A 131,243-nucleotide genomic window follows, 5' to 3' on the forward strand; every position below is an offset into this window, starting at 1 on the left:
CCTACCATTTTTTCCACGCACAAACACTACACTATCACAGACACTTTATCATCTCTCTTTCCTCTCCAATATCTGCAAAAAATATCCGGTGAAGGAAACTCCGGCGGCGAGGGCGGCGGCTACGATTTGAACGCGTTTGTCGACTGGGGGACATGTACAATGTTTTGGGTGCTTCTGGTTCCGGTTCGTCGCCGGGCACCCAAGGCTCGTCCACGTCGGCGTACCAAACACCATCTTTTCCAGCGAATGCATACTACCGTCCCCCGGTCCGAGGAACATGCAAACGTAGGGATTATCCCAAATTAGGAAGGATGTTCAGGAGGAACACACTCCGGAGGCGGTGGAGGACCGTGAGGATGGGGGCCGTCATCCACACACACAAGCGGAGGCGATGGCTCTGTTCGACGCTTGGATCAGAAAGTCGAACGATCCCATCCTCGGAAATCAACAAAGCCGCAAGGGTTTTTGGGATAAGGTCACCAACGTATACAACGCAAAAAATCCGACGGGGGCCTTCAGCCGCAACCTGAAGATGCTTCGCGCTCATTTTAAACGAGCCGACAGAGATGTCAAAATATTTTGTGGGATCTACAAGAGGGAAGCTGAGCAATACCAAAGCGGAGCCAGTGGATCCGACATGCTGAGAGCGGCTTTGCGAGTCTTCAAATCCGACACCGGCAAAGATTTCAAATTTCCCGATGTTTGGGAGGGGGTCAAACATCTTGATAGGTGGGTTGGCGGTGTCGATTCCAGCACGGGCTCGAGCTCGAAACGCACAAACATTACGGCGGGTGGCCAATACTCGTCTAGTGAGGGCGGGGAAGGCAACGCCTCACAAGAGGTTGAGTTCCCGACATCCGATGGCTCGTCCGGTACACGATGTCGGCCACAAGGGAACAAGACGGTGAAGGCGGCTAGCGGAGGGGCCGAGGCCGAGGCAAATCAAGCCAGGCGGGCTCCCAAGGGCCGCCGTCCACCCTAATGTCCATGTACTTCAGCCCCACGATGGCTGATATTTCCCGCATGACGTCTGCCCAATTTCAAGCCCATCACGCTGGCATTGAGTATCTGGAAAGTCAACTTGGTATTCCCCCTCCATCTAGCTTGGATGCACTGCCACCGACTTCGGGGATGATTCGCCGGCGGGGTAGTTTTTAAAATTTAAGTGTGCACTTTTTAATTTCTAGTATTTTAAATTATGTCTTATTTATTTTTTTTTAGATTTTAATTATGTGTTTTTTTTATGTTTTTAGGATTTTAAATTGTAATTTTCTTTTATTAAATGAAGTGTGTTTTTATTAATTGAATTTGTTGGAAATAAAAATAATAAAAATTGAATGAATAGTTAAAGGATGAGATGGTTAAGAGATGGAGGGATGTAGATATTGTCTCTTAGTTAAGAGATGGGGTAAGAAGTGAAGTGGAGCCCATGAATAGTTAAGGAATGAAACAGTTAAGAAACGGTATTGAGACATGGATGTCTTACTTTGTGATTAAGAGATTGAGAATTTGTGTGTGCAATAGATTTGGTAAGGAAACATAGTTTACTTTTCCTAAAGATGGAAATAGTACATTATAAGTACTCCTTCTACATAACTGTTTTTGATAAATTTAAAAATATAGTAATAAAAATCATATAGGAGTACTATAAAATACTACTCCACTTATATACTACTCATTAAAGTATGAAAGATATAGCGTGAACTGTGAAAAGATAAATGTAAAAATGAGAAAGAGAGAGCGTGAATATCCTAGCACATCTGCAAGAATTACATTTCCTCATCCTTCTCAAAAAAAAAGAGCAATTCCTAATCTTTCTAGCCATCTCTCATGGGTTTCGTGTGTTTTATTTTATATAGTGACTGAACCATAATTTTATATTTATGCTACGAGTGTATGATAGATACAGTAATTACATAAAACAATAAAAATAGAATACTATTTAAATCAAAATAATTAAACATAACAATAATTTCGTTTGTTAATAATATCATAGGGATAATAAAAAATAATATTGTAAATCAAAATAATTAGAAAATACTTCATCTGTCTGCAAATAAGTCTCATTAATTTGGGTGTAAAAAAGTGATAAGATCAATGTGATTGGATCCATGTTGATTTACCCAAGGATTATGCCACAAGTGTTGATCATCGAATTAAACACAAAATCAAACAAAAATAAAGTGGATATAGCCAAAAAACTAAATCCAAACTTGAATTGGATGTAAGAATAGAAAATGGAGAAGGTGTAAATGATGAATAAATACAATTAGAACTTTTGAACCTTAACAAAAATGATAGAGACAACTTTAAGCCACTTTCAGTAATCTTAATCACCATTTGGCTCCACAACTCAAGAGATACACTTAGTATTGATGCATACATTTACTTGATTCTATCTAGGGAAAGAAACAAACAACCTTCAAAAAGGAATTAGATAAAATCTCACTAAGGAGGATACAATATTCATCAAAGTCTAAAAACAAGAAATAAGCTAAGTGGTCTATTTATACTAGCCCCAAAACATAGCATAAAACACATTAAAAGGTCTAAACTTCGGAATGCATGTTTGTGCGAGTCGCTAGTCGGCGACTCGCCGAAAAGTCCCTGGAATTTCGTTATGTCTTGGCGAGTCGCCGAGTGGCAAGTCGATGACCTGTCGGAAAGCTCCTGCTACAGTTTTCGCGAGTCGCGCATGTCAGCTACTCGCCGGAAAGTCTCTGGAATTTTGGTAGGTTTCAGCGAGTCGTCAACTGGAAACTCTGTGACTCACCGAAACGGTTTTGCCCTCCATGCAATTTCGTCTTCAGTCACGTGACGACCCAGACTCCATCCTCGCATCACCACTGTCTCTTCCTTGATTAGGAGCTCCTTCCGTACTAAGGTAGTTGTGTCATTTCTTTTTTGCAAAACTAGTGCAAAAAATAAACGACTCAACTACTTCGGGACGGAATGAGTATAATACTTCATCTGTTTCAAGTTAGTTGAGACATTTCTTTTGAGCACGAGAAGATTGATGTTAAAGGTTAAAATGGAGAAAGAATAAAGTATGATAGAATAAAGCACGAGAGAGAAAAAGAGAAGAAAAAAACCGACTCGACTACTTGGAAGTTGGAACGACCCAAAAATGAATGCGACTCAACTATGATGTGAATCAAATTGTACATTTTTATTCCTCTAACTTTACATGATTTATATAGTTTGATGCTCGCAAAAGTATGTTTTGTGGTGTAGGAAGAGGAATAAATGGTGAAACAAAGAATGAAGCTCGGATGGTGAAAAGGTTGTGCGAAAATTCCAGCAAGTCCTAGAAATTGGCCACCCGGCCAGGTGATTTTTCAGTTGTAAAATTCTACCCGGCCGGGTAGTTCATTGATTCTAACTGCAATATTGCAGTTTTGTGGCAGAAGAAAAGAATGGAGAGAAATAGTGGATGGGACGGTTTTGGAAAAAGGTGGGAAGAGAGAGAGTGTGATGTGACATTATTATGGGGGGAGCAGGTGAGAAAAAAGGAAGGGGGGAGACGGCTGGTGACATAAAGGAGAGAAAGAGAGAGGAAGAAGAGAAGGAAGAAATTCCGACTAACATTCCGACGATCCATCTCCATATCTCCATTCTACTCAACAAGAGCAAGCTTCCTACGGTTTTAATTGTTATTATTACCATGTGCTTAGGCTAAGCTCTTCCGTTGCTCCTAATTTGTGAAAGATGTAAATTACTTTAGGATTCTATGGATTAATATTATTCTATGATCTTTTCTACGGTGCTTTTTACGTTGAATGATAATTCCGGCCTGATTTATTATTCAATCTTATCTTTTAGCCAATGTCTCTTTAACTTGGTTAAAAGGTGGAAACGTAGATAAAGAGTTTGAGATTTGTATCGTGTTCAGCATGCGAATCTTGGATAAGTTGATTTACATGTCGTTACAATAATTGTTGTACATTTACTATGCGTCTGTAGGAATGTTCAATTGATTTTGTAAACGAATTATGTACGTTGGAACTTAGAAGTTGGATTAGAGCTTACTATGCGTCTGTAGGAGTGATAATCTGATGAGTACGAATTTGATCTTAGTGTTCAGCAAGGTTAAATTCAAGTATCTACGAACATGTTCAGTGCAAGTAGAATGAACGAGATTTTTACAACTTTCATTAGATTAATCGTTAATCCATAGGTTAATTGGTCCGTTAAGTTAATTCACATCTGGAGCATATTAGGAGCAACGTTCTTTATCTCTTGAGTTTCTCCATTTTCGTACCTTAGTTTGTTTTTTTTAGTTTATTAATTTTGTCAATTCTTGTTAAATAACATACGCCTCCCTGTGGTTCGACACTCGAAGTACTACAGTCGACTCTGTACTCTTGCAGATAGATTGTAATATTAGAGCTATTTTATTAAACTTGTGTGTTAATAATCCATTAATATAAAAGCTCTAAAATTACACATCAAACTACATAAAGACGGATAGAGTAATATACACATATTCATATTCATCTCCTCTTCAATGACGGATCAAAGGAGGGTGGCGACCGCCCCTCTGTGCAACTAATTTCTCCTTCTCCAAATGTAAAATCGTCATATCCGCCCCCTCCGTTTGCATCCGACGCCGACCCGAAGACTAAAAAAAATAGTTATGCCCGCCTTAAACCAAGTACTAATATATATTCTGCTCTATCCATTTTCGAATCTTAGACCCTGCTCATATTTGGCTAAACTCATTATTTTAGGTTCAGAAACATGGGCAAAATTTGATGTTGGGGTGAGTTTGAAAAAAAAATCCTTGAAAGAGAACCTTTTATTCTTTAAATATGAAAGTGCAGTGGCATATTTGCATGTTTAATAACACATCAATGACATTAGCGTGTTTTAGCACGAATGGAAGACATTCCTGGGTTTGAGCGTTGATACCAACATTTATTGTTTATGTCAATTATTCAGTTTTTAAAATATTATAGTACTAGTAATATTTATTTTGTTATAGTCCATATATTGGCTACAAATCTGAAAAAGCTCTTGGCTTTTGATCAACATTCTATAATTGTGCGCAAATGTTGAATAGAGTGCCATTATACAAATCAAAGTAATACAGAGTTCTTTCCATAAAACAAAAAATGTGTGGCGCCTGTTCAACTGATGACAAAAATAAATGCATAGGGCTTGGAAGTGAAAGAGATGTGATCGTAAATAAATGGAATATTGTTACATTCCCATGTTGTGGGCGTTATGGAATTTGGAAAATCAGGAATCAATTGAGAGTGTAAATGATGATCATTAGTAGAGAGTCCCTATAAAAGTAAAGAATTTCCTCATCTCATCATATCGTGAACCATTACCTATACCATCAAAACACATCTATTTTAAAGTAAAGCAAAGCAAACATGGGAAGTTCGTCCAAGCCCTTGGAAACAAACTCCCTTGCAGTTGAATACGATCAGAGCCTGGCTCTGGTGGCCGTCTCTAATGACAGCGGATCAGTCTACGCTCCTCTCGTGTCGTCCTACAACGACCGCATCCGCCCTCTCCTTGACGCCGTGGACCGCCTCCGCCACCTTAAAATAATGCAGGAGGGCATCCAGCTCCCTACCATCGTCGTCGTCGGCGACCAGTCCTCCGGAAAGTCCAGCGTCCTCGAGTCCCTCGCCGGCATCCGCCTCCCCCGCGGCGACGGCATCTGCACCCGCGTCCCCCTAATCATGAGCTTGAAAAATCACACAAGCCCCGAGCCTCAGCTCTCCTTAGAATTCAACGGTAAAACCGTTGAAACAGATGAAGAAAACATTGTCAATGAGATCAACTACGCTACTCAGGAGATAGCCGGACAAGGGAAGGGGATTTCCAACACCCCCTTGACTCTCGTCGTGAAGAAGAAAGGCGTCCCCGATCTCACCATGATCGATCTCCCTGGCATAACTAGGGTACCAGTCAAAGGCCAGCCGGAGGATATCTCCGAGCAGATCCAAGACATAATAATGAAGTACATAACGCCGGATGAGAGCATAATTCTGAATGTGCTCTCAGCCGGCGTCGATTTCCCGACGTGCGAATCGATCAAGATGTCGCAGAGAGTGGACAAAACAGGGCAGAGGACTCTCGCCGTCGTGACCAAGTCTGATAAGTCGCCGGAGGGGCTGCTGGAGAAGATCACGGCGGACGACGTCAACATCGGCCTCGGATACGTCTGCGTCATCAACCGCATCGGCGATGAGACGTACGAAGAAGCCCGGGCTAAAGAGGAGAGGCTGTTCGAGACGAATCCCCTGCTTTCGAGGATTGACAAGTCCATCGTTGGGATTCCTGCTTTGGCAGAGAGGCTGACGATGATTCAGGCCAGCATTATCGTGAAAAGCTTGCCTGAGATAGTGAGGAAAATAAACGAGAAGCTCTCCGCAAATGTGGAGGAATTAAATAAAATGCCTAAGCATTTGAGCTCAATTGCGGATGCGATGACCGGATTCATGAATATCCTAGACTCTGCTAGGGATTCCTTGAGGAAGATCTTGTTGCAGGGTGAGTATGATGAGAATCTCGATGTTGGTAAGCATGATACTGCTAAACTCCCGGAAATGCTCAACAAATTCTCCAACGAGCTGAGGTCTACGAAATCCGATCCCAACGGAAAATTTCTGGCGGATGAAATGAAGGCTTTAGACGAGAGCCGGTCGGTGGGGCTTCCCAATTTCATCCCCAAATCCGCATTCCGCGGTCTGCTGGGGAAGAAGATGAAGGAGATATCAGTGGCACCGTTTGAGTGTGCCGAAAAGATATGGAGTTACATAGAGACGGTGGTTATCTCCGTCCTGCTGCAGCACTGCGACTACTACCCGCAGATCGTCCCCTGCGCGAGGCGGGCAGCGAAAAATCTGATTGCCAGGAAGAAGAAGCACTCTGTGGAGTGGATAAGCGACTTTTTGGAGATGGAGAAACATACTGACTACACGTGCAATCCTGAATACAGTGCTACCTGGAACAAGCTCATGTTGGAGCAGGGCGATTTTGTGGCAAAGGTTCGCGCTAGACATTCATCGGCAGCAGTGAGCAAATTTGGAACGGTACAAATATCTCACATGTGGAGCGGGAACTCGGATAGGGTGCAGGCGGCGTTTGATCTGAAGATGAAGATGGCGGCGTATTGGGACGTGGTGACAGGGAGGATGGTGGATAACTTGGTGCTGCACTTGCTCTGCAGCATTCAGAAGCTGGTGAACAAGGAGATGCAGGAGGAGATAATAAAAGAGGTGATGGGGCCTCAGGGAAGTGGGCTCGAGAAGATGCTGGAAGAGCTGCCGGCGCTGTCCAAGAAGAGGAAGAAGCTGCACAGCAGCATCACATTGCTCAAGCAGTCCAACGATATCGTTGCGGGTATTATGGATAAGATTACTGGCAATTTATGAACCCAATCTCAGCTCTTCTAATAATGGGATACTATGTTCTCCCTATCTAATAATAACTATGTCATTTCAATTCTCTATATCTATTAATCGGTAATTTTCATTTCAAAATAAAATTTGCGGTCTTTTCTCCTTTTCATGCACCTCAAATTTTCATTTACTATATAGTATTGAATCTTGATGGCTAAAACCTGTTTTAGGTGCATGGATCTTCAACTAATTTGAAATGTATTTGCGTAAAAAAACAAGATATTTAAGATTGTTTAATCAACACCCATACGCTCGAAAGCCTCAAATAGTGGAATTTGTTAATAATGGTAAGATTAACTAAATTATTGCATTTGCAAATTTTAGAAGAAAAAAAAAAGTTTAGCCGAAAGCAAAACTTAAATCACACAATAATCAATAAAATTAAGTATACATCGAGTGTAAAATAACGACTAGTAAGCATCTGTAGAATCATTAATTTATTATACTAAGAACTATTAGCCGAGTTTTTGCTAACCACTACTAAGAGTATACTACTCTTGAAGTGATAAATGTATAATACCATCCTTGTACGTAGCTTTTGAATTGATCGAAAAACAAATCGTATGATCTCTTAGTAGCGGCCCACGTATAAGTATGGGATCCCTATATTATGTATCTAGTATAATTTTATTTTTCTATTTTTAGTGTACGATGATCTAGGAATAGTGATATGATGAGATATCGTATCTGCGCGATTAGCGAAGGATTCTAAGGGGGAGGATCGTTCGCGGAGGTTTCCTCCGTCAAGCAGCCGCTGTCCACTAGGGTTTTGGAATGATAAATTTGCATAGAAAATAAATAGAGTAAAAGTAAAAGACGGAAAAAGATAATTCTGATTATTGATTGAATAATATGAAGTCTCCTACACATATTTATAATATGTGGGGATATAATTAGTGGCGGACACAGGACTCCGATACTGGGGTTCCAAGTTATTGTTAATCATTGTTGTATATTTTTAGTGTCAATGAAAGCCGAAAACAGTTCCAATCTGAACAATTTAAGAATATTGTTTTTAAAATTATACACTACAACATAACTTTAAAATTAAATTTACCAATATTATATGACGTATATGTAGATTAATAAGGCTAAAGAATTAGTATTTTTTTAATATTAAATTATAAATATCATTACTAGTGAACAAAATAAACTATGAGAATCGAATAAATAAAATAATATGAAAAATATCATATTTATGGGGCATAACTCTATGATGTTATCAGAACAATATTAACAGAAATGAAAAAATAAATAAAATTACACAAAATCGCTAGTTAAAAAAACAAAAAAAAAATATAGATTACTAGTACTTGCTAATGAATTAATTATAAAAATTAGAGAAATGATTTAACAATAAAAATTAGAGAAATGAATTAACTATCAAAATTAGAGAAAAAATAAATTATTATAAAATTGAATAATCTAACTATGATAAAATCTAGCAGGAGAAATTACAAAATATACTCCTTTTAAATAAATTACTAGTACTACAAAACTAATGAGAAATATAATCCATGAAGTTTGAAGTTAGGCAAAAATGAACAATTTAATACCCAGCGACGGGAATCGACCCCTGTATCTCAAACTTAATTTGTGCATATGGAACCAACTACACTAGAGAGTTGTTTTCCAGTTGTCGTATAAATATACAATATACAGTAAAACGACAAACGGTTGTGGGTTCCATGGGATGCCATGCCCCTTAGTAGGATCTAGATACAATAATATCCTACCAAAATATGATAAATTAAATATAATAATATCCTAAGCAAAAATATGATTAATCAATAAACTATAGAAAAGATATGGTAAATCAATACTAAATAAATAATAAGATATAGAGGATATTCCCGAAGATATGCTCGTATCAACTCCCCGCGGTTGAAATCACATTGCCCTCAAGGTGGAAACCAAGAAGTAAGAAGGCTTTCGAGCTCGTAATAAGGTAAAAACCAAGAAGCAAGGAGGCGTTTCAGCTCGGAAATCCCACTATCAAGAAAGACATCACGATGCTCTTGATGTCCATCAATCGTCATCATTTGCTCATTTCCAAGTAAAACATCACCCAGCCCATATGTCTCATGCTTGAGTTTCACACTTAGACTACTCATCAATCTTGTTGTCGCCTCATCTGTGAAACTGATATTATGGGAGAACCACAAACTATTTGATTTGGGATCTGCTAGCAACAACCAGAAGTTCTCTTCACTATGACACGAGTAACGGGTAGCCTCTGAAAGGGTCCCGAACAAGCTATGTTTCCTCTTTAAGGTGACCCAAGCCTTAAACATAACTACATCACCTTCTTTTGTTACACATGAAACATCCACCATATGGGAAGGAATCAGATCCATCACCATCTCCACACCCACTACTTGAGAAGTAGAGAAATCTGCCACTTCGGACAGAAACTCAGTTAATCAGATCGAAGGATTTCAAACAAAGGTAAGACATAGATTCATATTTTGACTGATTTTAGTTGATCAATTAATGAAAGTTTCAAAATTAAATTAATTATCCGAAAAAACAGATCGATTATGATTCAGAAAATGTGATGTCTATAGACATCAGTAGGAATTCTCAAAATAAGCATGTACAGTATGTTATTAACAATTGTGATTTTTTTTTGCAGAAATGCAAAATTGCTCGAAATGTTTGAACCAAAAATTTAAAATTGATTGATGAACAAATTCTGAGAATATCTCAATTACAATAGATAGGTTTAAAAATTGAATATTTATATTGATTTTAATTGGATTTAAGAAATTTGTTGATATACTTCTAACAATCTTTTGTTTTACAGGTAAATTAAATAGAAAAATAAATCATAAAGACAAATATTAACTAATTAAAAATAGTATTTATAAGATTATAAATAATTTAAAATATTATAAACAACAGCAAACATACATTTGAAATTCTCTTAACATTCTGTAATGAAACATTTCATATTCAGCATACTATAGTATTAAAATATACAATTTCCAATATCAAATACAGGGGTAGCACCATAAAAAATAACAGATAAGGACATACACGAATTAAATAAAATAAGATATACAAATAAAGGAAAATGTATTCAGAAGAAAAAAAAAAGAAAAATTATATGAACGAAAAATAGTTCATGATTTCATTCAATTAAACAAATATATGTCAATATATAAAATAAGAAAATTAAATTTGTCAAATAAAAAATTTCATACCAAATAAGACAATTAATAATAAATTAATAACTATTAACATAATAATTAACTTGAATAATATTACAAAATTGGAATTAGAATATATAAAAGCTCCAAAAATATGAACCAAATAAAAGGTTAGCAGCCAAAGTAAATAACAGAAAAATAATGGAACAATTTTACAATGGACCATTAAAAAAAAGTCTATATTGTGAAAACGTAAATTACTAATCCTTATTTCTCACAAATGAGTACGCACATTTTACATAGATCAGCTTACAAAATTTAAATAAAGAATGATACTATTATTAAGAATCATAGGGCAAAATAAATGATAAGCCCAATAACTAATAAAATTGAAATTGGACCAACACAGTATTCTCCAAATTTGATCAACTCAAGATTACACTAATACAATTAAATCGGCTAATTAAAATACATTAGCATTTATTAACATATAATATACACCATATAAATACATTTTCCTCTCCATTTCAAGCGCCGCCTCCATCGACGAAACCCTACCTATTCCGCTTTAACGAACTGAGAGAAATGGCAACGGCTACGGCTACATCGCACTCTCAGCCGACAACGTCTCAAACGCAGTCTCAATCAGCGGCTACGTCAACCACTCGATTCTCTCTATTGTAGAAATTGGCAAGCACCTCTAATTGAAAAAGAAGAAGAATGAGGATGCAAAGAATATGTAGAAGTAAGATGATACTGTAAAAAACTACATGTTTCCGCCACTGGCCAGCATCAGGTAATGGTTGTTTCTTCCCTGTGTCCTTAACAATCCTGGCCAGAGTTTTTGCAGTGATGGCCTTTAATATTTCCTGATGGAATGCACATTGGTGAAAAAATACCTCTAATATGGTGTTATTTGTTTTCATTTGAGCAGTTAGTGTGCAAATAGTGTCTGTTTGGAAGTGGTATTTATAGAGAGCCGAAACTTCCTTGGTAAGTCAATTTGGACATTGGTTTTCTAAAATTTTAAAATAAATCTGAACCATTTCAGATATTGGCCTTTACGTCTAGTAAGTGGTCTTTGGTTTTTTTGTCATGATTTTATTTTGTTGCACTTTTTATTCTTTATTCGTTATCATTCTTTTTCTTATTTTTTTTTATTCTTTATCCATCTCCAATTCTTTATTCACTTTGTGGATTTATAGAATTTTCTTAAATACAATGTCATGTATGTAGGGGTGTGCATTCGGGTTTCGGTTCGATTTTTTTGCCAAAACCGAACCAAAACCGAATTTAGTTCAAAACCCAAACTGAACCGAACCCGAAAAACTGAAACCGAAAAACCGAAAACCGAACTTAAAAAACTGAAAAAAAAACCCGAACAAAACCGAAAAACCCGAAAAAAAAAACCGAAAAACCTGAAAAAAATAAATGTAATATAAATATATATTTATATATGTGTATTTTATTTTATATATACTAATAGAATATTTATATATAATATAAAATTAATAATACATATAATATCTATTATATAGTAGAATATATTAAAAGAATATATATATTAAATTAATAGAATATATATATAATTCATTTTTTCTGTTTTTTTCTTCGCCCGAACCGAACCGAAATTTTTTTATTTTTAAAACCGAATCGAACCGAAAAACTGAAAAAACCGAACTGAATTTCAAAATTTAGGTTTGGTTCGGTTCGGATATTCAGTTTTCGGTTTTTTTTGCTCACCCCTACATGTATGCCATCTCTTTTTTTGATATGACAATATCTTAAAATTTTAAAATATTTCATGTTTGCACGCACTGCAGAAGAAAATATACATTTTTTGGAAATATTTCAATCCCAGTCTTACCATGATTCAATAATTTACTGCACTTGTCTCAAGATTTAATTTTTCTTTTTTTTCTTAATTTTTTTATTCTTTATTAATCTCTTTAACCATCTCTTCAAAAATCTTAGTGGTTTATAGATTGCTGGGAGGAAGACCAAATCAAAAATATTAGGATATATTGGATAAGTGAAATAGGTAGAGAGTAAAATCTGTAAAAACCATTTAGTATTGTATATATTCCTATATTAGTCAGTAGTATAACATAACTACCAACTGACAGAAAAAAAAGTAGCAGTGACATTCAGTGTTGAAGCAGAATGTAAACCACAGATTATTTCACACTTTCAAGTTATTTAAAGATTTAATACAGGATTTAGCGATGAGTTTATGTTCATATTTCGTGTGATTGTTGTGCTTAAATTCATACTTATACTTGCTCTCCGCATAGGTCTTACATTTGCTAAGGAAATTAAACTTAGATAAAATCAGTTAGAACATTATGGGAGATATAGTATTGAAGGTGCAGTTACTTAGTCTAGAACTTGTACTGTAAAGATGTCCAGATCCTTTGTCCTAGCGGCAAGGAGCTTAGACATTATTGTATGAGGTGCCGAGTTCGAGCCCTCTTGACCTTAGTTGTAATTTCCTCCTTTATATAGGAGTTTATTTGTAATTTCCTCTTTCATATTGAAGTATTTTTTTTAAAAAAAAAACTTGTACTGTAAAGATGACTTAGAGCATGTGAGGAAATTGGTATGCATAACATAAGTCTTGAGGTATACCTCAAGTAATATCTGAAAATGGTAAAAAGATTAGCATTTTAATAAAACTGATTAATAGTATCTAAGGTATTAACATGTAATATGATTTTTTAATGCTTTATATCATTACATAAATCTATGGGAGTATCCTTTGACCTTATCTAAGCAAATGATTATGTCATATTCTGCAGAGTCATAATCTTTCAAAACTGGAAGAAAGATAAGACCGCAGGAAGGTTAGACTGATCTTGATAAGCATGACCAGAGCTCATTTGTAGCAATGCCATTGCGACGGTTAGATCATGTGTATGTATTAATTAAAAGAGTATGTTCAGTAGGTAAAAGAGTATTCTGCTGCCCTATACATAAAAAAAGAAAAGATATTCCTATGTTTGAAACACACTGTTGTCTCCTTACAATTTCGACAACATACTTTATTTTCTCAAACTAAACATACCTTATTATTATGAAATACAACTTCTAAACTGTAATCATTCTTGTCACCAGAATATCCATCAAAAATCCGGACACATATCTGACCTTGGTGATAGAGTTAGAGAAACTGGGATGAAGATTGTCGAGGAAGGTTATGAAATGTGTCATTCTTGATTTACTACTTCCTGTTTTAAACAAACAAATATAGGAGGATCAGTAACTCATGAAAAAAGCTGACAAACTACTAAAATAACTTCGATTTAGGAAAATGCAGATAAAAAATGGAGGCACAACAACTGGCAGCACGATTAAGAAATCAAAGAATGCAAACAAAATGTTAGATGTGGTAAAAATAACTGTTCTTTAGTCAGCTAAGAAGTGCTTGCATAATAAACTATTATTCACAACAACAAAAAATGTAAAATAACTTGAACATAGCCAACAATAGAAACAAAGAACTATAGAGATGATCTTGTAAGAGAAACTGGTGCTAACTGAATTTTCAGTTGTTGATATTACTGATTTGTGGAATACGAATGAGTGTTGAGTGAGATTTGTGGAGTTGCTAAGGTATTTATAGGAAAAAATACTAAGCATGATGTTTAATAAAACAATGCAGTTTTCCAATAAGACACAATGATGAGTGAGTATTTCCACATATCAAAACAAAAAAAATCTTAAATATTATTTTCTGTAATTAATAATATTGGACTGCATGCTTTTAAAAAACGTTTTAAAAATATTTCTCACTCATTTTATGCATAATATATGTACATGATCGAAATTAGAATATGACTTTAGTAAGGTTAGGCTCATTTAGTTTCATAAGGTTATAAACATACAACCCAGGACAATTTTATTATTTGTATTTCTAACCTATTCTTTTAATATATATACATGTGGCATGTCAGTGAAATAAAAGTCAGCCTAAAACCCTATTAGAACACAACAGTCGCCACTCTCTGCAGCAAAAAAGGAGAGAGAAAGCAGTCAGATAAAAAAGACAAGATATACAATTATTACAAACTTCCACATGTGACATGGCATGCGTGGATGCTGAAACAACTATATTTCATGATTAGCAAACAACGTGAACTAATAATAAGAAGATACAAAAAGTATTATATTCTTTCATTAATATTACAAACCAAATAACTTCTGATTCTATCATCTATGCCTGCATTCCAGGTTTAAAACTTAAAGTTCTTATATTTAATCATACTTCAGTAGTAGTCTTAGAGGTAGATTTAAAATAGATTTCATGGCCTTTCAATTGATTAGGGTTTAGGGTTATTAAGCAATAAACATAAGACTTAGATGCATTATAGTCTTTCATTTCACTATGCTGAAAAATAAGTTATAAAGTCCAATATTTAGATGCATCAAAACATTAGTATTTGGTCTCCAAAAACAAAAGTGAACTTGTGATTTTAATCATTCACATTATATCAAATAATTGCAATTTTAGAAATCCCTTAGAAGTTTAAAATAATATTAAAGAAAGTAAATTCATGCCTATTGTTTGTTCCGCTTTTAATTTACAGAACAGTTTAAGCATATTTTAATACTGATTTATATAAAAATAGTTCACTAATTATATTGCTAACATGTTTAAATATAATTTTCCATTTATATATCAGGTTGCATAGGAAAGGGAAGATTAAGCACCAATTTTAAGAGAGCCATTTATTGCAGAACAATTTTCGAAGTAGGTATGCAGATAAAATAAATATCATACAGCAAATGAGCTCTGCCACATAGGATCACTGGCGTATCCAGCTAATAACAAGGGGGTACAACTGTACCCCCAAAATAATGTGTACTTAATGTATTAATGATACTTCTCTAACAAAAACCTTATGTGGTCTAGCGGTTGTTGTGTCATTTCTCCACAAGATGGACCCGTGTTCGATTCCCCATTGTCTCATATATTTATATGAGGCATACTCTAGGTTACTTTTGAATGTAAGTATCAGGTAAATGTATTTTATTATATTTTTATATCTCATTTATATTTTTAATGTATGTGTATGAATTTTTTTTTCTATTTTTATTTTAGATATTAGGTAGGTGCATTTTATTTTATTTTTTTATTAATATTTTAATACTTTGATATGAATTCGGAAATTAAATTAGTCGTCATGTTTTTTATTAGATGTTAGATAGTTTACACTTTTTATTCTTTTGTTCTATTATTGTGTTATAACTATTTTTATGTGATACTAATCTATATACTAATATAAAGGTTGAGTTTTGAGGGCAATTTGGTAAATAGGAGATGGTTTTTGAGGGCAATTTAGGTAGCTGAGAAATGTTAATGCCATTAAGAAATATTGTAACAATATTATTACAAAGCCTGAAGCAAACCTCATATTATTGTTGAAATGATTCTCCACTAATACACGACTCCACAATCATTATAAAATTAAGATAGTAATAGTAACGTAACGACTAAAATTTTATTAGGTTAATTATTAATGCATTACCCGGAATTTATGCAAAGGTTATTATATAATTCATCTATTTAATATTGTAACTGCCCATCATGAAAAATTGACCGTTAATTAGTAATTCGAGTCTACATGAGTATAATAGATTAATTAGTAATAGCTTGCATTAAAAACGGTCAATATTTAAATTAGTAATTTGAGTGCCATGAATCAAATCAATAGTGATGCCCATTCATACGGTTACATTCATACAATATAAAAAACATAAATTGAATTTAAATGGCATTCCTATACGGCTCTTCTTGCATGCCCATTTAAAAGTAATAAAAATGGCATTCACCTATTGTTGTAACGTAAAAGTTAATACGTATATATAAATTAATTTTCAACCTAAATTTAAGGATACAATGATGCTATAATTCCATCAATTCAATGTATACTTTTTTATCTATAAATATGTAGAAGTATTGGCTAGCTTATAATTTACTTTCTCACTTGCTCACGTTGCATCACGAATTCCATGAAAAAATAAGATTTTTTTTCTGGTATGGTTATTATTACCCTTTACCAATAGTAGTGCATTCATATGAATCTATTGTATGCATTTTTTTGTATGATTATTATATTCCTAATATAGTGATCTTGCCATAGGAAAAAAGCTTGATACCATTGTAATCTAAACCTTAACATTATTATTATTATTATTATTTGATTATTAACATTATCCCGACTTCTATTTTTGTAGATATTATTGGAGTTATCGTTGACCCCGACAAGGTTACTACACAATCTAATTCTCAACTCATCTAGATTAAGATTGTTGATTCGCGGTGAGTGTTGAACCGTCATTTTATTTTTATTTTCTATTTGTTGTACGATGTGGGAAAATATTGTAGATTCGACACTTATCATAAGAACCCTACAAAACTTTTCACTTCCTCAATGATTAAAATGACAAGTCAAAAGCTGAAAATCCCCAATTTAGTAGCATATGAAATGTAAAATTAATTCACACAGATTTTTTTACATTTAAACGGCATCTTGACCTTCTCAATTCCAACCGTTCTCTTTCATAATTTCCAAAATAAATAATTACACAAGTTATGTAACTGAAGAAATCTTTTAAATAAATTTACTATCACCATAGTCCTATTGTAAAGCACTTTCTTGATGTGAGCATATAAACAGATTTACAGACAAGATTCAAGTAAAAAACCTCCACTATCAGTAAGGATTATCAAGTAGGCCGACCCAGTGTAAGATATCGAATACAGATCTAAAACCCTCAAAATTAATTCACACAGATTTTTTTACATTTAAACGGCATCTTGACCTTCTCAATTCCAACCGTTCTCTTTCATAATTTCCAAAATAAATAATTACACAAGTTATGTAACTGAAGAAATCTTTTAAATAAATTTACTATCACCATAGTCCTATTGTAAAGCACTTTCTTGATGTGAGCATATAAACATAATTACAGACAAGATTCAAGTAAAAAACCTCCACTATCAGTAAGGATTATCAAGTAGGCCAACCCAGTAAGATATCGAATACAGATCTAAAACCCTCAAAATAGAATAAATGATCAACAAAGTAAAATTGAACTGGGAAGGACGGAGAATTTTATTGATATTTGGCTCATTTGTTGGTCATGATGAGTATATTTTAAAGAGGGCAATTTGGTAAATAGGAGATGGTTTTTTAGGGCAATTTAGGTAGCTGAGAAATGTTAATGCCATTAAGAAATATTGTAACAATATTATTACAAAGCCTGAAGCAAACCTCATATTATTGTTGAAATGATTCTCCACTAATACACGACTCCACAATCATTATAAAATTAAGATAGTAATAGTAACGTAACGACTAAAATTTTATTAGGATAATTATTAATGCATTACCCGGAATTTATGCAAAGGTTATTATATAATTCATCTATTTAATATTGTAACTGCCCATCATGAAAAATTGACCGTTAATTAGTAATTCGAGTCTACATGAGTATAATAGGTTAATTAGTAATAGCTTGCATTAAAAACGGTCAATATTTAAATTAGTAATTTGAGTGCCATGAATCAAATCAATAGTGATGCCCATTCATACGGTTACATTCATACAATATAAAAAACATAAATTGAATTTAAATTTATTTTATATTTATGGTATGGTTATTATTACCCTTTACCAATAGTAGTGCATTCATATGAATCTATTGTATGCATTTTTTTGTATGATTATTATATTCCTAATATAGTGATCTTGTCATAGGAAAAAAGCTTGATACCATTGTAATCTAAACCTTAACATTATTATTATTATTATTTGATTATTAACATTATCCCGACTTCTATTTTTGTAGATATTATTGGAGTTATCGTTGACCCCGACAAGGTTACTACACAATCTAATTCTCAACTCATCTAGATTAAGATTGTTGATTCGCGGTGAGTGTTGAACCGTCATTTTATTTTTATTTTCTATTTGTTGTACGATGTGGGAAAATATTGTAGATTCGACACTTATCATAAGAACCCTACAAAACTTTTCACTTCCTCAATGATTAAAATGACAAGTCAAAAGCTGAAAATCCCCAATTTAGTAGCATATGAAATGTAAAATTAATTCACACAGATTTTTTTACATTTAAACGGCATCTTGACCTTCTCAATTCCAACCGTTCTCTTTCATAATTTCCAAAATAAATAATTACACAAGTTATGTAACTGAAGAAATCTTTTAAATAAATTTACTATCACCATAGTCCTATTGTAAAGCACTTTCTTGATGTGAGCATATAAACAGATTTACAGACAAGATTCAAGTAAAAAACCTCCATTATCAGTAAGGATTATCAAGTAGGCCGACCCAGTGTAAGATATCGAATACAGATCTAAAACCCTCAAAATTAATTCACACAGATTTTTTTACATTTAAACGGCATCTTGACCTTCTCAATTCCAACCGTTCTCTTTCATAATTTCCAAAATAAATAATTACACAAGTTATGTAACTGAAGAAATCTTTTAAATAAATTTACTATCACCATAGTCCTATTGTAAAGCACTTTCTTGATGTGAGCATATAAACATATTTACAGACAAGATTCAAGTAAAAAACCTCCACTATCAGTAAGGATTATCAAGTAGGCCAACCCAGTAAGATATCGAATACAGATCTAAAACCCTCAAAATAGAATAAATGATCAACAAAGTAAAATTGAACTGGGAAGGACGGAGAATTTTATTGATATTTGGCTCATTTGTTGGTCATGATGAGTATATTTTAAAGAGGGCAATTTGGTAAATAGGAGATGGTTTTTGAGGGCAATTTAGGTAGCTGAGAAATGTTAATGCCATTAAGAAATATTGTAACAATATTATTACAAAGCCTGAAGCAAACCTCATATTATTGTTGAAATGATTCTCCACTAATACACGACTCCACAATCATTATAAAATTAAGATAGTAATAGTAACGTAACGACTAAAATTTTATTGGGATAATTATTAATGCATTACCCGGAATTTATGCAAAGGTTATTTTATAATTCATCTATTTAATATTGTAACTGCCCATCATGAAAAATTGACCGTTAATTAGTAATTCGAGTCTACATGAGTATAATAGGTTAATTAGTAATAGCTTGCATTAAAAACGGTCAATATTTAAATTAGTAATTTGAGTGCCATGAATCAAATCAATAGTGATGCCCATTCATACGGCTACATTCATACAATATAAAAAACATAAATTGAATTTAAATTTATTTTATATTTATGGTATGGTTATTATTACCCTTTACCAATAGTAGTGCATTCATATGAATCTATTGTATGCATTTTTTTGTATGATTATTATATTCCTAATATAGTGATCTTGTCATAGGAAAAAAGCTTGATACCATTGTAATCTAAACCTTAACATTATTATTATTATTATTTGATTATTAACATTATCCCGACTTCTATTTTTGTAGATATTATTGGAGTTATCGTTGACCCCGACAAGGTTACTACACAATCTAATTCTCAACTCATCTAGATTAAGATTGTTGATTCGCGGTGAGTGTTGAACCGTCATTTTATTTTTATTTTCTATTTGTTGTACGATGTGGGAAAATATTGTAGATTCGACACTTATCATAAGAACCCTACAAAACTTTTCACTTCCTCAATGATTAAAATGACAAGTCAAAAGCTGAAAATCCCCAATTTAGTAGCATATGAAATGTAAAATTAATTCACACAGATTTTTTTACATTTAAACGGCATCTTGACCTTCTCAATTCCAACCGTTCTCTTTCATAATTTCCAAAATAAATAATTACACAAGTTATGTAACTGAAGAAATCTTTTAAATAAATTTACTATCAACATAGTCCTATTGTAAAGCACTTTCTTGATGTGAGCATATAAACAGATTTACAGACAAGATTCAAGTAAAAAACCTCCACTATCAGTAAGGATTATCAAGTAGGCCGACCCAGTGTAAGATATCGAATACAGATCTAAAACCCTCAAAATTAATTCACACAGATTTTTTTACATTTAAACGGCATCTTGACCTTCTCAATTCCAACCGTTCTCTTTCATAATTTCCAAAATAAATAATTACACAAGTTATGTAACTGAAGAAATCTTTTAAATAAATTTACTATCACCATAGTCCTATTGTAAAGCACTTTCTTGATGTGAGCATATAAACATATTTACAGACAAGATTCAAGTAAAAAACCTCCACTATCAGTAAGGATTATCAAGTAGGCCGACCCAGTAAGATATCGAATACAGATCTAAAACCCTCAAAATAGAATAAATGATCAACAAAGTAAAATTGAACTGGGAAGGACGGAGAATTTTATTGATATTTGGCTCATTTGTTGGTCATGATGAGTATATTTTAAAGTTAAGGGTTTAGGATTTAAGTTTCGAGGTTTGGGTTTTTAGTGTATAGGATCACTATATTGCAATGAAATGAAACTCGATAATTTATAATTTCTATCTCTATTAGTGGATAATTATTATGTGATCAAGATTTAGATGTTTTGAGTATTACTATAAGTTATTAATTAATTATTTTATATTTATGGTGTTTCAGTATTAAATTAGATAGGTTATTGTATTATAGTTGTTCTACATATAGTATATTTAAAATAAATTAAATATATCTTCATGTACACGTTACTATTATTTGGACTATAAAAATTTATTGCATTTAAGTGCTAAATCCACTCACTCACATATAATGTTTCATTCGATTTACAGCGAAACTATGTCTCAATTTTATGTAATTTTCTGTTTTTTCAAAATAATTGTTTTAACTTGTGGTTAAGGATTTTTTTTTTTGTTTTGGTCTATTAATATCGTATATTGTTTGGCAACAACAAATACACTCTTTCAACTCAAATTTTCCATCACTATTCACTCTATTCATTAGATTATCATGTTTGTATTTGTTGTAGGTGAAGATTTTTTTTGTCTATTAATATAAACATATGTAGTTTTATTTATTATTTATTATTTTAAATTATTGTGTTTTACGTACAGTTTCACATTTTTGTTCAGAATAATTTAATATTATATACACATTTTGAAGGAAAATACAATGTACCGTGCATCGCACGGGTGTGATACTAGTGCTTAGTTTAATTATTGACTTTAAAATTGAATATTGATGTTATTTTAAATATTATTGTATTTTTAATGTGTTATATTTAATACTCCTTCGTCCATGAAAAATAAACAAAGATTGTGAATGTCACTGATTTTGATATATAATTAGTAAAGTAAGAGAGAGCTAGGAAAAAGTAAGAAAGATGGAGAGAAAAGGTAGTGGAATGAGTGTTAGTGAATTGTTGGGTCCATATTTAGAATCATGTGTAAGGTTAGTATTGGTTGAAAACTTTCCTTTTAAAACTTATTTTATTTTTCGTGGACGGACCAAAATAGCAAAACTTGTCTATTTTTCGTGGATGGAGGGAGTATAAAATTCGCACCCCCAATTCAAAATATCTGGATTCGCCACTGCATAGGATAATCAAAGTTTACATGCACTATCTAGTTAAATAAAAGTTGTGAGCAAATTCTGAATTTAATATAAATTGTGCAAAGACTAAATGGATTTTCAATTCAGGTTGGATTGTTTGGAAGAGAAAAAGACCAGAGGAGAAAAAATCACAAATCTCGATTTGTAATTGTTGGTTTATATAAATATTGTATTATTAGTGTAATTGTGATGTATAAAGTGCTATAGTTTAGAAAATAGGTAAAAAATAGGTCAAAAAAGTGAAAATAGGTATGCAACACAAAATATGATTTTTTTTTACTTTCCAACTTGCCCCACATGTTCACGCGCCCCTACCAAAAGTGTAACTACAAAATCTGTAGCAACTGGTCTAAAATATAAGCTTAAAAAAATTAACTAAAAAGATTCTACTATAAAGCCTGCAAAAAAGTATTAAAAAGAAAAGAAAGCCAAAAACAGTCCTCGGTGTCAATCTAAAAAATGAAACGTGACTTGTACAAGTACTAATTGAAAATAGGGAAGGAATGGTGATTTCGTAAATACAATTAGAAATTTTACTCCTTTTTACCAAATAATGGACCCTACATGATTAAAATTGAATCGCAAGCGAACAGAACAATAGTACAAGGCGGGAATCCATTATTCTTTCTCAACAAATTTGAATTTAAATAAATAAAAAAGAATTCACAGAGAAAAAAAGAAAAAGAAAAAGAAAAATGAGAATTCACATCAGTTGAGCTACTGAGCTTTCTATTTTGAATCATGAGTCCCACGTTATCGATTTGCCTTTACTTGTAAAACCCCCTTCAATTACCAGCTGTTTTTCTCACTTTCCCCACATCCCGGAAATATACAGGGAAACAACGATTTAATTTTAACGAATGCGGTTTGGTTTATCCTCTGCATTTTCCGAACTATTCAGGTTTGTGAGTTTTCCCCGAATCTCTCAATTGTTTTCTAGGGTTTTGTCCGTTACTTTTGAATGTTCCGCCAATTTTCCTTTTATGTTTCCAAGATCTTTTTTTTTCTACCCCAACCTTTTGGAATTCGTATGTATGATTAGTTTGAGGTTCTGGCATCAGTAGAGCTAGGAGCGAAAATGTAAAAAAAAAACACAAATCTTGAAGTTTAATGGGTAACTTTTTCCTGTGCTTTGCCATTTGAATGGTAATGTGGGATTCTCTGATTTCTGTTTAATAGTATGTTTGAATGTTGCTACTGTACGACATTGAAGATCTGCTTGCATTTCAAAATATTTTTGTTATAAAGGTTATGGGTCATTTGAAATACGGAGTTCGTAAATATATAGCTAGAATTATAATGAAACAGGATAAAAATGCAGGAATTGTTTCGGTGCCACTGTTTATAGCTAGAAAAGATGCAATTCATTTGTTTATAAATTGGTTTGAACAATGTGAATCTGCTGCCATTTGGCTGGACTAAGTTTTGTAAGCAATGAGAGATTATTTTCAGTGACCCTTCTAGAGATTATTGGTAGTAATGCCTTCTGCCGAGCATTTTTGGGGTCACCGTACTTATCAAGATATACCGTAATTTATTTGATTCTTTCTTTACCACAGTTTTGATTGATATTATTGTGAACTGGTTGTCTGGTCATAGGGCTAATTTTTTTGTTGTTCTAGAGTATAATTAACGTTTCATAAGTGTACTGGACTTTTTTTTGTTCCGGCTTTGAGAGAGACGAGTGAGGGTCATGCGTCTCCCGTTAATGAAACGCACGACAGAGATGCGTTTTACAGAAAGACGCATGACTCTCATGCGTCTTTCAATTTTTCGTTTTTTAAAGACGCATTAGCGTCATGCGTCTTAGGAAGAGACGCATCTCCATCATGCGTCGCTTGTTTTTTTTATTTATTTTATAGACGACGCATGACTGTCATGCGTCTTAGGGAGAGATGCATGAGGCTCATGCGTCTCTAATTTGCATAAATCAGACGGGCCAGACGTGACAGAGGGCAGACGCGAGAGCGCAACTCAGCGATTTCGGCGATTTCTTGGCGATTTCCCGTCATATTCCGGTAAGTTTCCTTCAATCTTTCAACATTCCTCCATTATTTGTTGTTTATTTGCATATTATGTCAATTTTGTAAATTAGGGTTTATAAGAAATTGTTCAAATTTGACCGATGTTTTGTTGTTTTGTTAGTTGTAATGGATTTTATTGGTGAAATTCATTCTATTGTATAGTTTTTGATATGTTTGAGATGTTTGGTGTTGCGATTTTTGTTGTTATTGGAAAAGAGAGTAGGGGTTGAAATGTATCTTGTAATTTAACCTTCTAATTTAGTAGTTATATGTATATTAGACCTTATAAATCATGAATTGTGATGAATTGGAGTTTCTAATATATAGTATCTTGAAGTTTAATGGGTAACTTTTTCCTGTGCTTTGCCATTTGAATGGTAATGTGGGATTCTCTGATTTCTGTTTAATAGTATGTTTGAATGTTGCTACTGTACGACATTGAAGATCTGCTTGCATTTCAAAATATTTTTGTTATAAAGGTTATGGGTCATTTGAAATACGGAGTTCGTAAATATATAGCTAGAATTATAATGAAACAGGATAAAAATGCAGGAATTGTTTCGGTGCCACTGTTTATAGCTAGAAAAGATGCAATTCATTTGTTTATAAATTGGTTTGAACAATGTGAATCTGCTGCCATTTGGCTGGACTAAGTTTTGTAAGCAATGAGAGATTATTTTCAGTGACCCTTCTAGAGATTATTGGTAGTAATGCCTTCTGCCGAGCATTTTTGGGGTCACCGTACTTATCAAGATATACCGTAATTTATTTGATTCTTTCTTTACCACAGTTTTGATTGATATTATTGTGAACTGGTTGTCTGGTCATAGGGCTAATTTTTTTGTTGTTCTAGAGTATAATTAACGTTTCATAAGTGTACTGGACTTTTTTTTGTTCCGGCTTTGAGAGAGACGAGTGAGGGTCATGCGTCTCCCGTTAATGAAACGCACGACAGAGATGCGTTTTACAGAAAGACGCATGACTCTCATGCGTCTTTCAATTTTTCGTTTTTTAAAGACGCATTAGCGTCATGCGTCTTAGGAAGAGACGCATCTCCATCATGCGTCGCTTGTTTTTTTTATTTATTTTATAGACGACGCATGACTGTCATGCGTCTTAGGGAGAGATGCATGAGGCTCATGCGTCTCTAATTTGCATAAATCAGACGGGCCAGACGTGACAGAGGGCAGACGCGAGAGCGCAACTCAGCGATTTCGGCGATTTCTTGGCGATTTCCCGTCATATTCCGGTAAGTTTCCTTCAATCTTTCAACATTCCTCCATTATTTGTTGTTTATTTGCATATTATGTCAATTTTGTAAATTAGGGTTTATAAGAAATTGTTCAAATTTGACCGATGTTTTGTTGTTTTGTTAGTTGTAATGGATTTTATTGGTGAAATTCATTCTATTGTATAGTTTTTGATATGTTTGAGATGTTTGGTGTTGCGATTTTTGTTGTTATTGGAAAAGAGAGTAGGGGTTGAAATGTATCTTGTAATTTAACCTTCTAATTTAGTAGTTATATGTATATTAGACCTTATAAATCATGAATTGTGATGAATTGGAGTTTCTAATATATAGTATTCAATGGATTAGGAGTGAATCATTTGGTTTATAATGTTTTGTTGTTTTGATGATGATTTGAATTTATATTTTATTTGTATTTTAAATGTGAGTTTGTAATTGTTGTTTTGTAAATATGTTATTAGATTAGATGGAAACTTCAAGTTCTAGCGGACAGTTATTATATAGACCTGAAGATCCGTCAGTGCTATATCTTCAAAAAAACACATTTCAAATAAACTACTGAAAGATGACACAACACAAGTTTTCAAAGTTCGAAGGACGGAAAGTAAGACATGGGATGTGGACATGCATGAGAATGTGAGGTATTGGCTTGACCTATTTGGTTTCAACGACACAAGTTTTCAAAGTTCGAAGGACAGAAAGTAAGACATTGGGTGTGGACATGCATGAGAATGTGAGGTATTGGCTAGACCTATTTGGTTTCAAAGGCGTGATGGATTGTGGGAAGTCGATGAAGGTCGACAATGAGCTTATCATGACTTTGATTGAGCGTTGGAGGCCGGAGACGCACACTTTCCATCTACCAATTGGAGAGGTGACGGTGACCTTGGAAGATGTGCAAGCCATTTGGGGCTTGAGAGCGGACGGTCGCGTTTTCACAGGACGTGACCATCATGTCGGATATCCCGATTAGCCTAGCAAGTGCTGGGATTTGTTGGGATGGATACCGGATACAAACACAGAGACAAAGCAAGGTGGTTTGCTGATGACCGCTCTAATCAACCAGACGAGGATACCTTTGGGTGATAACCTACCTACATATGTATACACCCAATGCCCATACCATGCCTTTCACATTATAGACCTTACCCTTAAGTTTCGTCAAGATATTTTTCCTCAAATGGATCAAACAAAATTTGTGGTGACATATCGGCGGCTTTTTTCATTCATCAGAACGCATAGCCTTAAGGATTCCTTTATGCCTATCCAAAATGATGCACACCTCCCTTTGGTATTTCACCACATGAATTCTTACATGATCCAAAAATCACTCTCAACTGTCGCCAGTTTCTTCATCGACAACAACATATGCAATAGGCAGACATTTCTTGTTAGCATCAACACCACAAGCAATAAGCAACTTACCTTTAAATCTTCCTCGAAGGTGAGTCCCATCTATTGTTAAAACTGGTCGGCACTCTTGGAAAACATGTATTGCAGGCCCAAGTGCCTGAAAACGTAGTAGAAGACTTTATTACGTTCCTGGCTTAACAACTCATTGTGCCTCCACTCAACAATTGTGTCTGGATTCCTTGACTGCAGTTCAAGCATATAGCTTGACAAATCTCTAAATGACTCCTCTCATCCACCAAATACAATCTCTATAGCTCTTATTCGTGCATACCATGCCTTCTTATAACATACTAACACATGAAATCTGTCATGAACAAAATTTCTTACAACTGCGGTTTTGCACTCGACATTTTTTAGCAATTGATGGCGATTACACAAAACAATCATGATGAAAAGTTAGCATGTCCTTTATCATTACGATGGCCCTCACAACTATGGCGTCCCACCCACTTCCTAATTTCCCACATATCATCATGGGCCCTTCGTGTAACAGAAACTTCCCACGAACATTCATTCGCTTTTTCAGCGTCGGTTTTGCTGATAATAGCTACCCCATCTTCTGTCCCTCTCTGCTGGATAATTGCATACGGCATGCCACTTTCTTAATTTGCTCTCAACCACCCTAAATTGTCAGTGTTGCCTCAGACTCTACATAGTAATAGCAGTCTTCACATGCAGCTTGCTATCAAATTTTATTCCCGTATTAATCCAATACGGGTGTGCTTCTTCCCAGTACATAGTACTGTGTTCATTACCAACATCAGGTACCTCAGAAGGACCACTCGGTAGTCTGCAAAAATATTTCAACCCACTGTGAACGTATTCTGGAAGTGGTTGTTCATCTTGCACGACGGGTTTACACACTATCTCCTCATCACTAGAAACATCACCTGGAGAATCATCACTTAAAATAGCATCAGATGATGATGACGACAATGGTGGATCAAGGTCTCTTCGTACAACATCAACACCAATATGCTCTTGCACATTCACTTGATTATTTATTCCAACATCAGCAGCATTTGCAATATTTACTTGCTCATTCATACCACAATCAAAGCTCATATGTTCAGTCATCGCAGATGATCCAACACCATAATCAACAAATGGTGAGATTTCTAAATTTCCAACAGACGAATACTCAACAAATAATTCAATATGACGAGTAGAATTTAGAGTCTTATTGAACATAAACATTACACTTTCATCACTGTCAACCCCAATACATATATAACTCGTACAGATACAAAGAGACAATGCCTCCATGATATTTCGATGGAGTGTTGATATGAATCTATTATTATCTTAGCATATATCATTGCAACTAATTCAGAGAATGAAACACACGAATTCAATACGATGGAGGCTCTTGCACGAGGAGGATTATAACAAATACCCACTTGAGGAAATTGAACTATTCTACCACTCCAATATAAACTAAAAAATACTTGTATAATTTCTGCAAAAATATATATAAACCAATTTAGAGACAAATTTTTTTATAAACCCTAATTTAGTAAGTTTAAGATAAATTTATTAGAAACCCTAATAATATGAAAATAAACAACAAATAAGGGATGAATGTTGAAAGATTGATGGAAACTTACCGAAATATGACGGGAAATCGCCGGAATCGCCAAGAAATCGCCTGAGTTCGCGTCTGCCTCTTTCTCTCGCGCAGAATGTGAGCTACTGACTCGCTTCACGTATGTTTTGTTTAACATAAAGATGCACGAGCCCCATGCGTCCCTTCCTAAGACGCATGATGGTCATGCGTCGTCTAATAAAATTTTTAAAAAAAGGCGACGCATGTGGAAGATGCTTCTCTTCCTATGACGCATGATGCTTATGCATCTTTAAAAAATAAAATAAAAAAACAAACGACGCATTTCACTCATGCGTCTTACCTAAAGACGCATCTCCGTCATGCGTTTCATTAAAGGGAGACGCATTACCCTCATGCGTCTCTCCCAAAGCAGGAACAGAAAAAAAGTCCAGTACACTTATGGAATGTTAATTGTAGTTTAGAACTACAAAAGAATTAACCCTCTGGTCATAGCAAGTCCATGCTGAAACAAAATTTGATTTTATCATGTGCTAGTGATGCAGATGCATAGCTGATAATTCATCTTCTTAGTCCCCTCTATAGTATTTTCCTTTCTTTCTTTGTTTTTTCTCTTTTCCATTTCTTACTTACATTTTTTTCCAAAAATTTGATGGCTCAGCTTACTTTGTTTGCTGGAAAACTTCTCATATTGTGACCCAAAAGAAATGAATTCAGAAAAGGTTGTTCGTTATATGTGATTCGTATAGCTCTCTAGGTTTTGATGTAGTGCAAGTGCTTATTTTTTGTATAGTTCGTTTAAAGCTACATGGTCAAAAGACTCAAAACAAGATTTAGGGCAATAAGTAGGCATTGATGATACCTTGGTGCGGGATGGAAATAATTTACAACTAGAAAACAGTTACCTGGCAAAGCGTTAAATTTGGCTGTGGCTACATTTGGCAAAGAATTAAAGTTTGAGATAATCCATATAGTTATAATTATGGGATTTACCTTATGAGATATTGGGTTATACTCGCTTATGGTGCTAGTTTAAATAAAGACATTGATTTCGATGGATAACCAATTTTTTTTATTTGCTTTTTAACCAACTGATGTTTCATGACTGCTACTTCCTCTTGTGCAACCTTATAGTTGTTTAGCATTTGACTAGTACTATAATTTATACTATGAAATTAAAGTTTTCAGTGTTGTGTTCAGTACTGGACTTTTCAAGCAACTGTCTAATTAGTCATGGATCCAAAGTCGGAGATTCATGCAACCGAACACAGGGAGGGTGCCTTAAGTGAAGTTCGTAATGGCAATATTTCTGGAAGAGTAGAAGTTTCTAATGGTCTCGCTGAAGGTAAAAGTTGTATACAGTTTTTTCATTTAGGTATACTTTGTAAAATAGATTTCCCTTATATCTATGACTTTCCACCTATTGTTCTCCTGGTGCTCTTGCTGATGCCGTGACCTCTGGAAAATGAGAGGAGCTTAATAGTGTGTTAATAAGTTCTTAAGTTCTTCTTGCTAATTTTGAGCAACTTAAACTTTCATGGCAACTTTTCCAGTTAATCTGAAACAATGTGTTAATTGCCTATTTATTAAAGGTGAATCCTAGTGGGGAATATTTCCAGAATCTTTTCTCTTCCTTTCATGTTGAACAATCTCTTACTTGGCCTCAGGCCCTCTGTATAGACTTATGAAGTCAATTTGAAAAGCAGTTCACGCTATTTTTCTCTTTGATCTGTCTTCCATGATGAACAATCCCTGACCTTGGTGCAGACATGAAAACTAGTTCTTAGTTTTCTTCTTTTTCTGTCATGAAGAAGTATCTCTCACTTGACCTTGGTACAGTTGTAAAACTAATTCAGTAGCTGTTCTCACTTGCCACATGTCAATGAACTACCGAACTAGGTGTTTGGATACCCCATTTGGATAATTGGATATGGTAACCAGTTTAGCTATTTTGATATTTTTCCGACTTATAGCATCATCTCCTCATGTAGGGAATGGGCATTTCTGGGAAGCTTTCAAGATTCCAGAAATGAAATTGGGTAATTTGGAGGTAACTTTCCTCCACTCAAAGTAGAATATAGTAATAATTATTCTGCATACTGTGCATGTTCTTATGCTTTAACATGCTCGATGTCTGCAGAAGGTCTCCACACACTCACTTTTCACTATTGTCGAAAAGATTTTGGATGACAGAATTGAGAAAAACGATGAGGACATTCCTCAGGTATGCTGCAGCAATATCACCTTATGAGATCACTTGTAAACATGTGGCAATTAAGTTGCTCATTGTAAACTGTATTTTCATTGTTTTTCACTGGCCATTTTCTTTCTTTCCTTTTCACTAGCGAGTCGCATCTGTGCTGAAACTAGTTGTGCAAGAAATTGAGCAGCGGGTTTTGAAACAAGCAGACAATATGAGAAAGGTAACACATTAACAGAAATTCAAAACCATGCTTTCCTTGTTGAACCTTTCTGACTATGTTTATTTTGAAATTGCAGCAAAGCCATCTGTACAAGTCTCGTGAAGACAGGTATTGCTCCAAAATTAAAGTATTGGAAACACTTGCAACTGGAACTAGTGAAGAAAACGAGGTATTAATATAGTTTTAATTGTGAAATGTGTGTGGTTTTCTTCCTTTTTTTTCTCCTGTTTTCTTCACACCTTTTAACTTTTTGGCAGGTTATTGTGACCCAGCTTCAACAGATGAAGGTGAGTATTTTACTGAAGGCAATTAATAATCTTGGGGCATTCACTATTTTGATGTTAACAATGATATACTCCAACAAGTTTAGAAGTTGGATACTGCGCAGAATTATTTATTTGACAATAGATGTGTGACTTTGTTTTCACCTTTCAATAAGCTTTCTAGATTGGTGGTTGAGCATTGTCAGGATTCAACGCCGTCCTTACCAATATGTTTTTCCCCATCTTATTCTTTATAGTTAGTGGCTTTTCTCAGAGCAAATAGTTATCACCTTACAATAATTTACTCCATGCTAGTTAACCACAGTGTTATTTTGATAACCTCTGTTTAGAATGTTGCTTGCAATTGTCTCCCAAAACAAAAATTTGCCTTTCTTAAACATTTGTTAAATTTCATTGTATTCTAGTTCTTTCATCCTATGTGTTTATCTTAAAGATTTTTGTTTAGGCATCTTAGTCTTTTTGTTTAGGCATCTTAGTCTTCAAGTTTATTTTCGTGACAGATTGAGAAGGCCAAAATTGAGGAGAACAAGAAGCGTGAAGAGCAAGAATTAATTAAGTTGAGGAAAGAAAGGGATGCCTGTGAGAGACAAATTTTGTCACTATACGAAAAAGTCACATTAGCCCAAATCTCATATGAAGAGAACATCTTACAATTGAAGTCTAAGGCTGAGGAATCCAAAGATAAGCTGGAGAAGAAAATATTGAATATTGAGAGTCTTCTTACTGACTCAAGGAAGAAAGTAAAAGAGCTTGAGGACTCTTCAGAATCAAAACTTATGCATTGGAAAAGAAAAGAACAGAGATACAGACAGTTCATAGATTCTAAAGTTGTATCGATACAGGTATGTTTCGAAATTAATGGTATAAACCTAACATAATGTCCCTCTCTTGATTCTTCACATTATGAAAATACTCAGGATTTAAGGTTGGCATCTGAGTCCATAAAGCAAGAAGTCTCGAAGATAAAAAATGTCTATGCTGAAGAATTTTATAACTTTGGTGGGTAATAGTCATTTTCATGTTCAAATGCTTGCAAATTACACTTAATTTCATTTGGTTATCTCTTATCTTTATTCCACTGATTTGATCAGGATTAAATCTCAAAGGCTTGGTAGAAGCTGCTGAAAATTATCATAGTGTGCTTGATGAAAATCGGAAATTGTATAATGAGGTTCAAGATTTGAAAGGTAAGTTACTTCAGATCTCATACATGCTCAGGTGCAAACAGATTGCTCATTTGTCTTGGTTCATTTTTGGTAGGAAACATTAGAGTTTATTGTCGTGTAAGACCATTCCTCTCGGGACAAAGTGCAAAACAGACAACCATGCAATACCTTGGTGAGAATGGAGAATTAGTTGTTATGAACCCCTCAAAACCTGGAAAAGAAAGTCATCGTCTATTCAAATTCAACAAGGTGTTTGGTCCTGCATCCACTCAAGGTTGTGACTTTAATTAAATTTCTACAGAAATGTCTATTTATGTTTGCTGTTTGGCTGTGCTCTCTGACTCACTCTCCATAGACACAAACCTGCGTGTTTATAAATAAATAAATACTCCCTCCGTCCATCAAGAACATGCATTCTTTCCTTTATAGTCCGTCCCACAAGAATATGCACTTTCTAATTTTGGAAACTTCTTTCTCTCTAATGAGGTGGGACCCATCATCCACCAACAATACTTTAATTACTTTTTCTTTCTACCTCTCTCTTACTTTACCAATTGTGCATTAAAATCCGTGCCCAGCCAAAATTTACATATTCTTATGGGACAAAGGGAGTATATATTTAGTATGTATATATCACTGTTTTTTAATTTGTTTTTTTTGACTCAGAAATCTAATTCTTGTTGACAGAGGAGGTATTTCGTGATACTCAACCACTAATCAGGTCTGTCCTTGATGGGTACAATGTTTGCATATTTGCTTATGGTCAAACTGGTTCTGGGAAAACTTATACAATGGTGAGACTATTGTAGTTAAAGTTTGTGAAGAGGTGTTATCAGCCCTGTAGGATTATTTTGATGATGCCTTTTGAAATGTTTCCAGACTGGACCTAATTTGACATCAGTTGCGGATTGGGGAGTCAACTATAGGGCTCTGAATGATCTTTTCAATATCTCTCAGAGAAGACATAGTTCCATTGCTTACGAGATTGCTGTCCAAATGGTAGAAATTTATAACGAGCAAGTGCGTGACTTACTCCGCAATGACAGCTTTCAAAAGAGATATCCTTCCAAAATTTTTTTCTGGCACACATTTATGAAAGCATTCGATTTCTCTTGAAATTGCAAATATTCTTGATCTCTTGACTGAAGACTCACTACTACTTTTCTTTTACTACTGGGCTCAATCTAATTGTTTCCCTTGACTTGCGTACACTTGGAATATGGAACATTTCCCAACCAAATGGGTTAGCTGTGCCCGATGCTAGCTTGCATCCTGTAAAATCAACTGATGATGTATTAGAACTGATGAGTGTTGGATTAATGAATCGGGCTGTAGGTGCTACTGCTCTAAATGAAAGAAGCAGCCGATCTCACAGGTGTGTGACTGGCAATATTATTGATTCAGTTTTGCTTTTATCAGTGGGTTATGAGTTCTAATTTTGTTTTTTTATCAATGAGACAGCATACTCACTGTTCATGTCCGAGGGACAGATTTGGAGACCAATGCTATTCTACGTGGTTGTCTTCATTTAGTTGATTTGGCTGGCAGCGAAAGGGTTGACCGATCTGAAGCAACGGGCGACAGGTTGCGTGAAGCACAACACATCAACAAGTCTCTTTCGGCCTTGGGAGATGTGATCTTTGCACTTGCACAAAAAAATGCTCATGTACCATACAGGAATAGCAAATTAACCCAAGTTCTTCAAAGTTCTTTAGGTATTGTAACTATGCTTCACTAATGGTCACTGATCACACCTTTCAGCTGAGATTAATGTTATATCTATGAAATTGTTTGACAATCCCCTACAGTTGGGTCTGTCCCTTTATGTGAGTACTTATACTTCTTCTGTTTCTGATACAGGTGGCCAAGCTAAGACTCTTATGTTTGTTCAACTTAATCCTGATGTAGAGTCCTACTCAGAGACTATAAGTACACTGAAGTTTGCTGAGAGAGTTTCTGGTGTTGAATTGGGTGCTGCTCGAAGTAATAAGGAGAGCAGGGGTGTCAGGGAACTTATGGAACAGGTTATTACTGTTTTTGGTTGCCAATATTTCATGTTATAATTTGACTAGTGTTTGTTGTTTGGATGTTTGGCAAACTTCATCCTTGTATGCTAAATTGGAGTTCTGATCATCCCCTAATGTTGGATCCAGATTTTACTCTGCTCCTGCTGAACTCAACTTTAAACTATAATCATAAATAAATGCCATTGAGTCTTGGATGCATGAACTCTCTTTCTATCAGCTAGCAAAATGTTGCTTGTGGTCGTAGGGATCATCTCATTTAGTTCAGGATGACAATTTCTTGTTTTATTCTTTTGTGATTATTATTATATTAATTATTTGTTTGCTCCATTTGCTTGTATGTTAAATATGTTTTGCAAGTTATGCTTTCTTTTCGATACATTCACTAGAGAGTAACAAGGCAATTGTCACCATGTGATGTATCTCTCAAAATGATGAAATTCTTATGTCTGTGAAAGTATTATTTGAGATGTTGGATTTGGTAACGTTGCTTATAAGTGAATACTTATTAGTATTATTTTTGCGTTCATATGCTGTTTATATAAATTAGGTCTGCAGAAAATCTTTATGGTCATGGTATTGTATCTATTCACTACATATTATTAGCCTTTTGTCTATGTATTATTTCAACAAGTGTGTTTATCTATCACTGTAAAATAGATAATTAAGCTAATTAAAGTCGTATTAATCATACAGGTAACTTCTCTAAAGAATGCTGTTTCAAAGAAGGATGAAGAAATAGGGCGGTTACGGTCACTCAAAGCTAGTGGAGATGGTGAAAGAGGTAGTTTGAACTCAGCAAGGTGTGGCTCTGCCTCTCCAAGAAGACACTCTGCAGGAGCACGGCCAAGCCCCAAAGTTTCGCAAGGGAAAAGTTCTTCCGAGAAGGTTGCTACAGATGAGGAAAATAACTCCGAGTATAGTGATAAGCATTCAGAAGCTGGTTCTCAGCAATCAGCTGATGAATTTAAACACCACAAAGAATTCTTTCGCCAATCACGACTCTCTGTTCTAGATGCTGACAGATTTCCGGACGACACTAGTTTAAATATTGATGTAGTGGATGGAGAAAAGAATCCCAATGATGATATAGAGATTCTGGGGTTAGGAGAGGATGACTCTGAAGAGAGACTTAGTGACATATCAGATGGGGTTCTTTCTATGGGAACCGAAACTGAGGGTTCAATTAACAGTATAGTTGAGTACACCCTTTTCCCCGAGAAATCAAAGCTATTTAGAGAGACAACTGATAAGTAAGCATTTCCTGTGCACTTTTTTGTGTTCTCCTATGCTGTTTCTGGAAATCAAAATGAAGTGTGTGAATTATACTTGTCATGATGCATCAAGTTTGAGTCTTGAGTTTAGCTTTAATTATGTGTATCTTCTTTATTGATCTCAGACCACGTGTGCCTGGTAAACATCCGAAACCACCAACGAAGCAGGCTCAAGCAGGATCTGCTCGATTGTCTCAGAGCAAGAGCTCCTCCAAAATTCCAAGTATGAACAGTCTTCTATAAACTGCACTGACTTCGGTTAACATTTTACCTTGTCTTGATTTGAATTTATAAGCTCCACAGGTTACAGAAGAGCCACCACGGCTGCAACGGGTGGCAGTTCTTCAGCTATGAAACCTTCCAAGAAATGGCATTAAGATATTGATGATGAATTAGGTGTTAGATTAGAATTGTTGTATTGGAAGAGTTCCTTTAGAACCTTTCTATGGTGTAAAATATGTAGGAGTTAGGTCAGTGCTGCAAATCATTCAAGAATGAGGATGTCAAATGGAATTTGGTGGTGCTCCTTTTTGAAGCCAACCAAATTTTATCAAGTATGGATGGATGTTTGGTATTAATTTAAAACAAATTCACAGCCTGCCCCATTTTCAAGTGTCTATACATTCTATTAATGTGAATTAAAACGAAGAAGAGAAGGGGAAAAGAAATTAATATCATGTGATATATTTTTTTTTTAATTTCAACAATGGTACGAAACACAATGGCTTTAAGGCCATCTACAACGCTGTTCCTATACCGTTCATTAAACTACTATTTATGGGCCCAACTGTATTTTTTTGCTCTATTCTTTAACTAAGGAACGGAATCTGCAACTCTCCGTTTCTTATCCGTTCTTTAACTGTTCCTTAAATTACTATTCATTCAATTTCATTTTTTATTTTTATTTCCAACTCAATTCAATTAAAACAAACACACTTCATTACATAAAATAAACTTACAACATAAAATTTGTAAAAAAAAATTAATTTAATAATTTTCTAAAAAATAAAAGTACACAAATTAATAATTTCATCCCCCAAAGTTTGCCCAAATGTGCTCAATTAGATCCTCTTGGAGTTGGGTGTGGGTGCTAGAGTCGCGTGTCCCTGCACGAATAGATAGTCGTTCTTGTATAGACGGATGCGCTCCACTTCGAGGCGGACTACTTGCGGTTGAGCTTCCGGGGGATTCGGGGTCGAACCAATTTCCCACCTCAGGTCCTTCGTCTTGGACAATCATGTTGTGCAAGATTATGCACGTATACATGATGTCGACCATGCTCTCTATGAACCACGTACGAGCCGAGACTTTGATGATGTTGAAGCGCGCTTGGAGAACCCCGAACGCCCTCTCCACATCCTTGCGAGTACCTCCTGCTTCTGCGCAAAAAGAGCCTGCTTTGGGTTCGCAGGCCTGCTACACGTCTTCACGAAGGTAGGCCACTTCGGGTAGATGCCGTCGGCGAGATAGTACCTCATTTTATAAAGCCGGTTGTTGGCGACGAAGTTGATTGCCGTCGCTTTACCATCCAAAACTTCGGTTAAGAGGTCGGATTGGTGGAGCACGTTTACGTCGTTGTTCGACCCGGGGACCCCGAAGTACGCATGCCAGATCCAAAGCCGGTAGTCGGCAACGGCCTCAAGTATAATGGTTGGGTGGGTGCCTTTGTGGCCGCTCGTGTAGGACCCCCTCCACGCCACCGGGCAATTCTTCCATTGCCAGTGCATGCAATCGACGCTGCCGAGCATCCCGGGGAATCCGTGCACTGTTTCGTGAAGGTCGAGCAGGAACTGACAATCGGTCGTGCTTGGCATCCGGAGAAATTCTTCGGTGAAGGTTGCCCGGACGCCTTTGTAGAATTTGAGCAAGCACATTCGCCCAGTGGTGTCTCCAATGTGGAGGTATTCGTCGAACATGTGGCCGTTTGTCCAGTCATAAGCTGGCGGATTGCTACAGTACATTTCTGCAGTGTCGTGTGGCTGGGACGGCCGATCGAGTCGAACCCTTCCTGGAAGAACTCTTCTCGGGCTGCCAAAGTATTCGCAATGTGGAGAAATAGTGGTTTCACCATGCGGAAACGGCGACGGAAGTAGGTATCTCCCCAAACCGGGTTATCGCAGAAGTAGTCGCGTACTAACCTTGCGGCGGCTTCCTCCCGGTTACAATGGATGTACGTACGGGAGCGTCGTTGGGGCGGCGCGACTTCTTCCGCCTCCCGTCATCGATCTTCTTCAAGTGATTGTTCCATTATTTGACGCATTTGTTCAAAAGGATCCATTAGTTTGATTAAATTTAGGAGAAGAAAAATAGAGTTGATTTGAGATGAAAATTGAGGTTGAAATAGAGAGGATTTGAGAGGAATAGATGTGTGTTTGTGAGTGAAATGAGTATGAAATAGGAGTATTTATAGAGTAAAGAAATTTAAAAAAATTAAAAAATGGATTAAAAAAATGGTAACATTACCGTTGCAAAAAAAAAATTAAATTAAATTCTATTTTTTAAAAAATAAATTATTGCGTCACCGTGACGAAACTCACTCGCGGGGGTAGCGAGTGGGAGTCACGCATGCGCTGGGAGCTCGCCACGTCGCCTCGGCGCGTGGCGAGACGTGTCGTGCCGCGTCTCACGGCGACGACTCACGGCACGGCATGGGGACGGCATGGGCATCCACAACGCGTGTCTCCGCGGTTTTGTTCCGCAGACACGGAACGCGGCACCGTGAAGGCACGCGTTGTGGATTCCCTAAATATTCCCAACAGAACCAACACTACCATTGTACTTACAGATTATGCCGACAACTTATTAAATGACATTATAAACAATAAGTAGAATAAAACTTAAAATTAAGTATTGCTTCGGACTCCCTTGTAGAGAAAACACCCCTCCAAAGAATTTGGTATTCCTTCAGGAAAAAAAAACCAAAAAAAAAGGAGAAAAACAACAGGTTGAAACAAAATTGGTTACAAATCGATGCATCAAGATTTTTGCAAGTGATGCTTTAGCTTGAAATATTTGTTTAAAGGGTTGTGAATTGCTAACTAATTAGCAATCACCTAAATTTTAGTCTTATTAGGAGATATAGTAGTTAAAACTAATCACACTCTCTCTTCAAAAAATCATCTCAAAACTTGAATCTCAAGTTAAATTATTTTTTATAAAAAATATATCAAATTAAAGGTAATTTCATAAGGATTCTAACGAGATCTCAATTGCATATGTTTCGACGATGATCGAATTACGAAATTTTATAATTTTTATTTCAATTATCATATATGTTGATAAATGATTGTATATCAATAAATGCAACCAAAAATCTCAGTATAATGCATTTACAATATTAATAAATCTATGTTGATATTTCTAGATGTTTGTGTTGAAATTCTAATGTCATTGTGTTGATATTTGTATTACACTATGAAAATATAAAAAAATCGTGAAAATATATGTTATAACAGATTGACTATTTTATTAATTTACCCTTTTGTTGATATTTTATCTACTATTTACTGAAATCCCCCACCTTTAATCTCATCCACTCAATTTATGATCTAATGGTATAAGATTGGTCTTAGTAGTGAATTAGATACTATATGCACTTCATGACCCTTGTTAAAATATATGATTAATTGTTTTAATACTTTAGCTTCAGATCATGACCAAACCAAAAGGTCCGACCCAAATTTTATAACAATGCTCCTAATTTTACGAAAATAACCTAAATAATTAATTAAAAATATGATGGATATAACAACATCCACGTTCATGCTCTTTCCAAAGAGCATGGATATGGGCACAGACCCACTTTTATTCATTTTTATTCTCTGCTCTTTCGCAAGAGCATGCTCAAGGGTCCCACCGTTCTATTATTCAATTTAAATACTTCAATTACTAAAAACATTTCCATAATATTAAAATGCATTAAAAATACCCGAAATACTATTACAAATTACTAAAAAATTAAAAATTACATAATTAAAATCTTAAAAACTAATAATCACAGTATTAAATTCATAATAAAAAATTTTGAAGTATGAATGAGAGATAATTTGATATAAAGAATGGATGATGAATGTGAGTATTTATAGTCTATAGATGATTTGGGGATAAAAATATTTATAAAAATATAAAAATTGAAAAAAATGGTAAAAAAACACTATTTTTGGGAATCCGAAAATATTTTTTTTCTTTTTTCCGGATTATTTTCGATTTTTATGGATTTAAAAAATAAATAAATTTAACGGAATAAAAATGAGCCAATCAGAATTCGCCACGTAGCCTTGCTCTTCGGCACGGCGGTGCTCTTAGCTAAGAGCAGGGTCGTGCCGTCAGCAAGGGCACAGCGACGAGCAGGGTGTTGGTCGCGCCGTCGGTACGGCGCCTGCTCTTAGCTAAGAGTACCGATGCAGATGCTCTAAGGTTCTCTCTTGACCATTCAATGTCTGCTATGCATTTATTGGCAATTGATATTATTATCAACTTTTTTGTTGCTTACATGGATAAAAACACGTACTATCTTTTTGTTGACACCTATAAAGACATGCAACTTCTTGCTTGGTGCACCCTGGGAAATCTAGTAATGAAGCTCAACCATTACATCATCTCTCCTGACAATAGCTACTACGAGATGGAGCTCGTTTGTGCTGCATTATTGGCCATTGATATCATCATCAATTTCTTTGTTCGTGGACAAAATTTGTTTGTTGTTTACGTAGAAAAAACATGTATCCCGTTGACACTCATAAGGATATTGCAACGAAATATGCAATTTATTGCTTGATTCCGGATGTGATCTCCACAATCCCTATTGAAGTTGTTTGGTATATTTCACGATACCTTTAATGGAATATGATCCCCGGATGTGACCATAATTCCATTTGAAGTTGTTTGGTCTATTTCACCGATACTTTTAATGGAATATGATCCCTACTGACGTCGTTTGGTTCATTTCACCGATCCATATCACCGATACCTTTAATGAAATATGGTTTAATCATTTGACGTCTCAAACTAGTTTTACGATAGAAATCCATGGGTTCCATTCTAAAACCAATTGGTGATAGGAGGAGTGACCTATGAGACTTATGTAGTGGTTTTAGCGATGTGAGATATTTGTATGTTATTTTTAGTTTCAATCGACAATAATTTTTACATGTTTGCTAGGTAAATTTTTGCGGGGAAGTTCTTAGTGCTCCCTTGTAGCTTGATATAGTTGATATTGATTGGTGTGAAGATATATGGTGATATCTTTGTTGTAGTCATGAACGAAGAAGGAGCTGAGATCAATGACAAGAGTATAGAAAGGCGATCAGGTCATTTTTACCCGTAAAAAATGGGTTGAGGAATTGAATGCACTATCAAACGCACAGAAATAGGTTGATGAATCTAATGTTGGAATCGTAGTCCAGTCAACGCAATTGGACCGGGTCATATAAGTGAAGGATTATTTAATTTTGAAATAATTAAATAATTTATAATCGATCTACGCTTCGAGTATATGATTGTGGTATATTCACTTTCTCTAAACCGATTCCCAGTGAGTGAGAAATAATATATTAAAGTATGTCACGATATAGGGAGATATGTAATTAATTAATTAATTAATTACTTATTTTTGACACGTAGATAAAACAATGTGGCAAATGAGCATACGGAGAAAGCTTCGTAGAATGCGTGCACATTGATCGGGTCGTTCAGATACATTTCTGGAATGAACAACTATGTGAGAGGTGTCTAGATACATCCGTCCAGGTTCATGCTCCATGATTGACGTTTGAAATTTCTGTAACGTTTGTAACCGTCGACCGTTACAAATTAGCCTTAATGGCATGTTTGACTTCATATCCTTCCATTGCCTATAAATAGTGATGCATACCCTTGCTTTCTTTACACCAAGACATTTAAATACATACTTGAAATCTCTACACTCAAAGCATTCTCTGCATTCATAAGCTTCCTCTCCCTTTTGTGCATTGTTCTTCTGTCGAAGCTCTGCCCTCACCTCCTTCCAGTTTGTCGGAGCTGTTGATAGCGGTGCTGCTTCATCAGAGACGAAGTCGTTTTATCTTTGGGGACGACACGTCAATCCGAGAGCACTATCGGGGCATATCTGGTCTTACGGAAAGATACCTCCTCGACTCGGCTTACACTACTTTTTTACAGTTTATTGTTTCGAATTATTTATTGTAATTTCGTTTCAGTTTATTTTTCTTTATTCCTTCTTTTGAGTTGTATTACGCTCAGCTAGTATTTATCTCTTGTTATCCAAAAAACCAACATCTAATGCACCTGTCACAATCACCGGCATGTCTCCCATCTTGATAGTGTTGAGCAAGTTATGTTAATCCATTCGTCAGAGTGATGGGCGACAGAGAAAGGAACCGTGGTTAAAGACGATCGGGTGCTGACAACATTAGCTTTGCTCGTTTGACGAGCGAAAACGTAACTTTACCTATTTTCAACTTTCCTTTTCATTTTCCTATTATTCCTTTTCACTTGTTTACTTCGTACAGTAGAAAACACTAGACAACTATTTTTTGGTCAATTTAGCATTTAATGGAATAATATGCATTGACATGGTATTTCATTTAAAATATAAACATATATATTATCAAATTATTACGTTATCAAACAAAAAAATTTATTTATTAAATCTGAATCTGATTAGGAAAGAATATTAATAAAAGTATTATAACCCTATAAAATGGGAAATACTTTTTTGATAGAATTATTATGTTATAAATTATTTAATTAGAAAGACATTAAAATGAATATTAGAAATCCTTATAAAATTTAAGTATACTAAGTAGTAATAAAACTATAAATATCTTATTGCAATACAATGGAATAAACAATAATGAAAAACCATACATACTTATAGATCAAAGAAAAATAAACAGTTGAGAGGATGAATTGATGGTCCAAAACAAATAGGGAATAATGTAATGGGAAAAAAATAGTGAGTGAATGAGGGATTATAAGCTACCAAATACTTATAGTGAAAAATAAATTATGATTCTTTTCAAAACCCTTACACTTTCACCTCTTCATTATGATAAAAAAAATTTACACAATAAGCATTTAAAAAACTTTTAAACATCCCAAAGTTTAAAGCCTACAAATCTGTACCCATGCATCTATAAAAAAAAGTAAAGTATTTTATAATTTTATTTGTGAAAAATAAGTAGATTGTTTTTATGAGAAGTTAATCTGTACGCTACACCAATAAAGTGATAACATCATGTGAATAAACTCGAACAAGATCGAAAGCAAGAAAACAAGAACTCGAGCAATTACGTGGTTCAGCTCTAGGCCTACGTCCACGGGCGAAACAGGTGTGTGTGTGTTTATTGATCACTCAAGAGGAATTACAAGAATCAATCTAGACTCAATGTTTACAAGATGAAGATCACACTATCTCTCAACTCGCTCGAAGATGAAATCTACTTCGAGAGCTAAACACGCACATTTGGAGAACTCTCTACTTCTCTCTTGAAACTTTCTCTAACTAACTAAGACTCTCTCTCATTCAACCAGTGTATTTATACACTGTTACATCAACTTGAGAGGAACTCAATCAGCTCAACCGCTTCTCTTCAGTTTGGCAAGTTAGTTATAACTTCCAACGGCTATCTCAACTTCAAGCTTCTGCTGCAACGGCTATATTTCTGATGTGTATTGGAATTTGTCAGCTCAATTACTAACACATCAAAAACTAAATTTTAAAATAATGTGGATCACCCCACGGTTTAACAGTTGTATCATGTAACTGTTCATACACGTCTTGATAGTTAGACTTCTAAGACAACATAAATTTAAAATTCGGTTAAATCACATATTTTTGTGATTAAAATATTATTGAGAGCAATAGGTTAAAATGGGAAGAATGTTGGAAGATTAATATTTTTCGCAATATTTTTAAAATTTTAATTAAATAAGTTTTAAAATAAAAAAATACGAACGTTCACGTTAATCAGAAAAATGTTGGAATAGGTTTTTTTTTTAAATGAACCAAATTTAATATTTGAATTTGATTAAATTCAGCTATCCAAATCTTATATTGCTAAGATTGATCTCCACTCTTATAATAATTCTACAACGTATCCAATAAAGCAAAAACCTCCATCATCTTCTTTGGCGAACCTTCTTGTCACATCCTCGTCTCCACCTTCCACCCCATCCCCTCATTTTCATCGTCAACAACGACCTTTCTAGATTTTCTACTTGCCCTAACGGCTGTGGAGGCACCATGGCGAAGGAGCAGTGAAGCTAGAGTGTGGTGGCGGGTGACTAGACATTTTTCATCTGAAAGCTTTTAGGCGATGAAACTACTTTCTTCCTATTACGCCTCAAACTCGTAGGTCTACCAGTGCTCCTAAAATGCATGTTGAAATGCTAGAGAACAAATGAAAGGGAACATAAAAATGCTATGAGTTTTGCCATGTGATATATCCACCTACAACTCCATGCCATTTTTTAGGCACAAATTGAAGATGTAAAGAATCATAAAATTAAATTACCATTAAGCGACATAGTTACAAGGAAACGGAAATCCAAAAGATGAGGAGGCCATGGGTAAAACTTCCTATATCAAGTAAATAAATGTTAAATACTATAAAGGTCCGGGTGGTGTAGTTGGTTATCACGCTAGTCTCACACACTAGAGGTCCCCGGTTCGAACCTGGGCTCAGACATTTTATTTTTTTATTTTTATGAATTTCGTTTTCTGCCAAAAAACAGTGACATTTTATTTTTTTATTTTTATGAATTTCGTTTTCTGCCAAAAAACAGTATATCGCCGTTGCCGGGGATCGCACGCGGGAATACTTACCACTATACTACAACGACTTGATGCCTACTTACCACTATACTACAACGACTTGATGCCAATTTCTACAACATATATCAATTACAAGGATAGCCATCAAATCTATTAGTATAAAATCGAAATAACACACCTTGAAGTCTTGAGCCATAGACATCTAGCATTTCTCATCAAATTATTTCGATATTTGGAGATTGCCTCTTATCGTTGAAACTGATATTTACTTGATTCTTTTAAAATATGGATACATTTGCTCGATTCAACTTTCCCAAAAAATTCAACACCTTCACCAATTTCACATTGCTGGATTCTTTTAAAATATGGATATTTATTTTATTTTCTTATAAAAAACCAATAGCTTTTTGATTGTAAGAGAAACTGAGGGATAAAAAGAAATTCTCCCTCTTAATTTAATCATCTGTCGGTCCAGTGAGAAGAAGGGATTAAAAACGTTGAATTTTCTATATAAATAAGGATATAAAAGAATAGAAATTAAAAAGGTGAAATTTATATTATCCTCCATTTTCCTATGTAACCAAAGTAAACACATCCTAGGATCCTATTCCTAGCACCATATCTCATGAAACGAAACAAATTTCCAAGAGCTAAGAAATGTTAAAAAGAAAGAAAGATAGGAAACTAAAAGGGGTGTTTCATTTATTGTGTAGGTACATACAAATGAGGTAAGGTGGACAACATAAAAAATTTCTCTCCTACTTGACCTTCATGAAAAAAACTTCCCTTCACCACTAAACTACAACATTATAATTTAACCAAAGAATACAAATGACTCAAAATTTAACTCCTACTTTGCTCCCTCCCTATTCTCTACCAATATAAACAGTTTTGTATATTTCTTGAAAATTTTATCTATAAATGGACTCTAATTTTAACCAGGAACCACAGCTCCATTGAGGCGGACCTCTCCACGTTTATTCGTCTCGTGGCTTGTTGCACGAGCCTATACACGAGCAATTGGAGAGAACGGTGGATTCAGCACGAAGGATGGCAAGGCATCTTCCGTCTTGCCAGACTTGAACTTCTCCTCCTCTGATATTGTGTCTATCAGATGTTTCATCTCCTCTTCCGCGAATACCCTCAGAGAGTCGCTCTGCAGCATTTGCTCGCTCCTCTCCCGTCCAGCACCGGTGGAGGCTTCTGCAGCATGCAGAAGAGCAACACAGATGGAGAAAGCTTGCAGAGAGGACAACTGTGCATGGAAATCAACAACGTATTTCCCATCCTCGATTGCCCTCATTGTGAAAGCTGGTTCTTTATCTTTCCTTCCCTGCACACATGATTTAGGTATAGCCAAAGCATCACAACCATTGCTACTAGCAAATAATTTTCATGTACAAGTTTGAAAGAAACAACTCTTTCTTCAAAAACATGCGTTCCAACGACAGAATCTTCATAAATGAAGGTTACCTGAATAAAAAGTTGAGGTGGATGGTGAGTGTCAAAGAGGGGCTGGCCCTCGGCAATCTGAAGATTGGGGTTCCCACATACGTTGAGGGGGCACGCCATGTCCCATCCACCACAATCACACCCTCCGCCTAGCTTCCATCTATCAAGCAATGGCGTAGGGCCACGGCTTGGAGTAGTTGGCAAGCTGTGATTTCCTGCTGGGATCACAACGTGCAGCTTCCCGGGATTTGAATTGTTGGCTGAGTCCTCGTCATGCTCCTGCTCAAGCTGACAAAGATCTAGCAAGTTCAAGAGTGGCTTTTCCATCTGCCTATCCCCACTCTTGAATTTGAGACTCTCTCTCTTCTCAAATGGAACTTGCATAATGATCGCTGCGATTTCTAGCCCCGGATGCAGTTCAGTTGCTGCAACGGGCTGAGAAGATTCACAGTGACCACTGTCGCGTGAATTCTTGGATTTCCTTGTCTTGGCTGGTGTTTCATGCTTCTCGCCATCACACCGGGATGATACCTCATCAGAAACTATGGGTGGTTTAGTGAGATCGGGCGAGCAGCAAGAGCTATCTTGGGAGGAAACACTCTTTCTCAAATGGGAAACATCGTGCAACACAAACTCTGTGACCATGGAATCGTTATACGCTCCAGCACCTTTCAGTTCCGTGCATGTATAGCATGATACTAGCATTTGCCCGACAAGAGATGATTCTTTGATGCTTTCTCTCAATCCCCAAGCATTAGAACTACTCCTCCTTCTGTGATGAAGCGAGTGGAACGTGTAGGCCCAAGATAGAGGGTTATCCACCTTGCACATCTTTGCAATGTAGACATCTTCTGGTGAATTCACTGAGAACTCGAAGAACAGCATCCCTTGCTTCCATTCCATCTTGAGAAGGCCTCGAAGGTGTGCAGGAGTGAATGGGGGAAGTGAGTTATGAACGCCTTTCTTATGAAGCTGAGGGCTATTTCCAACTCCAAAACTGTGTACCTTGTCTGATATATCAGTCAGCAACGATCTACCAACGGTTTCGTTCCAATTCACACCATAGTCCCTCTTGTCAACTGCCTCAGACCTAGTTTCCTTGGTACAATTCAAAGGACTTCTAAGAGATTTGGATTTATCAAAATGATCAAACATTTTTAGGACAGGATGAAGCAGGCCCCTCGGACTGCTGGCTTTTGAGCCATCGGTATCTGAATGAGCAGGCGAATGAGGCAAAGCCAATTTCGCAGATAATGACTTGTGCAGATTGCCAACTGCCTTATCTATCCCTTGACATCTCTTATCATCATCCGTTTTATCAACTTCAAATTCAGATTGCTTATTGCTTTTACACAAGGACGAAGACTTCTTTAACGGTATTCTTTCATGAATAGGATCTAAAGACCGATGTATTGAGCTCCGAGAGTGCAACTCTTGCCGGTTCTTACAAGAGGAGCTACTAGTACTTTGTTCGGAGAGGGACATGCCCCGTTCTACTAAGGGACTTTCTTCATCCAAACTACACAAGGAATCAATGATTCCAACAGAGAATGCAGATGAACTCCCTCTAGAAAACTCAATCTTTTTCCTTGGAACAACATCATCATTTCTCCTCAGCAATCCCACTTCTTTGGAGCTCTGATAAACTGAGCCCCGCTTCAGCAGTTGATGACGACCTTCCCGATGGATTTTTGGGGCATCTCTACATGATGCACTACGGTAACGGTTAAACCCAATCTCAGTGAACTCTTCATTGAGGCTGAGCAGCTCATTCCCACACTTGAGCTTACTACTCGATTTCCTAGAACGACGCCGTGGAGCTGGAAGTACGGTAGTAGGACTCCCATCTACAACACAATATTTGTCGAAGTCTAATTCCATAGTCACTCATTCATAGATCCTCCTCCTGCAAAGCCACATTCACAAACTTGGATTGAACAACAAATGGAAAATAGCAACAATCATAAATCAAGAATTCTGCCACACAATGTCAATAATGCGTCTTGGAATGTAGAATTATCACAAAATAATTCACTTCCCCAACCATACAGTTTTTATCTTTTCTGACAAGATAAAACAAAACAGGCAACAGAGAAGCATGGATTAACTGATACCAACAGCTCGTCTCCACCAAAGATATCCCATTTCTTGATAAAAAAAATAATCAGAAATGAGATCTCTGAAAACAACACTACTAATAAGAAGTGAATCAAATACAACTAAAATCGAATTCTGAACCCCTCCCCTTTTTTCTGAAGTAGAAAAACACAAAAGCTACTAACAAACTTATAACAAAGAATCAAACATTTGCGGATCTCAAGATCTCACTCCACAATGTCAAATTAGTGCAAAACCTCAAAGATCCATTTTTTAAGACGCGTTATCTTTTCAAGAAGTTTTAAACCCATCAAAGATCCAATTTTTAACCCTCGACAAATCTGAAACTTTCTAATAGGGGAGCAAAATCTTACCATTCATGACACGGGAACTGATAATTAAGGAACTAAACAAAAGCACCATTACTATAAGCTTGCATATTATACCCAATATATGGATAAAAAAAATTCGAAGAAACAAAAGGCCATACCCCACTTGAGATCTCAAGCATTGAAGCTATAGAAAAACCCAAAGAAAGATGCTGTCTCATACATTCACAAAAGATAATGTAAAAAAGCAGCATTTGTTTAGCAACTTCGATACAAGAGTAGAGTTGTAAATATATCAGCTTTCACCAGTGAGATTTTTTATTCAATTAATTTTTGCCAAAGAATCAAGAAAAATTAGTGTAAATGGTGAATTCAGAAGAATCAATTGGAGCCACTGAAGTAGCCCACCAACAGTAAAGTTAAATGATAGGCACAAAAAAAAAAGTGAACATGCATGCCTTGTTTGTAGATGAAGGGATCTCTCTCTCTCTCTCTCTCTCTAATCACATGAACAGTTCAACATGGAGGGACATTACACAGAGCTGCAGAAGCCCAATTTAACTGTCCACTTCAAAAGCCAGTTTCTTTGACTCACCATTTGTGTGTTTGTGAGTGAGTGAATTTGTGTGACCATTTTTTGACGTTGCTTTTTAGGACACTGTTTTTGAGTACCTGCAAGATTGGTACCTCAGAAAAAGACGGAAATGCCCTTGTAGAACATCTATTTTTGTCTTCAATGAGGGGTATTTTGGGGTTTCTGTTGCTAGCTGGGGGCGTGGTCACAATAATTAAATGGGGAATCAATGGTGTTGGGAAACGCAGATTAAAATTTGTTTAATTAATGGCACTTATCGGTAATTAATGGTTTGATTAAAATATTGGAAGGGAATCCCTCTTCCTACATATATGTTCACCTCCCAATTCCCATAATTTCATTTTTAACTTTTCTTTTTTCTTGTGCATTTAATGGGTTTATTTGAATGCTCATTATGAGGAGGAGTGTAAAACTACAGTTAGAAAGGAGAAGTTTGAAACCCATTGAATCATAGACATAGTTAGATCAAACATTGATTATGAAAACGATAGTTGGTGTGCAGAGTTGGAAAAACGGTAGAAAAGTATTTATTTTCCTCAATTCATTTTGTAGGTTGAGATTTTAGCGTACCATCGTACTTGTTTTATTAATGAAAGCGGACCACTTCATATTCACGAATAATTCAAGAATTTGAAGGAATACTTGTACAATTTGCTGCAGTACATTTCCGCACGCCAAGGTTTATTTCAAGGGGGGAGATTTGGTACGTGTAAAAAAAGATGATCAACAACAAAGAGTAGCAATTTGATGTTAAATATACCTATATTTTTATTGATGGTGTTGATTAATATGCCAACAATTTGAATTACACTTTAGGTGCCCAGTAATAAATTTTATCAATACAACGATTAACCATACTTTCACAACAATAAATCGTAACACAATAATGAAACATATTCCGACACATCAAAGTACTTGAGCAGTTCATCTATGATACTCTAAAGTAAGTTAAGATACATACATATTCCTTTTTTCCATGCAAATTTCTTTCATGTGATATATGCAATAATATTTTTAGAAGTCTAATAATGGAGTATTATTTTTTATTTGATATATAATATACTATTAAATAATAATTTAAATTATGAGAATTATATGAAATTTAAAGTTTTGAAATATAGAAAAAAATGAGTCCAAAATCATATCAAAGTTTTGTCACAAGTTAATTGACTGAATTACTACTCTTAATTATCAAATGTAATTAAATTGGCATTGTCACGTGTCATGATCTCGCCCGCCCAAAATTCATATTCACGGCCTGAGATTTGGTCTTAGTTATACAATCGCAGAACTGCAAACAATGAACATTTTATATATATGACTCCCTCTGTCCCTCATTAATTGTCGATTTTTGTCATTTTCGTCCGTCCCCCATTAATTTTACACCTTCACCTTTTGTCATAAATGGTAATAGGTCTCACATTTCACTAACTTATTTCACTTACATTATTATAAAACTAATAAAGTGAGACTCATACATATTTTGAATCATAAAGTATTTTTTCACATAATTTTATCCAGTATTGATGTATAGTGTTATAAAGTTTTTAGTTTTGGTACAATTGCAGTTTGTTATATTTATTTTACCTGAATTCACGAAAAATTGATAATAAAATTGTATTATATCTTTAGATATATAAATTCATGTATATTTCTATATAAAATAAATTTGGTCAATATGATATCAACTTGACTAATATGTGAATGATAACAAGAAATAAATATTCTCTTATGGACTTAAAAAACTATGTAACTTCTATTCATTTATTTTTCTTATTACATAGACAATTTATCAAAATATTAAATAACACTCACTTCCAATATTCTTCTTTAACTGAAGTTTGCCATCATTTCCAATATTCTTGAAGTTTGAATTTGAGTTTTAGATTTAACTTTCCTTAGGAATCAAGGCCAATTTCATCAAGTTTCATAATGTAATAACACGTTATGCTTAGCTCGGCGGATAATTAGAATTTAATGTTAGAAGAAACTAAACTACTCTTAGTAAAAAAAATGTGTATATTACTAGTGGATTTATTTTGCTAGTATTACTCGCATATTAATGGCCAAACGTCTGCTAAAAAATTTAGCAGCATAATTCTTGTGGATCTGTGGTAAATAAAAAATTGTCGCAAAGTCATCAACTCCGATAATTTTGATTCATTTGAATTGATAGTAATGCAATTTTGAGATTGGAGTTGGTTTTTTTATAAACAAAATATAGTATTATATTATTCCAAAACATAAGTTACTAATTTTCTCGCCTTCATTGCTCTACAATTTTACTCTTAACATATGCATGTCAAACTAATGATCAAAACCTTTAAACGCATTTATATCTAACGACTATTATTAGCTGATAACAAATTTCATCAAATATACGTGCAGATCTTTTTATTTTCCAGTTTATACTAATCCAGAAATAATATCTAGAATTCATACATTTCGCCTTTTGGATCCATGTTCCACAAACGTTCTAGTACAAAATATATTTATCATGATTCATGACAAAAGTTTCAGAGTCAAAGCCATATGGAAATAGGAAATTGTATCTATAATTAACAAAATGAAAACACAACCTAAGGTTTAGGGTGATCACCATTAACTCTTTCAACCATCTTCTTCATCACACGCTCATTCTACCTTCATCTTTTTGGTGTGATTCCGATTGAATTATAACCTTTTAAAGAAAGTAGGTAAAGCTATAAAAATAGGTTGAAACTCAAATTTAATAGGTTGTACATAAAATAGGTTGGAATTACTTTTGCTGATGGGGATATTATTAAGGCTCACCAAAAGAGACTATATTACCGCTTGAATACAGTTCCAAGAAAAATGCTACTACTTCTTTCATTGCCATCACAAAATGCTATTACTAGAAATCAATTCTTTCATTGCCATAGCATATGGAAGCATTTCATGCCCCAACTTGGAAGCATTACAACTTGCAAAATAGGACAACAAACCAGTTCCATATGGCTAAAACTCGTCTCAAATATGATAGCATATGAAAGTGTAAATATCCGGTTAACAGTTAGCTTGTAACCTCACTGTCTCTACTGTTTTCTTCATCTAGATTACAAAGTTATCAGCAGTTAATAGGTACCACACTATGTTATAAATATATATACGCGCAACTAGACCATATACAAAAACCATGTAGGCCAAAACACTAGCGACCAGAGGATGTAAAACGGCATACATTTACTTGGCCTTGTTGGTCACCGGTCTTTCCTCCACCTGTATTTTGTTGAAAGATCGCTGCTTTTCCAACACTGGAACAACTGCTTCTGTGGTTTTCTTCGGCGCATCACTTGCTCCTTCCTCAGCTCCACGCGGACTAACCAAAGTCTTCTCGATATCTTCAAACTTGGCAGTAGCTAGTGGTGCAGTACCAACATCAGACTTGCCAGAACTAGGCCCTTCTATGGTCAATGTGGCTGCATCGTCTCTCGAAGCATACCAAGAGTTACCACAGGAAATGCATTCCAACTGAGGACACAGGATAAAGTTGAGATAGTTATGGCAGATGGACTGCTTAAATCAGAAAATTTCTAGCTAGCCTGTTTTTAGTTCTCTTTGTTGGTTGATTAATGATGAGCAGAATTTGTTTAAACCACACATGACACGACTTAATTCGAGAATGAATAAATGTTTAGGACAATCATGAAGCTGGCCAGTAATACAAATACCCATATACAATGTGTATAGACAATAAAAGAAATGGGAAAAGTTCCCATTTTTATGTATCATATTTTTTCTGGGGTTCATGGAAAGAAATGTTATCAATTCCAATTGCTAAAAGAACAATTGTAAGATAAATATCAGTCTATTAAATGCATAGTGAATAATGCATCACATGTCAATCATCTACATTCCTAAATCCCTATACTAGACGCTTCGAGTTCAGTCTATATCAAATTCACTTTCTACTACTGTCACATATTGATATTAGAGAATATAAGTTAAAAGCTAAGTTAAAAACCTGATAGCGGTCACCATGCCCAGTCTGAATAATATCTGTCAAGCCAACTTGTTTCGCTGAGCATCTTGTACAAGTAGCATCCGTCATCTGATCACAACAAACAAACACGAATCAAAATAGCGTAAAAGTCTTCAGAAAAAATATTATCTTTGCATTGCTAGTAAGAATGAATTTTAATCAACAGTCAATTAATAGGAGCAGGAACCTGTATGCGCCCTGTTTCCTCAGGCTCTCTCTTAGCTATTTCCTCTGCGGTTAACCCCTCCTGGGGAAAGTAGAAGTATGAGAACTTGAATTGCAATATTGCATATCTTGGCTTCACCAAATATGAGATGCTAGATCTTGCTATAGGTTTGCAGAATGCCCAATATGCTTGAAGCAATACAATTTCACTGAACATGCCAGAAATCAATTCAAATAGTTCCTCTCTTCTTTGGAGACAGGGGGGAGAGGACATCGAAGATGGTTCATATGTAAAATGCTTTAGTGAAGTGCTCCCTTAGTGTGTGTACATATAATCGACACATTCAACAGATGATAGTAGCAATAAAAGCAACCAATAAACAAGTATCCTAGTCAGAAAACTGTCAGTCATTTTCATAACAGCATAAAAGTAACAAAAAACAGCCAATAGTTGTTTGATATTCCAGCATCCACATTGGTGGACCATAAATCCAATGTAATCGAAGGGAGCAACAGACAGTACATGAAACAATAAATATTGAAAACATAACTCAAAGAGGGGTAAAGGCAAGAACCTTTAACTCATTAGGTGACATATTAAGTATTTGTGCAGGTTCCAACTCCTTGTTCAGAAGACGTCGTGCTAGTACAGCATTCTGTACATTTAATTAGCAATTTTAAAGAACAAACAAAAGACAATAAGAAGACTTGCATATACAATGAAACATAAGAAGAAATGAAATACATATCATCAGGATGTCTTATAAGCTTGTAGACTCTTTCCAGCCTGATAACACAAGACATCTGGTGGCTTACAACCCTATCATTTAGGAGCGATTTATAATTTCCCAGTATGAGTTGTTTAACAAGGTAAATAGATCATGACCCCTTGGAAAATAATGTTTCAATGAAATAAAATAAGGCATTACGATCTTTAACTTTAAGTTGTTCTTGGAAAAGTGAGAAGACTACAAAACTTATAAAATTAAGATAATGTATAGTTGCTTTTTATTGTTTTGAGCAGAGTATTATCATCAGAAACAAATCAAAACTTAGTATAGTGAGTTGTCTGAAAACTGCACGACCAAATGCATTATGAAAACTAGCAATGGACCTTAAGATTGAATGCTAATTGACGCATCTTTTGGTTATACTTCTGAAAATCTGCACAGAGTGCTTCATGTGCCGCTTTCTCAAGAGCAACCACAGACGCAACAGCAGCATCAGGCCAGTCAAATAATACATCACCCTACAGACATATAAAGAAGAGAAGATATCAAGGGATATTCCAATTAGTCAGGTCAACGTAATATGTGTTAGAAGAGCATTTGAGCAAATATTCACAATTCTGAAATAAATTTTGGAACCTTATTTGGGAATTCATTGCTCTGATCTGGGGCACCATTTTTCATCCCACCTTGTTCCTCATTGTTCTGCTTACAGTCCACTGGAGTGCACATGAACTGAATTGACTGAAGAAGTTTTTCCAGCCACCTATTACGCTGTGCTTCCCCAGTCAACATCTTAAGATTTAACAGAATGGTGTAATATTCTGTTGCACCAGCAGGGGTGCTTCCAGGAGTTTCTGCTTTGAGGGTAAATGATTTGTTTCCTTCATCCTCCCTGGAAACATCCAACGGTGAAACATTCTTCTTCCTTAAAAGACGCTTATTCTTAGTTTGGTCTTCTTGATCCATATTAGCATCATCAGGCTCAATGTCAGGTATTTCTCCAAGTCGCGCATAAGTTTTTTGAACAAGGAGGTCGATCTCATGTTGCTTGTTATCTTCATAGTCTTTATCAGTTAACTTAAAGAGCTTCCTCTGTTCAGTGTCGTATACCTTTTGCACAATGAAACCAGGGTGTTCTTTGCGGTCAGGGATTCGCTTATTTCGAGGAATGAAGTGCACAACACATTTGTGCATGACAGATTCTGCAGGCACTTCATCTCTGTGGAAGCTATAAAACAGTTCCCTAGTATCTCGTGATTGCCAATTTCCACCAGTTTTTTTTTCAGCCTCCTCTGGACGATAGAACCACTGCCCTGTAACCATCATACTCCTCCCATCCTGTTTTTGAGCAATATCCTGTAAACCAAAGCAAGAACTTTATACAAATACAACTGGCATAAAAAGGACAACACAAGAAGAAAACGGAAAATCTCATGTAATAAAAACAAGTTTCTGAAACAACGCAACGTGAATCACTTTAAGAAAATGAAGCAATAAACTAAAGAAGCCAATAAGATCGAAATGATTTTGGCAGTCTACTTGTTCTTCCAAGCGCAGGATAAACCCAAGAGATTGTGGGTTTTATCTATCAAGCAACAGAGATGTAGAGAACATGTCAGCTACCTGTACCAAATGAAATATACAAAGAGATCCTGCCACTTCAACTCACTTAAACCTTCAAATGCTCCTGGGAAGAAAATCATAATGGCCATTTATGGGAACTCAATTGTCTTTAAACTTCAAATAGGATATACTAAAAGACTATCATCAAAATCCAGAAGCAGTAATGAGTTATTTAAGTTGCTAAACTACACCAAGAGCCAAAACCTGGATCTGCCAATTCAAGTAACATCTTTAAATTATTGAGCAGGAATGAGAAAACATGTTTAAATTATTATATTGAACAGCACTCATCAAACATCATGAATTACTGAGCATTTCTAGTTTCTACACACCAGATAGTCATCAAAAGTTGTGTGTCTCCTTGTGTGCATGTGTGGGTGTGTCTAAGAGAAAGAGAGATCACCTTTATAATGGCAACGTAAGGCTTCTGATTTCCTTTCTCAGGGACCAAAAGCACCGGATCCTCCTAAAGATAATATACAAAAATGAACTTTGAATAAAAGAAGCACGAGGTTGAGTTGAGTTTTGTGTCATACAAAAGATTGACATCCAAACATATGGGTTAGGGTTTTACACATTTAGCACAAAGAGATCCATGTTTAATCTACCAGCAGAAATAATACTAAAACAGTTTTAACATTACACATGTATGCATTCTCTTCAACTCCTACCAAAGAACAGAAGATTGACGCAACCAAACACGGACTCAATTATGTTCCTTTTCCATCCTAATTACATAAGAAATTTATCGTGATGAGTTCTACCAAAAAAAGGAAATTACAAGCAACAAAAAGAAAGTAGTAGTGCAATTTCAAAATTGGCATGAAAAGCAAATATGAAACTCACCAGCTGATACTGAAAACCATCGTACTCGAAGGAGTCGAAGTGAGTCCGCCTCCCTCTCCCTTTGCCGGAGGACCTAATCGGCTCTCCCACCGGTATCGCCTCGAGTTCCTCCTGCTCCTCGTTCTCACTGGAGGGCTCCGGCTCAGGCATGTCGCTATTCTTCTTCTTCTTTTTCTTGTACTGCTCTCTCATCCTGGCCTCCTCAACTTCCTCCTCCTCCTCCTCGTCAAAAGGGAGGTGAAACTTCTTTCGCTTCCGAATATCGCCATTCGATCGGCGAGGCGGCAGTGCGGCGTCGGCGTCGTCGTCGTCGTCGTCGTCGCTAGTAGGCACCTGCCGTCGATTCCTCATTTGATTTGGGCGGAATTAAAGAGCCGTTTTTTTTTGCCGTATTCTATTCGGTTTTGTTTCGTTTGCTTCTGCCTTTTCTATATCTTATTCTACTTCTTTAGCGATTTAGTCAGAAAAGCAAGAAACGTGGTTGAAATTATTTCCAGGAAAATTTATATATAAATAAAAAAGGAGCTGATTTGTTATTCTCTAGTTGGACAATTACTAGGAAACTATCTCCTATTAGAGCATCTCCAATGGTCGGCGTCACCACCGGAGCGCCGATTTTTCGCCCACGCCGGTTTGACGCCGAACCATTGGAACCGGCGTGGGCGAAATCGGCGTCAAAATCGGCGTCGCCATGCCGATTCCCGCGCTGACGCCGGTTCCCACGCCGATCCTCACGGGCGCCATTGTGGCTCCCGGATCGGCGCCAAACCGGCGTCGGATTTAAATATTTTTTTTTTTTTTTTCGCAAAACACTATATATACGCGCGTTGAACCTCATTTTCATTCGCACCACTTGTTTTAACGAGTACTCTCTCTCTACCTTACTTTCTGTACAAGATCAATTTAAGAAATGAGTAATGCCGGTGGTAGTGGTGGGGATGCGGATGAGTACGAGCGTATGATGAACGAAGAGCTTGATGCCTATACGAGCCGTGAGGTTGATCGATGGATGCAGAGTTATATGCAGCCGGCGGCACCTCGCCCACGACCAGTTGTCCACCGTCGACAAGTGGTGCATCGTGATCATGACGCTGCACATCAGCGCCTGTTCACAGATTACTTCGCAGAGGAGCCGCGTTTTGACGCCAACCATTTCAGGCGTCGTTTTAGGATGAGGCGGGACTTATTTATGCGTATTGTTAACGAATTGGAGCAGCGATATCTGTATTTCCGCTTCAGGCACGATGCGGTTGGCAGACCCGGCCACACCCCTATTCAAAAGTGCACTGCGGCAATCAGGCAGTTGGCCTACGGCACCGCGGCAGACATGTGGGACGAATACCTCCACATCGGTGAGACGACTGCCATCGAATGTATGAAGTATTTCTGCCAGGGCGTGATCGAAGTATTCGGTGATCAGTATCTCCGAAAGCCTACCCCCGAAGATTGCCGGAATTTGCTGCGGATGCACGGGGATCAGCACGGGTTCCCGGGAATGCTAGGCAGCATAGATTGTATGCATTGGGAATGGAAGAACTGTCCCGCTGCCTGGAAGGGGTTTTACACGACCGGCTACAAGGGAAAAAATCCCACGATGATCCTCGAGGCCGTGGCTGATTACCGGTTGTGGATTTGGCATGCGTATTTTGGGATAGCCGGTTCGAACAACGACCTAAACGTCCTCAACTCGTCGCCCCTTTTCAACGAGCAGTGCCAGGGCGTCGGTCCGGCCATCAGTTTTGTCGCCAACGGCAACCAGCATGATATGGGCTACTACTTGGCGGATGGGATATACCCTAGGTGGCCCGTCTTTGTGAAGACGATCCGGTGCGCATCAGAGCCGAAGAAGGCCTACTTTGCGACGCGGCAGGAGTCGGCGCGAAAGGACGTGGAGCGCGCATTTGGTGTGCTTCAAGCTCGATGGGCTGCAGTTAAGGGACCAACGCGTTTGTGGCATGTCGACTGCATTGCTGATATAATGTATGCCTGTATTATCATGCACAACATGATCGTCGAAGATGAAGGTGTACAACTGACTGATTGGGCCACCGACGATAATGAAGCAGGTCCAAGCCACGGCGTCATCACCGCCAACGTACGAGGTGGGGGTACCGCACGATGAAGAAGCCCTCCTCCAAGCACATGCCGACATGCGTCAGACGGAGGCTCATATTCGACTGCAAAATGATTTAGTTGAAGAGTTGTGGGCGCTGAGGACTGCAAGGCGGTAGTTTTTATGCAAATTTATGTAATTTTTTAAATGTAATATTTTTAATTATTGTACTTTTTTTTATATTAATGTAATAAAAAAATTTTAATATTATTATTCGAATTTTCCGTATTTGTCTCGTAATTTAAATTCCGTATGTTGATACAAGTGTAAATTAAATTATATAATTGTTATTAGTGATGTGGATAGGTAGTGTGAAGGCTATTTGATGGCTATTTGATGTCCAGTTGATGTGGCAAGCTGATGTGGCAGGAGAATTGTAGTGCTGATGATGTGGCAGTGTGAAGGCTATTTGACGGCTATTTGACGTCCGTCAGCATTGGAGATGCTCTTAAGAAAGATATATTATATACTGTTTTCATCCATAAAAAATAGTCTCATATAAGAACGCAACAGGTATAATGAAAAATTGATAAAATAAAAATAAATAAAAATATGAGACGTAAGAAAGACTGAGAGAGAAACTTTTCATTTTATAAGTAGAGCTATTTTTCGTGGATACCAAAAAATAAAATTATTTTTTAGAGACAGAGAAAATATCATTTTTATTAAATCTTGTGCCCAAAAGAAATCAATTACTTATTACAAAACATGAAAGTATTACATCTTTTTTTTGGAAAAATTAACCTTGATGGTGTATTGAACCTATGGAGGCAAGTAGGGGTGGCAAATCGTGCGTGTTGGGTCGTTATCGTGTCGACACGATAACGACACGAACACGATAACAACAAACACGAACACGACCCGTTAAGAAAACCTCAAACACGAACACGAACACGACACGAAACCCTCAGACACGAACACGACACGAACACGACACGAACCCATTAACGACACGAACCAATTCGGGTCAACACGACACGATAACAACACGATAACGACTCGATAACAACACGACCTGATAACGGTTAAACCTATTAAAAATGAAAATAATAAGAATTAATAATATTAAAATATTGTTTGTTAACGGATAACACGAACACGACACGAACAGGTATTGTTAACGGATAACACGAACCCGACACGAACACGACACGAACACGACACGAAATTTTCGTGTCCTTAACGGGTCGACCCGATAAGGACACGAATCCAATAAGCTCTGACCCAAACCCATTATTTTCGTGCCGGCTCGTGTCGTGTTATCGTGTCGTGTCAAAAATTGTCAGCCCTAGAGGCAAGTATTCTAATACACCGAAATGGTGTGTTAGTTTTTCACGGTGAAACATAAACTTTTTGGCGGGATAAAATAACCTCCATGGTATTCAACATGAGGCAAGTATTTTAACCCATAAAAATGGTGGATTAGTTTTGGTGAAACATAAACTTTTAGGCGGGCTAGATAAATAACAGAAGGCATGCAAAAAAGTACTCCCTCCGTCCGCCGTAAAATGTATAGTATATAGAGGAAAATATGTGAAAAAAGTTAATGGAATGAGAAAAAATTTCCTAGTCTAGATATACCATTTGGCATAATGAGTTGGTATGCCCAACAAATAATTAATTGACAAGTGAAAATCTAAAAAAGCTATATTCCAACTATACATAACTTTATATGGTAACTAATAGATGTAAATCTTCATTCAATTATTACTTTTAAATCATCGAAAAAATTGCAAAATATTTTGAACCTTTATTAAATACTCTCAACTACATATTGAATCTAATGGGAGAAATATATGCGTACAATTATACTTGCCTTTGCTATCTTCTATTTTAAAATTTCTTAAATTTGTTCATGCTGCAAAAAAAATACTATAAAATATTGAAAATAATTAATACAGTAATATGTAGAATACACAATATTATATACACAAACCTATATTCAACATAAATAATAAAGTTTGGCTATTAATTTAAATTTTGTTGATATATTATTAGTTATTTTTATTTTTATTTTCTACTATTTTGATAGCATATAAAAAATTAAGAAATTTTTTAAATAATAAAATAAAATAGCTACGACATGCATAATTATACAAATATATTAATCCATTAGATTGGGATTATGTATATTACTTAAGTCCAAAATATTTTGTAATTTTTTAGATGATTTAAAAGTAATAATTGGATGTAGATTTACATCTATTAGTTACCATATAAAGTTATGTATAGTTGGAATATAATTTTTTTAGATTTCCACTTGTCAACTAATTATTTGTTGGGCATACTAAGTTGTTATGCCAAATGATATGTCTAGACTAGGGAAATTTTTCTTAGGGAGTAGTAACTTACTTACCAACCCATGTTCATCTTGTTGTACCTGCCAAACGAATTAACAATATAGGTATATCTCAAATGGCTTTAGCCCTAGTTATAACTCATAGTTTTAAAAATTAATTCATTGATTTCTTAAAATAAATTAAGAAATATAATAATCATAATAAGCTATAGTAAAAACTATAATTAGCATTTCAATATAAAAAAAATATTATCTTAATCGAGTTGTACAAGAATCGGAAACAATATCTCATGCGAATAGGTTGTCACTTAATAAAACATTAAAACACTATTTTAAAATAACTCACTATTTAAGCTGTATATCATTATGAACCCACTTATGTTCCCAAAAAAGCTTCACTAAGAAACGTAAAATACCTGAAAAAAGTGTTGCTTTGCCCCAAAATGGTACTCGTAAGGAATTCGCCAAAGAAACATAACCAATAATTTTCTCATTCCCAAGCCACATAAATAACCTTCAACAACTGTCAAAAAATTTGCTAGGGAATATCAATAATGCACGCAAAAGGTAATCTCTAGAAGAAAATTAGGTTCGAGGACAAAATTCGTAGTACATCAGTAAAAAAAAACAAATTGAACTTAACATATCATCCAAGGAACAAGAGTATTTTAGGGGATAAATCAGCACTAATCTCAACACTAAACTTGATCAAGCCATTCTGCATCTAACCAAAACAGCAGCAGATTGCAATGTTGTCTTTCCTTTTCTTGAGAACCAGCCTTGGTTGAGAATCATAAGATAATTTCATTTACAGACCGAAAACGTGATCCAGTCAGCTCTCACTCTGGAATCATATTCTCATTGTCTGCATCACCTTCTTGTTCGATTGTAGGCTTTGATGGGCCCTGAGCTCCTGGGGCTTGCTTCTTCTTGATGCCACTCACTATATCGTCAATCCTCAAAAGCATGCAAGCAGCTTCAATGGCAGTCTTAAATGCTTGAGCCTTCACAGTGTATGAATCCCATATCTATACATACAGGGAAAATGGATCAAATGGATAAGGGGCACTAATTCACGATGATTTAAAAGTTAAAATCATGTTATAGATCCAAGAGGCTCATCTCAACGCACTTTGCATGATTTAACATATGAGCTACTTCTGTTGCCAAAACAATTCTAAGGGATAGGAGAAACTCAAGCCCAAGGGAAGGGAAGGGAAGAGAGGTACCCCCAATACTCACCTTACGTTCTTTCATGTCAGTAATTTCACCAGTATTTCCATCTATGCCAATCCAAGCGTTTTCACCACTTCCATGCTAAAAAAAGACACGTATAGATAAGAACAGAGAACTTGAAGCTTGTCCAGAACATACATAGTAAGGATAACTTGCCTTCCCTTGCAAGGCAGTCATGGTCCGAATCACATTGACTCCACAATTCTGAGCCAATGTTCTTGGAATTGCCTCAAATGCAACTGCAGCAGCTTCATAAGGCCACTATTCAGATTCAAACGACAAAAAAAAAGAATGTCAAAACCACGTCATGAAACTGACATGCAGAATCTCCTTATATCCTTACTGATTAGACACGTGACTTATTGGTGGTCTCGCTGAAAAACTCGAGTGAATAGTGAAAAATGAGTTACTTGGATGAATGGTTTTAATGACTATTCATTTTAAAGATGCAAGACAGACTGATCAACTATTTATCATGCTTAAAGTTTGAAGGAGTAATTTCTTCGGCAACCCAAGACAGCTACCGCTACATCCTTGTAAATCTTGTTTATGGTTTACCATTTACAAATTTCTTGATCCTTACAATGATATCACGAACCAATATGTCTGCAATCAGTATAAAAGTGAAAACAGTGCTATCCAGATTGTACATTCAGGATATGAGATAGCATCTAATGTTTCACACAAAATTCTCAGTGGGGTTCACATATCTAATTGTAGGTGCAGACGAATGTTCGAAACAAATAAAGAGCAACCAATAGATAAAATCCTGAGTGATTGCTTACCTTTTCTACGCCTTCAATAGATGAGCTCTTTTGCTTTAGTGTAGCTGATACAGTCAGCTCAGTAGCGCCCCCACCTGGAACAAGTTTCGGATTCTTTATTATGTTTCTTGCCACAGACATAGCATCCTGTAGAAAACATACACAGAAATTTAGAATCACTAATTGTACAAGTAACAAGTATTGAGATGCTAAACTCAATAAAAATACCTGGAGATTTCTCTCCACTTCATTCAGCAGATCCTTGCTAGCACCCCTCAAAAGAATTGTGCATGCTTTTGGATCCTTGCATTCAACAATGAAAGCAAAGAACTCATCGCCTATTTTCCTTACCTCAAAAAGCCCGGCACCAGTACCAACATCAGATTCCTGCAATTCATCAGGTCTGTTAACAATTACTGCCCCAGAAGCTTTGGCAATTCGGTTGTTATCTGTCTTCCTGAGCCTTCTGATTGCACTGACACCAGCCTTACTAAAATAATGGCAAGCAAGATCGCTCAACCCCTTCTCAGTTATTACTAAATCTGGTTTAAACTTCAGTATCTGAGCACATAGGTTCTCAATGTATTCCTCTTCCATTTTCAGTAAGACACTCCAATCTTCTTCCTTCAACAATTCTGCGTTGGTTTGGTTCTCACCTTTCTTGTACTCAAGGGGAGAATCAAGAAGAATGATTCTTGGATTTACTATCTTCCTTCTCATTTTACCAGGAGCCACAACATCCTTGTTAATCATGACCCCTTTCAAAACTTTTGAGTCTTCCAACTGACCCCCAGGAACCTTCTCCACCTTAATGTACTTCTTGATATCCACCTCACGCAACCCTTGGCCTAGTTCAACTCCTACTATGGTTGTTGCATCAATTGCCAAGTCCTGAAAGTCCAACCAAAATGCCATATAACTTTCATTTCAATTTCCAACAACGAGTACTAACAATATAAAATGAAAACACAACCTGGAACTTCAAGTATAACAAACCCTACATTTCCTAGTGTACAAATCACCAATTGTAACATCCATCTATATATTGCATATAACAAGGAAGATAAAGGCTGGGAAGGAGGAGAAGATAGACCTACTGCCCCCAGGCAGCAATTAATTATCAAATTACTTACAGCGATCAAATCCCCAAATTGACTAGTAAATTTAGTCCCAATACAACTCTTTACGAGCCCCAACATTGTTGCGCCTGCAAAATGAGATGAGAGAAATACTAGAATTAGAGGTTGGAGAGAGAGAGAGAGAGTAAAATTCACATGCATTACAAAAAATGGAAAAGGCTCTGAAACAGCTATAAAACACCTTATTTGAGCTATTATTTCAGTTTGATTAGCTTTGCACTTACTGTCTTTAAAAGAGCCACATTTATTTTTTCATTCTTCTCTATAAAGATACTAAGAAAGAGAATTTGTTATCTCATCATCAAAGAAATTTGGGTGAAAGAAGAAATTGGGGACCTCAAACATAAGTGCAGAAAGTCACTTGTATTTGTAATGTGAAAAATCACGCCTAAGCAATTACTCTAATTCTAAAAAATTAGGAACACTTTTCACTTTGATCCTGCAAAACGAAGATAGGCTGAAAGTCTTAAACAACTTCTGCTCACCTATCACAGGCTAAAGCAGTATAGAATTCTATAGTTCTGGAATGAAATTAGATAGTTACGAGGTAGCTACTTTAATCTATATGAATTAAAAACTGTCTATGTTTGTGAGTTAAGTTACTATGGCAAACATCTGACAATAATTCAGTTTAGATAAAACATATGATATTAAATTACAAGCAAATGAAAATAAGAGGAATGAACTTACGGTCTTTTACATCTATAGTCATTGCAATTTTGTCAAGCACAGCAATAGCATCTTCCAGACACTTGTTATAAGCTACAGCCCAATCAAAAGAAACTTGTTAGCATAGATATCTGTGCATGTATTAAGGATTTAATAGAAAGTATAATTACCTCGACAGATGACTGTGGGATGATAATTCTTATCAATAAAAGCTTCTGCAACATGGAGCATTTCTCCAGCTTCAAACAAAGATCGTACAAAGATGAAGAGATCAGTTAATGCCAGAGGTCCATTACATAAAGAAAACCTTAAAATTGGAAGGATAATGAGAGATAGGAATACTCCCTAACACAGACACAAGCACATGCAATAAAGGTTTGTATGAGGTGAAGTAGAATGTTTACCAGCATAAAAATACAAACAAGTAACAGAAGTCTAAACTGCCATTTGCAGCATTGGATATGCATATGTAACTACATACGTGCACCCACATAAGGCCATTTCTACATGGCACAGACTTAATGTATGATATGAAAGAAATATCATAATCAGACTTACAGACTTAGACTCCAAGTATAGTCAAGACTCAAGACATACCAAGAACAATCACAGATGTCGTCCCATCTCCTACCTCCTCATCCTGGGTCCGGCTTAGCTCAATCATTGACTGTGACCATTGAAAGAGTTAGACACAACAAAAAAGGCAATCAAGTGAGAAGTTCAGTTACTTCAGTAAGGTGCATATCAACCAGGCAGTAATAGAAGATAATACATCCGTAAGCCACTTATTCCATTTGATCATATAAAGAGTTAACTATGAAATAAATTAATTCCGAACAAGGGAAAAAAGAGACTATGCCTTTGCTGCTGGGTGCGCAACATCTAATTCACGAAGAATAGCATTTCCATCATTTGTGACTACAATCCCTGTAGATATTAAAAGAAAGTATTTCAGAGTATGAAAACATAAGAGGTGTGATGTCTAGAATGTCACTACTTGGAAGTGAAACTCCTTCCTGATACTATATTCACTAAGGTGGTGGACACAGACAAAACGATAGATCCAGAATTTTTATTTCTCTTCTCCACACCCTAGTTACACAGTTGAAAACATAATGACTAGAGATATCACCTCCAGCAGCATCAAGCAGCATTTTCAACATAGATCGTGGACCCAAAGTAGTACGAATAATGTCAGCAACAGCCTGTCAATTGCGATACACTCAAGTTAATTAGAGACAAGAATGAAAAAATAAATGTGTTCCTTTAAAGACAGTAAGGGCAAAGATTGAACAAGCACAACCCATTAACCTTCGCTGAATTGGCATACATGTTTTCACGTACACCTTCTTTAAACTAGTGGGTACTGAGTTCTGAGTATAGTGATTCATGGGAGAGTGGACAAAATGGGATGAAAATGCAAGCTCCATGTTGAAGAAATCATTGTTCAATATCAATTAACAACCATACCAACTAAAATTCTGGGGGAGGATGAAACCCTTGGAAAACCATTCCCCACTACCGTCACCCCCGTCCCTCTCAAAATACCAAGCACCCTTTAGTGTGTAAACCAAAAGTTTCATGATCTCCCATTTGTATTACATAACTATAGAAAGAAAATAAATATGTGGGACACCATGCAAAAGACTTAGGCAGCTTGATTAAAAAAATGATTAACGAGATAAATGATTGGTCACATAAGATCCACTTTTTTGTAAGACAATAGCTATATGCTACTTCAATAATTAATTAGTAACATAGAACCTTCAGCAGTCCAATCAAACTTCAACCTACATAGTTTTAGAAATCCTATACAATAGTGTAGAAAATGGTCAAGAGCACCAACAATTTCTGTTCGTTGAAATCACTAAACATAAAAGGAGAAATGTCCAGAATATCCTTGGACTGAGGTAAGCAAAGGGTTCCAAAGAAACACATAGTACAAAATTACTTTAAATCAGATAGGGAGCTAAGAGCTGAGAGGAGGGTGTAAGCCAGTACTACCTTGGATGCTTGGATATTAGCATGGTGAACCTTGGTTCCAGACTCACGCTTCAACGAATCTTCTGCTCAATGGAATGCAAAATACATTAGCAAATAAAGAGAAGAGTAACAGGTGATAAGAGCAAATGTGGTATCTCTAGCATGACTTTTAATACATTTACAGAACAATCCATACAAACATGAACTGACAGATCTTTAACATTGGCATTCAATGCTCTCGATATTTTACCAAAACCAAAAAAGGCATCAATTCAGATTAATTGAAGCAGTTTATTGAACACTCAAAACTCGCATATCATGGCGCACCAAAAAATGCATCTGAAACTAGAAAATACGGACTACAGCGTGACATGAACAGAGGTCACTGAACCTCGACAAACCCTAGACTCACTCAAAATCCTAAAAAAACATCAAAATGTAGCATGAATTAGTGAATTAGGTCTACGGTTACTTAAATCAACAGAAAAGAATAACAATAATAAATAAAAGAAGAGCGAAAATCAAAGCGAAGAGCTGAAGTGAGGCATAGAAGAAGAGTTACTGAGGACGAGGACTGGCGCATGCATCTTGAGCTTCGATTTGAAATTGCAAGATCAGTAAGAGACGAGTGAAGATCGATTCGGAGGAATCAAATGGAAGAAAGGGCGCTTCTTTTGTAAACCCTGGAAATTGAACAAGGGCTTATGGTTAGTGTGTGTGGAGAGTGAGAGTGAGAGTGAGAGTGATTGTGAGAGTGAGGGTATGTATATACGGAGTTTATATTATATGTGTGCGGTGCGACCCCTATCAAAATAAACTTGCGTTTTCAAATTTAACCTATTATTAAGAGCACCCGCAATGGGGATCCCCGCCAGATGGCGTCCATCGTCCTCGGGCGCGGACGATGCCCACATTGTGGGTGCCCACCATGGTCCACGCCCGATGCATCGTCTGCGCCCTACATCGCGGACGATGGCACGCATTTTATTTAAAAAAATGCGTTTGCCGGGGATCGAACCTGGGTCTACGCGGAAGCATTTTACTTTAAAAAAACCTGGGTCTACGCGGACGCATTTTACTTTAAAAAATGCAACCTGGGTCTACGCGGAAGCATTTTACTTTAAAAAATGCGTTTGCCGGGGATCAAACCCGGGTCTATTGCTTGGAAGGCAATAATCCAAACCGTTGGACTACAAACAATAGTTAAGATATCTTGAAAACTAAATTGTTTTATACATTTATTAAGATGATAAAATGATAAAAAAATGATAATTTATGATTAAAAAGTAGAATTCGGTGAAACGAGAATTTGCTTCTTCGAGTTATTAAGATGTTTATGTTGTGTGATTGAAATGAAGGTTTTTTATAAATGTATTATTTTTTATAAATGTATTAATTTTTAATTCGTATTGTAGTTTTAAAATTTTTATAAATATATTAATTTTTAATCAATGCAATCTTCGCCGGTTTTAGTTACTCATCGTGTTTTTTAATTAGTTTGCATTACATATTTGAAAACATTTAAATTAATTAACAAAACAATAGTAAACATATAGGGCGCCGCGCCTTAGGGCGTCACATTGCAGGTGGGGGTAGGAGGATAAAACTGATGACGTGGCGCGTTATAGGGCGCCCCATTGCTAATGGCCTAATGTAATAAGCCTCGAGTTTGGTGGCATAGGAAAAGTTAACATAGAATTTTATTTTTATAATAAAATATAAGTCAAATAAATTAACGAATATGTCCAAAATAATAAGGGAACATTCTAAGCTAAAATATGATATGTATTAATTTTTTTGTTATAGGACAAATGTCAAATTAAACTTAGGAAATGAATAGGATCTGAAGTGATTTTGAGTGGTTGATATGTATTTAAAGTATTTTGGGTCTTAATTAAATCTGTGAAACTATTTTAAGTCGATCAATTGTAAGATGGTTTATATTTCGAACAGGAAAGTTTATATTGCTAACTCAATATAATTGTTAACTATAATTAAATAATACTCTCTCCATCCATAAAAAAATAGGATACATTGTAAATGACACGGGTTTTAACGTGGAATTGGTAAAGTAAGAGAGAAGAGAAAAAAATAAGAGAAAAGTAGTGTTTGTGGAATGTGAGGTCCATATTATTAGTAAAAGATAAGAGAAAAAAGTAAGAGAGAAGTAGTGTTAGTGGAATGTGGGGTTCATATTATTAATAAGAGAGGAGGGGAAAAAAGTAAGAGATAAGTTGTTGAAAACTTTCATTTTTAAATGTGCTCTATTTTTTGTGGACAACAAAAAATGGCAAATATGCTCTATTTTTCGTGGACGGAGGAAGTAACTCTTAGATATTCAAATCAAGAGCCTAGATCACCAGCCCCGAAATGTCAATACGATCAACAAAAAACGTCAATAAGGGTATTAAGGTCAATTTACAATAAATTAGTTGTGCAAGTAACTTTTGAAAAATATCACATAACTTTAATAAGCATACAACTTTTTCGATTTAAACTATTTTTTCGCACAACATATATCAAATTAAAGATGATTTCATAAGGATTCTAACGAGATCTCACTGGCATATGTTCCAATGTCAAAATTTGGAAAAAAAATCAAAAATTTTCATTTTTTTCGTACAACAACAAATGTCAACATAGTATATAAAATATATCAATATAATACATGTAGAATGTCATTCTTAAAGCAATATATTGACATTCTCAAAACATTGTGTTGATATTTTCAAAACACTATATTGACATTCTCATCTAAAACCCTAATTTAGTAGTTTTTTTTATCTATTTCGATTTAATTACCAAAAATGAAAATTACACATGGCAAATTTTAGACCACTAGATTTCTAAAATCCAATGATCTTAAATTAGTTGTAGTTAGCAACTAGAGAGTGAGTTAGCAGTTGATCACTTCTCTTTCTGAATAATACTCATATGATAAATTTATAGAACATAAGTATTAAGTATTTGATAATAAAATGGTAAAATAAGTACTCCATAATTAATTAATTAATTTAGTAATTAACCAAACAAATGAAATCGTCTAAAATTATTTTAATCAATCACTATTTGTGTATTATACCATCCACATCCATGCTCTTTGACAAGAGCATGGACGTGGGCTCAGATCTACTTTTATTCATTTTGTACTCCCTACTCTTTCACAATAGCACAACACTCACATCCATAATCTTTCAAAGAGCATGCTCAAGGTTCCCACCATTCTATTATTCAATTAAATACTTCAATTACTAAAAATATTTCAACAATATTAAAATGCATTAAAATACTCGAAATACTATTACAAATTACTAAAAAATTAAATATTATATAATTAAAATCCTAAAAATAAAAAATTACATAATTAAATTCATAAAATTAAAAAATTGAGCAATTCAAAAATATGAGAGAAGTATGAGTGAGAGAGAGAGAGATAATTTGATGTGAAAAATGGATGATGAATGTGTATATTTATAGATGATTTTTGGATTAAAAAAACTTTTAAAAATAAAAATAAAACAATTCAAAAAAACGGTAATAAAACGGCTATATTTTTTGGAATCCGTTTTTTTGGATTATTTTTTATTTATTTTTAAAAAATAAAAATAAAAAATGATATTCTAACAGAAATTCCGTTGGCGAATCAGGAGGTGCCATGTAGGCGTGCTCTTGGGCCGGCGGTGCTCTTGCTATCGAGCAGGGTCGTGCCGTCGGCAAGAGCACAGCAGCGAGCAGGGTATTCGTCGCGCCGACAGCACGGCGGGTGCTCTTAGTCAAGAGCATCACTGCGGATGCTCTTAGTGTTTATGGTGTTCTTCAATTGATTCCAATGGTCATTTAGTCTCACTAAATGTGCCTTATCTGTAGCTAACATGTTTGCTTCGTCACCTTGCATTTCAATTTGGCCCGAGTATTTGGTCAAGGCCTGACAAATTAATACACATTTCTTTAGTTACCCAATCTTTCTAAAATCTTAATTTTATGTATCATAGATACCAAACAACAAATACTAAAAATCAAGAAATAAAGATGGTGAAACTAAACAAGTGGTGCAGTTTGGGTAACCTAAAATAAAGTTTACCATTTTATGCTCACAGCATTTTCTCAAGTAATGCTAAGGCCACCCGCAACGCGTTACGCGGGTGGCCCGAATTTCGTTCCTCCGTGACGAAACGGTGGCGGAACGCGTTGCAGCGTCCAGTCCCGTCACCATCCCGCCGGAACGCCCGTCACGCCGAGACGCAGCGCGAGAAGTCTCGCCACGCGCTCCCAGGCCATGCGTGACGCCCACTCACCGGCCCGCGAGTGGGTTTCGTCACGCTGACATAATAATTCATTTTTCAAAAAAAAAATTGAATTAAATAAAAAAAAAATTAAAATTCGAAAACGGTAATATTACCGTTTTCGACCGTTTTCTTTTTTTTTTACTCTATAAATACTCTTATTCCATCTTCATTTCACACACAACTACACATCTATTCTTCCCAAATCATCTCCATTTCCATCGTAACCGGGAGGAAGCTGCCGCAAGGTTAGTCCGCGACTACTTCAGCGATAACCCGGTGTGGGGAGATACCTACTTCCGTCGCTGTTTCCGCATGCGGCGACCGCTATTTCTCCACATCGCAAATACATTGGCGGCCCGGGAAGAGTTCTTCCAAGAAAGGTTCGACGCCGTCGGCCATCCCAACCACACGACATTGCAGAAATGTACTGCAGCAATCCGTCAGCTTGCGACTAGACAAACGACGGATGTGTTCGACGAATAGCTCCACATTGGAGAAAGCACTGGGAGAATGTGCTTGCTCCAATTCTGCAAAGGCGTCCGGGTAGCCTTCACCGAAGAATTTCTCCGGAAGCCAAGCACGACAAATTGTCAGTTCCTGCTCCGCCTTCACGAAGAAGTGCACGGATTCCCCGGGATGCTTGGCAGCGTCGATTGCATGCACTGGCAATGGAAGAATTGTCCGGTGGCGTGGAGGGGGTCGTACACGAGCGGCCACAAAGGCACCCACCCCACCGTTATACTCGAGGCCGTTGCCAACTACCGGCTATGGATCTGGCATGCGTACTTCGGGGTCCCCGACTCGAACAACGACGTAAACGTGCTCCACCAATCCGACCTGTTCACCGAAGTTTTGGATGGTAAAGCGCAGGCCATCAACTTCACCGCTAACAACCGGCGCTATAAAATGGGGTACTATCTTGCCGACTACATCTACCCGAAGTGGCCAACCTTCGTGAAGACGTACACCAGGCCTGTGAACGCAAAGCAGACACTTTTTGCGCAGAAGCAGGAGGCTACTCGGAAGGATGTGGAGAGGGCGTTCAGGGTTCTCCAAGCGCGCTTCAACATTATCAAAGCCCCGGCTCGTACGTGGTTCATGGAGAGCATGATCAACATCATGTATACGTGCATAATCTTGCACAACATGATTGTCCAAGACGAAGGACCCGAGGTGGGAAATTGGTTCGACCCTGAAGCCATCGGAAGCTCTACCGCAAGTAGTCCGCCATGCAGTGGAGTGCATCCGTCTATACAAAAACAGTTGTCTATTCGGGCAAGGACACGTGACTCTTCCGCCCACGCCCAACTCCAAGATGATCTAATGGAGCACATTTGGGCAAAATTTGGCGGAGGAGATTATTAAATTATGTATTTTTAATTTTTTAGGAAATTATTAAATTATTTTTTTTACGAATTTTATGTTGTAAGTTTATTTTATTTAATGAAGTGTGTTTTTATAAATTGAATTTGGTTGGAAATAAAAAAAAATGAAATTGAATGAATAGTAATTTAAGTGACGGTTAAGAGACGGAGGGTTGCAGGTTTCGTCCCTTAGTTAAGAGATAGAGTAAAAAAGTAGAGTGGGGCCCATGAATAGTAATTTAAGGGACGGTTAAGGGACGAATAAGTAACAGCATTGCGGATGGCCTAATATACAAACCAAACACACCCTTAAGTACTCCTATTAAATACTCTCTCCGTTCCGTAGTAGTAGAGTTATTTCTTTCCGGCACGGATATTAAGAAAATGATGTGTATTGTATTAAATAAAAAGATAATAGAGTAAGAGAGAATAAAAAATAGAAAGAATAAAGGAAGAGAAAAAGAAATGTAAGTGAGAATAAATGTGTGGACTTTTACTTAAAAAGAAAATGACTTCACTACTACAGAACATACCAAAATGAAAAAAATGGCTCCACTACTATATATGGGATGAAAAAGGATGAAATTACAAATAAACTCGAACTCGAACTCTACAATTGATGTCAAAAGGACTCGAACTCGGCACCTCTTACAATAATATCTAAGCTCATTGCCGCTAGGACAAAGACTGTGGACTTTCATCTTAGAAACTCGAACTAAGATATCTTGCTTATCTTCTAATCTTAAGTTATGTTTCTACCTGACTACCTCTAATGAAATAAGAAAGCCTTTTCTTGTTCATATACAAAAATCTTGTAGTTATAGTCACTTTTCACCATCACAACTTTTGTTAAAAACATTGTAGTGATGTGATGAAAAACTTGTTCAATGTATGTGTTGAAAGCTCTTTAAATAAGCTACGTACATTATTAACTAAATCAGTCACCCTATAACCATTTTTCATACTGTATAAATTCAACAGCCCCGAAAAATTCAAATCAATCAACTCGTTTTCCATGCCAGTTTTAATAAGCTGGAATCTATCATCCGTGGAAAATTGACATCCCCATTGAAGCTCGTGATATTATTCGTTAAATTTGAAGTTGATGGATAAAATTAAAATTTAAAAAAATTGTGTGATATTACGCCAATAATATTTTTAGAAAAACACGTTGTGAGACAAATACTTAAATTTGAAGTCATTGTCTAACAAAAAGGGGATTCTACACGGTACAAGTTGGAATAGTAATAAAGTTCACTAATTGGCTATTTATTCCACATTTTGTAAACCACACAAATAAGGAAAGGCATGCGTGCTTACATTCAACACAAAATAAAAATCTCATCTTTCATTCTCTTTCTCTCCAATTTATTTTCTTCCCATCATCAAAACCATCCACCCACCCAGGTTTGAGGCTTTTCTCTTCTTTTAATTCCGTCTATAAATACATACAAAGCATAGGCGATTGTTTCCTCTGCCTGATCGGAGTTCAATTAGCTAGAATCATTTAGTTTTTCTGTGCATATAAGATATTCCCCCTTTTTTAGTATTCTGTTCGACCTGTAGGAATCTAGGGCGTTTCTATAGTTGTAATTTATTGTCTTTGCTGGGTGGGGCGTAGCTTAATTCATCAATTAGGGTATTCAATTTGATGGAGTATCAGTGAAGTTGGAATCTTTACAGGTTTGAATTGTATGGTTATTGCGTGCGATTTATCATTATCTTTTGGATTGATTAATTTTGAAGAATTAGCTTAAATAGTTGGCACAGGAACCTAATTGATTTGCGAAACAAATACTATAGAATTAGGCTGCTGTTAATTACAAAAGGATGGTGGATTCAATAGCTGCAACGTCTCTGTTAGGGCACCGGCCGATTTTTAGTAGCTATAGTTGGAAATATGCCGCCAACAAGCATAACTGCCGCCTGTCTTTTACCAAGTTAATGGATAGGAAATATGGTTTCTATTCTTCTGTGGGAAGATGGCATGTCAAACACCCGATCAGGTCTACGATAAAGGCTCAGGCCGCTGAATTGACTAGGGAGGCTCACTCCTATCGTGAGGAAGACCGAATACCTAGAGGGTTTAGGCCCGGGATTGACTCTGGTTTGGATAGTCGGCCGGGGCTGTGGCCACCGGAAAACAAGGCTGACAACCCTGGCCTTAAGAATCCGTTGCTTCGACATGAGAGGATGGGTTGTGGTTGGCTAGGTGCTATATTTGAGTGGGAAGGGGTGCTGGTTGAGGACAATCCGGATCTTGAGAAGCAAGCTTGGTTGACTCTTGCCCAGGAAGAAGGGAAGTCGCCACCTCCGGCCTTTATGCTTAGGCGAATAGAAGGGATGAAGAACGAGCAGGCTATAGCAGAGGTTCTCTGCTGGTCTAGGGACCCGGGGGTGTTGAAAAGGATGGGGGCTAGGAAGGAAGAGATTCACCAGGCTCTTCAGGGCAGTATGTACAGATTCCGGTCTGGCTCCGAGACGTTCTTGAATGTTCTGGTGCATCACAAGGTGCCTGTGGCGTTGGTCTCCACCCGGCCTAGAAAGTCTCTTGAAAGGGCCATTGCAGTGATCGGCATTGAAGGAGTCTTCAGTGTCATTGTCACTGCTGAGGATGTCTACAGAGGGAAGCCCGATCCGGAGATGTTCATGTACGCAGCGCAGCTCCTGCAGTTCATACCCGAACGGTGCATAGTGTTTGGGAACTCGAATCAGACAGTTGAGGCCGCGCACGATGCACGGATGAAATGTGTTGCTGTTGCCAGCAAGCACCCCGTGTACGAGCTTGGGGCGGCTGACCTTGTGGTCCGGCACCTTGATGAGCTCTCGGTTGTTGACTTGAAGAACCTTGCTGACATCGAGGCAGTGGAGCAGGAGCCGGAGTTGGAGTTGGAGATGGAGGTAGAGGCTGAAGACGACCGGCCTCCTTCGACATCAGTAGGTGTGTATGATGATTTCTGGTGATACTCTTCCCAAATGTACAGGATGTTCTAGTTCTTGGGCATGTACACCTACTTTATCATGTGTTGTAGACCAAAATACAAATCTGCAAAGGAAAAAAATGTGTAGAAATGCAGAAGGTAGTCTACATTGGGTTACCATGTGCATTATCATGTATGTAGAATGTTTATAATTAATAATATGTGAGCATATGCTTTTACACTGTATTTGTTTCAAATATCCGTATTTCCTATTCTCCTACAGTACTCTGTCATTGTATAGGATAAATACACAATGTTGAAACATTTTATATCTCATATATGAGAAAATATTGATTTTGTTTAAATATAACTAACGAATTATAGTAAATAAATGCAAAACAAACCTTTTGTATATTATTTATCAAACTTCAAACATTTTGTATTGTATCTATGTGAATTCATGATGAAACATTTTATATGAATAGTGTAATTAACATATAGTGTTGATTGTTGTTGCTACCGAGTGTTCAAGACTGGTTGGCTGAACCACTTCACCAAATTAGTACTCCTATATAGGAGTAGTATAGTTATATTAAATTTTTTTTAAAATACATGAAAATGTTTTCGTGAATAATGTACTCAATATTTTACAAAAACTGTTGATTGTGATTTGAGCAGCAAGTTGTGGAACCAAATATCTGGCATGCTTAATAAAACAACAATGAATATAGCAAAGCCATATCTGCCTCTCTGGTTATTCACTGGCAATTTGTATAGACATTTACTTTTAATAATTAACAAGCAACAGCAAATCATACTAGTATTTTTTTTGTCTAAACCTTCAAATTTTCCATATCATTCTGTTATTTCTGTGTCTGTTAAATCAAGGAACAGTTAATTAGGCTATTTAATTACTGCTAAGGCCCTGCACTAACGGTAGAATTAAATCAACTACAAATGCAATGTAACAGAGAAACACGTGATTGAAAAATATTAGTGCTACTTAAATTTGCCTAAAAATGAAATGGCTTTCCTATAATCCTGTTTTAACAAGATGGAGATTAGAGAGAAAGTTTGCAATAAAAATAGAGATAAGAATCAACACTGATTGATTTGCATCAATAATTGAAGCTCCTTGTACCTTCTTCTCTCTCAATTAATTAAGATGCCACAAGTTGGCAACCGACGATTACTATGTCTAAACTCATTCTTTATCATTAAGGAACACTAATTTTCACCTAAAATTAGTGATTGATTAAGTATTACATCACATCCCACCCTCCAAAATAATGATTTCTAAATCTCATACCATCTCCAGATACTTGACTTCTTACTGATTTTTAAGCTCGATATTAAAAAATATTAGGAGTAGAATATGATAGGCAATTATCTATTTATTTAGTTAAAATTTCCAACCAACTTAAACTTCAAGAAGCAAGTAGGAGTACGAAATTCAATATGCCTAAAAACTATACACAAAATGCTTTTTTGAATGATTAGTTGGCTAAAAATTATGTCTTGGACCATTAAATGAACAAAGGTAGATCATAAGTACAGACTATGTTTATATTATGAATAAGCCAATGTCAAATAGTAATAATCTAAAAATAGCCAAAACTTTTATGGGAGATTCCCTATTTCACTTTATTAGTGCATAACATATGTACCGATGTCATAAAACACTGTGTGAATCGATCTAACAGGATAGTGATAATGTCTGAGACCAAAAATCTTAGGTTCGAGTTTACTGTGACGCGGCCTATTCGCATGTGAAAAAACACTGGATATCGAACAAAAATCAAATTTCACCGTGGTGGGAGCCATAAATGGTTGATTGAATGCATATATTTAGACAAGGTCTTTAATGGGACTATAGGAAGAAAGAGAGAGATGGAATGATCTTGGAATTTTATGCAGCCCACATGAGATATGATGATGCAGTTAGTTGCCTTGTCTGCTTCCCTTCCAGCTCAGAATCTTTGAAGGTGGCTGAAAAACAAGCCCACATGAAATTATTGCTTCTAACCTTATCTCATATTCATATATGAAAAATAAATATCAATGTCTCAATCATGCATACTATAATCATCGCCACACCTATTAATTAATTTGGTTTCCATCCATCAGAGACACAAATTAATTTTGCATTCACAGAGAGAAAAAAATGAGAGAAATTCTTCACATTCAAGCAGGCCAATGTGGCAACCAAATTGGTGGCAAGTTTTGGGAAGTGGTGTGCGCAGAGCACGGCATCAACGAGCTCGGAAACTACGTTGGGACGTCGAAAAACGAGCTTGAGAGGGTCAATGTGTACTACAATGAGGCTAGCGGAGGGAGGTACGTGCCTCGGGCGGTGTTGATGGACCTCGAACCTGGCACCATGGACAGCCTTAGGACCGGCCCTTACGGAAAGATTTTCCGTCCCGATAACTTCGTCTTCGGCCAGAATGGCGCCGGTAATAATTGGGCCAAGGGCCACTACACCGAGGGAGCCGAGCTCATCGACTCCGTTCTCGATGTTGTCCGTAAAGAAGCTGAGAACTGCGACTGCTTGCAAGGTATGTTACATATTGTACTACTTCACTATTACTCAAAACATGTTCACAATTTGTCAGTTGTGTTATATTTCATATTCTACTACTGTTATGGATCATAATGGTTGCATTTCACTATCACTTACATTATATTGATAACCAAAGAATTTTCAAATTGTGTTGGTACATCTCATATTTTACTATACCCTTTGTCCCTTTTAAGTGATTTAAATTCTTTTTTAGACGTTTCATGCTAAGTGACTCATTTTCTTTTTGGACAAAAATCAATACTCTTATTTTACGACTTAATTTTGTTCTTTCTACACTTAACTAATAAAATTTCATTTTCTTAAGTCCCATGCCGAAAAATAACACCTCAGTTAATGAGGGACGAAAGTAGTATTACTGAAACCTGTTAAACGATTGCAGGATTTCAGATATGCCACTCGTTGGGAGGCGGCACAGGGTCCGGGATGGGGACTCTCCTCATCTCAAAGATCCGAGAAGAGTACCCGGACCGCATGATGCTGACATTCTCCGTGTTCCCCTCGCCCAAGGTCTCCGACACAGTGGTGGAGCCATACAACGCCACCCTCTCCGTCCACCAGCTAGTCGAGAACGCCGACGAGTGCATGGTCCTCGACAACGAAGCCCTCTACGACATCTGCTTCCGCACCCTCAAACTCACAAACCCAAGCTGTAAGCCCCTTCATCCACCAAGACCAAGTCAAAAGTCTCATTCAAACCTTTTTAACATTTTAAAATAACACTCTCATACCACTCAGTCTGTCCGCAATTTAAAGTTTCATTTATTTATTTTTTCTAATTCTGGATATAATTACTGGACCTCACGTTCTAATGAATCATCCATGCATTTTGCTATACAGTTGGCGATCTGAACCACTTGATATCGACAACGATGAGTGGGGTGACGTGCTGCCTCAGGTTCCCGGGGCAGCTGAACTCGGACCTTCGGAAGCTGGCGGTGAACCTGATCCCGTTCCCGCGGCTGCACTTCTTCATGGTGGGGTTCGCGCCGCTGACGTCGCGCGGGTCGCAGCAGTACCGGGCGCTGACGATCCCGGAGCTGACGCAGCAGATGTGGGACGCGAAGAACATGATGTGCGCGGCGGACCCGCGGCACGGGCGGTACCTGACGGCGTCGGCCATGTTCCGGGGGAAGATGAGCACGAAGGAGGTGGACGAGCAGATGATAAACGTGCAGAACAAGAACTCGTCCTACTTCGTGGAGTGGATCCCGAACAACGTCAAGTCGAGCGTGTGCGACGTGCCCCCCACGGGGCTGGCGATGTCGTCGACGTTCGTGGGGAACTCCACGTCGATACAGGAGATGTTCCGGCGCGTGTCGGAGCAGTTCACGGTGATGTTCAGGAGGAAGGCCTTCCTGCATTGGTACACGGGGGAGGGGATGGACGAGATGGAGTTCACCGAGGCCGAGAGCAACATGAATGATCTCGTGTCGGAGTATCAGCAGTATCAGGATGCCAATGCTGATAATGATGAAGAAGAGGAAGAGGATGCTTTTGGAAATTGATTCATTCATCATTCACACCTTTTGCTTTCATTTCTTTGCTTCATTACTGCTTTGATTCTGGTTTTCATTTTCGTGTGCCTGTATATGCTTGAATGGATGAATAATGGTGGTGATTTATGTTTTTTTGTGATTATATCTTCCTTATTTATTCATTACTGCTTGTTTTATGTACTCCCGGAGTCATAATTGATTTCTTTTCAACCCAATTGAAGCACACTCATTTGATAACAACAATGCCAAACACAAACTGTTGGCAATTCATGGTGGTTATTACCTTTCTAGATGATGGATCAAAACACCTATATCCCTTCTGATGTATCCCATACCCCAAAAAGACACATTTTATGGCACGGGCGGAAAATCTCGTTCTCTCGTGTTTGGGAACGTGAACATACACCGAACATCCAAATATTTTAAGGGGTAGGGTAAGGGGTGCAGGTACATTAGCTAGTGAGGATAAAACTTGCAACGGAGTTTTCATTTTTAAAATTTTAGTAGGGAGACGGTTCACCAAATAAACAGATGTAGCAACTGCCTCAGGCCATAAAAATTTTGGAACATTAGAATCAAAAAATAAAGCACGAGTGATTTCCATAATGATCCTATTTTTCCTTTCGGCTACTCCGTTTTGTTCAGGGGTATATGGGCATGAGGTTTGGTGAACTAACCCTTTATCCATGAAAAAATCTGACATCTCTCGATTGACAAACTCTCTCCCATTATCTGATCTAAGGATTTTAATAGTCATCTGAAATTGAGTCTGAATCAGTTTGTAAAACATGACAAATTTTTCATAAACTTCAGATTTGTGTTTTAAGAAATATACCCACGTCATTCTTGAACAATCATCCACAAATAATAAAAAATATCTAAAACCATGATCACCAATGACAGGCGCAGGGCCCCAAACATCCGCATGCACTAGTGAAAAAAGGTTCTTAACACGAGTTTCAGAAGACTTAAACGATTGTCTGTGGCTTTTCGCCAAAACACAAGACTCACAATCAAAATCTTTGATATGGGAAAACTTTGGAAAAAGCAGTTTAAAATAACCAAGAGATGGATGACCTAGACGTCTGTGCCACAACCAAGCGTCTCGAGTCGCGGATCCGTGAGCCAGCATTGCGGCACTGCCTTGGTGAGCCATCTCATCAACATAGTAGAGGCCTTGACGCTCAGTGCCACGCCCAATTATCCTCTTCGTCCTGATATCCTGTAATACACAGAAATTGGGATGCATCAGTAGTGTACAATTTAACTCCTTCGTCACGTGGCTAATAGACATCAATTTATGTGACAATTTGGGAACATAGAGACAGTTTGACAATTTAAGTGTTGGCGAGATCTCGATTGTCCCACTCCCCTCCACAGAAGTAAATTCCCCATCCGCAGTTTGTATCTGACTTTTCATATTACCACAAAAATTTACAAAATCCCCTCTATCATGTGTCATAGTATCGGTTGCCCCACAGTCAAAAATCCATGAATTATCCTTTTTCCTAGACTTACGTTGTACAGTGCATGCAATAGGCAATTCATGCAATATATCAAAACTATTGGGGCTAATAGGTAAGTCATCACATAGTATATGGTCCTGTTTCGAATTTTTAAAAGCTGGGGGAGCAGGTTGCAAAGTGTGGGGTAATTTCTGTAATTTCCGGAAAGAGTGGGGTAAGCTCTGTAATTTTTGAAACTTAATGGGCTTAAAGCAATTAGTTGGGCAAGGGTTATGAAACCCTAGCCCATTACCTCCTTCGACCATACCGCCGCTCTCAGTTCCTCCTCCTCCTCCGGTCCGGCCGGCGAACGCCGCCTGCCCTACTTCTTCTCCTCGCTTGCCGCCGCCGTCGCGTAGAGCTCCTCCCTCCACGACTCGTCCACGGGCGACGGGTTCAGCCCCGCCAACTTCCTCCATTCCAATGGCTAATTTCGCCTTCCCCTTCTGGCTCTCATCCCACCATTCCGGAAAACCGATTAATTTGAAGCAGGTTTCCCGGGTATGTTTGTTCATCCCACAGTTTGAGCACCATAGTTTTGACTTGTCGGGTTTGGATGCTCCGCGGCGGTTGTTGGTGGCAGCAAGGTTCTGGCCGGGACGGGGAGGGTGTTGTTGAGGAGGAAATCGGGTGTTTCGGGCTCCAAATCCGAGTCTCACTCCCGTCGTGGCGCTGGCTGGGTCTGGGTCTGGGTTTGTCGCCGGCATGATTTTCAGCCGTGTGGCTTCCCTCTTTATCCATCCATACGCTACGTCTACCGGTGGCGCAGGACTCTCCTTGAGGATGTCCCTCCTTGTTCCTTCAAATTGCGGGTTCAGTCCCTCCAAGAATTTGTATAGCCTTCGGGTATTGATAATATTCCGGTACTCACCGATTCCTTTGTCGCAGCAGGTGATGGTTTTGGTTTGGCATCGATCAATTTCGATCCAAACCCCGTGCAGGGTCCTCCAATACGTTTCCAGATCCATGTCCCCCTGGACGATCCGGCTTGCCTTGTCCTCCAGATCGTATAGCATATACGAATCTGATGTGCTTTGGTATGTCACAGCCAAACTTTCCCAAATCGCCTTCGCACTTTGATGATGTGCGAAATCGGCGACGATCTCGATCTCCATGTTGTCCACGATCCAGGAGAAGACCACTAAATCGGTCTCCTCCCATTCCAGATACTCCTTATCGGTTGGTTTTGGGGGTTCCGGCACTCCGGTGATGTGCCTTAACGCCCTTCTGCTTCCAATGGCGACTCGCATCAGCCGAGCCCATAGTGGATAATTCCGTCCATTTAGCTTAAACGCTACTGTAACGTTTTTGCTTGCTTTGAGTTTGAGTTCGCCAGGTTTAAACATCGTCTCCTTCTGCCATTTCAGGTTCTTGGTGGTGTCCTCTGCCTTCTGGCCGAGAAACGGTATATTGGCTGTGATGAATCTATATTCTGAGCCTCTTCTGCTCTGATACCATGTTGTCAAGTGGTATATTATTCATTCTTGTCTCTCCAATGTGGAGGAATTACACGCCCAAGTAGGCTAGGAAGATTGTACATATGGTAAGATTATACATGATTTACCCTAGCAGTAAATTAGGGAATAATTAATGTGATTGATCCTGTGATCTCCCCATATTTTCTGTGATATCTTCTAACACAAACAATATACTGAAGCAAATAAAATAATCTAAAAGCCATCAAACAAGAGAAACGAGTGACAAAATGCAAAAATAGAAAATCCCTGCACAATTACGTTTCTCTTCTCTTCTCTTCGAGTATGGAACCTTCTTTAAGTGCAATTTGGGCCTCATTCTCCCTTCCTAAAGCAAAATTGATGTAATCTACAATATTAATTTATGTGCACTAGTTATGATAAGCAACTTTGAACAAAGAAAAAACAACGGCATATATTTTTTTTTGTTTTTAGTGTTTGTTAAATTAGACTATCGGTCGGTAATCAATCCATATGGAGTTCTGTGAATTTAAGGGACAAAATGGTTACAATATTAGCCATTTACATTTACAACCTTAAATGGTTGAAATTTTAATAGCAGAATTCAAATTACTACTTAATGGCAACTGCATATATTCAGCAATTAATACAAGTGTCGAATAATTCTTACTACTTTTCTTAGCACGATTTCGATGCATAGTAGTCAGGCCCAAATTCCTAACACGCAAAGAATAACAAAGCCCATAAAATATCAAGACTATAGCACAGACCTTGAGGCCCAGAATTGTGACGCATATATGGTCCAAATACATACTCCTGCCCCAAACAAATCATCCAAAACACCAAACTTTATAAAACCAAATTCTAAATTATGAAAATCAATCTAAACTGAAAAAACTAAAATTGCAAAAGAACTTGAACAAACTAAAAGAAACCAAACCGTAAATTAGAATATGTAAAAAATGTAAAAAAATATTTCTCTAGAACTTACATAAAATTACATGCAGGATCAACCAAGTTATTTAAATAATTAGAATCTTCATTAAATCTAAAAACCGTAACATCCTTATTTAGAGTATACTTCATCCTTATTTTTTTAGTAATATATATAAACTCAAAATCGTCGACATAGAGAACCGCTATGACGAGAGAGTCACGTGACATGAAACTCATGATAATTACTAAAATAATCATTTCTCCACTTATAAAAAAATATTCCTCAACCAAATTATATACTTATAACATTATAAATAAATCCGGTTGCTTATTTAATGCATAGTATTAAAAGCAAATTTAGTTTATTGGGTTTTTATACATCCGAATCAAATTAAAAAAAATAAATTTACCAAAAGTTTGAATCAAATTGAATCGAATCCAAAACAGATAGTATAATAAAATTTTCAATTTTAATTTAGTTTAGATTAGTCATTATTATTTTGCCTACCCCTACTCATCACTCATCGGTACTATTTCTATTTTTCCGTGCTGTCTTACTATTTCTTAGATAAGTACAATTGCATAAAATATGCAAGACCTTATACAAAATTTAATGCAACCTAACAATATCTGAGGATATAGTAGTACTAGTTCTTTTACTTTAATTAAGGAAATTTCGTTATGTTTATGGAATATAACATTTTCGGTAAATAATTTAAGGATTTTCTATTAAAACTAAATAATATTCTCATTTTTTTATAATCTTAATTTGTCCATTAAAATTAGAATCTTTAATTTTTCTTTCTTAAGTATCTTATAATTATCCTGAGTAGAAGGAGCAGTAGAATATAAATAAGCGATAAGTATAAGAATTTATTTAGCACAACCATATGATGTCGTACGCAGACAGTCACATGAGAACAAAATTAAAATTGATGGAATTAAATATTTTTCCTCCCAAATCCACCTACAAAAAGGGCCTGAACTATGGTCCATGGCCTGATTTCATAGCAGGAAAAACATTGATGCAAGGAATCTGGTCAAAGACTGATGAATATGAAAAAAGAAATAATTGAACATACTTTCTGAGAAGAAGAAGATGGTAGTAGTAATAGAGTAGTACAGTTGCAACTTGTGCTTGTATGATAATGACATCTTGGTACTTAGGTGCACCCAACTGTACTCCAATGGGTTTATGAGTCTGAAAACTTACACCCCCCTTCAAACCACATTCAATTACTCTCTTTCTTTTTTCTTTCTTTTTTGGAAAAATCTTTTCTTGAATTGTAGTCAAGGAGTCATAGTACCTTTAATTCAAAAGCTCTTAATTTTTCTATTCATGATCACTTTTGTCTTTACCCTCCCTCCTCTTTCTCAAAACTTCTTTGCCCCTCTCTCCTTCTCTCTCTTGGACATTCTAAATCTAGGGTTTCATTTATTGTCTCCTCTTCATTTATGTGGGTACAGTGGGGAATTCTGAGCTGAGTGTTTGAGGAGCTGGTGGGTATGGAATCTCCTCTACATTTTCTAGAATGAGCTTCGACGTGTGTGTTCTGTATGTAAAAATTCAATCTTTTGAGTTCCCTTTTCTTTGTATTGCAGCAATTTTGTAGCTTGAGTGTAAAGTAGTGGGATTTGTGTTGGTTTGGTTGCTTAGTTTCCGTGATTCATGGAAAACCCATGTTAAAGGCTCGGCCTTTTTTAGGTTTGTGTTACAATTATGAGCTCTAGTGTATGTTCTTCATTTTCTGTTAGGATTTTGTGTGATCTCTTTGGCTGCGTTGGTTTCAGATTTGTTGAGTTAGTGTATTAGAAGCAGTGCTTTCACTGCGGAGTTCTTGAAATTTTGGATCATTTAGTTTAAATTTGGCCTATTAAATTCATGGATGGGAGAGATGGGATGGCATTACAAGGGTCAGCATCATACTACCTCCACAGAGGGGGAATTGGTGGATCTGGTGGTTCAGGGCCTGGCCACACTGTTCATGGCGGTGGCGGTGGAGGTGGCGGTGGTGGCTCCGCTTCTGCTCAGCCCGGCTTAATGAACTCTTCCCCTGCTTTCAAGAATCTTGCAAACTCCGGCATTCAGGGGCAGCCCAATGCAGGGGGTGGTGGTCCTGCTGTTGCTGCGAGTGGTTCATCATTCCGTGTTGAGAACCCATCACAGCATTTTTCTCCCGGCAGAGGCATTACGGTTGCATTACCGGGTGGGGAGCTGGTGCAGAAGAAGAAGAGGGGTAGGCCGAGGAAGTATGCCCCCGATGGAGCTAACATGGGCTTAGGATTATCCCCCATGTCTGCACCTAAGCCTTCTTCCACTTTGGTGGTCAGCCCTGGGGAAAAGGCTAGACGAGGCCGACCTCCCGGGACTGGATGGAAGCAGAAGCTTGCTCCCCTTGGTAATGTTTTGTTCATGTTGATTACTTCATTATTTTATTCTATGGACTGTAGTTCCTTTCTCATTACCTTTTTTCGATTGCAACCTGTACAGATATTAATGTTGTGATATAATTAGAAGAGTAAATAGAAGATATTGTGGATTCAAGTTTGTTGTTTGTTCTCCAACCTTATGTTTTTGTTTTTTGCGTTCCAAAATACTGTATTGTATGTCTGTTAAATTCAATTTAATGTAGATGTTCGGTCTGCTTCAAATGTTCTATTAAATATCCAAAGGTTGTATTCCATGATTTTTGTGTTGATGTTCCATGATTTTTGTTTTCTGTGATTTATAGAAAGTGGCCTTAATAGATGTACCAATCTCATGATTATGGTGCCTCATTTTCACTATTTTTGCATTTCCAGAAATGCTATATATTATTGATGATGCATCTATTACCCCTTTCATTTCGACCCTGACCCTAAAATAATTCTGCTCCATGTGTTACCTGGATATCAATATGAATTCTTGGTTGTACACTTGTACTCAATAATATATATCCAGAAGTGTACTTATGTTCCCTTTCATCTTGTATAGTGTCTTGCCGATCTTAAGGTTTTTTCTTTCAACAGGTGAATGGATGAACAACTCAGCTGGATTAGCCTTTACACCTCATGTCTTGCATGTCGGTGTTGGTGAGGTATATTTCATCTCGAATTTCTCTAATAATTTCTGCTCTGGCCATCACAAAATACGCTTTGGACTCTGATTAAATACTGTGGTAAATGTTTCTCTTTTTGGATCTTATCCAGTTCGATACATAGTGATGTGACTGTGAAATCTCTTTGATACTCTTTCCATCTTAGAGTTGTACCCTTCCTTATTTAAAAAAGTGCGGTGTTTTGTTTCTGCGCCATGGTTAAACTGATACAAAAGTACATTTTATGTTAATCATATTACATGTCATGATTGGATGCTCTTCCTAACAGGATGTTGCAGAAAAAATTCTGGCATTTGCACAACAGAGGCCAAGAGCTCTATGCATTATGTCTGCTAACGGATCAGTTTCTGCAGTTACACTCCGCCAACCTACAACTTCTAATAGCACCGTTACCTATGAGGTTTGAAGCACCTGTGATCAGTTCATTAGTTACATTCAGTAATCCTGGCTCTGCATCTTAAATACCTTGACTTGTAGTGTTATTGTTGTTGATGATGAATTACAGATATTACACTAAATTCTTTTTCTTACTAATGCTCTTAAAGTATCATATTTGATAGAAATAGTTAAAAATTTACTGCATTGATATTTCTTTAATAGCCAACCTTATTCTGAATGGCATTTGACCAAATTGAGTCCAATGGTAGCTGAGAGTTTTTCCTTCTGCTCTGCCTGTGAAAGATATCGTAGTTTTGTATGATTGATTGTTTTATTGATGAACTACATTCTAACATGCTTTGCGAATTTGGATTTTTATGTAGACCCATTCTGCTAGTGTATGTGTTAGTCCAAGTTCTCGTTGTTTATTTTGTCAAATGTTGTACATGATTCATAAGAGCTGGTTTTGTATGAGCAACGGATCAATAAACGTGTTCCATGGATCTTGCACTTAAACAATTTAGGCGTTGAACTCCAAATATCCTGCAGAAAATTGTGATAATCTAAGCTATTCTGACAGTCGACTCACTGTATCTGGCCTGATAGATATTGACCTGAACACTTTCCGAAATATCTTTGTTTGTCTTTCCCCCAATCGTCTTCATGAGCTTTCCTCGAAATCACTGTTTTTCCAGCTCATACGAGATCTTTGCTTGACGTCTACAAGGAGCTAATTTAGCTTGTCATTTATTTCAGGGCCGTTTCGAGATACTTTGCTTATCGGGGTCATACTTGGTTGCTGAAAGTGGTGGTCCTCGCAATCGTACTGGTGGAATAAGCATTTCAGTTTGCAGTCCCGACGGACATATCATTGGGGGTGCGATAGGTGGTAGACTCGTAGCAGCAAACCCAGTACAGGTATAGCCCATGCTTCCACTGGCAAATTCCCAACTTTTTTCTGTAATAACCGCTAACTTAAACTTATCACATGCAGGTAGTCGCATGCAGTTTCGTTTATGGTGGAACTAAGCCAAAAGGCAAGGTCGAGTCGGCTGCTGAAGATGACAAACATCTGGTAGAGAAATCTGCAGAGAAGTCCTTGACCCCAATAACTGCGGCTTCTACTCAAAGCTATACACCTAACACCGGAACAAGTGTTTGGCCGCCAGTTGCTCGGGCAGAAGTAAAAAATTCCCAGACGGATATTGACCTGATGCGCGGATGAGATGGATAACAATAAGCACATGTAAATTTTTCTGTATATATGTGTTGTTGTAAATGAAGCGCGCGAGGGACGGGCCAGCCAGCTAGTTTCGTGCTAACTAGTGTTATCTTTAGGGTTTAGTAGGAATATGGATGGAGAAATTGGAAGTAAAAAAAGGATGGATTGACATATTTATAGGTTGTGTTGTTTTATCTAGTAAAATTGGTGGGATTTGTTTCTTGTTGTGGCCATTGTTGTAGCTATAAACCTAATTGTAGTTGTAGACACTGCATTTAACTTGATTTGTTCGACCTAGGAGTTCATTGCATATCCTGACACTTTACCATTTCTTGTTTAAATTATACTCCTCTGGTCCTATTAAATATCTCATATTTTTTCTTAATTGGATGGATCTCAATAAATGTCCCTTTTCATTTTTCCTGCTTTTAGTAGATCTTACATTCCACTAATGCATTTATTTACAAGTATTATAAACTTTACGTGTAAAAGGAAAACTCATGCTCTATTAACTTTTTCCATCTACTTTCCTTCATGAAATAAGACAATTTCTTAATATTCGTCTCGGTAAAATATGAGACATCTATTGGGGACCCGAGAGAATATTTGTTGCGAAGTTATGAATTGAAAAAACATACTCCATATGGAGGATATTGTTTCTCTGTAGATGTAACTATTCAAAAAGAAACTAAATTTTAACATAATATGATTTTTTTCTATTTTGTCAAAAAAAAATATATCCAAAATGTTTTTTCTGAAATGCCCATACATCCATTTCACCGTGTAGGCCAATATACACAATTTTAATATCTATCATCCTCACATCAGACAGGCCAAAAATCATCCTATGATATAAAAAAAGTAGAGCAAGTCAAATATCTTAAAATATTGAGCTTATTCATATAAAACGAGTTACATACAGAAATTTGGAAAGCTTACAGACAGAACATCACACGAAAATTCAAAGGGTAGAGGTGTTCTTAGTCACATAATCTATTACTAGCTCGTCGACAAACATATGCGCTACAACACTATGCTTTCTCCAGGAGCTTCTTGATATCCTTCTGCAAGAAGAACAAGAGCAAGAGACTTTTAGCTATCTATCATCATAGCAGAATAGGTTCAACTCACGACAATTTCTCTCTCAATCGAGGCGTCACTATATTTACCTCTATGCTTAGAGGACTTGTGGTGGGAGCATAGCGATTAACAACCTGACCATCCTTGTCAACTAGGAACTTGGCGAAGTTCCACTTGATACCGTCCCCAAACATGCTGCCTTTGGCTGACTTCAAGAACTTGTATATCGGGGCAGCATTGGAACCATTCACGTCAACCTTCATCAATAAAAAAGGAATGATTTTGTTCCAATGAAAGAACTAGTCGTGTGGACAAAAACAAATACTAGTAGTACTTATTATCAATAATCACCAGCAAAATCATCAATTGATGCTGTTACAAAATCAGTTTTCATTACCATTTTCTATAGAAGAAAAAAGCAAGTAATATTCATGTGGCAGGCTAGTCTGAGCAAATGGTTCACTTGACCATGTATGAAGAGTTTGTTAATAGTAGATTTGACCTTGTCAAATACAGGATACTCGGCCTTGAAATGAGTGCAGACGAATTCCTGAATTTCTTCATTAGTACCAGGCTCTTGTGAACCAAACTGGTTGCATGGAAATGCCAGTATCTCCAATCCTGACCAAGAAATGACTCGATATTTTGATAAACTTTCTGGCTTCAAGAACCATTAAAAAAAAAACAAGTGCACTAAACAGGACAGAAATATGTAAACTGAATCACACCTTGATCCTTGTATTTCTGATATAACTGTGTCAGCTCAGTGTAATTGGAATTGGTAAGACCACTGCAGCAGGCAAGCAAAATAAAATTATCCACATTTTCCTTCTAAAGAAGAATACAGAACAAAGGTACAGCCTTGACATACACTAAAAAAAAACTATGTATTTCTATAGTTCTACTTTTACACATCCAAAAAGACTTGCTACAGGCAGCAGCCTGGCACACGACAAGAAGTCCAAATGTATGATCTATTTCACCTTATCCCAGAATCATTTTAAAATACAGACAACATAAAACTTTCAAACTGGAGCCACCATATTCAATGTCAAACTATCACCTCAAATCAACAAAAGCAGTTCCCACTTCATAATCAGACATGAATTTTAGAATATTAAACAAATTTATACCATTGTGATGCAACATTGACAATCAGAAGCACTTTGCCCTTGTATGCATTCAGATTGATATCATCACCCTTAGCATCCTGAAACCAGCAATTTTTTGGTAAAGATTGCATTTGAATGTTTAGAATAACAAATTAAGAGAGGACTTTGAGAATAAAACCCAAACATGAATTCCACCGAATTCCCCAAACCAATCCATAACAGTTTTACTAAAAAATTCAGATGCCACAGATAAAAATCAGATGCTTACAACAAAAAATCCTGAGTAATTATAAATCGAGCAAAGGGAGCAACACCAACAAACTATGAGAAGAAGTTGAGATAAGTGAAAAAGAACCTTAACAGTGAAATCATGGATCGACTGAGGTTGGTTTGATTGAGTTGCCATTGGCGCTGCTGTTAAAACCGATTAAAAATTAGGCGAACGAAGCCTGAGGATTAAGCGGTGTCGAGAAAAGGGTTGGAATATGGCTATATATAGATATTTTTGGATGGAAAGGAAAAGGACAAAATGATTTTTGAGTGAAAGTGATAGAGAAGTCGCAATTTCCTACGATTTCTTCTTCTCAAAGAAATTTGATAATCACCTTCTTTGACATTTCTAGTCATAAGGGTAGAATCTTGATGAGGTATTGGTAATGATTCTTACGAACTGAGCATACAAAGGCATTTTTGTTGTACCGTGAACAATGTTAGATTCAACGATGTAGCAATTAGATACTCCCTCCGTCACAGCTAAAATGACATATTCCTTGGCCGGCGTGAGATTTTAGGAGTTATGAGTTAATGTGTTTAATTGGAGAGAGAAAATGTGAGTGTAAGTATTAAAATAGAGAGGGAATGAAAGATGAATAATTGAATATGAGTGAGAAAAAGTGGTTGGGTATATTAATTAGAGAGAGAAAGTTTTCAAAAAAGAAAATGTGTCATCTTAATTGGGATAAACTAAAAAGGAAAACGTGTCATCTTAAGTGGGACAGAGGGAGTACATGAAGTCCACCTTCAATGCGAGAAACATGTTTGTCGTCAGTGGTGTGTTGCACACATAATTAACTTGGTTGTGGTCTTGTGGAGGACGGATTGAAACAGATAGAAACGTCAGTGATATAAGTTAGAGAAGCCGCAAAATGGATAAAGGGTTAATCAGTTAGGTCTAACTCAAGGATATAGTCAATGTATGTAAGATTGATACAAAAAAAATCTTTTGTATGGATGTGACAACTAGGTGGAACTCGACCTATGCTAGAGGCGGCATTGCCATATAAGTCGGCTATTAGAGCATCCACAGTGTTGCACTTGCAGAAGAGCACTGCCGTGCCGATGGCAAAAGCACGAGCAATCGACGTGGCATGCTTTGGTTGGCCGTTGGTTTATCATTTTTTTAAAACAATTCGAAAAAAACTGAAAAATTCAGATTTAATAATAAAAATATTTTCCCACTTCAGAATAAAATATATCCATTTTTCCACACTTTTAATATATTTTTTCATTATTTTTATCAAAAAATTCACACTTTCATCTATAAATACCCCTCATTTCAACACAAAAAATCACACTACACCAAACAACTCTCTCAATCTCAATTTTTAGGATTTTAATCATGTAATTTTTATTTTTAGGATTTTAATTATGTAATTTTAAATTTTTTAGTAATTTGTAATAGTATTTCGGGTATTTTGAATACATTTCAATATGTGTAATTTTTTTAGTAATTGAAGTATTTAAATTGAATAATAGAATGGTAGGACCCTTGAGCATGCTCTTTCAGAAGAGCATGGATGTGGGTGTTGTGTGGGTCCGGGCCCACATCTGTGCTCTTGGCAAGAGCATGGATGTGGATGCTCTTAAGCTGTTCGATAGCGTCACTCCCTAGTCTGGCCTGAGACAAATGATACACCATGATCTCACAATTAGCATACCTGGAAAACTAGATTGGAATTGAAGTGAGAAGGATGTGTGGTTTCCTACAGAAGTTTTATGATCTGATTCATCTCGTCTCCAGCGCCACGCATGTTACATTACATTCATTTTTTATGAATATTTGTGGCATTTTTACTATCACTAAAAGCCCGGAGGATGATCATTGATAAGACTCGTTTCATGCATGTATTATGTGAAAAAACTATACCATTTTCTATAATCTAACGTGCAAATGTGAGCCAGATGTGTATACAGTCCGCCACAATCAGAAACTGAACGGATCAACTGGGCGGACAGACGGACCAAGGAGAAGGAGTCAATTCGCTGCGCCAACGGATCAATTTAGAATATATGTAAGCAGCTGGAGCACCCGCATAGGAAATAGAATATATGGAAGCAGCTGGAGCACCCGCATAGGAAATAGAGTGTAACATAAAAAAAGATCCCAAAAGGCTAAGGGGCAGGAAAGACTTTTCAAAAGGACAGTTGCCTTAGGGATCAAGACCCCACGCCTTCCTACAAATGAAAATAGGAAGGAGGAAGGAGGAGCACTCATCATAGATTCCACACCTATGTTCAATGACTTTGGCATCATCATTAAGTGGTTGGTCATTCAAATATTATTAGGCTGTTCAACAATATTTGGCACACTTAATTCTTGAGGAAATGAGGGAAGAAGGTTAAACCCTTATTTCATTAATGACCGCATTACGATTGTTAGAACTCTCACTGATCTCACCATTCTCAAAGAATCATATACTTCCAGTTTCCACAATTCTCATGCTATCATTAGGACAATAATTACCCTATGGATTTTTCTGTTAACTCATTAAGTAACCACTAAATGTCTAAAATCCCATTTCTTTTCTTGCGAAGAGTATACTCTAGTTTCTGCTGAACAACCCCAAACATGAAGGTGCTGCAAACTGGGCTTGCTACCTGTCCAAAGTTCATAAGGGAGTTTTTGGTACAACCTTACTAGAAACCAGATTTAATACATAAATAGCGGTTCTGAGAGCATAAATTCACAACGATATGGGTAAGGTAGAATTATCATACTTCTAACCATTTCCATGAGAGTTCGGTTTCGTCTCTCAGCAACACCATTCTGCCGAGGCGTACCAGACATAGTGTATTCAGCACAAATGCGATGCTTTTCTAAGTATTTGGCAAAAGGTCCAGATAATTGACCAATTTTAGTGGTACGACCATAACATTCACCATCTCTATATCGAACAATTTTCACCTTTCAATTTAATTGCCTTTCAACCTCAGTCACAAAATGTTAAAGTGTTTCTGTTGCCTGAGATCTTTCATGCAATAAATAAATATATTCATAATGCAAAAAAAAACATCAATAAAGGTGATATACTTTTCTCCACCAAAATTCAAGATATCAAAAGGTCCACAAATATTTGTTATGTATAATTTCAAGGAGCTCAGGCTTCTTGTGGTATTTTTCTTACTATGTTTTGTTTGTTTACCTTTAATACAAACCACATAAACCGTAAAGTTTGTAAAGTCTAAAGTTCAAAAGAATATATCCTTCACAAGCCTCTTAATTCTTTCACTGGAAATACGACTAGTTTCTTATGCCATAAGAACGATAAATTCAAAAGAATATTACCCTTTAGACGCTCCTTTAGTTGAGTATGAGATGTACTCCTTTCATGCTCCTCTAGTCTTTGCACATCCTGGACCAATATATTAATCAATTCATAAAAGTACACTTATCTTTTATAGTGTTATAATGAATTGAGAATGGTCCATATTGAGGAGGTAAGAAGGTTAGGAAGAATTAGATAAGGAAACCCCCGTCCACTGATAATCCTAACTTTCCCAGCTTGAAAGTGTTATTCATGTACATCACATGCTCGTACATGGTCCAAGAACCATCATATTGCATGCTCATGAGATCCTTCATAAGTTTTCCTGCAAGAGACTTATATGCAGTTGTGAAGCGATCCTCAACATTCTGCAAACATTCTTTTGCAATATCATTCGTTGAGAGACTTTATCTGCAACGAACATTCTAATGAACTGTAAACCTAATCCTGTTAGATTTTTTTAAAGTAAATATTTGGGCTCCTAAATTAAATTAAGTCCAATGTTTAAATACAACTTATGGCTTTGGGCCAAGATAACCAAAAGTCCAACAAATAAATAAAATTACACCTCTTGGGCTATTCATCTAATGAGTCCAAACAATTTAATTGTTTGAGATAGTTTTTGAGCCCAATCCTCTCCTCTCTTCTTTCTTCCTCACGTGAATTCCACTCCAGATGCAGCACCTTCAATGATGGTGCACCTTCAATGATGCAGCACCTTCAATCTTCCAACTTCCATCCCACTCGGCGGCCATTACCTTTTTCCCAAGCATTATGGACAATCAGCTAAACTACTTTGATCATAAGATCATTGGGTTATCATTCAAAAGTATTCGGTCCAAGTCCATTACTCCTTGAGTGAACTCAAGTTTCTCTTTCCATTAAGAGAAGTTAGTTCCATTAAGTTGGGGAACGTTTGAGGTAAACATACTAGTAGAAAAAAATGCTTGATATTATAGGAGCAAATAAAAGAATGAATGCTCACATATAAAAGCTTTGAATAATAACACGAACATTAATTTGAAAACCCATATCATGAGGCAATTATGAAAACTCCTTTGGGTAGTCTTCATACAATAATAAACATCACGATTTTAATGGTCATATCTTAGTTTAATAATTGAGTAGTAATAATTTATTTTAACCTTTGGGTAATCGACACCAATTTATATTATTAACTCCATTGGTGCTCATTATATCGCAAAGACTATTTCCTTTGGGAATCTAGACTTTTTATGACAAACGAACTATATGTAGATAATGAATATACTTTATAATCATAACAAGCATGATGATTAATTGCATACACAGATTTTCATAAACTTGATTATAAACTTTTCTTATTTTACCTCACTTTGGTGATTGCAAAATAAACGTAATATAATCAAGAGTATATTGATTAATGATTTAAACAGATTTTCACAGTACTAATTTGATTATAAACATTTTTCTTATTTTACCTCACTTTGGTGATTGCAAAATAACCGTACTATAATAAAAAGACACACCCTTAAAACATGAATTGAATCATTTAATCATTCATTCCATATCATATAAACTCAATTCACATGAGATAATTCAATTCAACAGCAATTCTAAAAAATACGTGCACAATTATGTATACAAAATTACAAACTTAATTCATCAACTAAAAATAAACACAATTAATATACCCAAATCAATTCCATATAAATAGAATCAATTTAAAAACAATGTGATTCAAACATGGAAAACATTGATTCACGGTAGTGAGCATATAATATAAATTGACAATTCATCAACTAAAAATATCCAAAACATAATGCGCGTGCATAACAAGATTCAAAACACACACTTAATGTATACCATATTCTCTCGGATCTATGGCATCAAATAACCATCATTCAATTTAATAGCAATTTTTAATTGATAAAGCAATTAATCAATACAATTCACAAACAAATTATGCGAATAAAATTAATTACCAATTCAATCATCCTACTGCCTTGATAGTCGTACAGGAACAATAATCCATAACGACAGAATAATCAATGCATAATTGTTCAATTAGGCATCTGAATTCATTCATTAAAGTCACGTAATACATGAATTGAATCACTAAAAACTGAATTCAAAATACGCTGACCATATTAACAAAATAACCGATTCAATTCGTACTAATTTATCAAAAAAAAATTCAAAAAATTATGGTTTTCAATCATATGAAAATACATGAGTTCTCAACCATGCTCTGATACCACATGTTGGAAATTATTTATCATCATATATTCAAGAATGCATAATTGAATATAAATACAACAAGATCTTTGAACGTCATGTATTTCACATAAAACCATAAACATACTAGGATCGAAATATACCTTGACGATCCATAGCGGAAGCGATTGAGGAAGGAGGAGACGGTTTCCTTGAACTCTTTTTGGCGTAGTGCCGCAGCTCCAACTCCAAGGATTTGTTTATCATCACCACATTTTATTTATAGGCAGAGAGAGAAGACAAACCCTAATTATCAAATATTAATGTCATTTCCATCAAAGTAGCTATTAAAATAATTAATATAGACGTTTTTTATTGAATAAGAATATAATCTTCCAATTGATACTAGTAATTGGTCACAATCAATTCTAATCAAATCATAATAATATGTACGAAAGTTTCTTTCCTTAATAGCCAAGGAATGAAATATTCATTCCATAAAGACTATGTAATCAATCGACACATATATAAATCCAATTCATTCCTTATAATTGGAGAAATATAATATGATTATTTAATTAATTGATAAGTGACAATAATTAAGTGGTAGTCAATTAATTAGGGTAAAATGTGTCTTATACCAGATATATGTATTATACTAAAACTCAATTCTATTAAGGATTCTATCACATGTCACATATGTGAGACACAAAACTTACACGAACAACACCACCTACCCAACTGACGAATAGATCGACTGATGTATGATTTCTTAGCAAAGGTTCATGTACCACTCTCTCTATTGTTAATGAAGATGAAGATGGTGCAGATGATAACTCTGAGTTAACTATATACTTTACGGAGAAGTAATACAAGATGAAATCCACTAAACTTGAGCATTTTGACATGAAATTAAAGCACAACAATTTATGTGAAAAAATTGAAGGCAATAATATACACATACAAAATGAGCATTGCAACTTTGTTTTGAACAAAGCCGATACAACCAATTCATCGGAACCTTATTACACTACCAATTTGGACAGAGCCAATATGAATCAAATCAATTCGATCAAAGCCAAGAAGGGATGGTGTGCTTAGAAAGTGATGACAGGGGGCAGAGATAAGGCAACAGTTGCAATTCCAAATTTCAATAGTTTATAGAGTATATTTAATTGAACATTTGGAAAATTCATTTCACATTCATCTTGATCTAGATCGAGACACCAAATGATATTAGAATTAAAAAATTTGATTGATCTTATATTTCATTGAGTATTAAGTTTCTGATTAATTATGCAATGAAGTAGTCTATTAATTTTAGCTTTAATTGAATAATTATGAATTTCGGTTAAGCATTTAATAAATTTTGCAAATATCAATTTATTTAATGGATTTCAAGTTATTTATTATTGTCTGTTTAAATTTCACTTAAGAAAATATATTTTTCATTGTGTATTTTTAATGCTGAAAAACTATTACATCCAAAAAATTGAATTACTTTTATATGCACGCATAGTATGCTATAATTGTTTGCATAAAGACTACCATTAAATATCATATAGTTTAAAATAAGTGAAACTCAAATTCTCCATGCAGTTAATTAGTAATAATAGAATTTTAACACTATCATATATATACTCCCTCATGTAAATATAAAAATGATATTTTCTCTCTCTATTTAACACAAAAAAACCTCCTAAAATCATGTGCAGTCCCACAAGTGTGACATCTTTTGTGGGACGGAGGAAGTATTTATATTTCAACTTTAAAATTAATTATACTTCGTATTAAACAATTCAAATAACAATATTATAAAATACCACTACTAATAAATAAAAGAGAAGAACAAACGAAAGGAAATCAAATACTACTATAAAAGAACAAAAAGGTACATAACATATATGATATTGTTTATTACTCCATTTCATAGTAAAGGAGTGTGAAAGAAAATAAAATGGTTATGCATTGCAATGTGACATTAATACTATTATAAAAGAACAAAAAGGGTGTTACATATTCTATTAAATAATCCTTTTATTATTTTCTATTTATGCTTGAGAAGCAATAATATAAAGTGAATCAGAACTAAATTCACTATTTTTTTTTTGTACAAGTAATCACGTTATAGCCATTATTAGTACTCCCTCCGTCTAATTATAAATGAATCACTTTCCTTTTCGAATGTTTTGAATGTTCAAGTGAACCATTTCCATTTTAAGGAAAAAAAAATTATTTCTTACTTTATTCATCCACCTTCTATATTCTTTTCATTCCTCTATTTTTATCTTTCTTTTACTCTACTTTCTCCAAATTAGTTCTTAGCTATCAATTCTTTAAATTTTTTACCAAAAGAAGTGGCTCACCTTAGGACGATGGAGTAATAGATTTCGCATGCTTGGTTTCCAACACAAAATGCGGAAACTTTAATTATGGTAGTAAAAATTTACTACTATGAAATTACGCTTTTATCATTCTTCAACTGCGAGCTGTAAATAAGCATGCACAAACCGAACCGGCCTGGCAGTTTGGAACAGCCGGTTCATGAACCGGAACCGGGATCGGAACCGGCGGATCGAACCAGCTGGCGGTTCGGTGGTTCAAGTGGGCTGGTTCAGGTTCGGAAAAATGATGAACCGTAACCGGCGGTTCGCCGGTTTGAACCGGCGGTTCAACCGAATTAAAAAATATATTTATAAAAATTGATTTTTATATTTAAAATAATTTTTACAAATAAATGAATACAAGAAATTCATAATAGCCCATATATATTTGATGGGCTTGCGAATTTATGAAACCATTCAGGTTGTTTCTCTGTTTTATGTTTCACTTTCGATGTGGAACAAAATCATTCTTGGTTGTTTCTCTTTTATAGAGACATCCTTAAATGTTTTATGTTTCACTTTCGATGTGGGACAAAATATATTGAAGTATTTTCTTTTATAACTACATGTAGGGATGTCTATGCAGCCCGCAACCCGTGGGCTGACCCGAATAACCCGCCAAATTTATAGGGTTAGGGTTTAAAATTTCTAGCCTGATAAAATTACAACCCGATTAGCCCGCACCCGATTAACCCGCAATCCGTTAGGGTCAGACCCGAAAACCCGATGGGCTGGCCCGAAAACCCGATAAAATTTCTATTGTTCTATTTGTTTGACTCCTAATTGGACAATTTCATTGATTATTTTTATAATATAGATAACTAAAAAATAACATTCAATTTTATATTAAACATATAAATTATATATTAAATTTTTATTAATATAATAATAAATAAATAAATTAGAAACTTCTAATTCATTAATAAATATTTAAATTTGTAAAACATGTTTTAAAACATGCTTTAAAATATTTAAATTTATGTTTTATTTTACACAAATCTCAAATATTAGTATTTGATCATGTTTGTGTTTGAGTTTAAGTATATATCTCAAATTTATCATAATTAAATATTTATATTTTATAAATATAACTAATTTTCGTCATTATTTATTGGATTGATCCCATGTTAATTTTATAGGTAGCAACCCGATTAACCCGCTGGGCCAGCCCGAAACCCGAGCGTTTAGGGTTAGGGTTGAACTTTTAAAACCCGAAAAAATCTCAACCCGATTAGCCCGCACCCGATTGACCCGCAACCCGAGTAGGGTTGGCCGGCCCGATTGACATTTACATGTTTAGAGCATTCATTCATCTTTTTCCAATGTGGGATACAAAACTTTCTTTTATCTTATACTTTTCTTCATGTTTTGTATAATATATATAAATAAAATTATTATTCAAATATATTCTTGATTGATAAAAATAAAGAATTATTGAGAAATATGATTTGTATATAGAAAATATTTATTTGTATAATAACTATTGTTAGGTTTATACAATTTGTATAATAATTATTCTTTTAATGTGTATAATATTATTTATTAGTTAACATATACATAAATTTATAAACATAAGCAAATCATTAATGATAAATAACTAATGAATAATAGTTTATGTAATAATATTTGTTATTAATTTATAATAATAGAAGATAGAGTATTAATATATACGAAGAATGATGTACGATCTATCATATACTTATAAATAATGACTTTTATCACACATTAAAAGAAAGAGTAACACATCCAAGAATGTGTAACTATAAAAAAGAATAATCCAATACACTCTCTTCCAATTTAAATGCTCAAGTCCAATATTAAGTATTGATATTTTAAAAATCAAAAGGTTTAACTTTAAGTAGTGTTTATAAATAAAATGTAATCATTATAAGTTGTAATTTTTAGTCTTATTGAAATTTATTATCAATAAAATTGTAATTTTCACCTTATTGTTTGAAATTTGTTTAAGCACATTTTATACATAATAAAGACTAAAAAGACAAAAAAAATTACTCCGTACTTAAAGTTGGATTTGATTTTTAAAATGACAATACTTGGATGAGAGTATATTGGATTTGATTTAATTTGGAACAGAGTATATTGAATTATTCTCTTTTATAGTTACACATTCTTGGATGTGTTACTTTTTCTTTCAATTTGGGATAAAAGTCATTATTTGTAAGTTTATAATAGATCGTCCATCATTCTTCGTCTATATTAATACTCTATCTTCTATTATTATAATTTAACAACAAATATTATTACATAAACTATTATTCATTAGTTCTTTATCATTAATGATTTGTTTATGTTTATAAATTTATGTATATGTTAACTAATAAATAATATTATACACGTTGAAAGAATAATTCTTATACAAATTGTATAAACCTAACAATAATTATTATACAAATAAATATTTTCTATATACAAATCATATTTCTCAATAATTATTTATTTTTATCAATCAAGAATATATTTGAATAATAATTTTGTTTATATATATCATACAAAACATGAAGAAAAGTAGAAGACAAAAGAAAGTTTTGTATCACACATTGGAAAAAGATGAATGAATGATCTAAACATGTAGTTATAAAAGAATATACTTCAACATATTTTGTCCCACATCAAAAGTGAAACATAAAACATTCAAGCATGTCTCTATAAAGAGAAACAACCAAGAATGATTTTGTCCCACATCGAAAGTGAAACATAAAACATTCAATGATGTCTCTATAAAAGAGAAACAACCAAGAATGATTTTGTCCTACATCGAAAGTGAAACATAAAACATTTAAGGATGTCTCTGTAAAAGAGAAACAACCAAGAATGGTTTCATAAATTCGCAAGCCCATCAAATATATATGGGCTATTATGAATTTCTTGTATTCATTTATTTGTAAAAATTGTTTTTAATATAAAAATCAATTTTATAAATATTTTTTTTAATTTTGGTTGTACCGCCTAACCGGCCTGGAACCGGCGGTTCAGGCAAAAAACCGGCGGTTTTGAACCGCCTCGTGAACCGGAACTGCCGGGACCCTTGGCGGGCCGGTTCTGGTTCATGCATATGATGAACAGTGAACCGCCGGTTCATGAACCGGAACCGGCGGTTCGGAACCGTTGTGCATGCCTAGCAGTAAACCATACAAAATTATTATTGGTGATGTGAATAAAAATTCAATAATCCAGAAAAAAGAGAAAAAAATAGTAATTAACAATTGTGATAATACGTGGGGTCGTGGGGACAACTGAATTTTAATCCGGTGATATATTAGCCATTCAAATAAGTGCATCAACTGATATATGAGGATTAAATGAATACATATTAGGAGTAGTATTAATCAATGCGTTAAAATCAATTAGGAAAACCACTATAAATTATGTCGGTTTGTCTGCCACTAAGTTGATGAAAAAGGTGTGAAAGTGTGAACCCAGTTCTGAAAATTTCATATATACTTCTAACATCAATTGTTTTCATTAACTAATGATTCATGTATAATTATATATTCACATAAAATAGTTATGTAATTCTCCTGTCCCAATTAAGTTTTAAACACAAAAAATTAAGTTTTAAACACAAAAATCAAGAAATTGTGTTAAAAAATAGGAGAGAAGAATAATAGAAGAGTAGAGAGAATAAAGTAAATGATGAAATATAGTAAGAGTGATTTGATGTTTTATTTTTTTTGTTAAAAAAAGAAATGACTCAAGTTAGTTTAGAAATATCCCAAAAAGAAATTACTCAATTTAGTTGGGATGGAAGGAGTGTATATATTTTATGCATAATAGTAGTAGTAGTATATATTTAATCATACTATTATATTTTATAATTTATCAAATTTAAATATTTTTGTATAAGAATAATACATTCATCCCTTTATTATTTTCATCTAAGTTCGATCAAAATAAGTCTTTATATAATTATAGTAAAATTTCTTATTAAATGTGGTGAGCTCCATTTCCTATCAACATAGTTCAATTACTTTTTTCTCAAAAAATTCGATTTTTATATAGGATATAAGTATATTTGAACTTCTTACAATGGTCTAAAGACTAAAAGGCATTTGGTTGAGTGGTTATAAAAGTGTCTCATGGATCTCGTCTTCAAATCACCTAAATTGCAAAACTTGATATATTTTGTAAAAAAATAAAAAAATAAATTGAGTGAACTAGTTGAAATGCTTGCTGCTTTCATGGCCGGTTTTCTCAAATTCAAAATACCTTGATATTCAATCGGTTCGGTTGGGTTGGGTGGTTTTTAAAACGGAGATGTAGATGTGAAAGAATTAATAGGATAGGTACATTATTAAACATTATTTGCCGTCAATAACACAATAGGATAGGATAGGATAGATACATTAATCATTATGTGTTAGAGTATCCATAATGGCATTAGGCTTAGCCATAGTAGCCTCAACTCCTCCGGCTACAACATCAGCACTTAAAAACTCTTCCTGCCACATCATCAGGACAAGTAACTGGACAAGCAATAGACTAGCAATAGGTTAGCCACAATAAACAAAATTATAAAAACAAATAATTAACAATCACACAAAATACGGAATTAAATTTACGACACTGATACAGAAAAATTCAATAATAATATTTAAAATTAAAAAAGTACATTAATTAAAAAAATTACATTCATTTAAAAAAATACATAAAAAAACTACATAATTAAAAAAAACTAACGCCGTGCAAATCGCGTATATATAGTGTTTCGAAAATTAAATAAATAAATAAAAAATGAGTTGGCCGATCGCTCGCCGATCGAGAGCCTGCAATGGCGGCCAGCGCCCGAAAATCAGCGTGCGCTCGTCGAATTGCCGCTCGCCGCCTGCAATGGTTCGGTTAGCCGGTCCGCTCGCCGCAATTGTGGATGCTCTTATACAATAATAATATAGGCGGCCCCCACCCACCTCCACCAGCGGCAACTTTTACCCATGACGATGATAAGGTTCAAATTTGAAAGAATCTCGATACTCTCAACTCAACTCAACTCAACTCAACTCCTGCATATATTTCTCAATCCGTCTCTGTTTCTGAGAAAAAAAGGGCGAAGCAAAATGGAGCTCAAAGTCTACTGTGATCGGATGTCCCAGCCATCACGAGCAATTCTCATCTTCTGCAAGTAAGATTTCCCTTATTCTTCACTGTCGCACACATTGTCTGTTTATGATTCTTATGTGTTGTTTTTCTAGGGAAAATAATGCAGAATTTGAGGAGGTTACGGTCGAGATCGGTAAGGGCCAACACCGCACCCCTGAATTTGCAGGTTAATTAATTACGTGTCTCTAAATTTTTTTCTTCATAAATATGTCATGATAATCAGCTGATTTGGTGTTTTTAATTGGGGGTTTTGGTCTTTTGTTTCACAAATTACAGAAGTGAATCCTATGAAACAAGTTCCAGCTGTCATCCATGGTGATTTCAAGCTTTTTGAGAGGTACTTGATCATTAATTTTTTTTATACAATTTTATGCAAATGTTATTCCTGGTTCCGTTTAAGTTTAGCTCAGTTAGATGCTAATCTCTTTAATGTGAACCCTAATGAATGTTAATTTAATCTTATTATTCGAAATTGTTACTCACTTTTTTGTTTACTGCAGCCATGCCATACTTATTTATCTGGCTTCAACAATTCCTGGGGTTGCTGATCACTGGTATGTTCTGCTTCTCTGCTTGCACCCATTCTCTTTCTCAGAATTTCCCTTTCAGGATCAGCTTATGTTATCTACTTCATTATCGTTTGTATCGTTGCTTATGTTATATCTACGAAACAATGTGTGACATAACTCGCGGTGCAGGTACCCAGCTGATGTACGCGAGAGAGCAAAGGTCCATTCGGTGCTGGATTGGCACCACACGAATTTGCGCCGTGGCTCAGGTGATGTGTACATCTACATCTAGAGATATTATTAATCTAATTTAAAGTAGTTTTGTTGGTCAGTGAACACTATGATAGGAGTTGCGTAAAAGCAGGAAAGGCATGGTTGTGGTAGTCCTAATATCATTTGTATCGTTGTTCAACTGTGTTCCGATCCACCATATCCTCTTAAGCGTTTGTACTGTAAAGCCATGGATGGTCCTATAGTACTCCATAAAGCTTAACTTTTGTGTTAATTCTTTCAGTTGGATATCTCTTGAATACCGTCTTTGCAGTAGCGTTTGGCATGCCTGGGGACCCGAAAGCAGCAGCTGAAGGTGAAAAGCTTCTTTCGGCATCTCTTGCAAGAATTGAGTCATTCTGGCTTCAAGGAGGACCATTTTTGCTTGGGAATTCAAAGCCAACAATTGCTGATCTAGCTTTAGCTTGTGAAGTCACACAACTTGAGGTAAGTCTATGCCCTGCTTTCAAATTTGATGAGAAAATAGTCGTTTAGATGAGATGATATCTGACTTGCTTTCCCCAATGCGGATTCAGGTTGCAGATGAGAAGGACCAAGACCGTATTCTGAAACCCCACACGAAAATCGTGAAGTGGATCGAGGTTGTGAAGAGCGCAACCGCCCCTCATTTTGAGGAAATTCATGCAGCAATCCGTTCAGCCAGAGAGCCCCTAAAGAAACTGAAGGCCCAGGCAGGTCACAAATCGGAGTGAAGCGTTCCATTTCCATATGTGTGAGGTAACAATAAATAAGGGAAAGTGCTGAACATCTCCATCACTTGATCTACTTTACATGTGTGATATCAACTCTTATCTTATCTGCTACTTATAGTAGCAGAAAAATCTCAAGATTACTAGGTACAGATTGACAATATAAAAAAACTCTTAAGATCTTGTACTTTATTTAACACTTAATCTCACTGAGAGTTCCAAGTCAATATTATACTACACCAGTCCCATCAATTAGCTAAGATAAACAAACTTTGGACTGATAATACAACTTTTTACGATAGATTCTCCAAACTATTTAGGATGCACGAAAGATTTTCTATGACTATTGATCCACACAGATTATACACATTTTAGGGGTTAGTTTTAGCTTGATTTGATTGAATATTCCATGATTTTAGTATGTTTTTGTCTAAATATCTATCAATTGGTTGGTATGATTTTAGTATGAGTCCATCTTCTAATCTAGCCTTCAGTATAGGAGTGGTTCACACAATTATTAATAGTAGTATTTGGTAAAATAAACCAGAGTAATAATAAAGGCTAACCATGGGTCAAAAATAACTTATTCTTATAAAATAGGAGTATGAAATAAGATTTTATATAATTCAAGCATCTCAAAACATGCTCCTCTCTCTTAGTCTAAGCTAGTAAGTATTGATTTAGTAATTTCTTTGTTGTTGATTGCCTCAATGTAGCTTCTTGGCTCACTGTAATTTACCTTCTTAGCAGTCAATAAGGTAAAGACTTTGCCCATAAAAAAATAAAATAAAATAATGTATAGACTAAAATTCAAAATTGGATGTTTATATTAACTCAAAAATACTTTTTTAGTACTACACATGAAGTCAATAGTTTATGATTCCAAACAATATAAATCGGCCCAGTTTTAACTATTCTAACAAAAATTAATGATTAAATAAATTTTGGCCAAATTATTTTTATAAAATAAATTGCATTCAAATTATAAATAAATCAGAAAATCCACCGATTCCAATTCCATTACCTAAATTTTGCAAATTCTTTCTATAAGAAATCGCCATGGCTAACACCAATATCCATATCTTCCACATTTAGCCAACGAAGATGCAAAATCTGTTTCTATGTATTAGCTGCTTATTGCAAAGATCAGAATAGCCTTCTTCCCACAGAAAGTAGGAGAGTATCATGTAGCAAATGCACAAGCCGCATATGACTATGCTATTTATACACGTATATCCATGCTGGTTTCTGGCAACGAACCAGTAAAGCTAAAAACTAAAGACACGTATACCACCTTCGGATCTTGTACTGTACCTACGAGCTTGCACCAAAAACTTGAATCCTTTCTTCAATCGGAATCCCACAATATGCACATGTATCTTTACCTTTCTTTCCATAGTTTCCGTTACAGTTTGCACAGATCACCTGATGAGTGCAAGGAAGAAAAACAACAGAAACTTCATGTCTCGTGCAAATCACGCATACCCTATCACATCTGACCTTCTTTTTTGAACAGTCTTGCAGTATATAAGCTTCTGTCCAAAAATCATTTTCCACCTCTGTTAACTGTGCCGACTCTTTAAGGCGATCACATTCTTGCTCAAGGCGCTGGAGATCATCTTTGTGGCGCTGGAAATTTATCTTTTTCTTTCGGCGCAGATCCTCAAGCCTTGTTTTGTTATTAGCCTTAGAAGCTTCTTTAAGGTGCCGCTCATTCTCCAGCTGTGTGAAAACTAGTTCTTTAGCCTGCTGCTCCTGCCTCCACTTTGCCTTTAATATGGAAGTTCAAATACACATAATTAGTAAGCCCAAGTTTACTGTTAATGGGGTAATGAGCTACAGCTCTCCAGGTAAGAGAAAATAAATAGCAACTCATTCGGAAAAGGGCTTTCGTTAAACAAGTTATCTACCCACATACTTGAATGTGGTATAGCATAACCACGACGTAGAGCAGATTGAATTTAGCATAAAATGCAATCTAATGTAAGATGCATAACCGTGATGGCTCATAAATGTTCTCAAAATAGGCACCAACGGTCCTTATCCCAATGCGTCCAATGCCAAACTGCAGTCTGCAGTTACATACTACTATGAGCAGATGACATTATGTCTGCACACATTGTCACATGTATGCATGCTTATATGTTACTAATATTTCTCAATGGATATACGTGATCAAATCATTACATTCGGACATTATAAAGCATCATCTATTGTCATGTTCAAGCATGTTGAAGGAAATTAAATGCCTGAACAAATTTGCCTGTATAGGTACATCCAAAATAAAAGATACACCTTTAATAAATAGACCAAAGGAATGCCTTTGTACGTGAAGGCCTTCATAAGCACTCGCAGACAACAAGATGATTCCAACCTAATAGTTATGCAAATATTTATATACCGGTCACATAAAAGGATCGCAGAGTAAAGTAATTTGTATGAACAGCTCTTTTCAGTACACATACCTCAGTTTCCTTTGTGGCTGCCTCGACCTGAGCCAGTTCCTCCTGTAACTCTGAGATCTTCTGTTTCGCTGCGGCAATATCTTCCTGCATCTTAGTTTTCTGCTTCTCCCATGCCAGAAGCCTCTTAAGGCACCTTTTCTCCCTCTTCTCTACTTCCAAACAGGATGAGACCGATTCAGATGCGCTTAGTTTAGATGCTTCCATCTCTGCTCTAATTTCTGCATTTTTTGTCTCAAGCTTCTTAACAAGACCATTTAGATCATCTACTTGATCATTAGCCATCTTTACAGCATTCTCCATGTCAGTGACCTTTTCCAGGGTAGTATCATCAAGCGTTTTCCTGCCCTTTTTCAGGCGCCGAGTCTCCTCTCTCTCCATTCTCAACTTCCTCAGTTCAGTGAAATCACAACTGAGCTTTTTTGCAGCTTGGATCGCCTTCTGGTGAGCCCACTCTTTACGTTCCTTCACCTGTTTCTTTAAGTACGTAATCTGATAGACCAAAATAAGGATGATGAAATCTTGTTCATCCAATGGTACTTGTCCAGTGTTCTTCTCATCACAATTGAAGTTCCGAAACTTACTCACTGCCGAGTTAACCACATCTTGAGTCTTGGCACACTGGGGCTCGACACTGTTCCCATCTGGAACTGCAGCCGCCGTACCACACCCACCAGATAAAGAACCAGGACAGGCTTGTGATTGGCTCTGAAACCGCTTCGGAATTCCCCCAAATCCTGCAGCAAACATCATAACGTCCCTCTTCAACATGCACTTCATTAACGGACTGAGGTTAAATCTCTTTGGACACTCAATCTCTCTCTGCAAAGCTATTTCCATTGCACTTGCATTACCAACAAGGACAACACTCATCAGTATACTCCACAATGCATCATCCTTGGTCAGATGGGGCTTTTCTCGTTGCAAGAAAGAAACCAATCCCATAAGCGAATACTCCCGCAGCTGCCTCAAGTCTGTAAACGAAGGCACCGGATCCCCCGAAATCCAATTAATGCAGCCACTATGCAGATAAGCCAAAGAATTGCGCAAAATGTTATTCAAAACATCCATTTCACCATAACAATGCCCATTCCTTAAGATTGCATTGAGTGCCTCCTCCTCAACATAACCAAATTCAACAAGCTTATTTATCGCCAGATTATACAAAAACTCCAAACTCGTGAGCAGCAACTCCTCTAACTGTTCCTCTGTAAGGTGCCACCAACCCTTATCCTCAAACACAGAACTCGACATTGGTGCATTCAAATTACTGATGTGTTTGTCTCTTACAATCGATCAAATTAACAAGAAATTCAAGCTGCTGAAATGAAAATGAAGAATGAATAAGTAATCAGCTACACTAATAGACGTAAAGAGACGAGGGCATAAGAAAAAAAGATGAGGGAAAATCGGAAGGTTACCGACAAATTGATGATTCCGGCGATCAATTAGCGTGTTTGAGATTTCTTGATTGGCGGTAAGCTTTAGGAGAATGCCCTGACAGAAAGTTACCGATAAAATGATGATTCCGGCGATCAAAATTGGAGTGTTTGAGATTTCTTGAATGGCGGTTGTGGTGGAGAACTGGAGAATATGCACAATACAGTAAGCTTTAGGAGCAGCTGCCAAAATGGGTGGGCTTTTGCCGGATACGGGTCTGGATCCGAATGAGACGAGCTCGGGATGGGTTGAAAACCGTCGAATTGCCACCGTGATGCAAGTGTAGTTTGGTCACCACAGCATCGACACACAAAATATACGTTGTTGGCGGGAAGCAACATTTTTCATTGCAAATTATTGTGTTAATTTTTTAATCATTTTGTAAATAGTGACTACAAAAATAGTCCTTCGATTATGGTTTATCTCTTCCCTGGACTTTAAAAATATCGTCAGACATCCATTGATTAATGGTTTATTTCAAAAATAGTCATTTTGATTATTTTTAATCTGAAAATGCCATTTTGGGCTGCTAGGCAATTTTATCTTTTCACATTTTTAACTTTTTTAAATCTGATGTTATTTCAATGAGGTACATATTATTTTTAAATTATTTTCTTATTTTTTTTTTCATCCTTCACTTTGTTTCTTTATTTCAATATTAAATTTAATATTATAAAATTAAATTTAAAATTTAGAATTTTAAATACTAATAAATTATTTTTAATTAAAATTATTAATTTAGGTAGAATTTTGAATGATGTTTCTTTTATTCTAAATGATACTTCTCAAGATTCATTTTTTCACACCGCCCATTTCTTAAACCATATTAATTTTCACACCGGCGATCATCAAGGAGCTCGCCAACACCGGCATCGGAATAGTCATCGGAATATGAGTACAAACCTCAACTTATAAATATTAATTTCATCAAGGCGCTCGCCAATACATAAATTGGTAATTTTAATTAAAAATGATTTATTGGTATTTAAAAATTTTAATTTTAAATTTAATTTTATAAAATTAAATCTAATATTGAAATAAAGAAATAAAGTGACGGATGTAAAAAGGAAATAGGAAGATAATTTGAAAATAATATCAGATTTAGTATATCATTAAAATAATATCATATTGAAAAAGTTAAAAATGTGAAAAGTTAAAATTGCCCAGCAACCCAAAGCACATTAAAAATAACCAAAAGGATCATTTTTGAAATAAAACCTTAGTTCATAAATGTTTGGCGATAGTTTTAAAGCCCATGGACTATGAGCGAGATAAACTCATAGGTTATGAACCAATTTTGTAGTTCACTCTTTTGTAAAACCTTTTTGCAAAAGGTTGCACCATATATTAGTTTTACTTGTATACATTAGTTTTAAAAGATATATGAGTGGAATGAGTTAGTAGAATGTGAGATCTTTTTACCATTTATGGTAATTATAAACTAAGACTCCTATTCGCGGACGGATCAAAATGGAAAACCATGATTCCTATTCGGAGATAGAGAGAGTACATGCCTATTTAATTCAGAATGCGTGTGTGATTTAGGTGTGTGGTGGCACTTGGAAACTAAGAATTCTTATTTCTTGCCAATGATTCAGTTTTCTCTTTCTTAATTTCTGAAAATTACCTAAAATAAATTAACTTTTGTCTAGTGACATTATTCTCTTTGATGTACATAAATTTGAATGTTAATACTCCCCCCTCCTAAATTAAGCAAAAGGTTTCATTTTTGAACCTGTTTTGAAAAAATAATGATAAATAGTTAAAATGAAGACAAAATTAAGTAAGATAGAATGATAAGTAGCCCTACAGAATATGTACTTTGAGTTCGATACGAGTTTTAATGTAAAATTGATAAATTAAGAGAGAGGTAGAGATAAAAAAGTAATCAAAGTATTATTAGTGGAGAATGAGTCTCACTTGAGAAAATAATTTCTAAAATTAAAAAGTGGATATTCTTGTAGGACGGACTAAAATGAAAATGGTGCATGTTTTTGTGGGACAAAGAGAGTAATACACAAGAGTATAAAATTGAGACTCATAGTCCACTAATTTTTTCAAACTCATTTTCCTTTACTTTTCTAAATCTGATGTCGTTGGACAATTATTGAGGGACGAATAAGTATATTGTATATACAGTATACAATGCTCATCCGCCCTTAAGTCGATAAGGGCGTGGCTATGGTCGGGAGCATCGTCAACCCACCTATAATCTTAATTGGCGGACGATGCATGACATTGTGGATGCGGGCTGGAGCTCAAAATCTTTTGTCTCGAACATTCATTAGTCCACATCAACACACCCATAAGTGTCCAACACTAGTTGCTGTCAAAACCTTTGTATCACCTCCATTTTTACACGGATTTTGCCATCAATTACAATTTAGAACACTCTTGCTTCAATTCTGTTAATTTCCCGTCGAATCATCTGTTTCCCCATGCGGGTTCCACCGCCATGAGCCGCCGCCTCACCGCCGCCCTAACCTCCTTCATTGTCATCCTGCTTTCCTACCATGCCTACCGTTTCCCCAATCGCAACCCAATTTCCACTCCCTCACTCCCCCCTCCGGCAAATTCAACCGCCACCAACCACATCATCCGATTTCTCCGATACAACAACGCTCACGAACTTAGGGCTTATCTCGAGCGCCAAGTCAAATGCAGCGGCTGGAATTGGGTGGAGCGCCGCAACCCGGCGGCCAGCTTCCCCACGGATTTCGCCCTCGTCGCGATCGAGGACCACCGCCGGGACTTTTTGATTGGGGAATTTGGGAAATTGGAGCTGGTGAAGGATGTTTCCTTGGACTTGAGCTACCAAAGGGTGGTTCTCAGTGCTCACGAGGAAATTGGCGCTGGCGCCTTTGTGGATGGGAAGAAGAAGAAGAGGCCCGGTAAAATTTTCACTTCCATGTCGTTTACCGAGCGGGAGAATTCCGCCCCGGCAAATGCTAGCTGGAGGAGGAGTCTGATGATGCAGGTCGCCCTTGCCTTTTCTTGTTTCTTAGTAGTTAGTTGTGATTTAAAATTGAATAATTAGGGGTTTGGTTTAACTGGAAGAACATTACGAATCAATTTTATTTTTCATACCTGTAATCAAAATTACTATGTTAAGGTACAATCCACTCTGTCATCCTGCGATTGATCTTGAAATTGAAATCCTTGAATACATTTAATCCGTAAAATTGAAGAAAGGAAGAAAGATCATTCAAACTAGCAACATCTTAAACGCTTACAGCTCTGTAGAGTTCTTTTTCTGTCATTGAGATCATAACCCATAGGCTTCTAAAAGAAAGTATGATTTGCTTAAACTTGTACAATTATATAGGTCATTTACTGCATTAGTATTTGTGTGTGTGGAGGGGCAGACACTATTAATTGGTGGTTAGATTTTCTTGCTTAAAGAGCTCACAAAATTTGTTGCCTGTATAGGTTTAGCCTATTTTTAGTTTTATGTGGACTGTGAGCAGTAATATTGCAAATTGTTTCTGCTCTCTTGGACTAACATGCATGATGCATGTCAGGGCTTTCACTGTGAACTTATTTTCCATCATAGTTTTCCTCTTTTGTTGCAGAAATCTCAGGTTACCTCCTTGTTTGGAGCAGATGCTCTCTGGTCGAAGGGTTATACTGGAGCTAAAGTGAAGATGGCTATTTTTGATACTGGGATCCGTGCAAATCATCCACATTTTCGTAAAATCAAGGTGAATTTTATGGCTGATAGGAATATCTTTGTCAGTGTTCTGTTCTTTTTTGCCTTTGTCTTCTGGTAAATTTTTCTATTATCAGGAGCGCACAAATTGGACCAATGAAGATGCACTAAATGACAATCTTGGGCATGGTACATTTGTGGCTGGCGTTATTGCTGGTCAGGATGAAGAGTGTCTTGGTTTTGCCCCAGACACTGAGATCTATGCTTTTAGGGTGTTTACTGATGCACAGGTAAAACTTATTGTTATATATATATATATATATATATATATATATATATATATATATATATATATATATATAGAGTTGTGATCAATGTCGAACCAATTTTAAAGACCGAACTAGAGACCAAATCTGGGCCATTAGATCTAGTTTTTTTATGAGTTGTGCTGCTGTGTAAATTTTTCGGTCTTCATTACAAGCCCATTTTACTTCATTGTATAGGTTTATTACTTCATTCCGTACGTAATACCTTGAAACTACAACATATTTTTACTTTCTTCTAGTAGGTTTTGAAATGATTCAACATATGTTTCATTTGAATTCATTGACCTGAGTTTTTGCTTTATTTACATTAAAAAATGCAATTTATTCAAGTGCGTTTATTACTTCATTCAGAAACGTTATTACTTCATTGGATAAGGTTTTTACTTCATTCCAGTAGGACTTCAAATGCTTCTACACATACTTCATTCTAATAATTTATTACATCATTCCATGTGTTTATTATACCATATCAGCGTTGTGGCAGTGGTGAAAGATATTGTAGAGAGAAAGAATGGCACGCGACGGTGAAACCGCATTTACGTACTGGAATGAAGTAATAATCATACTGGAATGAAGTAAAAACCTACTGGAATGAAGTTAAATCTTCGTAACATGTTAGTATGACTTATTTACCTTCGGATGAATTAAAATAGGCTCGTGATGAAGGCGAAAATAATTGATAAATTTGTATCTCTCATCCATAAAAAACTAGATCTAAAAACCCTAATTTGGTATGGTTCGGTGGTTCGGTCTTTAAGAGTGGATTTGTGAATAATGGGACTCTATATATATATATATATATATATATATATATATATATATATATATATATATATATCGTGGAGTAATATAATTCTTATAGTGCATACTACTTCCTAGTTGGGGCCAATAGTTCTAGGGTAATTGATAAGCCCAACCAGAGTAAATGTTCTATTGGCTTGGCTATAATTTCTTGTATACATAACAGTGAGTACTCTTAGTGCACAAATGATTATTTTGTGAATATATCATCATTATTTAATATTTATGCAATGATTACATGCTAATTGCTAAAGTAGGCCAATGTGAGTGCTAATGTACAACATTAAGTCAACGATCCAAATCAAGGCTGTTCAATGTTTAAAATAAGAATATATATTGGCCAATGTAGATCATGTGATAAGGCAGTGGCAATCTCCTACACATATTCCTTGTCTGGTTTAGTAAGTTTATGAGAAACTTCTTCTCAGCTTATTGCAGGTTTCTTACACGTCATGGTTTCTTGATGCATTCAATTATGCTATTGCAACCAAGATGGATGTTTTGAATTTGAGCATCGGTGGACCTGATTATCTGGACCTCCCATTTGTTGAGAAGGTATACAGATTGTTTCATTACTTCATTTGACCATAATTAACTTTAAATATGTTGCCTTTCCATTTTATTGTTTCCCCTTCCTTTGGTTTTATAATTATTGAGCTACTAAATTGTGCCCTTAGTCCCTACATCTTGCAGACAATGCCTCTTTACTTCTAGTTCTAGCCAAGAGACTGCACCCCTTTTTTAAATTAAGGCTACTACTACTAAGGAAGGGAACTCAAGATATTTGATACCCCTCACTTATAAATCTACTGGAGGTAGAATGTATTAGGGATTCAACCCTAAATGTTGATTGAATGTTTGTTAATCAGCATCAAGTCATCAACGAGTAAACATGTGTGGGCAAACATCAGTTGAGTTTCTGAGTTTTCACTGTATTAATTGCTTGGCATTTTATTTTTATTAGTGTAAATTTCGAAACGTCTAGGGTTAGACTGCATGATCTAAAATTCAAGTAACCTTATCAAGTATAGGAGTTAAATTGTGCTCTATGGTGTCAAATATTTTTGGATTTGCTGAGGCATTGCGTGAAACTCTAATTTTCTCTTTCCATGCAAATATGTTTCTTGTTAAGGAAACCCATTTGATTTCTCAACTCAATCTTACCATGATTACAGTTTATCACAAATTTAGATACAGTCATCCTAAAAATGCAACTTTCTTCTATGCACCTATTTTTGCTAGGTCTGGGAAATTACAGCGAACAATATTATTATGGTATCAGCGATTGGAAATGACGGACCACTTTATGGAACTCTGAACAATCCTGCAGATCAAAGTGATGTTATTGGTGTTGGCGGCATTGATTACAGTGATCACATAGCATCTTTTTCATCACGTGGCATGAGCACTTGGGAGATTCCTCATGGGTACTGTATACTATAACTAATATTTATCTGTATATGCCGATCTTTGCTTCTTCTGTTTATTTCCTCTTGGTTGCAAGACAGTTAGCTGACATGTTAATTGTTAGGTAATTTGAATAATTGGTTGATATCGTTTTAATCTTTAGTCTATTGAAAATTTTGTTCCGCTACATATGCATCCTAACACGCATGATTATGAATTTCAGAATGCTGTTATTTTTCATTATTGATGGAGCTGTAGCTTCACTTTAAAACTGAGCTTAGGTTATTGTTTATGGAGTAGTTGGAGGAATTATTTCCACATGACAGTCGTTTTAAACTGCTTCATCCCACTGTTTTGTATCTTTTGTGAAGGAAGATATTCTTTATGAAATAGGAAGACAGAGAAGTCACATCCTTGGAAGTCTAGGCTAGATTACCCTTTTAGATTGGCTCTTGAGTTGTCAGTTCTCTACTTACTCTAGCGTTGGTGTGGTGGAATCTTAATGACTAATAGGTTGAGAGAGAAATGGGTGAAACTTAATCCATTAGTACCAATAGATACCAAGATAAAAAGAAATGCACAAATATTTACACATAATTTTGTACTCTTATTTCTAAATTGTCTGATGACTGATGAGAGAGTACCTTGGATCTTAAAAAAGAGTCTGCTATTTGCATAGTGGTAGTGGACCTGCTTACTTCAAGTCAGTTTATTTTTGCTTGGTACCATAATTGTTTCTCTTGCAGGTATGGTCGTGTGAAGCCTGATGTTGTTGCTTATGGACGTGAGATTATGGGTTCCAAGATTAGTACAGGTTGTAAAAGCTTGTCAGGCACCAGTGTGGCAAGTCCTGTGGTTGCTGGAATCGTTTGCCTTCTTGTTAGTATTATTCCTGAAAGCAAGAGAAAAGAGATCCTAAATCCAGGCAGTATGAAACAAGCACTTGTTGAAGGTGCTTCAAAGCTCTCTGGTCCAAACATGTATGAGCAAGGAGCAGGCAGGGTTGATCTGTGAGTACTCTTGAGTTATTTCCTGTAAGGTGCACTTTAATAACAGTTACTGATTCTTGTATTGGATTATGTCAGATTGGAATCTTATGAAATTTTGAAAAGCTATAAACCTCGAGCAAGCATATTTCCCAGTGTCCTCGACTATATGGATTGCCCCTACTCCTGGCCTTTTTGCCGTCAACCGTTGTATGCAGGGGCGATGCCTGTCATTTTTAATGTTACTATCTTGAATGGAATGGGTGTGATTGGTTATGTTGATGGTCCACCAATGTGGCTTCCTGATAGTGAGGAAGGTAATCTTCTCAACATCCAGTTTACCTATTCAGATGTTATTTGGCCATGGACTGGTTATCTGGCACTTCACATGCAAATCAAAGAGGAAGGGGTGCATTTTTCTGGTGAAATAGAAGGTAATGTAACTGTAAATGTTTACAGGCCCCCAGGCCAAGGTGATAATGCTCCTCGAAAAAGTACCTGCATCCTTCGTCTGAAACTAAAGGTTGTTCCCACACCTCAAAGATCGCAGAGAGTTTTATGGGACCAATTTCATAGTATCAAATACCCACCTGGTTATATTCCAAGAGATTCCTTGGATGTTAGAAATGATATCCTTGACTGGCATGGAGACCACTTACATACAAATTTCCACATTATGTTTAACATGTTAAGGGATGCTGGATATTATGTTGAAACTCTTGGTTCTCCTTTTACTTGTTTTGATGCTAACCGATATGGGACACTTCTGTTGGTGGATCTTGAAGACGAGTATTTTGCTGAAGAAATTAAAAAACTGAAAGACGATATCATGATTAATGGTCTAGGTCTCGTAGTTTTTGCTGATTGGTACAACGTGGACTCAATGATGAAAATGAAGTTTTTTGATGATAATACGAGAAGCTGGTGGACTCCTGTCACCGGAGGTGCCAATGTTCCTGCTCTGAATGATCTTTTGTCTCCATTTGGAATAGCTTTTGGAGACAAGATCCTAAACGGTGATTTTGTCATTAATGGGGAGCAGAGTCGATATGCATCCGGAACTGATGTTGTGAAATTCCCTAAAGGTGGTTACTTGCATCGTTTCCCTTTCTTGGATAGCTCAGAAAGTGGTGCTACTCAAAATGTCCTGTTATCTGGTATGAGCAAGGTGAGTTCTGTTGTACTACAAACTACAATATTACCTGTTGACCTAAACAAAATACTAATTAGGTAAAGGGGAATTTTGTGGCAACAAGGAACTCTTATGTTTTATGTTCTATATATGGTTTTGAGAATTGTCCTTTCTTCATGAGCTTTCTTTATGTGCACAAATATTTGTATTGGTAATTTTCTAGCAATCATGGGTTGTATAAAATCTGAGCTTGTCAAACACTGTTTGTTTTTCTTCCGATCGGTTCTCTGGGTTTTCTATGACTTGATCTATTATCATGGATATGAGTTTGGATGACTCGTCCCTTGTCTGTGGTGTCTCAATCTCTGCTCAGATATTTTACTTTCCCATAGAAAGTCCGATATTACTTTGGCTATTTTTGCTTGCATGATTTATGCGTAAATTCGTAATACTATATTGCTATGATACTTTAACTATGATTCCAATTAATGCAGGCCGATTCCCCTATTCTTGGTCTAGTAGAGGTTGGTGAAGAAGGACGAATCGCAGTCTATGGAGATTCCAACTGTTTGGACAGCAGCCACATGGTTACAAATTGTTATTGGCTTCTGAAGAAAATATTAGATTTTACTGCAAGTAATATTAGAGATCCAGTGCTTTTCTCAGATTCGAGTAGACAAGATAAGGCATTGCACCTGGATGATAATCAACTACCTTCCCGAAGAACAGATGTAAATTTCTCTACCTACTCTCAAGTTGTCAATAAGGAGTTGATCTGCAGAAGTGACTCGAGGTTTGAAGTTTGGGCAACAAAGGGTTATGATTTACATGTGAGGGGCAGAAACCACAGATTGCCTGGCTATGCAGCTGTTGATTTGGGTCAAGGTTCGAACTCTACTCCAGAGGTTCCATTTAAGAAAATCAAATCAGTAGACAAAGATGGCAACTCCTTGGGGAACTCTTACCTCGGCTACTTGTATGGAGATGATGTAAGCAGAGTCTTGTTAGATCATAGCTGCCTTTCATATTGTCATTTATATGCATCTTCAACGGCTAACGTTATTATCTAATTCTATTACAGCAGCTCGATTTTCCAGAATTAGTTGCCAGTCACTGGCTTTTACCTGCCATCGTTGCAGGTTCTGGTAAGAAACCATACTAAGTTTCTTGTGTGGGCAATCTTGGAGTTCTTGCATAGTTTAACTTATCGAACCATTACTGTTTTCAGGCTTTCTCGTGCTCTGGAGTTTCTGGAGAATTAGGCAGAGGCGCCGGAGGAGAAGAAAAGGATCTGGGTCTTTTAACCGTACTGCTAACCCTTAATTTTCTTTTGTTTGATAATCGTACGAAGCTAATGTACTGCTGGTTAAATTTTCTCAATAGTCTAATCGCGCAACTCCAAATTTTGGTGTCTTAAATAACATGGTGAATTCTTATCGAATTGGAACTTCATAGCTTACATTTTTGAATTAATATCATAGTTTACATTTTGAATTCCTATTTGAGTAATTGATGAATTTATCTAGCATGTCATTTATATCACATACCACATGTTGTCATCTTTGTAGATGCTTGCTTATGCTTTGTATAAGATGGCATCGCATATCTGTATTTGTAATCTTATGTGATAGTTATAATTAATAGTAGTATTTTAGTTTTAATTATATTTTATGTATGCATTTTATCATCGATATAAATTAAATCATTTATTAATAAACAAAATTAGTGTTCATTAAGTTGAGGACACAACGGACCATTAAACTTTAATCTTTTGCTTTTCTGAGATGCTTGCGTGTGCATTCAATAAATTTTAATTAAAATTAAGTTAAAATATTTGAGGTATATTAAAGAACACAAATTAGTATTCCTAGTAAATTAGAAAATGTCCTAGCATTATTCTTTTAGCACAATAAAGTCTCTTTTGAAATCCAACAACATTTATACACGTCTTACTACCATCTTTCTTGTCATATGAAGTCGTAATCCGACTTAATGTAAATATAGTTGAGTATTACATTTTTTTCAGTGTTTCCCCATTCACCTTTTTTGGTTTTTGGGATGAGAGATAAGCATGGTCATATATGCATTCTGCTAACCACATGGAGGTAAATAGACGGTGATTCCCTCCCATGCACAATGTAATTACAAAGCATTGTAATACCATCGGACTAAAATAATTATGCAACCCCTCGTACTTTCTGTTCTACTTTTGTCTTAAAAGAATAGCTTCTCTAGAGCACCGGCATCCATTCTCGTGTTGGGTGTGAGCACTTCTCATCAGGTCCCCGGCATTGTACTACTTGTACTTGACAAGATGATGAAGGCACAAACCACGGAAAGTGAAAAGACAGACACCCAAGTGTTCTCGGTATACATCTCCATGGCATCAGTGAATGAGAAACGGGTTCGACTCTCAGCCCAGTTGCGGAGCCTATCTGCCTCAGCAGCATAGAGTGCCCGTCCCTGAGATGTCCATGGTTATCAAGAGTTATTGGACCTCGATTACCAAATTATTAAATCCACACAGACATAGACTCCATATAACAAGTACATGCAGTATGACAACCAAAGACACATTATGGTACATCCTCAAGGCTTAAAAAACAATTATTATTCCAAAATCCGAAGTCACAATATGGTGTGCTAACTGCTAAATAAAGATTGAAATTTTCAGATGTCAAATAAAGGAATATCTGATATGTATCATGTATGTAAGTAATATTTCCTCTTTTTCACCCGAAAGGGAATCTTATACTCCAGACACATAATGTGAATTGTGCAAGTTACCTGGTCATCAAACCAGCGAGCACGTCTTAGCCATGCAGTGACTAGAGCGAGTAAAATTCTTGGTGGTGTCAAATAGTTGATGGCTTTCCCATTTCCCTTGACAACCCTCATTCGTGGAACCAAAGTTCTAGCAACTGTCTCTGGAAGCTCGCAGATAATGTTGAACATCTGTTTGTTTTTCACACTTGCACCACTGACATAAACCGACGAAAATTATTTAGCAAACAAAGAAAATTATGTGTGCACCAACTTATTGGTCTAAGGATCAATCCACATCCCTTCCACTTTCCCACACTGAAAAATAAATTAAAAAGTTAAAAAATAGACAAGAAAATCACTTATCAGAAAGACATGATGATAATTAAAGTATAATACAACTTGTCTTAGGAAAAGCAAATTTATGTCAACTTGGTTATTTAACAAGAGCAAGTTTTATTATATATCTCGTTTGGTAAAATTTGATAATTAAACCCACATCAGCCATTTGATAGCGTGATACAAATCCAAACACCATTGTAGAGTTCCATTTCTACCATAATCCCTGGTTAGAGGTTGGAGGTGACCCCTGAAGCGCATTATGGGTAACATAACACCTAAAATAAATACTTGGATACCGATAAAGTAAAACATATTACAATTGACTAAACCAAAGAAAATAACCTCAGATAGACAAATTCATCAGCTTATATCCCATTTGCACGACTATCACCCTACAAATGAGCCCCCATGGAAGGAAGACCAGTCAATTGAAGAGCGTACTAAAATAGTAGTTGAATACCTTAATAGCAAGTCAGTCAGTACCATGCCTGGTGAAGCTGTGTGGACGCCGACTTTCGATTTTTTGCTCTCCTTCAAGAGTGACGATTGAAACTGCCTAAGACCACATTTTGTCGATCCATATCTGTATTTTCAAAGAACCTGAGACGTTAAATTTCTCAGATGGAGCATCTAAAGTATGACATGATTGAGATTCCATATTTAGAAGGAAAATGGTTAATAATTAGATCTTACACGGCTGTTAGTGGGGTGCTGGATCCCCCAGATCCTGCTCCATCCATGTTGAAAATATGACCTCCATTTCTCTGGCTGCCCATGATTCGTAATGCTTCACGAGTGCAAAGTATTGACCCAACCAAATTTGTAGACACAATCTGTCGATTGTTCAGATAATAGGGGCTCTTTAAAAGCATATAAACTAGTAGTATTACATTTTGTGAATCATATGCATTTTCTAATGCCAGCTAGACTTGTCACAATTTTCATGGGGCAGGAAAAAAGGAGACTTATATGTGCAAATCAGTTGCTAAAATTTAATCAATCTGAACCCTTAAGAGAGGAACAAACCTGTTGTATGTCTTCATCACTAAATTGCAGCAAGGGCCTGAACCCCTTGTTTGTCCCTGCATTGTTTACCTGTACAAAGGGGCGAGCAGAGAAGTTATAACTAACAGCTAAGATTGAATGTCAAAAAAGACATAACTTGTTATATGAGAATTCATGTGATGTCTTGAAAACTTTAATTGAGTGAATTCTCATATATGAGGTATCATGAAGGATGCCTCACATGTAGATGGAAAAGAAATGGAAACCAGTCATCCCGTTAGGATACATCACCTTTTATCATGCAAAATATTAATCTAATTTTTCCACACCAAAAAACTATATGTATAGAACATGCACCCTAATGATTGATGGTTGTTATGGTGATCTATCAATGCTCAATCTCAATTGATATTTCAATCATACTACTGAGAACTACATGTTTAAAACAGTAAAAAAGTGTAGTCAACAGAGGATATAGGAGAATATTTATAGAGAGAAGAGAAAGGGCAGTTTGCCTACCCAGATATCAATGGAGCTAAGTTCATTCACAGCGAAATTTGCTAATTTGCTAACATCTTCGGGATTAGAGACATCACATGGAATTCCCACAACTTTTGCATGTCTTAAATGTTTCCTAGATGATCCACCTGTAACCACTACAACCTGCTTCAGATTCTCTGATAGTTCTTTGACGGTCTTGTCCACAGATTCAGCGCTGTCTCCAAAAGTGCCATTTATTAATACAGGCATCAAAGCAAGGAGGAAAGATGCATATTACAAACTTGAGTGATATTAATTGTGAAACTACCTCCGAGAAGTTACTATGACTCTGTCACCTGAAAGTATGAATTCACGAGCTAGAGCTTTTCCAAGTCCTCGAGTACTGTATAAAGGACCAAGTTCAATAACGCAAAACAATCGATTCTCAAAATGCAAAGATGATGTTTCTAACTACTAACAGCCTAACGAGTAAAGATTTGAAAATACACATTCTGAACCTAAACGATCTAAACTCTTCATTCTAACAGAAACTAAAGCCTACTGCAACCAGTCAAATGAGACTCTGAAGCGCGTCTTTTTTTTCTTGCGAACGAAAGTGTTCAAGTAGTAAGATCAGAGTGTCAGAAAGAAAAAGTAGCAGAGTACTCATGCTTTGTTCCTGGTAATTTCTACAATAAGTTTCGATCTGCAGTCTCATGAATTTTAAAAGAAGATATACTGTACCTTCCAGTTATAACAACATTGCGAGGGCCAGATCGACTGACTTCCTCCAAGACCATATTGGAACCAATCATTGTTCCAATAATGATCCCCCCAAGCCAGCTATACCAAACTAATGCATTCATTTGGTCATCCCCACCTACACAGTATTTGATATATTTAGAGCTCAAAATTAACCGCTGAATGCAAAAATTGAGATTTATTACTGACATTTTAGAAAGAAACAGAGACAGTAGCTAACCTGACAACTGAAACCCGATAAGCAGTATAACTCCAGTACTTAACATTGTCACAATATATCTTCCAATGTGCATAGACCACTGCCCACGGAAAATTGTTTGTCATAAACAGTGCATGCAATACTTATGAAAATTCACATCAAACACCACCAACATACAACTGGTGAAGACACTTAAAATTGGAGAAATATAAAATACGACAAATAATAAAGAGCAAACAGGAATGACTACTTGTGGTAGAGTAAAAGCTGGTACATTAGTCATTCGAACTATATTGTCTTATTGAGTAAACAATAATCACAATGTTCACGGAATCCATCAGCTATAAGCAGTAAGATGCAGGTATAAAAACCTCAAAGTCCAAGAACAATTGACATACCCCTTTCGTATCCTCCTTGCACCGCACGCATTGAACAACATCATATGAGTTTTTTTATAGTATTATTATTTATATATGATTTCAACAACACTGTCCTATCACCTATGTACACATTCTCTCTTATGCTCCCCGCACAGGAAGATTAAAACGCTGGCGCCTCCATTGCTCGAACAATATCATCTAAGTTGCTTTTATTTTATTTGAACAAAACCACCCTATTTAGACAGTAGCGCATAAATATTTGCAATATTATCCAAGTAAATTACAGTAACATAAATTATTGACTAACATTAATCAAGTAAGAATTAGGATCAAGAAAAAGCTACGATATACTATATTAAACTTATAAACTCCTTTAAAATCAAGTATAAAACTTGTCCAATTTTCACCTAAATCATCGAATTCGACCTGAAATTTCAAATGCACTTACAGAAAACAAAGTTTCTTCCAACTTCTCCATGGCTTCACTAAACCTCAATTCCGATCGCAAACTCGGCTTCGACATTCTCCAAACCGCATCTCTAATCCCCTCTACAAATTTGTTGACGCTTTTCTCCTCTCTACTCTCCATCACTTTCTTCTCTCTCTCTCCAAATCCAGAACCCTCCTGATCGGACTTGAACGACCTGCATGGCCGAATCGAAATTCTCCGGCGAGCCTTCACAGCCACCGCATCCCGGAGAATTATCCGGGACAGCGGCGGTTGGAGGGAGTGGTTGTGGCAATCGAGCGGCGGAAGGGGGAGCTTGGCCACCGTGGTCATTGTGGAGAAGTGAATGGTGAATCAATGCAGCTGAAATTGAGTTCTGGAATTGGGAAATGTGAGAGTTGATTCGTTAATTAAGCAGGGATGCATGTGTTGTGTTGTACCAAAATTTATGGAATTGGATAGTGCTACTTATCGGTAAAGCGAATGGCAATAAATATCTAGGCAGTGATTAAGACGTGAGAGAAGAGAGAGAGAAAAAGGGGATGAGTTGAGTCGAAGAGAGAGAGAGAAGAGTGTGACGACCACACGTTACAGTAATATCTAATCCCTACGCTTCGTCTGTAACGTGGCGTTGTTGGCTTCTCTTGACGGCCAGCCAACATTTTTTTTACATATATCACGTTTCCAAAAATACACAAATTTTACTAAAGCCTCATATTTGGGATGATCCTTAATTTGTCTTCATTCTAAGCTTTATTTTCTTGACACCAAAAAGTGTCTTATTAGAAAGGATCAGTGCAACAAACAACGGAACGTTAGCATTTATACATGCATGCCCATAGGAGTTAACCATAAGCACTTCATGTAAGATTTATATCTCACGTATATAACATCTGATAGAATCTTAAATAGAATTAAATTTTTATATAATACATTAACTTGGTATAAGATGCATTTTTCCTTATTAATTAGCTTATCAATTAGTTGTAAGTTTTATGAATGTGACGTTTCTTAGGCAAAATCAATTGTAATATAATTCCCATGGCTAATAAGGAAAATGGGATTATGGCCTTGATTACAATTGATTGCATATATTCATTACTGATTTGCAAATCATAAGGAAATGTATATATTATTATATATATAGTTTTGATTAGCAATTCGTTGATTAACCAAAATAATGAATTATATATTTTAATCAAATATATGGTAAGGATTGTGATTACCATTAAACTTGAGAATCAAGTTTTAGAGCATTCGAAATGGGGCGGACGATAGGGCGCCCGATGCCTCAGGCGCGCCATCGTTCGTCACTGTGGGTGTGCGGACGATGTCCGATGCATCGTCCGCGCCCTATAGATCGTCCGCGGATGATACGCGGACGATAGGGCATCGTCCACCCACTGTGGGCGACGCGAACGATGGCGCGGATGATGCAACGCGTTTTTTTTTTGTAATTCAAAAATTATTTTTATATAAATACCCCCTACCCCACATTCACATTTTTAACATTTCCATTCACATTTCCACTCTCAAATTACACTATAAAATAGATTCCGGTGAATACCCAAGTCCGAATAGTCCGATGTTTGGGGGTGGTACACGTTGGCCGGGTACAGACCCTGACGAATATCGGCCCTTCGACTCCAACACGCAGTACGATCCCGAATTCAGTACGGATTCGTACGGTCTGTCCGACATGGAGCCGTCTCCAACCTGCCGCCGCCCCTTCCCGCCGCACCGCCCCCGCCCTCGCCAGAAAGAAGCGGAACCGGCACCGGGCGTACAAGTTGCCACCTCCGGAAACAAATGAAGAGTACGCCCCCGGGAGGACAAACTACCAACCGGATAAAACCCTCGTCTTGGCGAGGTGTTGGGTGGATATTTCGGAGGACCCGGTATTTACGAACAACCAAAAGCAGGTTGCCTACTGGGAGCGTATCGCCGAGCGCTACAATGAGGCGAAACCTCCGAGCGCGTACAAGCGCCATAGGGAGCAGCTCCGCAAACACTGGGATCAGGTGAAGAAGCAAGTCAACCTGTTCTCGGCGGAGTACGAGAAGTGCTTGAGGGAGCAGGGAAGCGGCGAGAGTTTGAGCGATGTGCGTGATAGAGCGCTGTTGTCGTACCAGTCATTGTACGACGACTTCAAGCATTTCAACATCTGGGTGCTCTTGAAGGACAAGCAGAAGTTCCAAGGCGGAATTCTGCCATCGGCTGCGCCAAACAGGACGAGGACCATCGAAGCCGGTGCTTACACGAGCAACGAAAGCGGCGCATATCCGGTGGACCTCAACCGGACGATGTATGAGGATGAAGAGAGTTCCGGCACACCGGTGTCTTCCCGGCGTCCCGTTGGCGTCAAGGCTGTGAAGAACAAGGGGAAGGCGAAGGCGACATCCTCCTCACAAGCCGTTAATGATTGTGCTGGTTGTAGACAGGAAAGGTCTCCCTAAAAGGATTCCAACAGATTCCTCCGCTCCTAGCTCAGTCATTTTTACAACAAAGAAGTCGACGGGGTACATAAATTTATCCACCTTGACGATTTCATTCTCCAGAACTCCCTCGGGGTAAATACAAGACCCATCTGCCAGCTGTATTTCTAAGTCGGTTTCTACTAGCCTTGGCTCACCAAGCTTTTTATACACGGAATATGGCATAACATTGATGGAAGCTCCTAGGTCGCACATTGCCTGTTCCCTTAGAACTTCTCTGATGGAGATTGGAAGCGTAAATACTCCTGGGTCAGTTTTCTTTGAGGGAAGATCACCAGGTTGGACTTCACTGGTTACTTCTTCTGCTTCGATCCTCCTCCTCTTTTCAGCACCATGTCCACTTATGTTAGACTTTTTTTTCGCTATGACTTGATCAAGGGCACTGGGTTCAAGGCTTTCATTAAGACTTGCCCTGGATGCTGGAAAACTTGCAGTTGAGCTTTGATAAACTCCTTCTGATTTCAGAGAGACTGTGTTAACAATCTCTCGCCCTGCTGGAGGTTGCGCTGTAGCCGGAATCTTCCCATCATTACCTCTTAGCTCGCCTAGTGACATGGCGACCTGAGATAACTGCTTCGTGAGCATTTCTAATGCGGCTCTCTGTTATTTCTGGGCTTCCTGTATTTCCCGCACAACATCGATGTGGAATCGTCATATCCCCTGGATTTTCATTTTGCTGCCTGTTATTTCTCTGATTAAATCGGCCTCCTCCATAACCTTGCTAATAGAAACCGGACGATCCATACTGCTCTGGTTGGCTCTGGAACTGGTGGTTTTGTTGGTTCCCTTGGAAGTACTGTGGAACATAACTCACCATTTGGCTACTTAACTGCCTTCCCTGGTTGCTATACTAGGGGATTTGGTGTTGGTATCCTCCCCAGTCTCCTTCCTTTTGTCGGCCTGACCATTTGGATTGTCCTCCGCTTGACCAGTTCCCTTGAGGGGCACTTGACCAACCTGCCTGACCTCCTTGTACTCTGTTTCCTCCAGTATTTGGTCTATCCATGATTTGGGATGGCCAGTTGGACTGCCCGTCAGAGGAGTGCGTCTGCTGTGGAGGGGGTAGTTGTGGTTGGTTCTAATTTTGATCGGTCCATCTGAAGTTTGGGTGATCCCTCCATGGAACATCTCTCTGCTTCCCCTGGATCCAGTTGCCATTTGCATTCCAGTGGCCTGCGGCATTCACTTGCTCAACCTCAGGGGGAAACTCGCAGTAGTAGTAATGATGTTCCTCTGGCGGCGGTGGTTGCGGCACATACTGCGTTTCCTTGGGTGCAGTTGGTGGTGGTGGTCTGGCTTTCTCCACTGCCTCCAGCAGCCTTTTCTCCATTTCCTCAAATCGAGCTTCTAGATTTTCATCATTGCGCGCCTCTGCTGCGTGCACTGCCCCTCGCCTGTACTGCCCTCGGGTTGTCTCATACGACCGCTTGGCCTCGATCAGCCTCTCCAGAATATTCTTAGCTTGGCTAAAAGGGGTTTTTGAGAAATCCCCTTGAGCTGCAAGGTTGAGGTCGTTCTTGCTGTCCACCGTGAGTCCGCCGTAGAAGATCGAGTAGATCTCCTTTTCTCCCAGCTTGTGGTTGGGGCATGCTTGAAGCAGCTCTTGAGATCTGTCCCAGTACTGGCCGAGGGGCTTGTCGTACTTTTGTCTGGCCTCTGTAATCTCCCTTTTCAGGGCACTTGTCTTTGATGCTGGGATGAAACGGTCGAGGAATATCATGCGGAATTCCGGCCAAGTCCTGATGGATCCCTCTGGTAACCTTGACAGCCATACTCCTGCGTCCCCTTTCAAAACGAAGGGGATAGCCTTGAGCCTGTAATCTTCAGACGTGGATCCAGCCGGGACGGGCTGAATATCGCAGTATCGGCAGAACTCCTCCAGAAAGGCGTGCGGACATTCCTTCGAGAGACCGTAGAAGTGGGTCAAGACGGCCAGCACTCCTGATTTGATAGCGATGGTCCGCATCCCAGGAGTGGCGGCAATGGCATGTGTGGGCTCCTTCTCATCATTAGCGTGCAAAGAGCCGATTCCCGAGTCGTCGATGACAACTGCCATCTCTGCTTCTGTTTGCTTTGGTGGTGGTGGTAGTGGGTTTTGCCCAGCTGCTGCTACTGCCTCTAAAGCTGCTCTGTAACGAGTGGTAACTACGCCGGCTTCCTGGACTCTCCAACGATTGTTAGTTCTTCTATATATTAAAGGATGATTCCAGTAATCGCCTTGGTGGTACCTTCTCATCAACAGCAGGAAAAACAAATAAGAAAAGAAAGAAATAAACTATTTACTCCTACGCACTACACACAAACATAAAGTAACACCATGCTTCCCCGGCAACGGCGCCATTTTGGCGGGCTCGGAAACGCGCGGATTAAGATTGGATCAAGTTATATGGAGGATAACTGAATCGGTTGGACCAGTTAGCAAATTGTCATTGCCACTTAATCGAATCAATCCTCGAACCGAAACGTGCCAAAGATAATATTTATAACTCCCGATTTCGCACTACTTTAACAATAAAGCGGCAAGTGTGTGAGTAGTGAACAGGGGGGTTGGCTGCTGCCACGCTTTAACTTGGGAGTTTTAACTACGGTTTTTATCTAGGCAGAATTCAAACTAGCTAGCTTGATCAACGGAAATTTAAACACTGGGTCAAGTAAATTGCAGGTAATAACAGAAAAGTAAATGCGCGATTTAAAAGAGAGAATAACTTCGATTAAACTAAGATACGATTACAACGTGAAAATAAACTAAGCTAACACCTCGAAAAAAAAAACGGTAAACTGAGAAGAATCTCAGCGGGAAACTTAAGTTACACCAACAGAAATGGTTATTCTGCAGCGCTCCCTTCGGTCGCCCTTTTAACTACGCTATCTAAGCTAAACTAGAGATCTGAACTAAACTAAGCTAAGAGAGCAGAACTAAGCTAAACTAGGCGGAAAGTAAAGTCTCGGATCCTTTCTTGTGGTGGCGCAGCCTCTATTTATAAGCTCGATTCGGCCTCCAGCTGGATAACGATCTTGACAGGGAATATTCACTCATGTAGAGGATGAGCGACTCATTGATTGCTACGTGCTCTTTCTTCTAGAATAACGACGCTTTTGGATAACAAATTTCTGATCGGTTCGTCCTGGCGTCTTCACAAGCTGGCACGTGTCCCCTTCTAGAACGTCGTCCTGGGTAACAGAATGGTGCGCCACATCCAGCTCATTTCCTCACGTTTTCCTTCTAGAAACCAGCGGTCTCCACTTTAACTGCTTGACCTCGCCCCTTGATCAACTCCCCCGATTTTTGGCCTTTTTCGCCTTTTGTACGTGCTTGATCAGTTCGGCCTTGCTGCCTTGGACAAGTAGCATTTCTGCACATTTTAACACTTGTTTGCGCTATAAACCGATCAAGTAGTATATGTTTTACCCCCAAAACCGATGCATGAAATGAGCCTTATCAGCATATTACATTCTCTTTCTCTGTCCGTGAATAGGAGTCCCGTTTTTCCAGTTTAGTTCGTCCACGAATAGGAGTCTCTGTTCATTTTTACCATAAATGATAATAAGGTCTCATCTTCCACTAACTCATTTCACTCACGTTTCATTTAAAACTAATATATACAAGTGAGATTCATATTCTACTAATTTTTTACATCACTTTTCTTAATATTCTTAAAATCCGTGCCGCCAAAAAATGAGACTCGACGGAGGGAATATTAGTTTAAAAAAAATGTAAGTGGAATATGTAAAATATAATCAAAAGTAAATGATATAGTTGTGTTGGAAGAATGAAAAAGGAAACTTAGACACATCATCGTACTAAGACCATCCACAATGCCGCCTAGCCGACCGCCCAGCCGAGCGCCGGCGCTGGGAGGTCTATTGCAGTCGCCCAGCGGGCGAATGGAGAGAGAAACCGCGCAGCGCTGGGCGGTCGCGTGGCGCTGGGCGGTCCGCTCGGCGCTATTGCACCGCCCGGATCGCCCAGCGCACCGCCTAGCGCGAAATTAAAATTTTTTTTTTCGAAACACTATATATACGCGCTTTGCTCGTCATTTTCATTCGCACCACTTGTTTTAACGAGTACTCTCTCTATCTTAATTTCTGTACAAGGTCAACAAGGGAAATGGATCTCAACAACGAGCCTAGTTCCGGGAGTAGCGGGTCACAAACTCCGTCGATCCCCGTGGGAAGTGGATGGGGTCAGATGCCCGGGTACTACAACATGTACCCGTGGCAGCAGATGTATTCCGGGATGCCAACGGGGGGGAGTCTGCCGGGGGGGGTTCCGGCGGTACCGGGATGGGCACCCGGGATGCAGATGATGCCCGGGGGGGTACCGCCGACACAGGGGACTCCGGGGGTAGTACCGGCTACACAGTGGACTTATGGGGGGTCCCCGGCGACGGCGGGGGATGTCTATCGCCCCAGTTTAGAATTTTCGACTGGTTCATTGCACACATCGACCCAAACGCCCTTGGGGTTTGATAGTTTCTCCTTAGATGACTTGGTGTTTGATACTCCCGGAGCTCCGGAAACTCTCGTTGAAGGGGGAGGGGCAGAGCGGGTGCGTGGCGCCCCCGCGAAGAAGGGCAAGAAGAAGGTCGGCGAGTCGTCGCAGCCGGGTGAGGAGGAGGTACGGACGAGGTGGACGGACGAGGAGAACGTCGCGCTCTGCAAGGCGTGGGTGAGTGTTTGCGACGATCCTCTCGTTTCGAACGAGCAGAGGATCGTCAACATGTGGGGCAAGATAGCAGCAGCCTACATGAGATTTTGCCCGGAGGGGAGGCCACGCAACGGGGAGGATTGCCGGAAGGCCTGGAACCGAATCAGGAGTGCGGTCTCCCGATTTTCGGGTTTGTACACCAACGCACTCCGCATGATGAGCAGTGGCCAAACAGAGGAGGACTGCAGGAGAATAGCTGAGAAAGCCTTCCCACTGAAGGGGTTATACAAGGACTTCACCTACTGGAACTGCTATCTTGTGCTGAACGAGTCCGAGAAGTTCCGAGTAGGTGTCGACTCTGGCTGGCCGAAGAAGCAACGACTGAACTACACCGGCGATTTCAGCGGCAGCTGCGGTGGTTCCCATGACCTCCCCGAGACGACGCAGGAGTTCCCCACGCCGCGTTCGGTCGGTGGCCAACCTCGCCCGATGGGGCGCAAGCGCGCTCAGCGGGAGGCGAGGGGGAACGCCGGGGCTTCCCAGGAGGTCCAGTCGGCATCCCCCCTTGGCCAATCCACCGAGGATCTCAAATTCTTCGCTCGCGCCCAAACGCGCGCTCAGTTGATCAAGACGATGGCCGAATGGCGGGTGGCGACGGATCCCGTGGAGAAGAGCGTGCTTCAAACCTTGCTCATGAGCCTGCAGGACGAGTTGGAGGCGGCACGGAGGGAGACCGGCGGCGGCGGCGGCGGTGGTGGCGGCGGCGATGGTGGCGGCGGCGGCGATGGTGGCGACAGCGACGGAGGCGGCGACGACGGAGACGAGGAGTGAATTGGCACTCCTTTTTATTATTGTATTTTTTTTAAATTAATGTATTTTTTTAAATTATTGTACTTTTTTAAATTTTTAATATTATTATTAAACTTTTCCCGTATTTGTCTCGTAAATTAAATTTCGTATATTGTGTGATTGTTAATTATTTCATTTTGTATATATTTGTTAATAGTGATGTGGATA

General features: G+C 36.8%; 13 protein-coding genes and 1 non-coding gene across 23 annotated transcripts; 8 read left to right on the forward strand and 6 right to left on the reverse strand.

Moving 5' to 3' along the window:
- The first annotated feature begins 5,354 nt into the window (after window positions 1-5,354).
- On the forward strand, window positions 5,355-7,400 carry LOC121781877 (dynamin-related protein 4C-like). The gene has a single exon (XM_042179574.1). The coding sequence runs from the start codon at window positions 5,382-5,384 to the stop codon at window positions 7,392-7,394; it is 2,013 nt and encodes a 670-aa protein (XP_042035508.1). The 5' UTR covers window positions 5,355-5,381; the 3' UTR covers window positions 7,395-7,400.
- Window positions 7,401-22,805: 15,405 nt separating this feature from the next.
- LOC121782346 (kinesin-like protein KIN-14J) lies at window positions 22,806-36,131 on the forward strand. 7 transcript variants are annotated; one of them, XM_042180142.1, is made up of 21 exons: window positions 22,806-23,014; window positions 24,003-24,131; window positions 25,303-25,386; window positions 29,564-29,708; window positions 30,355-30,413; window positions 30,504-30,587; window positions 30,709-30,786; window positions 30,863-30,955; window positions 31,044-31,073; window positions 31,571-31,912; window positions 31,988-32,069; window positions 32,162-32,257; window positions 32,331-32,510; window positions 32,924-33,030; window positions 33,116-33,294; window positions 33,447-33,611; window positions 33,698-33,951; window positions 34,097-34,260; window positions 34,957-35,513; window positions 35,660-35,757; window positions 35,838-36,131. In XM_042180142.1, exons 4-21 carry the CDS (start codon window positions 29,597-29,599, stop codon window positions 35,909-35,911), a joined length of 2,754 nt encoding a protein of 917 aa, XP_042036076.1. In that variant the 5' UTR covers window positions 22,806-23,014; window positions 24,003-24,131; window positions 25,303-25,386; window positions 29,564-29,596; the 3' UTR covers window positions 35,912-36,131. The 7 variants fall into 7 exon arrangements, with proteins under 7 accessions (XP_042036076.1, XP_042036073.1, XP_042036072.1 ...); XM_042180139.1 differs by having other exon boundaries at window positions 24,048-24,131; XM_042180138.1 differs by having other exon boundaries at window positions 22,806-24,131.
- Window positions 36,132-44,150: 8,019 nt separating this feature from the next.
- On the forward strand, window positions 44,151-44,224 carry TRNAV-CAC. Its single transcript has one exon. It is a non-coding gene; the product is annotated as a tRNA-Val (tRNA).
- Window positions 44,225-44,987: 763 nt separating this feature from the next.
- Window positions 44,988-48,806, reverse strand: LOC121780941. Of its 2 annotated transcripts, none has more exons than XM_042178603.1 (3): window positions 48,647-48,806; window positions 45,784-47,668; window positions 44,988-45,643 (listed from the first exon to the last, which is right to left on the reverse strand). In XM_042178603.1, the coding sequence occupies exons 2-3, from the start codon at window positions 47,641-47,643 to the stop codon at window positions 45,317-45,319; spliced, it is 2,187 nt and encodes a 728-aa protein (XP_042034537.1). In that variant the 5' UTR covers window positions 47,644-47,668; window positions 48,647-48,806; the 3' UTR covers window positions 44,988-45,316. The 2 variants fall into 2 exon arrangements, with proteins under 2 accessions (XP_042034537.1, XP_042034536.1); XM_042178602.1 differs by lacking the exon at window positions 48,647-48,806 and adding an exon at window positions 48,350-48,636.
- A 2,953-nt stretch (window positions 48,807-51,759) lies between these two features.
- On the reverse strand, window positions 51,760-56,575 carry LOC121783084. Its single transcript, XM_042181138.1, has 8 exons — window positions 56,152-56,575; window positions 55,709-55,771; window positions 54,319-55,038; window positions 54,066-54,200; window positions 53,527-53,607; window positions 52,974-53,033; window positions 52,769-52,855; window positions 51,760-52,275 (listed from the first exon to the last, which is right to left on the reverse strand). The coding sequence occupies exons 1-8, from the start codon at window positions 56,500-56,502 to the stop codon at window positions 51,988-51,990; spliced, it is 1,785 nt and encodes a 594-aa protein (XP_042037072.1). The 5' UTR covers window positions 56,503-56,575; the 3' UTR covers window positions 51,760-51,987.
- A 4,540-nt stretch (window positions 56,576-61,115) lies between these two features.
- Window positions 61,116-67,129, reverse strand: LOC121782949 (T-complex protein 1 subunit gamma-like). Its single transcript, XM_042180963.1, has 13 exons — window positions 66,917-67,129; window positions 66,376-66,437; window positions 65,504-65,576; window positions 65,231-65,298; window positions 64,969-65,038; window positions 64,542-64,610; window positions 64,393-64,464; window positions 63,697-63,770; window positions 62,792-63,454; window positions 62,585-62,710; window positions 61,956-62,060; window positions 61,806-61,880; window positions 61,116-61,591 (listed from the first exon to the last, which is right to left on the reverse strand). The coding sequence occupies exons 1-13, from the start codon at window positions 66,939-66,941 to the stop codon at window positions 61,403-61,405; spliced, it is 1,671 nt and encodes a 556-aa protein (XP_042036897.1). The 5' UTR covers window positions 66,942-67,129; the 3' UTR covers window positions 61,116-61,402.
- A 6,163-nt stretch (window positions 67,130-73,292) lies between these two features.
- Window positions 73,293-75,171, forward strand: LOC121782536 (5-amino-6-(5-phospho-D-ribitylamino)uracil phosphatase, chloroplastic-like). Its single transcript, XM_042180415.1, has one exon. It carries the CDS (start codon window positions 73,835-73,837, stop codon window positions 74,966-74,968), a length of 1,134 nt encoding a protein of 377 aa, XP_042036349.1. The 5' UTR covers window positions 73,293-73,834; the 3' UTR covers window positions 74,969-75,171.
- Window positions 75,172-77,051: 1,880 nt separating this feature from the next.
- On the forward strand, window positions 77,052-79,185 carry LOC121781976 (tubulin beta chain-like). Its single transcript, XM_042179673.1, has 3 exons — window positions 77,052-77,483; window positions 77,889-78,158; window positions 78,347-79,185. The coding sequence occupies exons 1-3, from the start codon at window positions 77,090-77,092 to the stop codon at window positions 79,012-79,014; spliced, it is 1,332 nt and encodes a 443-aa protein (XP_042035607.1). The 5' UTR covers window positions 77,052-77,089; the 3' UTR covers window positions 79,015-79,185.
- Window positions 79,186-84,116: 4,931 nt separating this feature from the next.
- LOC121781986 (AT-hook motif nuclear-localized protein 9-like) lies at window positions 84,117-87,890 on the forward strand. The gene is made up of 5 exons (XM_042179682.1): window positions 84,117-85,281; window positions 85,892-85,959; window positions 86,249-86,380; window positions 87,115-87,276; window positions 87,353-87,890. Exons 1-5 carry the CDS (start codon window positions 84,765-84,767, stop codon window positions 87,581-87,583), a joined length of 1,110 nt encoding a protein of 369 aa, XP_042035616.1. The 5' UTR covers window positions 84,117-84,764; the 3' UTR covers window positions 87,584-87,890.
- Window positions 87,891-88,456: 566 nt separating this feature from the next.
- On the reverse strand, window positions 88,457-90,360 carry LOC121780622 (probable phospholipid hydroperoxide glutathione peroxidase). Its single transcript, XM_042178233.1, has 6 exons — window positions 90,128-90,360; window positions 89,794-89,870; window positions 89,389-89,450; window positions 89,163-89,281; window positions 88,750-88,917; window positions 88,457-88,644 (listed from the first exon to the last, which is right to left on the reverse strand). The coding sequence occupies exons 1-6, from the start codon at window positions 90,176-90,178 to the stop codon at window positions 88,612-88,614; spliced, it is 510 nt and encodes a 169-aa protein (XP_042034167.1). The 5' UTR covers window positions 90,179-90,360; the 3' UTR covers window positions 88,457-88,611.
- Window positions 90,361-102,840: 12,480 nt separating this feature from the next.
- Window positions 102,841-104,738, forward strand: LOC121780631 (glutathione S-transferase T1-like). Its single transcript, XM_042178246.1, has 7 exons — window positions 102,841-103,034; window positions 103,105-103,178; window positions 103,289-103,349; window positions 103,513-103,566; window positions 103,711-103,790; window positions 104,036-104,238; window positions 104,328-104,738. Exons 1-7 carry the CDS (start codon window positions 102,847-102,849, stop codon window positions 104,502-104,504), a joined length of 837 nt encoding a protein of 278 aa, XP_042034180.1. The 5' UTR covers window positions 102,841-102,846; the 3' UTR covers window positions 104,505-104,738.
- A 604-nt stretch (window positions 104,739-105,342) lies between these two features.
- LOC121781253 (MND1-interacting protein 1-like) lies at window positions 105,343-108,658 on the reverse strand. 3 transcript variants are annotated; one of them, XM_042178991.1, is made up of 4 exons: window positions 108,385-108,658; window positions 106,967-108,284; window positions 106,797-106,875; window positions 106,160-106,271 (listed from the first exon to the last, which is right to left on the reverse strand). In XM_042178991.1, the coding sequence occupies exons 2-4, from the start codon at window positions 108,215-108,217 to the stop codon at window positions 106,243-106,245; spliced, it is 1,359 nt and encodes a 452-aa protein (XP_042034925.1). In that variant the 5' UTR covers window positions 108,218-108,284; window positions 108,385-108,658; the 3' UTR covers window positions 106,160-106,242. The 3 variants fall into 3 exon arrangements, with proteins under 3 accessions (XP_042034924.1, XP_042034923.1, XP_042034925.1); XM_042178990.1 differs by lacking the exon at window positions 106,797-106,875 and having other exon boundaries at window positions 105,343-106,271; window positions 106,967-108,281; XM_042178989.1 differs by lacking the exon at window positions 106,797-106,875 and having other exon boundaries at window positions 105,343-106,271.
- Window positions 108,659-110,662: 2,004 nt separating this feature from the next.
- On the forward strand, window positions 110,663-118,198 carry LOC121782145 (subtilisin-like protease SBT6.1). The gene is made up of 10 exons (XM_042179869.1): window positions 110,663-111,380; window positions 111,976-112,104; window positions 112,190-112,342; window positions 113,618-113,734; window positions 114,422-114,606; window positions 115,333-115,596; window positions 115,672-116,740; window positions 117,199-117,693; window positions 117,786-117,849; window positions 117,933-118,198. The coding sequence occupies exons 1-10, from the start codon at window positions 110,859-110,861 to the stop codon at window positions 118,025-118,027; spliced, it is 3,093 nt and encodes a 1,030-aa protein (XP_042035803.1). The 5' UTR covers window positions 110,663-110,858; the 3' UTR covers window positions 118,028-118,198.
- A 405-nt stretch (window positions 118,199-118,603) lies between these two features.
- On the reverse strand, window positions 118,604-123,560 carry LOC121782147 (probable chlorophyll(ide) b reductase NYC1, chloroplastic). Its single transcript, XM_042179870.1, has 10 exons — window positions 123,084-123,560; window positions 122,277-122,355; window positions 122,039-122,174; window positions 121,623-121,697; window positions 121,334-121,529; window positions 120,836-120,904; window positions 120,503-120,642; window positions 120,270-120,392; window positions 119,492-119,684; window positions 118,604-119,167 (listed from the first exon to the last, which is right to left on the reverse strand). The coding sequence occupies exons 1-10, from the start codon at window positions 123,414-123,416 to the stop codon at window positions 118,982-118,984; spliced, it is 1,530 nt and encodes a 509-aa protein (XP_042035804.1). The 5' UTR covers window positions 123,417-123,560; the 3' UTR covers window positions 118,604-118,981.
- Window positions 123,561-131,243: the final 7,683 nt, after the last annotated feature.

The sequence above is a fragment of the Salvia splendens genome, chromosome 20 (assembly GCF_004379255.2).
Source record: "Salvia splendens isolate huo1 chromosome 20, SspV2, whole genome shotgun sequence".
NCBI classification, from domain to species: Eukaryota; Viridiplantae; Streptophyta; class Magnoliopsida; order Lamiales; family Lamiaceae; genus Salvia; species Salvia splendens.

Coding starts and splice junctions, on each gene's coding strand:
- LOC121781877 (XM_042179574.1), top strand. CDS start 5,382: ATGGGAAGTTCGTCCAAGCCCTTGGAAACAAACTCCCTTGCAGTTGAA.
- LOC121782346 (XM_042180138.1), top strand. CDS start 29,597: ATGGATCCAAAGTCGGAGATTCATGCAACCGAACACAGGGAGGGTGCC. Junction 32,258..32,330: donor TGAGGTTCAAGATTTGAAAG/GTAAGTTACTTC, acceptor CATTTTTGGTAG/GAAACATTAGAGTTTATTGT. Junction 32,511..32,923: donor TGGTCCTGCATCCACTCAAG/GTTGTGACTTTA, acceptor TCTTGTTGACAG/AGGAGGTATTTCGTGATACT.
- LOC121780941 (XM_042178603.1), bottom strand. CDS start 47,643: ATGGAATTAGACTTCGACAAATATTGTGTTGTAGATGGGAGTCCTACT. Junction 45,644..45,783: donor CACCTCAACTTTTTATTCAG/GTAACCTTCATT, acceptor TCATGTGTGCAG/GGAAGGAAAGATAAAGAACC.
- LOC121783084 (XM_042181138.1), bottom strand. CDS start 56,502: ATGAGGAATCGACGGCAGGTGCCTACTAGCGACGACGACGACGACGAC. Junction 54,201..54,318: donor GCAATGAATTCCCAAATAAG/GTTCCAAAATTT, acceptor ATATGTCTGTAG/GGTGATGTATTATTTGACTG. Junction 53,608..54,065: donor AATTAGCATTCAATCTTAAG/GTCCATTGCTAG, acceptor TTAAATGTACAG/AATGCTGTACTAGCACGACG.
- LOC121782949 (XM_042180963.1), bottom strand. CDS start 66,941: ATGCATGCGCCAGTCCTCGTCCTCA. Junction 65,039..65,230: donor TTGCGCACCCAGCAGCAAAG/GCATAGTCTCTT, acceptor CAATGGTCACAG/TCAATGATTGAGCTAAGCCG. Junction 62,711..62,791: donor AAGTGGAGAGAAATCTCCAG/GTATTTTTATTG, acceptor TGTTTTCTACAG/GATGCTATGTCTGTGGCAAG.
- LOC121782536 (XM_042180415.1), top strand. CDS start 73,835: ATGGTGGATTCAATAGCTGCAACGTCTCTGTTAGGGCACCGGCCGATT.
- LOC121781976 (XM_042179673.1), top strand. CDS start 77,090: ATGAGAGAAATTCTTCACATTCAAGCAGGCCAATGTGGCAACCAAATT. Junction 77,484..77,888: donor GAACTGCGACTGCTTGCAAG/GTATGTTACATA, acceptor AAACGATTGCAG/GATTTCAGATATGCCACTCG. Junction 78,159..78,346: donor CAAACTCACAAACCCAAGCT/GTAAGCCCCTTC, acceptor TTTGCTATACAG/TTGGCGATCTGAACCACTTG.
- LOC121781986 (XM_042179682.1), top strand. CDS start 84,765: ATGGATGGGAGAGATGGGATGGCATTACAAGGGTCAGCATCATACTAC. Junction 86,381..87,114: donor ATAGCACCGTTACCTATGAG/GTTTGAAGCACC, acceptor CATTTATTTCAG/GGCCGTTTCGAGATACTTTG. Junction 87,277..87,352: donor TAGCAGCAAACCCAGTACAG/GTATAGCCCATG, acceptor TATCACATGCAG/GTAGTCGCATGCAGTTTCGT.
- LOC121780622 (XM_042178233.1), bottom strand. CDS start 90,178: ATGGCAACTCAATCAAACCAACCTCAGTCGATCCATGATTTCACTGTT. Junction 89,871..90,127: donor TCCATGATTTCACTGTTAAG/GTTCTTTTTCAC, acceptor TGCTGGTTTCAG/GATGCTAAGGGTGATGATAT. Junction 89,282..89,388: donor TCAGAAATACAAGGATCAAG/GTGTGATTCAGT, acceptor TTTCTTGGTCAG/GATTGGAGATACTGGCATTT.
- LOC121780631 (XM_042178246.1), top strand. CDS start 102,847: ATGACGATGATAAGGTTCAAATTTGAAAGAATCTCGATACTCTCAACT. Junction 103,179..103,288: donor CCGCACCCCTGAATTTGCAG/GTTAATTAATTA, acceptor CACAAATTACAG/AAGTGAATCCTATGAAACAA. Junction 103,350..103,512: donor GATTTCAAGCTTTTTGAGAG/GTACTTGATCAT, acceptor TGTTTACTGCAG/CCATGCCATACTTATTTATC.
- LOC121781253 (XM_042178990.1), bottom strand. CDS start 108,217: ATGTCGAGTTCTGTGTTTGAGGATAAGGGTTGGTGGCACCTTACAGAG. Junction 106,272..106,966: donor CAGCCACAAAGGAAACTGAG/GTATGTGTACTG, acceptor TCCATATTAAAG/GCAAAGTGGAGGCAGGAGCA.
- LOC121782145 (XM_042179869.1), top strand. CDS start 110,859: ATGAGCCGCCGCCTCACCGCCGCCCTAACCTCCTTCATTGTCATCCTG. Junction 111,381..111,975: donor GGAGGAGTCTGATGATGCAG/GTCGCCCTTGCC, acceptor CTTTTGTTGCAG/AAATCTCAGGTTACCTCCTT. Junction 117,694..117,785: donor GCTACTTGTATGGAGATGAT/GTAAGCAGAGTC, acceptor ATTCTATTACAG/CAGCTCGATTTTCCAGAATT.
- LOC121782147 (XM_042179870.1), bottom strand. CDS start 123,416: ATGACCACGGTGGCCAAGCTCCCCCTTCCGCCGCTCGATTGCCACAAC. Junction 122,356..123,083: donor TGGAAGAAACTTTGTTTTCT/GTAAGTGCATTT, acceptor TTCCGTGGGCAG/TGGTCTATGCACATTGGAAG. Junction 119,685..120,269: donor CTGACTGACTTGCTATTAAG/GTATTCAACTAC, acceptor GGTTTATGTCAG/TGGTGCAAGTGTGAAAAACA.